The sequence below is a fragment of the Fomitopsis serialis genome (genome assembly GCF_022376445.1).
Source record: "Fomitopsis serialis strain Sig1Antser10 chromosome Unknown B0H18scaffold_100, whole genome shotgun sequence".
Taxonomy (NCBI): Eukaryota; Fungi; Basidiomycota; class Agaricomycetes; order Polyporales; family Fomitopsidaceae; genus Fomitopsis; species Fomitopsis serialis.
Window position 1 is genome coordinate 1 of NW_025955060.1, and position 128711 is coordinate 128711.

The following is a 128711-nucleotide window of genomic DNA, read 5'->3' on the forward strand; positions in this document are numbered from 1 at the left end:
GCCTTTATTGCGAAGGGGGTGCCGATCTCACCGATATCCCATCGTCGCTCTCAATCCAGACGCTGAGCACGTTCGAGTCCGAGCTCCACCCTAGTTCCTTCACCCTGTATCCCCACTTCCTCGACGTCACAGTTTTGGCCAGTTTGCGCTTGCCATCGGCCCACTCCCGTAGCCCGAATTCGCCGTGTCTCAAGCCGTTACGTTCAAAGAAAACCAAATCGTGCCTTCCTTCCTTTCCCTTTGCAAGTCCGTCCTCACCCCCGAAACGCTGCGTGCTGGCTATGAGGTTGCCTGATGGCCGCCAGGCGAGTGCATGCTCCAGTCCGGCAACGGGCTCTGCTGTACTCGAGAGTGCTCCCTCGCGGGAATATACTCGGAGCATCCTGCGAGAGCGCGTGTTCTCACCCTAAGAGGTAGAGACAAATGAGCACCAACACGTCTCACATGCAATCAGGCTCACAGTTGCAGGACAAACCGCAGAAACGGCGAAGGATGCGCCGTCTCCACGCCAACTAATGCGGGGTATGCTATCGTCGTCTGGGCTAGTACCAACCGCAGATAAGTCGAAGCCGGCCTGTGCAGCGCTTTTTCCGAGTGAACCATGGAACTGGGTTTTCTTGTCTCCCCAGCCGAGCGCGATTGGAGCATCTGCACACGTTAAGCGTGCGACACAATGCCAAAGTGGTCACAACAGACCTTCTCCAAAATCGCTAGGATGCAAAGGGACTTCAGTGAGAACATCGAACGTAGACGTCATGAGAATCAATTTCTCGTCGCCTGTATCGCAAATTCAGTTCGACCATCATGAGCCAATTCCTCCGTGATAAACTGACCTGTTGTCAGGACGAGCAATGAGTCATCGGGACCCCACGTAGCGGCGGTAATGCCTGCTTCAACCGAGCCAACTACATCGAACTGGATGAATCAGTCAGAGCCGTTTCAAGTCTGAATAGAAACCTTACCTGTTGCTCTTCGTCCTCCAAAGACAAAGACAGTAAATCGCCATTACGAGTAATCAGGACAATCGTGCGCGTGTCTAGAAGGAGTCTCAAACTGATTGCTTCTTGCATTGTGTTGACCTCCGACGTCGATCCTGCCGACCACGGGTTGGAAGAGACGGCATCAGGAATGCTATACACCGCAATTTTTGCAGGAATCTGGAAGACCATCTAGATGACGACGCCATCCCGAGGTCTGATCGAGAACTTGCCTGCCCATCCTCTCGAGTAGCGAGCTTCCATATCTCAATCTCGGACTTGCTATCATTGCTTGTGTTCTCAGAGGCAACGAAGAAAGCGTCCTCGTCCACATCAACGACGATGCAAGAGATACGTCGTTTGCTGGATGAACTTTGTTCAGGTGATTGAAGACATGTCGGGATAATTTTCCAAGTCGAGAGGTTACGCATCCGTGCTGCTACAGCATAAGTCATATCAATTAGGAGACAGGTATATCGTCATTACGCACTGCACTTCCAGTTGTCTGGACAGCAAGCTACAGCGCCGTTGAATGGACCTTGGTCTCCGGAAGACGCTCAAGAGTCAAATCTTCCGAGTTGGCTGTTGTGGCTGAAGCGTTGAAGATCGAGATTGAGATCTGCGCTGGCGCCCACTCAATCTCTGACTCGGAGGAACTTTAATTACGTATTGAATATTTGGCGTATGCATAGCTGTTCAAACGTTCATGGAGAGGTTGGACGGGATGTCCGACAGTATTACCACCCAGTACTCAGCAGGTCTTCCTACTCCCGGTTCCTATAGTAAGTTGTGTTCATTAGGCTGGCCCTCGAAACACTAGTATTTAGACCAATCTAGAGCAAATTTTGGGCTCAGTGCCACAGGAATAAACCATGCTCATCGAATCAGCAATACGTGAATGACAACGACCTTGGATCCGTCAACTGAGACTCAAGACTCTGTATTCCATATCATGATATTCACAATATTCACAGTGCATCGCACCAGCTCCGTCGACCCGGCCTCCTCGCCCGTAAACTACCTCAGCTCCGGTACGAGGTCTGTTCCTTTCCCCACAAGGACGAAATCACGCAAATTCCCGAGAGCGCGTAATTCCATCTTCTTGACGCTGTCTGCAGTAGCTGTCCCTACGTGGGGAAGCAGAACCGCGTTGGGTATATCGTACCAACGCGGGTCAATGTTCGGCTCGTTGTAGAAGACATCAAGACCAACGGCAGATAGCTAGTACCCGGGTAATCAGCATTCAACGAACCCAAAGCAATCCTGCACTTACGTGACCGTCCTTGAGAGCCTGCATCATGGCCTCTTCCTCGATGACCTGGCCGCGTGCTGTGTTGATGATCACAGCGCCCTTCTTCAGCTTGCGAATCATTCTATCGTCGACAATGTTCCGCGTCTCCTCCGTGAACGGCACATGGACGCTGAGCACGTCTGCCTGCGCGAGCATATCGTCGAAATGTTCCTTGTCATAGTACTCGCACCACTCCGGTGCGGTCGTGACCTTTCGCCGGTTATGGTAGAGGACACGCATTGGGAACGCATGAACTAGTTCGGCAAAACGAAGCCCAATACCGCCTAAGCCGAGGATGGCGACGGTACGCCTGGTGAGGTCGTGCGCGGCTGCAGCAGAATGGGATGTCTTCCAGTTTCCTGCGCGCAAGCTCCGTTCAGCCGCGGAGAAGCCTCGCAGTGCAGATATCAGCAGGTAGAGCGCGGTGGTCGCTGTCGCGTCGTCGACAGCTCCGGGGGTGTTTGAGACACCAATGCCACGCTCCTTGCAAGCGACGACGTCAACTTTGTCGTAGCCCGCACCCAAGTGCGCGATCCACTTGATAGTGGGAGGAAGCCTGCTGATCAGCTCCTCGTCGAAGCGGCCAATGCGTCCGATGGACTGATTACGTTCGAAGAGCCCGATCGCGCCTTCCAGCTGGCCTCCAGGGTGAAGGGAGCGAATGAAGTCGTCACGATTTGCAGGCTGGTCTAATTGCTATTGCTATCGGTCTCTTGACTGGACATTTTGAAATATACGAGGTTGTGCTCACCAGAACTTCCGCAACGCCTTCAAACATCGCTTTGCACTCATCCTTGTATGCAACGGGATCTGAAGCGTGATTGATATCTAGAACCTGGTCATTCATGATACGCTCTCACCGCATAAAACCAGTCGAGGTAGCATCTTGGCAGCAGTTGTGGGCTGACTTCTTGTTGGAGAGGTGACGACCGTTGCACTTCTGAATCCTCGACTTGCGCACCGAAACGAGTCACTGAAAGGTCGGGTCAGAAACATCATGCCTGACTATCCGCGCCGTGAGTCTATATTCTAGTGGTGTCCGCCGGAGTGCCGTGATTATCGGCGACTGGGACTCGGAATGATAACGACCTGTTCTGACAAGCACCGATGAACGTCCGCGACGATAGTACCCGGCATTGAGACTCACCCCATAGACACTGGCCATGGCTTTGCAACGTCCGCGGATCCTCCATGGGTCACTGACGCGGGCGTTTGGCAACAGGTGGTGTTTCGTTGGTGTTTCGTCAACGAATGTCGACGTGGATACTTACTTGGCAAATCTTGCCATGGGGAGATCCATTGCCCATTTCTCTCACGCTGATCACGTTCAGACTTCTGACTTACGTAGGTAACGTTCAACGTTCAACGTTTCAACGTTCAACGTTTCAACGTTCAACGTTCAACGCCGCCTGTCATCACGAGTCGCAGCAGCCACCGAATTGCCACCAGCTTTGACCAGCTAGCACGATGCCTCACGTCGACGTTATATGTACCAGAAGGTCCTTTTTGGCAGGCGTCAGGTTGTACTCACGGCTACTCGTGCAACTTGTGTGCCATGCAACATCTTGAAGAACTTTTTCCGTTCTGACAAGGTTCTGCGACGAAAACATGATGATATGTTACTATATGTACGTCGCTGAGCCTACCATCGCATGGTACCCACGGGCGTGCCAGATTCCTCCTGCCCTCAGGCTACTCGGCCTCTCCTCAGTTTTCAATTATCCAGCGATGTATGGACCTTCTAGAAGACTGAACATCGATGCAAGTCCAGTTCAAGATGATGATCGTGTGCGATGCCGTGGTGTGCTAGTATAATAGCAGCTTCGTCAAGGTAGGCCACTTGTTCTCGAGCTCAGCTAGTACCATCCATACACGTATACGTAGTGGGTTGACGGAATGTATGTTCAAAATGATAGGGATTCGTACACGCACACCTTTGTGAATTGCTGACGTAGACATAAGATTCCCACTGGAAGAAACCAGGCTGAGACATGCATACGTTGTGTCCCGGTTGTATCCCAGCCAAGCCGACTCGCGATGCGCGTGAGCCCACTTCAATGTATTCAATATTCATCTGCAATGACAACGTGCAAAGTTGCTTAGTATCGACATGTGTGAGTTCTATGCCATTCAATCCATGGTCTATGAGGACTCGTCGTCGTAGACAATGACTGCTTGGCTCCTATAGCGTGACTGCTGAGCGACGGTGATGAGCGAGTAGTGATGCCGAGCCCACCTGCACTCTTGCCCCTGTGAGACGGCGTCAAGATCTGGTTAGAAGCAGCTCGAGTTGAATGCAACGCACATTTTCGACCCAGCACAGTTGGGCTTTCAGTTCAGTCAATCCGAACAACAAGATGACGTCGCAACATGCTGAGAAGTAATCGCCCAGTTTTCCTGTTTTTGACTTCCAGCAGGTCGGAGGGATGTCCGCGCGTATGTGACACAGAGTAGAGAACATATCTAATGGATATGCGGGAATCAGTAAGCGGTGCAAGACAGACAAACGATGGCAACTCACCAGTCTCTTTGTCGACCCACCGTGGATCTTCTGACGTTCCTCGATACGCCAAAATGCTAGTTTTGATACGGGATATGGGCAAGTATCTCTTCCAGATGAAGGAAGCCCGAAACTCCTGCTCTTCCGTAACTAGCGTACCCTGGGTGATGGTCGAAGAAGCGAATGAGCAATTGGGACATCTCATCGCAAACGGAGATAATATACCCTGGAAATGATCTTCGTAAAGGCATCAGGAATGACTACCTCTCCATCCGAATGCACAAATGATTTGTGTCGTCGCTCAATATGTTCAGAGAGCGACGACTGGAATCCAGTGTGATTGTCTGTCCCGTATATGTGCTTGGCAACCCGAGCCGAAACATAGTTCTCCAGGTGGAACCAGAGAGCTCCTTCAGCGACAGCCTTGGCACTGGCCAGGCATATTGAGTGCGCATATATAAACAAAGTAGCCAAAAAGCACCTACGTCTGATGCTCTGGAAAAAATAGCACTAAATCATTTTGACGCGCGAAGGCCTGGAGTTGTGCACGCAGGAACGGGCTCCCTGCGAAGCCCCCGACGAGCAAGATTACCTACATGAGGTCGTCACTGGTCGTCAAAACGTACTGCGCTATCTAAGGGTAGAACTGACAGAAATATGGCGACCAGAGAGGTATAACTGTCGCTGGATCGCTCGTTGTATGGCGTCGATGGACGGCCGGAAGAAGTGTAACATCTCGGCTCTGGGATACTCTATGACGCAAAGAAACGAAGGGGAAGTGACTCCGAGCCAACACGCACCCAGACAATGCTAGTACACCTCGCTTGATGCCACACTTGTCATCGTTGTCACGAGGCCCACCGAACTTGACATACGATGTCTTCGTCGTGTCTCTGAAAGTAGGCTTTGCACTGGACTCGAAACTCTCTAACATAGAGTTCACGAAGTCGTCATTCGCGAAGCGCGAGTCCTTCAGCTTATCTGATCTCTGGTCGTGGTAAGCTGGGCACCGAGATCGTGCGAGCAATTCACCTTCAAGGAAGATGCGCGCTCGGTTGTTTACGAGCGTCGAGCCTTGCAGAAGGCCTTGCATACACAGGTGTCAGTCTAGCAACATGTCAAGCAGGTGAATAGGACTACACACAATCTGCAGCCGAACTCTCGACGACATTGAGAGGCATTGTTTTGACAATTTTGTACGTACTCAGGTCAACTGTGCCGCCACCAGCATCCACGACCATGATATGTTGGCTGTCCTGTGTGATTATAAGCGACATAAATGACACTGGATGTTAACATGCGGAGTCCGGACCTTTAGCGATTCGCCAACGAGTCCATTGACAATGCAGAAGTGAAGACTTGCTTCTCCCTCACTCACGAAACATATCCTAGCGTTCCCGGCTTCCATGTCAGGAACCAAGCCGGCCAAGATTGCGGCATGTCTCATTTTGCTCTGCTGCTTACCACCCCATCCGTTCGGGTGACTCAACACGAATTCGATGGGCGCGCCCGTCTCTAGTACTTGCCTACCGAGTGCATGGCTGTCAGAGATGTAATCCTTGGCGCACTTGTAGATGTAGGCCAAGTAATCGGCGAAGATCTGAACGACAGACTTGTCGATACATATCTTCGGCAATCGCTCGCCCTTTGCTTGCATGCCCTCCGGGCAGAGACGTAGTTTGAACCTACGCAGGGTGTTCAGCCCACTGAATTTGAGCTGAAAGCAAGGACTCATGTCATACCATTCAGCGCGATTCCATTCTTGTTCCTCTGCTTCAAGCAGCGTACCATCCGATACAGCCTCGGCGCCGGCGGCACGGACCTCGCCATCCTCGTCATAGTACAGGACAGACGGAATCTTCGTGTCCCTGGCCTTGTTCTCGCCTTCTTGTCCGGGGTACCTGCATGAAGAGTCCATCACTACAGCGGCCAATGCGACGGGTTGAAACTTCACTCACCTGATAACACTGTGAACTTCAGGGACCTTCCCAGGATCCAAGACGCAGAATGAGACCCCGCTGTAAGTCGTTCCCACGTCTATGGCTAGCACTAGTTTGCGAGTCGTGCCAAGGTATACATCCCCATGGGGCATGATGCGTAGAATGGCGAGGGGTGGCTGAGATTAACCACACAACCTTCTGTCGCAGCGACGCTGCGGGTTAAGTATGGGCATGCTGGAAGAACGTCTCGGACGGGACAGAAGGTTCCGTTGGCCTACGCATCGGGTGACTCGAAAAGCTTCTGGATCAACATCTGCAGAGGCATTCCGGCCTCGTGCACTGTCATTACGTAGACTTGCTTCCGGACATGTCGTCCAGTTAGTCCTGTCCGTCATGGAAATAGACGGACAATCACAACTAGAGTTGGGCCTACCTGAACCGAGGATACGAGTAACTCGTGTACCTGCGCGTGTTACCCCTCCACACGCCGCGCGCCATATCACACCACGAGTCGACCTCGTGAAGCTAGACAGATGCTTTGCCTGCCAAAACTCTGTCATTTACCGCAGAGCAAATGCCTCTTTAGATATGGCTGTCTCCTAGAATTCTGTTCGGGTCAGCAGGGATAGACACCTGACGAGCCATAGATCATAACGAGTCAACTATCCCATGCAAGCCACAGCGAGTTGACCATATCAGCCAGTAAGTCTAGTGGATGGGTAGCTGGTCATCGCCGCCTTGAGCACACGAACCGTGCCCCGTTGGCCATATGGTAAGTAACCACGATTTGATTATACTTTCCACACTCACCGGCGACCAGTTGGACAGGGCCATGAACTGGTTTGGACGGCCGTACCCGCCCCCGGCTGTAGTGCCAAACAGAAGCCACCACCGTGTTGAGCAGAGCTATGAAGCAGACATTTCACAAGCACCAGTCGCCCGTCATTCTCATCCGCATACACAGGTATTAGCAACAATCACGACCTCCACGCAGAAAGGCTAATGCATCGCTTCAAAAGCACAATAGCCGTGCAAACATCTGCCAACCTGAGGTGACATATGCCAATGTGGCATGTAATCCAGGCTCGGCTCATCAACACGATGTTTCAATGTATGCGTGTGATCACCTGATGGCGATGGTGCAAGAATTGCAGGGTCAGTTGCAATCTCACGAGATGGACATACGCGGATATTATGAAGAACAACAACGCCTGATAGCCAGAGAGGCTGAGGCAAAGCAGGAGGTGAGTACGTGTGGAAAGGAATGACAAACGTACTCACAAGTCATGCGTAGCTGGTGGAGTCACGTCGAAGAGAAGCACGTATCACGGAAGAATGCCACGAGTGGAGGACGCTTGCGGAGACACGGCAACAGGAGCTGGCAGAGGCGCAAAGCTTCCTCGCGTCCCCAGACAATATCGCTGAGAGCGACATTGTTCAAACCGTTCGTGCACTGGATGCAGAGATATACCAAGCAGTCAAACGGACAGCAGAGGGATGTCGCCTCAGAGGTGGCGAGGCCGATGCGGCAGTCTTGGAGCGGATGAACGTGTTAATGGGGCCTACGATGGCAGGATTGCTTCATGCCTTTCCGCCTCGGGAGGACGACCGGATCATCTTGGAGATGGCTCTTCAGACCACAGTCACAACGTATGTTGCCGGGGTTATATCTTCCTGGATTCCGTCCTCTGGTAGCAGCACCAACCAAGCCATCAGCTCCATCTATAGTCGCATCCTTCGATCAGGTGAGCTTGCGAGTCCGTCCTTTGTATCAAGGGCCCCGCTTAAAACGACTGTAGAGTCACAAGCTGTGGCTGGTCGCTGGCGTACTCTGACCCGCAAGTATGCCACGTCTAGCTCGGCGGTGGCCAAGGACCAGGAGACGCGACATGTGCAACGTCTCATGGAGGATGCAACAACCATCTTGATGGTCGCTCGAGTAGTGTCTTGGGACGAGAGCGACCTACGGGGAACCTTCGAGATCATCGTGAAGGCCGCAATGCAGATGCGTAGGATGATTGGAGAAGACGTGGCTGGGAGCGAGTACGAGGTGTTCGTAGAGGAACAGGCGAAGCCCTTCCAACCAGAAGTGATGATCGACGAACACGCACCTCGGCGGAAGCGTCAGAACAGAGTCGGAAGGCCCGTCGTATGTGCGTTGACACTAGGGCTTCGTCGCACGGAGAGAGACAACCGCAGCGGATCGAGAGGACGCCTTGAAGTCAAAACGCTCGTCAAGCCGCAGGTGATCCTAGACACGATCGTTGATGACCTGGGTTTGGTCGATGATACAAAGTGAGGGTAGAGGTAACGAACCGTGGATGATTAAATATACTGCTGTCCTCCTGTACTGTACTATTTCGACCGTGTGTTCTGTCACGCATCACGGGGGGGTCATGAACAGCCACTGTCACGGGTCACGGAGTCCCACTGAACACCCAAGTCGGTCAGAATGTCACGGTCCCGGGTACCAAATACCCCTATTTGGGCCGACCAGGACACCCTGTCACGCATCACCGAGGTCTCTGAACACCGAGCACCTGCGTCACGCGTCACATCCGCTGAACAGTTCGTCGAAATAGTACAGTAGTACGGATTCGGCCCCGCATCTTGGTAGCACTCGGTTGGGTCGTGCACCGCAATATACGCCTCGGTCACTGTCAATGTGACTTGATTCATGGATCAGCTTGAAGTCGGCGATGTATAGCACAATATTCTGAGATGTAGCTGGCCGAGGTCAACATGCGTAACATGGTCGACTTGAGCTTGAATTTGAAACTTTGTGCAGGCCGCGTCCCCGCACCGCAGCGGGCCGGGACTGTGATCGCCCCGCCGCCTTTCCCCGATGGCGAGTCGCGCTTCTGCCACCAGGCTTCGAGTTACTGTGTCGTGCTTGACGGCAAGCCCGTGCACATCACCTACCCGGCTACGAGGCCGCAGCGCTCAGCTTTCACCACGACCGCTTCATCCAGTCGCTCCACAAGAGGGCACAGGCGGCGTTGGGCGTGGAGACCGCAATTTCGGGTACAGCCCTCAATGTCAAATGAGACTTTGGATTATTCAACGAGTGGTACATCCTTTGGCTCGTTCGAGGCATCCACGGCAGAATACTAGCTACAGGATGACCGCGAAGGCATAGGGCGACGTTCGACTGCGACTGACAAAAGCGAGGATTCCATCACCGAGTGATACTCGGACGAAGTGGGTAGACTGCGACTCGGAAGCCGATCCGCTGCTCGCTGCTCTCGTGAAATGAATGCCATACGTACACGCAGCTAAGGCGAGAGCCGTGTGTTGCACAGGCGTCCTCCGGACAGCATCCTGTCGTGATACCACCTAGTAGGCCGCTCGCCGGCCTCCATTTCCAAGCTCCGAGTCGCTTGACAATCTAGCTCTCCCTTCGTATTGATCGGCCGGTGTATTGCAGGGCAGCTTCCTCTGATTACCAGTATCAGCCGCTGTGTCCATCGCTCGCCGAACGTGCATCTCACCGTCAAACCGCAACGTGCGGCAGAACTCAGGAGACTGCAGGTAGCGATGAATCCTCTCGCCCTGCCAACTGAGGATCGGCCGCACCGCGCGACGGCCACCATCGCCCTCGATCCGCCTCCAGGTAGTCTCCGAAGGATTGTCTGTGTGCCTCCAGCCAAGGACCTGGCTGTAGAACCGAAGCGAGGGTATTGCGGAGATGTGGGCGTCCTCCAGTCGCTGCAGCAATTCTAGCCATGTTTCGCGCGATGGACCTCTGTCATTTGGGTGGGTCACATGAACCGTTATGCAAATGAGTTGCGAGGGCGACAACGAAGATGGAATATCCTTCTATATCAACGAACATATATATGAGCATCGACTCGGAAGACGCGAATGAGAGACAGAATGAATGTGTCGCGTACCATCCACGAGGCCATCGCTGAGTACGATTCTTCGATCGTCAAGACGAGGTATCTTACTCTTGATAGTTTTCTTGAGATCATCTGTGCCAATGCCATGCTGGACTCAGTGTAGCTCGCACTCAGGGACAAGCCCAGCTCCAACACGGCGGCGGCGGAAACAAGTTCGTGATCTTCCGAAGGATCGAAGTCCTGCCACTCGGTGTATAGTCGCAGGTAATCGCTGCGGATGCCTAGGGCTGAGATGAGATGAAGGTTGGTTGGCTCAACCGCTAAATAGCCCAGGTGACGTTGCTCTATGTGATGGCCAGGAGCTGGTAGGTCGAACTGGCAGATGTGAATTGTCAGCCTCCGTATGTTGGGAAACAGGATGAGACAGGGATACACGGCACAGACACCGAGATGCAGCGTTTCCACCTGTGGATGTGCACCGGAAAGGCTCGAAAGAAGCTGCGGTGAAGGTACTCCATCGAATTGATATAGCCTGAGCTCCTTGACGTTGTCAAGCACGGGTGCTCGGGCGATGTGTGTTGAGAATCGATTGTGTTTGAGCGAACCCGACAGTACTGCTCTCTTCGGTCTGCTGACCATTCTGTGTAGGACATCGAGCGTTTTTGTCCCGACGCAGAACAGGGATATGTCCGAGAGATTCGGCAGTGCAGTCAAATACTCTCCGACCAGTGCATTGCAGCAGATAGCCTCCTCACAATTGTAGATCTCCAGAACCTTCAGCTCCCGCGCGTGCTCGAGAATGCCAGCTAGCACATCGACGACTGGACGCTCCCAGGCTGCTCCTGCCATTCCCGCCGCGCCATAGACTAAGACAGTCAATCCCCGAGGCCAGATCAAGCGATTGTCGATGTTACGGATGAGGTGGTCGTGCATATTGAATAGCTGCTCCACGGTACGAACAGTGATCGACGCGAACACATACGGCCGCGCGATTGAATGCAGATCGCGAGACACCGACGAGAGAGGGATGCATTCCGCGGCGGAAAGCATTTCGGCGATGTTATGGAGAATATCGTCGTTTAGAGTCAACATGTCCATGATGGTGGTGGTGAAGGGGCTCGTAACGGAGTGTTGCGCTCGCGACGCTTCCGGACTACTTGCCAGCGTCTACTCACTGTACATAATCGGAAACAGTCACAACGGTGCTCAGAAGAACGATATCGATGTGCTAGGTTCGACACAAACCCCTCACGCACGTGGAGGGTCTTGTAGTAAACGATGTGCAACTCTGAAGGATGAATACAATGAATTCACATCTTATTGACTTCCTCTATTTAAATTCTGGGATGATATCGAGGCCCTTGCCCTTTGTCAGGTAGTCGCGCAGATTTGAGAGAGCACGGATCTCCATCTTCTTCTGCGAATCACACGTCTCCGTACCCATGTGCGGGAGCAACGTCGCATTGGGAAACTCCATCAGACGTGGGTTCACCTGTGGCTCGTCGGGAACACGTCCAGGCCGACTGCACCGAGCTGTAAACAACACAGGTAAGTCTTCGACTTGATGGAGGACCCGGAGAAGCACTGACGTGTCCGTCCTCTAGAGCCCTGATCATAGCAGGCTCGTCGATGACCTTGCCTCGCGCAGTGTTGACGATCACAGCTCCGCGCCTCAGCTTCCGGATCATTCTCTCGTCCACCATGCCGACCGTGGAGTCCTTCAGCGGGACGTGCACGCTCAGCACGTCCGCCTGCGCGAGCATCTCGTCCAGCCTGTCCGCGCCGAAGTACTCGCACCACGCGGGTGCGTCCGGGTTCGGGCGCCGGTTGTGGTAGACGATGCGCATCGGGAACGCGTGCGCGAGTTCCGCGAGCCGCAGCCCGATCCCGCCCAGGCCGAGGATCGCGAGCGTGCGTCCGGTGAGGTCGTGTGCTTCGCCCGCCTTGTGGGTCGACTTCCACCCGCCGGCACGGAGCGTGCGCTCGGCGCGCGAAAAACAGCGCAGCGCGGAGATCATGAGGTAGAAGCCCGTCGTCGCTGTTGCGTCGTCAACCGCGCCTGGGGTATTTGATACCCAGATGTCTGGGAGGCTATGAGTGTGCTTGTGACTAAACAAGGGCAGAGGAGTGTACCCTTCTCCTTGCAATGGAGAACGTCGATCTGATCATAACCTGCGCCGTTGTGCGCGATCCACTTGACGCCGGCAGCTGCGAGGGCGTCGAGTATCTCCTTGTCGAAGAGGCCGATACGGTCTGTCGATACGTTGTGCCTGTATAGCCCTACGACACCTTCGTACTTTCCACCCGGCTTGAGACCAGCGAGAAAGTCTGCGCGGTCCGGAGAGTCCATTGGCTGCAGACATAAACGTGAGCACCATGCCTTCAAGTTGGAACAACACCAGTGTGTGATATAAACAAGGTGTATGTCCCATCACGTTTGCAGGTAGTACAATCACTCACCACGACCTCTGCAAGACCGTTGAATATCTCCTGGCATTCCTGGTGTGCCCAGACCAAATCACCTGAAAACCCCAAGCGAGTCAATGATCGAACCCTCTAGTTATCGCCGTGCAGCTCACCACATATCATAACACGAGGCATATCGAGCAAACTGGAATGTGTTAGACCTTCGTCTCAGCGGGGTCGAAGTCTTGAGTGGACGTATACGTGGGCAATCGTTCACCTCGACCGCGTTTTATACATACGGAAGGCCTTCGGACCGGGCTCCACGATGTGAACGTTAACTTTGAGTTACCCTAGAAGTATCGATTGAGATGCGAGCTTGAGGGAGACGGAATGTCCGGAAATGTTGTTCCTCCTCTTGTGACCGCACGGCGGCCCGAGACACCGGTGACTCTGAGGCTAGAGACGCACAACTCTAAATCACGAGAACTCAACTCGGGCCCGACAGAAGCCGTGCAAAGAGGGTCAAAGACTGGTAAAAGAGGGCATTTCAATGTGATAGGGCTGGTTGAGGAGGTCGCATATCCAGAAACCATGGTGAACAGAGACTCGGGGTAGATGCAGGCTCCTCCCCATCCGCCTTCGGGGGGTAGAGGGGACGAAATTTTGAGACCGCAAACTGTGCTTTGTGTCCCTATCCTCATCCGCCACACCTCAGCCACATCCCATCAAAAACTTCTATCCCCGCCCGATCCTGAATCTCCGTAATCTTATTCCCCTCTACCCCCCTCTGGCGGCTGGCACAAAACATATACAAACACCGGGAGCCCGGTGATGGCGTCCTCCATATGGTAGCCCCATCAGCCGATGAATGTTTTCTCGCCGGTCAATCAATGAGTATGTTTGAATTTTCGTAGCGAGCACGTGCGACAGTGCAACGCGCCTGCGGCGGAAAGGTATCATCCTGGTATGTACCAGTGGCCGGTGAGCGGGAGGGGACGTCTGCTTTTGGTCCGGTCTGCGGTCTTTGACAAACCCGCGCATGTTGTTAGTGCTTGATACCTATACTGGTTCGAACATGTTCAACATTGCGAAATGATAATCATTGCTCATGTTATGTTCAAAACGTGGGACTTCGGAAGGATCTTTCATTGCTACTAGTATCTACAGCCTGTTTCGTCTGCACGAGTCAGACACATACATTCAATTCATATGCCAATATGCGCAACTCTGTCATGGATCATCATCAGCAAGGCCCCTCGAGTCTGATGAGTATTCTACTACTGATGTCACGGACGAGATTGCTCTCTGCTGTTCTCGTCCCCATCAACCTCGACTCTCACACTTCGCATGCGATGCAGAATCCTGGATGCATTTCGTCCCTTCGCTCGAGCATACTTGGCGGGTCATGATGACCGAACGCGCGACCCTCCGCACGCTGACTGTTGTCCGCCCTGCTATCAGCACGCCGGTGGCCACATTCTGTTCTGCACAGGCATTTGTCTGATCAATTACACATATCTTCCACGCGAGTATGCGTGCTCTGTCTCGGCGTACATGATCAGGCCCTACAACACGCACAAGGGGATGTTCTACGACTCAGGCTCCAAGTCCTCGCATGAGTGAGATGTCGTCGAAGATGCCCTGCATGTCTGTAGCGGACATCCGCCTTCCCTGTTGAACGTTGAGCATCCGGGAAAGACATACCAGAGCGAACGTTCACACGTCCTCCCTGCGCAAAGTGCACAGGCCGACACGCAACAATTGCATTCATAACGAACATATTGATGCCGTTCATTTTGGGCTTTCAATATTGGCCGGGCCCATCGAGGACGCCTAGCACAGCGAGAGATCTACATACACGCACTCGAGGTTGAGAGGGGCCTGCAGCCGCGGGGTGTCCCCAGGGAAGCCATTCGTCAGCTCGCCGACTCGGTGGAAGCTGTCGCACCTGATAGCATGTTGTATTAACGTAGCTCAAGAGGACCTGTGCGCTCGTCTTTCGTTGCTCCGGACATTGCGCATTGCATAGACCAAGCCCGAGGTGGATAGGTATGTACCGACTGTCCTGAGTACGTAGTCGTAAGAGCCGGAGACTGCAGAGCAAGATCAGCAAGCATCAGAGTGTGCAGCGGGAGGCGCAGGACCTCCTTGAGCACGCCCAGAGCGAGATCCGGGTGGCCCTGCGTGCAGGGCTCGAGCGACGCTGCGTCAGTGGCGTCGACACCGATATCCGCACAGGCTAACACGCTGGATGAGGAAATGCCCAGAGCGAACAACATGCGCACCCTCAAGACGTCCGTCTTTGACACGGAGGCAGGGCGCACACATTGCCGCGGCCGACGCCATCGAGCGCATCGTGCGCGAACGGGCATTGGCGAAGCGAGATGGCGAGAGGACAGGGCTCACGAGACGGCGAGGCTAGAGGCCAATGAGACGGAGGACGTACGAGACAAGAGGCCGCAGTGACGGCGGGTGCACGGCGAGGCAAGACAACACACAAAACAGCGAGATAACAGGCACGGTGAACGTGAGACGGGATGCATGCGAGACAGAGAGTCGAGAGGGAGGTACTGTCCAGAGGCACAAACATCGCTCCGACGTCTGTCTTCGACACGGAGGCGAAGGCGCACACGTTGCTGCGGCCGGCACCGTCGAGAGCATCACACGAGAGCGGGCATTGGCGAAACGAGACGACGAGACTAGAGGCCAATGAGTTGACGAGACAGAGGACGTACGAGGCGAGAGGTCGCAGTGATTCTGGCGGGCGCGCGACGGGGCAAGACAACACACGAGACAGCGAGACAACAGGCACACGGGAGGCGAGATGGGATGCATGCGAGACGGAGGTATGGAGTATGGGAGATCGAGAAGACGCTGCAGCCCGGGCATGCAGTGCAAGGGCTCGAGACTCGAGAGGGACTCACAGTACTTGCCAGTGGCAAGAACATCGCTCGGGCAGTCGACCCAGTTAATTACATAATCTGGATGGTTGATCACACGCCCAAATTGGGAGGTATGCAGCCGGGGCTCCATTTGTTTGTATATGTTTTGTGCCAGCCGCCAGAGGGGGGTAGAGGAGAATAAGATTGTGGAGTTTGAATTGGCTCGCGTGGTGCATGTGACTTGGATCAACTAGTACGTTTTTGGATATAGGACTTAGGATCGAGAATGAGCATTGTATTGGCGTACTCGAAATTCATCCCCTCTACCCCCCGAAGGCGGATGGGGAGGAGCCTGGGTAGATGTAGATGTGAAGGTTGTGGAACGTCTCAGCGGAGATGATGATCATCGAAATACGTCACACCGTCACGTAGTCGTCGAGGCGGCCCGGCGTTCCTGATTTGGAGGTGGCTCACTGGCAAGTTGAAGTTCGCTTCAGAGCTCCGACTGCCTGCTTGAGTATATGCGCCCGTACAGAAGTCGGTACAGTCGTTCGTGGACTCGATATCAGGATGCGCACCTTGAGGTGGTGGCTGCCCGTCTCGTTACTGAGTGTGCACATGCCGTCGCTGTGTGTCAGTACTTGCAATTGCTAGCGGAGGTCCGAGTCGATGGAGGGAAAAGAGAGGAAAGGCGCCATGCATACATAAAACGAGGCTGCTTTATATACCACCAGCGGCGACCGTGACGTCGACCAGCCTGAAGACAGACAGCTTTTGAGCTATGACGCAATGCCGAGACGAGAGGCGAAGGTCCGCTGGTTCAGGACCTGACACTGACTAGCACCGACTTGAATTTTCTTCCGTTGTCATGCATTATTTGAGTCGAAGTGTCAGGTCAACATGGCGCAGGATGTCGTTGAGTAGTCGAGTCCCCTAGACAAACACTGGTACCAGTCCAATATTCACTCATTTGCACACCAGTAGCACGCAAAACTCCGCCGCGGCCATATCATTTTGACAGGACGAACGCGCGCATAGTTGCCAATGATACAAAGACGGTAGGAGAGCCAAACATATGGTTAAATTGACAAGGACCCAGGCGTCACCGGAGCAGCCGTCCTGAACGAGACAGCAAGCCTTCCGCCCTCTCCCCACTGGTGCTATCATATTGGCAATCAGGCAGCGCTCTGGGCAGCCGCGGGGGTGCTCTCGTCAGTGGAGGTTCCTGCAGATGACACGTCAGAGAGTATCATCTCGAGGAATTCATCGGAAGCCATACCAGCCTGAGGAGCCGAAGCCGCATTGTCGCCTAATGATGGTTAGTAAAGGTCGCTCAGTATCATAGAATCGGCAGAAAGCTCACCATCAGTCTCCGGTCCGTAGCCATAGGTGAACTGGCGGCGTTCCACAGTGGTACCGCTCTCCGGGTCATAGCCGTAGGTGAATTGGCGACGCTCCACCGTGCTGCCGCTCTCCGGATTGTACCCGTAGCTGAACGTCGGGGCCTGACGACGCTCGACAGTGCTTCCCGCCTCCGGGACGTAGCCATAAGTGAACTGACGGCGCTCTACGGTGTCGGCGCCGCTCTCGGGGTCATAGCCGTAAGTGAACGTCGGGCTCTGGCGACGCTCGATGCTGCTCCCACTCTCCGGGTCGTACCCGTAGCTGAACTGCGGGGTCGCATCGCGTCCGACTGCACGAGCTAAAACGAAGTACAGTTCGTGAGCCACAGTGGTCTGGTGAGAGGGGCTGAGATATACTCACCGTTAACAGGTGCCGCGGTCGCGAGCAGGGCTGCCATCGGCGTGAGGGTAGCGGCGAGAATGACGAACTGCTTGAACTGCATGTTGTACAGAGCTGAGAGCTTGCGAGAGGGCGTTGTAGTCCGAGGAGACTGGCGATTCTCAACCATTTCTCGACACTTATATACCTGCGCATCCCATATTTTCTGTGCGCTTCAAATCCGCCAGAACATCCACGAGTTCGTGAGAGCACACCTGTAAACAAAGCTGAAGGTACTGCACCACAGACCCGGGCTGAACCACATCGGCCAGTACCGAAGGCGGCCGACGTCTACGACCCGCTTCAGATGGCCCACAGAGTCTCTAACTCCGCAGATGGCACATAATGGACGTCCCGTAGATGAACAGCCGCGGGTGAGGCGTCATATTGAGATCGACTCCGAGCTGCATGTGCCGCGACAAAGGCTCCTAACCAACCTCACACCGGGAATAAACAATCTGCGGGGAGGCGATTATATCGGCGAAGCAATACAGCGTAGAAAGGCTTGTTGAATGTTCGTACCTTCGATTCCAAACCTTTCCAAACGACGTCGTCGGACGCAGTGACTCAGACACGGCAATCCCCAAAGGACGCCGTTGTGAGTCATGCACAACGGCACTGGCATGAACGTGCATGCCGTGTTCACTGCGAATATGTGAGTACGTAGTGACTCTTAACTCCGATCACGATCATGCGGCTCGCGTTCGTCACAGCACAGCTGCACAACACAAGCTATAAGCGTACGGATCCACAGCGCCCGGTTCCACCGCATCGCGAATCTGAGAAGCACAGTGGCGAGGGGCGAGCCACACACGTACTACGCCTCGATCCCCCTGTCAGTGGTAAAAATAGGTGCGTAGGGACGCAGTGATCATGCGATCCGCCTGAGCCATCCTGCATTGCTTGACAAATGGCGATTACAGCCCACGGGAGCAAAGGCCATTAGCCAGTCCGAGCTCCATTTCAGGTCGAGAAACGTAGTCCCGGCTATGCCTAGAATGGCAAATACACCGAACGTAGATTGATTCCCGGACTGACTAGAAGGGAAAGCACTGAGTTTACGTCGCTCAGGCGGCAGACATGTGGATTACATACCGTATGGCGAGCCACCTTGCCGTAGGAGCAAAAGGGGATACATGTCTCCCGGGGCAAGTTTCCGTGTTCCCTGACGACTGTAACACGGTCTGGAGCTATTTCCACTTCTTGAATACCAGGACACACCGAATGATCGGCGTTCGGGCGATGCAAGGCGTCCCAGTCGGCTAAACACCACTTATGCAGAACAATCTCGCCGCGGACGTATGAATAAATGCGACCATACCCGGGCCGTGCCAGTGTGGTATTGAATCGTTCCAAACCAGTGGACGCATCAATTCCAGAGAACTCGTACAGCTCCGACTACGTACCAGCATGTACTCACAGTCCGGGATGCAGCGTCGCCGGAGAACCTGCGTGCGATGGTACGAACGTGCATGCATCAAAATGCCAGTGGTCTGCTCAGATGAGTCAGCGTCTAAGAGCTGAGATTCATACACCCTTGAGGCCTACCAAGTTTTCCCCCACTCGCCCGGACTCCCTGACCATGCCCGCGTACACCCCGTAGCCACTGACGAGGTAGACTCGGAGGCGCTACTCGCGCAAACGACATCTGCTGCAGAATGGTCAGACGAAGACAAGGCGAGCCCCGTCAGTGCGACGGTCAAGCTTCGTCGCTGGCTACCGTGGATCCTGCACGTGTTTCTGCTGTCGATGTCGCTCCACATCATCCTCGATGCATACGAATCGCGGATGTCCAATGCACGAAGAAGCTGTCCATCTACTGTAAGCTACTGCGGTAAAATGGTAGACCGGCGACTCACGTACGATCAACGGTGCAGCTCCAGCGCTCGAAGCAGTCGGGTATGCAAACGTGGTATTTGACGGTGTCCTCGACTGGCCAAGCAAGTACCGCGGTCCGCCAAGTGATGCCATCGACGACGCATGGGACAGAATCTCGCTGAACAACTCGCACAAGAGTAAGCCGCCTTTGTTCACGTACCAACCACTGACCTATCCGCTAACAAGTGCGAACCTCACCACGCAGTCATGCCACTACGTGTCCACGAGTCCGACCTCATAAAAGTGGACCAGGATGCTCGGCCGAGCATTGCACGCTTCCGTGACGAAGACGGCGGAGGCTTCTTGGCTGGCATTGAAATCGGTCACCAGTTGCATTGCCTAGTAGGTCCACGTTAATTGTAGACAGGCCACGAGTCCGTCATAACGCAATACGCTGCAGGACCTCCTTCGAAGGCACACCTATATTGACCACTACGGACCGATGGATGACAATTACGTGCTGCGTCCGGCTTTCTACCGTGTCCACCTTGGTGCGTTCGTGCTTGCGTCGTCGATCTAGCTTGGGTGGTTAACGAGAACACGCGTACGGGTGTCTGAATTTGAATTCACAGACCATTGCATCGAAATGCTTCGTCAGGTGCTCATGTGCAACGCCGACGTCGGGCTCATCACCTTCGACTGGGTCGCGGGGTTCGACGTGCCCTTCCCGAACTTCAGCACGCTTCACAAGTGCCGGAACGTCGATGAGGTGTACGAGTGGACAACGAGCATGCGATCGACTTGCCGATGAACCATCTAGTCAGAGTAGGGGACGTTGTTGACCTAACTCCGGGCGACGTTGGGGCGGGCTTGATCAGACACCACGGCTAGTTTGCAGCCGGTGACTGCCCAGTGGTGCCGTCAGTTTGGATCGCTGTACTATGAGGTCTCAAAACACGATTATGTGTACCGTGTGCGTACCACGTAGTCACTACTTTCGTACGAGTCGTATCCAACGGACAGAATCTCGCCTGCTTTCGCGCACAAGGAGCGCACTGCAATCTGCAGTTATCATCATCACGGTCAACTCAAACCATTCGGCAGTTCTTGTCATGAACTACTTCAGATCCGTGTCATTTATATGTGCGAGTGTGGTGCTCGTACAGGAGCCGGTGCACATGTGCATCGGTATATGCTTGGACCTAGCGATTTCGCTTCAATGAGTGATGTGACACTCTGAGCGGACATCACATACCTGCGCGTACGTAGCTTGATCTTGACATACTTTGATCTGTGCTTGGCCAGGCCTTAGGGTGTAAGCATGAAACCGGTTCAACGCACACGCAACCTTCCTAACGCGCCATCTTGGGGATTCTTGGCACAAGGGGCGCTAAGGTACAGTACTGAGTACCGCGGCTACGCAAAGATGTCAGGACTCTCGAGTGCTTATCAATTAGACGGGCGGGGAAGGCGGCGAGGTCGACTTGGTGGTGGATGGTTTGGAGGAGATCGCGCGGGTGTTGGAGACGAGGGAGGAGGAGAGGCGGGTTTGGCAGCGGTGAGCAGAAGTGAGAAGCACGTATAAGCGAGCAGTTGCAGTACATAGGCGGAGGACCTGACACGATGTATCTGGAATATGTACTTGTGAACGTTTGAATTCAAGTTGACATGCCGCTAGTCGAGTCTCGTGACTTGCGTTTGCGCAGAAAGGAATCTCGATCTACGGCGTGCGCCGAGCGGCTTACATAACAGCCGATAGCCTGCACTCACCCGGTCACTGGCACTGTGCCGTTCACTGGCAAGTACTGTGCAGGCTCAAGCGCTCACTGGCAAGCTGAGGTCGTCACCGACTCGCCGTCGCTCGGACCTTCGGCTCCTCTCCCCTTCACCTGCGCACGGAAGGTTCGCATGCCAATCAGCCTTCCTGGCTGCTCTAGCACGCGCAGATGTCCAACATTGTCAACGGGAGGTGCTGGCCGCAGACGGCACTGCCGGAGCCCCCAATCGTACAGAATGGCTCATTCAAACTAGCGAGTACGTGCAATGACGGGAGCTCAGGGTTATGATTAACTTTGACCCGAATTTCCAGCTCACGATGTATGGAACGTCCACTTCCCTCTACTTCGCCGCCTCCATGACCTGCTGTCCTATAGATCGGATGGATTGTCTCGGGCGCATTCAGTATCGTGGCGGTGTTGGTGTCCTTCTGGCTCATCTGGCAGCACCTTTCTTGGTACACTAAGTGAGTTCCGCTCGTCTATCGTCTCCATCCTCATATTGAATGTTGCGTCGTGTCCAGAAACGGGAGCAGCGATGTGAGCTCAGGTGTCTACGCTCTGGTTTCATTCGCCCTAATGCTTTGCAGATACCGTACGCATTCTCCTCATGGTTCCTATCTACGCCGTGATTACGTTCGGCTCCTACCTCTATTGGGTCAGTTGCCTATGTTCTAGCAAAACAGACTCCCGTTCTCATTCACACATAGAATCACTCCACTGCACTCCTACTCATTCGAGACTGCTACGAGGCGTTCGTCCTGACGTCATTCTTTTACTTGCTCTTGAACTACCTCTCTCATGACCCTGAGGAGCAGAAGGAGATTTTTCGTAAGGTAGGCTTGCCTGCTTGGTCATGCGTTGGCGTAGGATCTGAATGGGAGTCCTGCGTCAGGTCGGACTTTCCAAGGAGTATGATCGGATAGCGCGAAGACGAGGCCAGCCGCCGTCACACTGGATGTTCCCTATGCAGTTCGTCCATTGGAAGCCAGAGGTAGGCATCTGACTACATTTTGGGTAGCTTGTCTGATCTCAAGTTCGCCTAGGACGGCCTGTACTTTTTGCAGCTCATGAAGTGGGGTGTACTGCAGTACTGTGTCATCAGACCCACGTTAGCACTCTCCCATTTGTTCGTCACCATCCGCTGAATCGTCCTGCTTAGGACTACGCTCGTTGCTGTCGTCCTCAACTATATCGGTCTGTACTGCGAGGATTCTTGGGGTCCAGGTTGGGGCCATGTATATGTACGTACATGCTTACAGTACTCGCGCATGTTCAAAGGTCACTTACGTGTTTCGTCTGGTAGATCACGGTCGTCATGTCCATTTCGGTGACAATTGCTATGTATTGCCTCATTCAGCTCTACATGCCTATCTCAGAGTATCTGGCACCGCACAAGCCCATTCTGAAGCTTTTTGCGGTCAAGGCCGTCGGTGAGTCCCGCTCAAATGCCTATGTTTTGTTCTCACATCGACCCTCTTAGTGTTCTTGACGTTCTGGCAAGCTACTCTCATCTCCGTCCTGGAAACTTTCAACGTGATCAAAGATGTGAGTCTCTCCTTACCTTGTGTCTCCTTTGGATCATGACACTGCATTTTCCCCAATGCAGACCGAGTACATGACTGCCGACAACGTCGCCACGGGGATAGGTGCAATCATGGAGTGTGTTGAGATGACACTCTTTGCGCTCCTCCACATCAAGGCGTACACCTATATCGTCTACCGCGACCCAGCTGTACCGCGTCTCTCGCGCTGGCGCGCTCTCATGCATGCGCTGAACTTCAAGGAGACACTTGTGGAGCTGTGGAAGGGGTGCGTGTACATGGCGCGCCAGACGAGAGGGCATGAGACGGATAGGCAGGCGAGGAGAGGGGCAGTGTATGAGGGCGTGTTCGGCAAGTCGAGGTGGGATATGGACCATAAGGAGGGGAAGGCAGGTAAAGAGAGAGATGGTAAGGGTGGGAAGCAGACGAAGGAGACGTTGGACGTCGGGATGGAGGTGGAGGAGGTGATGCACGTCGAGGGGGAGAGGCAATGGCTCGGCTTGGGCGATGAGTATGCATATGGGATGGGGTATCATTCGAGGAGGATTAGGGAGAAGAGCGATGGGCTAGAGGAGCAGATCGACAAAGAGCTCACCACGAGAGGGTATCGCAAGCGAGGTGCGCCTTGTGCTTCTGTGTCTCAGTTTCGGGGTGCTCATGCGTGGGTTGCTTGTAGAATCAGTTAAGGTCCGCCCTAGTTCGGGTGCGTACGCACCCGTCGGCCTGCACGATGCCCCGCAAGCCCACTCGCGTACGCGCGCATGGTGGCGTGACGTCTACGCGCGCATTTCGCGTACAAGCACAGACAAGGACCTTGATCCCGAGGCCGAGCTTGCGCCCCAGGACACGGCGAGCCCACCAACCAAGTCATTCAAGAGGCTACACGGATACCACATCGCACAGATGAGCCTCGACGACCCGCCTCCGCAGTCCGCCATCCGCGAGTATCGAGACAGCCAGCGCTCGCGCAAGCCACCTCCCCTGACTATGTTGCATGGGCTAGTTGCGCTTGATCCAGAGCCGCCCTCGCCACCCAGTGCAATTCGGATGCCCCCTCGCGCCTCTCCGCCACGCAAGCCCGTGCACACTCCCAGCGCTCCAATCGACCCGCTCGATTTCAGGAACTCGCGGGACTCGCAAACTACCGTGCAGACACAGAGCCAGAGCCCGAGGTCGCTTCCGCGCAGGCCGTCTGGACCACGCTCGCCCCGCGACTCAGACAGCTTCCTCGGGCGTGCATTCACGAACCTGCCAGAGCCGACGACATCCGTCGAGCAGCTCAGCACCGGCCCGTCCTCTTCGCAGTCCCATCGTACGCAAGTGCGCCTCGGCGCGGAGCCCATGCTGGTCCCACGCACGGTGGATAAGGTGCATGCACCTGTGTTTGAGTCGGCGCCGGCTCCACCAGAGAAGGCGGTGTCGCCGGTGGTGACATCGCCGAGGATGATGCAGCATAGGGCGGAGCGGCCGCGGAGAAAGGAGCCCAACTTACAGGGTGTCCCGGAGGGCGCTGCGCTTGGGCCTGGTGCTTCGGTACATGGAATGCTAAACCGCGTGCGCGAACGCAGGATGTCAAGTCCGCCTGGACAGCTTGCGTCGTCGCGAGCGCGTCGTCCGTCCCGCGCTGATGAGCCGAAGCGGCGATCCCTTGGAGGACCCATGTCGCCTGTGCCCGCACCGTCGGCGCCCATGTCGCCCACGTCTCCGGGGCGTGTAACTCGATATACCCCGCGCGGCGTGCCGATCGTGCTTCCGGCGCCGCTGGCACTGGCTGCTGGCCGGGACTCGTCGTCGCCGTCAACATCACCGCACAGAACTCCCTTTTCTCCTGGTCCGCCCGGTGCTCCATTGGAAATGAGTATTCACGACGCGACATGACTGACGATCGCTTGATGACGCTGACGCAGATGGCAATGACTTATGACGGTATTTATGTTGACTTTTGTGGCTTAACGCGATGACTTTAATGGGCATGTCGGAGACTATACCATTCTTTGCTCCCGGTGTTGTTCTATCGATATTGATTGTTCCTTGACTATCTCCTACATGCCGTGAGGCCCAGTGAGCTCGTGAGTGCACGAGACGATGGTCATGTCGACGAAGGTCATGAGATTGACACAAGCATGCAGCTTTCATACATTGGTACGACAGCAGAACCAGCCCATTCCATGGGAGTCAGGAGCGATCGTCACCAGCTGCACATTCAGCTCAATGAGCATAACCAAGCGTTTCGAAAGGATGAGCGCGCACCATCTCGAGCCCAAAGCTAGCGTGTACGACGGTTCATTTGCTCTTTGGTGGTCGGTGCAGCCGCATGCGGGGTAGCTGCAAGAGCCGCCGTTGGCCTGGACGTTAGCGCAGGTAGCTTTGTCCTGCGAGCTCAGTTAGTTGTCGGGTGCACGCATACGTAAGGAGGACAGATACTCACAGACATGGTGTATTGGGCGTGGTGTGCAGTCGTTGACTGGGGGGTTGTGAATGCAATGGCTGGTTATATAGCAGACTGGCAAAAGCATGTACTTATGCACGCAGTTCATGGTATGTAGTTGAGCGTGTTATGTATTCACCCTGATTGGCTCGTTCTCAGCCAATGAGGGTGGCTAGAGGTCATCTGTGTAAATACAGCGCTGGCCACCGGTCAATCTATGCGATCGTTCGTTTGACCTGGGAACTCGGTCCAGTGTGCTTCCAGTCGAGCGTCGATCGGCCGATTTCAAATCTGTCACTCTCTGAACACCCTCGCGGTTGGTCGATGAAACCGCCTGTTACATGAACAGTGCACGCGATAGAGCACATCTACATGGTGCATGGTGCATCAAACTCTACTCCGTCCCCGTTGCAGTTGGCGGGTCCAGGGTGCGCACAGCAGGCGGTCTGAAGTCTAAACACATCACGATCGCGCCAAACTCTGCAAGGTCGGGCGGTCCGTCAAGTTAGCTGAGGCCCGGTCATGCGGACAGTCAGACTCACCTGCATGCAGCTCCATGACGGGGCCCGGCGGGAGCGTCATCTCGTCTTCCAGCATGTCGTCATACATGTCCATGTTGTCCGCTTCGACGTCGAAGCGCCACCCGTCGTCGGCCCCCGCACTGAGCCCTCCCAGTGCCGCATCGGTCAGGCGCTCGAAGATGTCTGCGCGCCGGCGGTCCCAGGTGAGGTACAGCCGCGTCGCGGACATCTGGAGGCAGCTGAGGTTGATGAGGACGTGCTTGTTGCGGAGCCGCGGGAGGTACGCCGCTGCGAGGTTCCGGAAGGAGGTCGTCCGTGGCACGGAGGAGGCGGGCGGGAGGTGGGCGAAGACGGGGAGGGCCGGATGAGCCCGAGGGAGAGGCTGTTTCGCGAGGGCGGGATGGACGGGTCTATGAGCAGGTGCTCGGCCGCGTCGAGCGTGAAGACGTACACCCCGAGGTCTGCGTGGGGGGAGTACATTTAGGGAGAGGACATCTGGATTGCTAATGGGGACGTACCGTGACGACGCTGACGCGCCCAAACTCGTAGGCTAGATAGACGCCGATGAACATCGCGTTCTCGGGGAGGGTGATGTTCACCTCCAGCGCGGCGTCCACAAGGGAGACCTGGCTGCGCACGACGCGCTCAAATCCTCGATGAGAAGCAGTCGGTTGTCGGCGAGCATCGCGACGAGGTGGCGGCCACACCGTGAGGCATGTGCTACAAACGACGCGTCAGCGAGTGCATGGAGAGGCGGGATGGCAAGTATCACCTGCGACGAAGGACGGAAGAGGGAGTGTGCTCGGCCGGGCAGGCGGGAGAATTTCTGCCCTGAGGGGACGATGGCCGTCGGTGCGTCCCGCCGTTCGTGGGACAACAGAACGCGCGTATTGGCAAAGGTCGGCTGCGAGGGGATGCGCAGCGCGAGCGTGCCGTCAGAGCGGTTGAAGATGCGGAGTTCGTGCCAGCCGCAGATGAAGATGTGCCGCGCGCTCACGTCGACGTACGAGATGGTGCTGCGCTCATCGCCATCGCCATCGTTGTGCGTGAACGGCTCCTCCGCGTCGCGGATGGTCTGAACGAGTGTCGAGGTGGGGATATCCCAGAGGTAGGCGGTGTCCATAGACATGACGATCAGGGTCGGGTAGGCGAACCGATACGCAAACGTGGGCTGGGTGGTGGTCAAGAGTGCCCAGGGACTGAGGTGTCCCCGGTTGTTGGTGCTGTAGCGAGCTTCGGCGAAGAGGGAGGCGATCCGCTGCGGGCTGTCTGGGTATGCAGAGGCAGGTATTTGCCAGAGCTCGAAGTCAGTGGCCAGACGCCAGACTTCTTTGTCGCTGTCGAAGCGATCGAATATGAGGAAGCCGTTGTCATATTCGAGGTGTGCGTGTGTCCGCACGTAGTTCTGTGCACCTGTAATCAGCCCGGCTGTGTGTGAAAGGCAGAGTTGAGTGTCTACCTGAGGTAAAGTCCACAGTATCTCCCCAGACTCTAAGTCAGTGACGATAATTCCGCCGGTCTCGTGAGAAGTGAATAGCAAGCCGCGGTCTTCGTCGACTTTAACGCGGTGGACGTCTGCATTCTTCGTGCAGTAGGTCCTGGGAATGACTTCCCCTTGACCGGCCCAGTTGCGATCCAAGTCCAGGCATAGCTGACCTGTCATGATATGTTGTTATTTGATGTCGAATATCGATCGTGTGCCGCTTACAGTATTGTTTCCATGACGTTGTGTTCACGAGCGGGTACGTAGGATTCCTGGAATCCGTGCGCGGTGGGTCGATGGTGTCGGCCCTGTCTACATACCGGTGCAGCAGAGCAGTCTGGCGATACACAAGCGCCTCATTGCTGGAGATGATGTGATTGGCAAACTTGGAAACTCTGCAGAACCGATGAAGTGACTGAAGCGGCAGATTACTGATGATGGTGAGCAATAGTTCGATAGGGAGATCTTCAAGGAGATTTGAAGGCATGCTTTGACAGAGCAGACGTTGAAGTGAGAAGGAATATATGTGCGCGAGCAGAGGAGACCGCTGCGAGTGAAGTTATACAATGTTGGTCAGGGTCAACGCTCCCAATACAAGTAGCGCGTTTGTTGGTTTTCCCCGAAAGGATGGCACCCCGATCCATCTGGCTCGGCGACCGCCGGTTAATCCGCAGATCTCGATCCACCCCTGAAGTCACGTGCAGCTGAAGCGTTACGTTTCCGCGGCGACTCGGCGATATGCAGCGATATGCAGTGCCTGCGCGCGGGATTCGCTCGGAGCGTAGGGAGAGTCCTGAGCACGCTGCAACCGAGGCAGCGTGGTTCGCTAGCAGGTATATATCCCAGTCCTGCAGGAGGGTATAAGTTCCAACAAAGTATGGAGTCATCATGATGCTACTCAGTGCCCGGTATTGTTCACAGACCAACATGTCTGAGCATGCATTGCTTAAGTTTTGTTCACGATGCTAATGAAACAACAGTCTGGCATATCACAGAACTTGCTCGCCACAGACAGAATACCTCGCATCCCCAATCACTTTTGTTGAGCCCTAAGTTCATGTTCAAGAAGCTGTGTGCGCTTCAAGTGATGTCCGAAGATCATCGGACGGCATGCCTCACCTGGGCAGCAATCCTCGCGACACCTTTGAGCTTCTTGCATTCTTCCTGTACATTGAAACCTCGCGGCGTATGCAATACACCCTCGTGGGCGTATCGGAACAGGTACCTGCATACGTGACCATAGCTCGAACCTGATACTACCTGTCGTGCACTCCAGACTCACCGCAGACAAGCCTCTTCCTTGAAGTCCGCGTAGAGCTTGCGGTTATACTTCCTCTGCAAACGCACGTCCGTCAGCGACACGTGCGGGAAGGCATATGCAGGGTCCGTACCTCTTCTCGGCGCGCAGCCTCCTCGTATGTATGCGTCTGGTGGATGACGAAATGGTCCGCCATGACATAGAACGAGACACCGCTGAGGTACATCTCGAACAGGCACGCCGCCTTGTTCGCGCCGTACCCCGTGAAGCGTTCGTCGCACCTAGAGTGATGACTGATTGAGCGACTGCAGCACGAATGCATGACATGGTACCGACCAAGACACCCGTTTGCTCACTATTACATAGGGCTCGTATGCGCTTTGGTACTGCGCTACCCGGAATACCTCCCCGCTTCCCGGGGGATGGAGAAATAGCGCATATAGTCGGTGCTGTTGTGCCCCGCGGCCCACATCGCGTGGAACGCGGCGATCTTCGGCGGGTCAGCTTGTGCCAAGCGGAGGAGGCTCTACCGAATGTTTGAATTGCCGACAAAGACGTATCGTGGCAAACCACTTACCTCCTTGTCTGTCGGGAAGGTCCTCTGATCAACTCCGTCCGCGAGGTTCGTATATTCGAACGCAGGCACCACGAGCGCGGCACGACCTTCCCTGAGACGTTGCATGACATCGCCGCGCGATAGTTTCTTTGTCCTCTTCGGCGTGTGCGGAGTTCCTTTTCGCGCGAGGTAATCGCCTCTTGCAAGGCGCCGCGCCAGTCCGTGCAGACGGCGAAATCAACATCTAGCATCATGATGAACTCGGTCCTTGCGAAAAGCCTTGCGACGTTCCTCCAGACGTTGAACTGCCTCCCGCCCTCTCCCTCTCCCTCGTCGTCGCCCGCAGTGTCGCTGCCACCACCGTGCGCAGAGCGGCGAAAGGGGACAGCGCGAGATGCACGTCGACGTACATTGAGAATAGCGGCGAGGACATGTAGAGCGCGTGCAGGCGCTGCAGCGCTACGACGGACGGATGCGTTGGGGAAGCGAGGCGAGCGAGGCATGAGACGGAAAGGGTATGTGCACCGTACCGAGATGGGGCCGCGGTACCTCTCCACGAGCTGGCGGAATACCTTGAATCTGTTGCGCGTCACGAGCGTCGTGATTGTGACATCGTCCGCGCCCGCCGAGCCAGTCGCACGGTAATAGAACGGGATTACGCGCGTTGGGTGCAGCGCACCTGCGAATGCCTTGCTGAGCAGTGTCGCCTCGTGGATGGATGTTCGAGTCGCGTGGTCCATGCCGAGTCGGTGGACGAGCTCAGAGATAGGGAAGATGAACGGCTCCGCAGAGGAAGAGATGTCTTCTGGCCAGAGAGCGTCAGAGAAATCTACAGGGAGAGACAGGCCGGTTTCTCTGGAAGAGCCGAGCTTGGAAGCTACTTCGAGAGGTTTGTCTTCGAACGAAACGGAGAACTGTGACCAAGGAGATACCGAAGACGAGAGAGCTGAGTGCGATAGTGCCAGTAATGGGGATAGCAAGTAGAAGTTCGTCGTATATAATACTGCAAGCACGACGTATCCCAGGAAACAAAGCCTGGCCAGCCTAGAGAGAGCCGACATGAAGTCCATTCTTGTATGGCGACCGACCAACATATTGACGGCTATCCCTCCTTCTCTGATCTTCAAGCTTCAAGTATCCAGGTCGCGGGGAAAGTATAAATTCAGTTTCACTGAAGCGTGTCTGTCCCCCCGTGAGCCAAGTATTGTTGAGATTGATGCTCTGGGCTTCAATACGACGCTCGCATTGATTGCGGTCCCTGATGTTCCCGTAGCGGCCTAGGAGTTGAATACAGTCGTAGCAAACGATGAGACACGAGGTGGCAGAGCGTGAGTCGGCAGCAGACGCGTCGGCTGAAAATGTCGAGTCCAAGTAATTACCGGGCCACGACGTGCGCACGTCGAGCGGCGGTAGCGCAGATCTGAATCTGGAACCACGTGATGTGGAGCCATGTGCGCAACCCCAGTGTCCTCCACCTCAGTCGCTACACATTACACCGTACCGCTCACTCGCATTCAACCTTGGGCGCGGCTCTGTGATTCTTCAACGTTCATGTGTGTGTGTGTGACTGTTGAAAGGAGATACGGCATCGCTATCACTCGCCAACTTTGCACGGTGAGGTTATTCCGTCCGAAGGCTGATGCTTGCACACGCATCATCTCATAGGTTTCCCCATGTCCAGGTCCAGCAAAGGAAGATTGTTGGGGTGCTCGGTCCGTGCAGCCTCGCGAAGATGGGCTGGGAGATAAGGCGACGCGGTTGTACCACGGAGCCAATGTCAGATGACTTCTCAGCCAGCACCCTCAATTGAAGTGCTATGAATACAGCGGAGAAGAGAGCTCCATTCCGTATGTCTGCCGATTGACGAAGTGACAGTCACGGGCCCTAGCGAAAGACACGGCTTCATGTCCGTCGGATGTCCGTTGCAGAGTGCTGCAGCTCTCAAGGTGTAGGTCGAAAGCAACGCGGATTTTACTTCGCCCCTCGGCTCGCGCTGCAGCGTGCAACTTCTTGTCAGCGATGTCAGCGAAAGGCCGCGAAGACAGCGTCGAGGAGAAGGTGGCCTCCATCGTCAAACAGCAGGTCTCGGATGTCTCGGTTACTGAGAGCGACAGTGAGCTCCTCTCAGCAGATGCGAGGCCTGCCGCGGAACGGAGGCTCGTCCGACAGTTGGACCTCAGACTCATGCCGACCATCATCGTCATATTCATAATGAACTACATTGACGTAGGTCCTCGCTGATACCCAAATTGCAATTGGAACTTACACCTCCCTGACAGCGGAGTGCGGTCTCCTCGGCGCGCTTACAAGGACTTACTCAAGATTTGCATTTAACACAAATCCAATACTCGACAGTACTGGCAGTCTTATGCGCATCATACGTCCCTGCACAAATTCCTTCGAATATGGTCGGTGCTTAACAGTTGTGTGGTGAATGAGTATCGGCCATTTAACATTGTAGATCCTGAATCGCATCGCGCGGTATGGCTCAGCCTCAGAACTAAGAGCGATGCAACTGAAAATTTCTCACAGCCCTTCGTATTACATTCCTGCGTGCGTGATCCTCTGGGGATTAGCCAGTGCTTTGACCGGCGTAAGGATCAATCACTGTACATCCAACTATTCTCATGACTTAATCTAGGTCACCCACAATTATGCCGGGATCGTTTTATGCCGGATCGCCATCGGATTTCCTGAGGTCATCATACTCTACTCCGAGAGATGAAGGAACTCATTGAGCGATAGGCTGCCTTCTATCCAGGTGCCATGTATCTCTTGTCTCGCTGGTATACGCGCAAGGTGCGAAAAGTCTCCATCTTTCAGCGTGAAACAGATTCATATCGGATACCTTTAGGAGCTCGCATTCCGATCGGCCGTCATCTATGGCGGTCTTCTTATCTCCAATGCCTTCGGAAACGTACGTCACATTCGTGAGCACCGATGTCAGCAGTTTCATTTCTGCCTCTGCAGCTGATGGCCGCCGGCATACTCTCGGGCATGCAAGGAAAGCGAGGAATCGCGGCATGGCGATGGTACGTCATACCGGTGTCCTTTTTCCACAACAGGCTGAGCCCAAGCTCTTCGGAAGGCTATTCTTCATCGAGGTCTGTTCTCCTGCGAAGCTCCGGTACAGTGTGCACGACAGCTAACTCGACCCCGCAGGGTTCGATCTCCATATCTATCGGAATACTAGCCATGTGGGTCGCTGTCACATTCTCTTCGCGGGAAGCTCACCGCCGCTCAAACGCACCTGCAAAGCTTCGTTCTCCCAGATTATGTGAGAGGGTACCTTTGTCCCGAATGTCTCGGAATCTGATCTATTACAAGCCCCACAACACACGATGGTTGACGCCTGCCGAACTGAGACTTGCGCAGGTCCGTCTCGCTGAAGACACCGGTGAAGCCGACGAGGATGGCGCGCACGACACGTACGTGAATTTTGCGCTAGCCAACTTATCAGTCAATTCATCGAACCCCGCGCGACCATAGTGCATGGACCGGCCTTGTGCAAGCGCTCAAAGACCCGAAGGTGGCCATCTTCTCTATTATGAACTGTTCGCAATTGCTGGGGCTCGGCTTTATCAACTTCTTCCCCACGTAAGTGGTCATGACAGCTCGTCCCCCGTGCTAACGTTGTAATACCCACTAGCATCTCGGCTACCCTGGGTTTCTCGACGACGGTTTCTCTGTTGCTTTGCGCGTAAGCCTCAGCTCAACCAGCTGGTCCTTGAGTGTCTCAGTCTGACGCATTATATGGCCACGCTTTCCTTCAGCCCACCATGGATCTATGCAACCATTGTTTGTGCGGTTAATGCCTGGAGTGCTGGTATGTCGAGATCTTCCGCGATGCGGTCCCGCACAATCGACAACATCGCACACAGACAAGACTGGAGAGCGGTTCTTCCACCACTGCTGGCCTTGGTGGGGCGTCCTGGTGGGGTACATCATCGGCGCCTCGACGACCTCCACCGGAGCCCGATACTTCGGCATGTTCCTCATGGCCGCTGGCTACTCCGGCATGTCTTCATCTTCCTCGTCGACCCGTCTTCGTATTTGCTAACGCACAGCATGCCCTGACTAGGCTTTGCACTCACCGCGGTCTGGGTGGCCAACGCCATACCGCGCCCTCCGGCCAAGCGCTCGGCGGCCATCGGCATCGTGAATGGCATCGGCAATATGGGAAACCTGTGCGTTCCTACTTCCCTGTATGCCCTCGTTTCCGCGTCCGATTGAAGGATCTCTTCGCTCGGGACCTGTTACAGCATTAGCTCGTACACGTGGCAATCGCAATGGGGCCCCGATTACCATCCTTCGATGTATATTGGGATCGCGTGCCTGTCGTTCAGCACTATCCTCGCGTTCGGTGAGTCGAGCTCTAATACATATTGTGGTCGAGTTGTGTTCAGGGTATTCGTTGTGTTCGCGGCAGTCATTCGCTGCCTCTTGATTCGCGAGAATCAGCAGCTCGAACGCAACGAGCTCGAGGACCTCAAGGGCGCCAAACGCGAGCGGATCGAGGAAGCGGCAAGATTGGAAGGCCTTACATTCGAGCAGGCGCTTGAGCGAAAGCGAGGTTTCAGGTACCTGTATTGACAGAGCAGAGATGACTCTACGAATTGCACCTTGACACGTCGCCGTCGGCCGCGCACGCACAGCACAGGAACATATTGGTGATGAGCGCGTGCAAACGCCGCCATGTCCCGCCTCGCTCCCGCTTGAATGTCTCAGAAGCGCATGACATTCGCATGTTCTCGACATTGTGAATCATGATGCGGCCAGGGACAATCCGCACAAGCGATGGTTGTACGTCGGCTACCGTGGGCACCAAACGTACGAGAAAATGTCCCTCGACTAAAATCAGGAAAAGCCCCCTCATCCGATCTGAGCCCGCAAACCCATTTGCTTCCATTTGCTTCAAGGATTATCGTTACTCAAGGCAAGTGCAATCCCGTTGTAGCCTTTCCTGGACAGTCACGCCTCCTGGCTCCGTGGAGAACATCTATGCCCTCTCCGCTCCGCTCGTTATGACGCGTCCTCAGGTTTGTTCGCGCTTTATGACGCCCGTGGTACAGACTCGAGGGTGAGCATTGCACTATGTATATTGGGCCGAGTCACGCTGACCGAGCGTTCCGGTCCCCATACTTCTCGACAGTGAATTTCATACAAGATCACCCCGACGATTTCGACCACGAAGCGGCCATCGTATCTCTGCCTAGGCGCGGAAATAGACGGCGAATCTGTTACAAGATCTACGGCGCAGAGTTAGTACTTAGGCTGGCTGGTCCCCGTCATTGTCGGACTGTCGGATCACTCGTCCATAGTAGTCTCGGTGCGAACCCCCTGTCGGCTCCCTTTCATCCTTAGTACAAAGCCCGCGGTACTTTCACGTTGTCCTCAGGTGGCCCCGTAAACACCCCAAGGACGTCTCAGACGCTTTGCTCAATCCCTTTCGTACAAGAACAGCTTGCCTTACTGAACTCACACATGGTTCTGAACACGCCCCCGATGAAGATGCATTCAACGATCCCTCGCGTCGTGATATGCGGTGAGCGCCTATCGCCCTTGTCCGTCCTCTTCAACAAGCTTACGCCTGTGCAGGTAGCCTCGAGTTCGCGCAGGCAGAATGCGAGGAACTTTTCAAGGGAGTAGCAGATGTCCTAGTAAGTCTATGTGTCTCTCCGTTGAATATTTGTCCTATAATGCTGACCATGGGGCCAGGTGATGAATTCACTAAGCTCTGCGGATCTCATCGAGGGGATGCGACCAGGAGGAAAGTACGAAGGTGCCATTGGCCTCTTGAGGCATTGGAATGGCTTCGATATATTCAATCGTGCTCTCATCGAGGCTCTGCCACCAAGCGTTAGGTTCATTTCTAGCATGGGCGCTGGATACGACATGATAGACGTTGACGCCTGCAAAGAGAAGGGTAAGCTTCTTTACTCGGTCCTCGACACTCGGGTCCCTACTCTTGGTCAAAAAATGCTTATTCCGCGTCTACTGTAGGTATCGCAGTGTCACACACGCCCGGCGTAGGCAACGACGCCACCGCCGTCACCGCGCTCTACCTCATCATCTCCGCTCTGCGCCGCTTCTCGGTTGCGGAGCGCCAGCTTCGCGCGGGTCTCTTTGAGGCCTCGCGGGTGACGCAGGGCAGACGCGATCCCACCGTCCGCACGCTTGCCATCATGGGGCTGGGTGGCATAGGCTTGCGCCTGGCGGAACTCGTGCACGCATTCCCCATGCGAGTGGTCTACCATAATCGGCGGCCTTTCGCTGGAGCCCCCGAGTGGTGCGAGTACTATGGCTCAGAGCGCCTGGACGAGATGCTTTCCGTCGCAGACGTGTTGAGTGTCCACGTACCCCTGCGGAAGGACACCGTAGGCCTGGTCGATGACACAATGATCCGCAAGCTACAGAAGGGGGCTGTTCTCATCAACACAGCCAGGGGTAAGGTCATCGACGAGGAGGCGATGATCCGCGCTCTGGAAGATGGTCATGTGAGTTGACCATACAGCTTGCTTTTTAAGACCTTCGTTTACCATGCACTCGTCCAGTTATCGGCTGTAGGGTTGGATGTATTCCCCGACGAGCCTGTCGTCAATCCACGCCTGCTGGCACTCCCAACGCGACGCTCTTACCGCATCTGGGCTCAATATCCTCCGATGCGCAAAAGCTGATGGAAGTTCGAGGTCTAACCAACCTGCGCGATTTCACGCTTGGCCTAAGGGTGACCGATCTTGTCTCGGAGTGCAGATGACATAGAATCGGTGTTCAAGTTGGTTATCTCACCTTCGTTGCTGTTGATCCATGTTTCTCTCTGGCGTACACATAAGTAATACTCTACTACATGTGTTGTAATACAGTCCGACCTCTTCGCGTCTACTGCTGGACCCGGCTGATCATGGGACTTCTTGCATGAACACTCATTCGACAGCACATTCCAGCAGCTGGTGAGTGTCGCGCCTGGTCATACAATCACCGGATAACGTCTGTTAAACTTTTAGCTACTACAGTCGAGTCTTGCCAGGGCTAATAGGCGCATACGCGCCCACGTGCGGATCACATGTCGGAAAGCGTACCGTTGTTGATCGTAACGATCGTCCTTTCCCAGAGAGCCAACCTCTGTTCCGAGACTGGACTGGACCTTGTGTGATGCGTCCGAGCTGATGCCGTTTTCAACTTAGGACTCGACCGCATGGCCAGCACAGCCAAATCAGTGCTTAATTGCGTTCTTGCAGCGATGTACGCAGGAATCCCAATGCCGGTGCGGGCAGTAGCTTGGCATAATCACTCCTCTGGATACTCAGCCGTCCCGCAGAAGCATTTGCACAGGTACGGGTTTCCCGCTCTAGACCCACAACGACTTCCGGCAGAGTCTCTGGCCTATCACCGTACGTCGACCACGCTGCAAGTGTTGATCGTCCGGCATGCGCCACGTTAGTGGAAGTCTATAACTAGTTGCGTGTTATCGACCGTCAGCTTCGCGTCGCTCGGAAACTTTTCGACGGATTGCCGTAATCCATTCCCTTGGTCGTCACTATGCTGCATTCTTCTATGTCGAATGGCTGGACATGAAGACAATCAATCCAAATCCATCACGTCTGGTCTTATACCATGCGCTCTATGTGAAACGGTGGTATAAAGGCGTGAGCACGGCATGCTCTACGCCAGTCTGCGTCTGCCCTGCTCCTCTCTCCGAGGACTTCATCTGCAGCCCCGGTTCTTACCACAATGTTCAGTTCGGTGGGCTTCTGTCTCGCTTTGGCTCTGCCCATCGCCTCGCAGCAGATCTACGACATCGTGAGTCCTCCTGCACGTTGGCTATGTCAACCTTGGCTGAAATGCGGCGCTCCCGATTTTCATACGCAGTGGTCCACAACGTGGCAAAGGGATAACCTTTTCACTTACAAGAATCTGGGTTCCAGTCCAATCAACTTCGTGACACCGGTATCCACTGGCACGTCAGACATCCAGGTCGCCGACACGACATACTACCAAGATATCATCGGCTTTGGTGCAGCTTTGAGTGAGTTTTCATCGCTCGACGTGCTGAGGTTCACGCGCTGACAACGTGTATTTCCTAGCGGACTCGTCTGCCAAGCTGCTAAGCCAGCTGAAGGCTGGTAGTCGTCTTGTCTCCTATTGTGATGTCTTATCTCACAAGCTCCGTGCCGTCTAGTCCCAAAACTCGACTCAATACTGGTCTCTCATCGACTATTTATTCGATCGTGCGTTCGTTTGCATGTCTAGAAACATTAGAGTTCGGACGCTCACTTGACCACCTGCTGTTAATAGCTACCGATGGCGCGAATGCAGCTGGCATGACCTACCTTCGAGTGCCACTCGGTGCATCCGATTTCTCTGCGTCCAGTGAGCGTTGCGATTTGAATAACAGATCCACCGTGATAACGCTGCTTCGTGACCTTAGCGTACACGTTCGACGACACTAGCGGAGACACCTCACTCAGCGACTTCAACGTCAATGCCGCCCCGTCCTATCTCTATTCGACCATTGCAGATATCCTCTCCGTCAATAGTATCATCAAAATCCACGTCTGTCCGTGGTCCCCGGTGAGTCACGAGGACCGTGTTCCGCTTCCTGAGCTGAGATCGTCCCTCACAAGCCGGCATGGATGAAGGACGGTGGATCTATCGACGGGGGGAAGTTCTATACATCGTACACCAGCACCTGTGAGACTAGCATCATATCACTTCGTAGTATCGTAGCAGCTGACATCGGCGATCTAGACGCGAACTACCTGCTGAAGGCCCTGCAGGGCTTCCAGGGCAAAGGTATCCCGGTTTGGGGAGTCAGTCTTCAGGTGCGGGGAGAGTTTTCGACCTGCGTGACCGTCGTTGACACTAGCGGCGACTTAGAACGAACCGCAGAACAGCAACCCAACCTACCCGAGCGCTCTGATTGATGCCTACTGGGAGGGCCAGCTGGGAACCCAGCTTCGAACGCTCATGGACAACAACGGCTTCTCCGGCACGCTCATCATCGGATATGAGCACAACTGGGACGATGCCGGAGCATACCCGGTTGATCTGGTGTGTGGTCCTACTGTTGCGTCCACACATTTGCGGGTGGATTTCTGACATGTGTTACGATTCAGATGGAGGATGCTGGAAGCGCGTTCGATGGTGTCTCATTCCACTGCTATGCTGGCGATGTGGGCGACCAGCAGACGTTCTACAACGCCTACCCGAACAAGAATATCTACTTCACTGAGTGTTCAGGTACCATTGGTAGTGATTGGTGGAGCGACATCAAGGTCAGCACATAGCATCGCGTGTTCTCACATCGGTCCTGCACTAATCCTGAGATCATCGCGCAGTGGTACTTGAACAATATGTATGCATCATGGCGTGTTCTGATCCCCGTCCGCCTGCTGATTCCCTCGCAGCTTTATCGGTTCCGTCAACAACTGGTCCCGCAACGGCGCTATGTGGAACCTTGCGCTGGACAGCACTGGACAACCTGAGTTGCCAGGTTCGAACAGCTGTGGTGGCGGCGGATGTCGCGGCGTCGTCCAGATCAACAGCGACGGCACCTGGTCGGTCAACCAAGAATGTGCGCGCGGTATTTCTCTTCCCAGCATCGACTCATCACTGACTCCGTGGGTATTGGACTCAGTCTACGCCATCGCACAGGCGTCGAAGGCGATCATCCCAAGGGACTCGGGCGGACCGTTCGGCCAGCGCATCGGCGTGTCCGTCAGCGGCAACCAGAACCTCGTCGTATCGGCGTTCGTCACCAAGCGGGTGTCCTCCAGCGACTGGTGGCGGTACAGCCTGGTCGTGCTCAACCAGTGCGTGTCTGATGCTGTCCGCTCTGCGCTGATGGGCTTGTTGATCGGCATTATCTTCCAGGAATGATAATAGCAGCGGCTCATGGGATCCCGTCGACATAGCCGCCACCATCGAGTTCAAGGGCGCGCAGGTGCGTACTCGCTGAGATCGTGGGACTAGCATCGCTTAGACGCCGTGTCGCTGCAGGCCAAGTACACTTTCCCTGTCGGTGTTACCACTCTGTGGTGGTACGCCGCACCGGATACGAGCTACGCACCGGATCAACTCACTCTTTGATTCGCTTGGTGCAGTGCACTCAGTCGCGACGGCCTGGTTGTTCCGTTTCCTTCGATGCTCGGCCGCTCTCGCTTTACGCTCGAGGCAGACTTCCTTAGCGTTCTACGTATTGAGTTCTCAGCTTCCATCGCTCGTCTCCGTACTTACTCTTCACGGGTTCGCTGTATGTATCGTCGTAGTTCTGGATCTTATGGTTGCTGTAATGATGTTGTACAAATACACGATGCTCGTCCAAGATCATAAGGTAACACGGCAACATGTGAATGACGATGACGCAAAGCAGGTACATGTCTAGTTGCTACTATACAATCCACATGGTCGTAATCGTACAGCAGGGCACCAGAAAGGTATCCAAAGGATCCACAAAACGAGCAGTGAAGACAAGTCCCGGGGCGTAGAAATACACGAGGCACAAACACAAGATGGAGCGTACTACCGGCACAGAATGACCATACATAGCTTCAATTATTGTCCATGGCAGCGTCAGCGACCTCCGCTTCGAACAACCGCGCCTTGAACGCTTTCTTGAACAGCTCCAGCACCTTGCCCGGCGCGGCGAAGATGACCTTCTCAAAGCAGTTCTTGAACCTCGCCTCCCGCTTCACAGCACCCGCACCCTCCAGATCCCCGCACACAAGCAGTTCCGCCCAGATGCTTGCGATCGTCTCGACGTTGTTCTGGCTCTGCGGCCCGCAGCCGAATGCACCGAGAACGAGCACACGATTGCCCCGTTCTTCGAACAGATGGAGGATGCGAGCCATGCGTTCCTTCATCGCGCTACGGATGCCATTCTCGAAGAAATCCTGCTCCGACGGGAGTATGGTGTGCTTCGCGCGTACGGCCATGGCGTTGACGGGGACAGCGGAGATGACGTTGATCAGGAAGGGCGGGATGAACTCGCCTCCGATGCCTTCGTTGACAGTCGGGGATGCGCTGAAAACATTGACGTCGGGATCTGGAGGAAGATCATCGTCGCCTTCCCTACGGAAGACGACGACGCTAGGGGAGTAGACCATCGAGTGATCGTGCAGCCCGCTGCCATCTTCTTTCAAGAACTTCTTGTGCTCCTGATAGAATTGCTGGGCGGCGGGAGAGCTGAGGCTGGCCAGCAAAGAGCTATGTCGAGCAATCTTGTCCTCCTGCTCATCACCCCCTTGAAGAAATCCGCCGCAGGGGCGCTTCGGAGATGCGAACGAAAGCACACCCAGTGAGCTTTCGTTAGGGCTGGAGGCGCGCTGCATGCGGAGCGAGAGGGTTGTCCGGGCCAGACGTCGAGCAGTGGTCAGGGGCCCTCTCGGCGAGAAGTCAATCTTCGTTTCCGCTACTGATTGTACATTTGAGCGCGTGGTAGACCATTTGGCGAGTGCCTCGGAGTAATGGGGATAGAATGTGGTGCCCTGTCGGCTTAACTCGATGGCGACAGCAATGTCGTGAGGTACTTGTACTGCTTGTAGTGTATCCAGACCGCTCGTGTTGGGCATGTGCACTTCGCGAGCGGATAGGGCTAATGAAGTCGTCACGGGAGAGACACGGCGCTCTTCGACGTACTGGCCATCTCCGAGCACTATCGCTCGTGTCTCCTCCGCAACCGCCTGCTTGCTCTTCTGGCTCTCATGCCAGAAGTGTCGCTTCGATGATGTCGCGCGCGCAGGCCGAGACGCGCCACTACTGCGCTGTTGCAATCGCTGCCTCTTCAAGAACTGCCGTTTCGCCTCGATGTAATCGCTGGCTGAAGAAGGCGACCCAGCAGCACGTCTGTATACTGGTTTCTTGCGGATACTTGATTTGCGGTTCCGCATAGAATAGAGCGTTCGAGGTGAGTGCGGCGTTGCAGTGGAAAGTGGAGGTTGGTGATCAAAGCGGATTCGCCACACTTGCCGCCGACACAGGGAGCTGAGATAGGATCGGTGATCGGACCTGCCATGTTTCCAACTCCGATATGACTGTTGCCACCCTGCCATGAGGCTACGAAACATCCATCGCTCAGGCGTAGACTCGCTGTCCTGAAGCACCTCTCTCATGCGTCGAGCATAGCTGGCTACCGTAAGCTGCGAGAGCATCGGTCAATTGTTGCGGTGGCAGGCTTCTCAGTCCTTGTTCGTGACTAAGTACTGCAGAAGAGATGCACTTGAATGTTATCCCTCAGATCTCCAGTGTCGACCACTGACTGTATGTGACATTCATTGTCTCGGTGAGTAACAGCCTGGGTATGAGGAACCGTTCTGACCGATTCTTGCCTACTATAAGCTCGCACATCCCACCATCAATTGATTACCGGTTTCTCGAACTCTAAGTCTCACAGAGCAGAACTGAAGAGTAGTACTTACATCGCTGCGATACTTCCTCAATCGCATAGTAACCCTCACCGTTCTGAAGCGTGCGAGTTGCGCGGCCGCAGGGACGCGTGGCAGATGGTTTCCCAACGTCTTGCGGTGCTCCATGGCTCAAGTTTTCCCTCAAGCATGACGGGTATCGTACGGGGTACCGTGCGGTATCAAAATCACACAGTCGAAGCAAGGCACGAAGTCACGGCACTTCATGACACGACCCCAAAATATCCTACTATCTCAAGATCGGTGGCCATATTCTGGGTGCATTCGTGAGTCAACTCAACGCCTCGGTCCCGATACGGCTTCCCGCTGCACTGACTATCTCGTCAAGCACAGAAGATACGCGATCCACACACGTTGTCGGCATCCGTAGGGGTGCAGTCTGGCCATTGTAAAGTTTCAGCAGGGCTCACGAAGCACTGTCAGTTGATCATTCTTATGGCACTTAATTCACTCATACCATATCCGCGAGGCAGTGCATGGACTCTGGCGAGAACGCTTGTTCTCACACACTACTCCGCCGGAAAGTATGAATGGAACAGGTCGCCACGTTCTCGGTGTAACTGATTCGTCCGCCGTATTGTGCGCGTGTCTACCTTCAACGTATGATGACGTCGCACTGAAAGTTTGCCGACAGCTCGGTGAGTACTCTCCACAGCCCCAGTACTCTACGAGATTTTGATTCAAATGATGGATGAACTACTAGGACTGTGCTGGGTGAATTCCGCACAGGTATTGAGGCGAGTACGTGCAAACCCCCCATCGGCGCAATGTAGTGTATCCTAAACTGTGAGAAATTGTACAACATGCCTGCGATTAGTATCTCTCATTGGTTTCCTCGTTATAGGTTCACCGTGACCACTGCATACCACTGCATCGAGTGTGCAGATCGTTCTAAATATGCCATGTTGCACTCATCAACGGCATGCGTGGGACAGGGCCGTGCCGGCTTACCATCCTCGGTAGGAGACCTTGTCACTTTCATGGACCTCATGGGCTTACTCAGTGCCTCGCGAAGGTTAGGCGGAGTAAGGCAAGGAACACCCACCACGGATTCTGAACAGGAATTTTGGCAAAACAGCCTCCGTTCAGCTCCCTTCGCCCCTTAGACAAGATTACACGATCAGGGGCCGCGAGCCTGGCCACTGCCAGCCGATTCTTTGCTTCCATACGCCACAACGGAGATGACTTGCCTTTGAAGCTTACCATGCGTTGGCGCCGAACTCACTCTGGACACGCGCCGCGTTCAACCATCCAGCCATCCGAGTCTGCGTCCGGGCTTGCCGGATTACCCCGCACTTACCCCACATTTGTTATATGACAGCATGCCGGATATTTGATCTTACTGTAAAGACGACACAAGGATCGTACCCGCTGAGCTGGCCATATGACCGACTCAAACAAGGCTAGCATGATCTCTCGGATCTTCTACCAGTGCCGGAGGTAGACAGGCGCTTCTTGGCGTCGAAGACTCACAGAATCCTAATTCGAGCATCCGTATACACGGTATGGTTCTTGATAACGTTCCAGGGTGGAACGTTGCTGGAAGGTGTGTTTATAACCATTCAACGCTCCATTCCTTTTCGGTCATCTGAGCTGGGATCTAGAGTCTTCAAGGTGAATGCTTAGCAAGGCGCGGCGCAACGGATGTGAACGTTTATGCTGATCTATCGTTGGCTGGGACAGCTTGTGGGACCAGGAACCGATCTCGCCTTGCCCGCGTGATGGTACTAAGAAGGTCTATCATGTTACAGCCCATCTCCGTCAGACCTCCGTCCAACTTCTTACGACACGTATGCGTCCCCGGTGGAGATTCCAGTCACGAGTTGTGGACCCTCCTGAACTTCCCTTTTGCCGTCGGACACCCGCGGAGAGCACTATATTTCAACCAACTTGAATGCGTCTACTCGAGCCGCGCTCCATCCTTGACCTTACGCCCCCGATATGGCCGCCAAAGACGTGGACAACGTTGTCCTCGAGGAAAAGGACAAGGCCTCCATCGAGCAACGGTCGCCTGCAGAGTCAATCGACGCTCGCCCTGATGACGACGCAGCATTACTCGCGCCGGAAGTTCGCAAGTCCGCAGAGCGACGCCTTGTCCGCCTGCTGGATGCCAGACTCATGCCAACGATCATCATTATATTCATCATGAATTACATCGATGTGAGTGAGGCTCGCGCTTCAGACGAACATCGTATTGACAAGCGATTGACAGCGTGTTGCCATTACGTCCGCGAAATTGCAAGGGTTGACTCAAGATCTGAATCTCACAGGTTTGTAACTCGATCTCATAAGTATGTAGGGCAATTGACGACCGACCATGTGGTACCCAACCCTTTAGGTATTCAATACAACACGGTCATCGCCGTTCTATACGCGAGCTATGTTCCTGCGCAGATACCTTCGAACATGGTGCGCGTTCACGACAATCTCATAAACTCAGTTTCGCCCAGCTAAGTGCCACGCACAGATCCTAAATCGCATCTCGAGGTAAGGCAATCTACTGGGTAACTCGGTCATCTCCTCATGACATCAGGCCACACTACTATATCCCGTGCTGTGTCATGGTATGGGGCCTCGTGAGCGCCCTGACAGGAGTATGTATCTCAACCTCAAGCCTATTTACTACCGTCGTCTGACCCTAACGCGTAGGTAACGCATGACTTCACGGGTATCATCATCTGCAGGATTTTCCTTGGCCTTCCAGAGGTATAATGGAATTCACGGGTCCTCGCCTCGCCTATATTGACATAGATCTTGTTAGGCAGCATTCTACCCCGGGGCGATGTACCTACTCTCAAGATGGTACACCCGGAAGGCAGGTTATCGGCATTGTGTCTTATTGAGTGGATTTTGAACTGTAGCCGATAGGAACTTGCTTTCCGTGGCGCGATCATTTATGGCGGACTCTTGGTCTCGAATGCTTTTGGAAGCGTGAGGATGCTCACATAGTCACCCATCAATTCGTTGCTGATCCGGTACATAGTTGATCGCAGCAGGGATTCTGAGCGGCATGCAGGGAAAAATGGGAATTGCAGCGTGGCGATGGTATGTTCCATCCATTTGAATACCAGTACGATGCTGATCGCATGGCAAGGCTGTTCTACATCGAGGTACATATTTCGCGTCAACTGACATTGCGTAGCCTAGGCTGAGCATAGTGGTAGGGCGCGATCACCGTCTGTATCGGCCTTCTTGCCATGTACGTTGTTGTGCTCCCATGTCAAGCTGCCACAAATAATAGCCTGCTTTTAGGTTGCTCCTACCAGATTATGTATGTCATTTCTAAGACTAGCCTCCGATAACTCCTAACAGTATCTCCCAGCCCCACAACACTCGCTGGCTCACGCCAGCTCAACGTCGATTGGCTCAGGTAAGACTCGCGGAGGATGCTGGGGAGGCAGACGAAGACGGAGCACATGAGACGTGAGTGCTGTCTCCTACTCATTCATCTATGGCATATTGACACATTATCTCAGTGCTTTCACCGGCTTTCTCCTGGCGATCAAGGATCCGAAAGTGCCCATCTTCATGGTCATGTGTTGCTCACAGCTGCTCGGTCTAAGCTTCGTCAACTTCTTCCCGACGTAAGCAACCGTTCCCGACTCACTCATGATCATCTCGCTAATGAAGTCTCTAGTATCGTCGACACCATGGGATATTCAACAACGATAACATTACTTCTCTGCGTGTATGCCTCTTCTCTCGTGCTCTGCTAAACATCGAAGTATTGATTTGCAATTCTTTAATCAGCCCACCGTGGATTCTTGCCACTATTACGTGCGCTGCGAATGCCTGGCATGCAGGTGGGCGGCATGATAGTCCGACTGGGGTGAGCGTTTGCTGACAGCAAATCACCACAGACCGAACAGGAGAGCGTTTCTTCCACCATTGTGTCCCGTGGTGGGGTGTCATAGTCGGTTACATCATCGGAGTAACGACTATGACCACCGCCGGACGATACATTGCGATTTTCCTCATGGCTTCTGGCTACGCAGGTACGATCATTCTTCCTCGGTCTCCTTCCTTCGCCTTTCGCCTCTCACAATTCGACCCGCTGATGTACTCGCTACTTTAGGCTTCGCGCTTACCGCGGTGTGGGTTTCGAACGCGATCCCGCGGCCTCCCGCAAAGCGTTCCGCCGCTATCGGACTCGTAAACGGGTTCGGGAACATAGGGAATTTGTGAGTTTCTCCGTCCCGTTTCTCATGTCTTCGGAACCCGGGGATGCGCTGACCATCCGTCTCCCACAGAATCGGCTCCTTTACTTGGGAAGCTCAGTATAGCCCGCAATACCACCAGTCGATGTATATCGGCATCGCGGCGCTCGGTTTCGCTACCCTGCTCTCCTTCGGTGTGTCTGTCTTCATCATGCGATTCAGGAACGCTCATAAGACCTCCGATGCATTCAGTCATCCGCTGTATGCTAATTCAACAAAACAAGCAGCTGAACAATGAAGAGGCGGAGGCACTCAAGAACCCGGATCACCGCCAGCGTATTGAAGACGCGGCGCGACTCGAGGGCCTCACCTTTGAGGAGGCCGTTCAGCGTAAGAAAGGCATCCGGTACCTGTATTGAGTACTGTGTTCGAGGCCGTGGATCGTCGTGGGCGTGCATGTCGCTGTGTCGTTTGTATGAGTCAGGGTTGCTGTAGGAGTGTACGTGTCTGTAAGATAGGATGTGTATGTGTATGTACTACAGTCTCGGCGAAAGTCGATGTGTACGAGTGATGTGCCCTCAGTGTGTCAGGCCTGCATCACTTCTCGTACTCAGGATGTGCGTGCGCGGTCTATCAGGTGAGAAGTACTAATAGCTCTGACTGTTATTTCTGAGGGCATTCATAGTAGGTGACTACGGGTGCCCTGAAGCTGCAGTCTGTTGAAGGTGGCTTGGAATGAGCGTTATCGTCGAGTGACGGTCTACAGACTCATTCATGCTCTTGTACGAATACATCGCCCATTGATCTCCTTCATTTCTTCACAGTAACGTCACTCACAGTGATAGATTAGTCAGGCTAGTAGATCTGTTTTTTTGCATCTTGCCATATGTACCAGTGAACTCGGAGTAGCGTTGAAGTTGCCAGTGGGGCCGTTACTAGTACCGTAAGTTACTGGACGTCACCAACTGAGTCCCCGGCGGGCCCATCACTGGCAATGTAGTCCTACGAACCTTCCTACTACTGTAAATTAAACTACTAGTATCTTAGCTGTTGGTCAGCAACGGGGATCAGCAACCCCTCCCCCCTTGAGACTCCTATGTCGTGCACGAGCTACGAATCCCCAATGATGCTTTGCAGTACGTTGAGCGTGGCGGCGCAGTCTTGTAATCACAACCATACTATCGAAGACATATACTCATTATACTGTACTGTGTGGCCGAGAACAAGAATTACTGAGTCCAACTGTGTTGGGAAGTGCATCGCATCAAGGCCCTTGAAGCTCTCATCTCCAGACCTACGCAGCCTCAGCGACATGAACAGGCAGACTGGAGTTGGGAAACGAGTTGGGAAACAACGCACAAGTCGGACGCACATTACTCGCCGCCCTATCAGTTACAAACGAATCACGTACGTTGGACGTCACTATGCACCTTATTGACAGTGACAAGGTTCACATGAGCAGAGCACAGCGATCTGATTCAGAATCATTAGACATTTTCACAACGAGACCGGCGTACGCGTATGTGCATGTGTATACTGTAAGAGATAATTTCGACCATAACGAGCGGGCAGACACAGAAAGCACAGGAGAGAGATCGACGCACAGACGGACACGGCAGTAAACGAGATGCTTATGGTACACAAGAGACTGTAGTGGGGAGACCGACCACGGCCGAACGCGACCGAGTCGTAGGACGGTGATTTGAAGCAAATGAAGATGCATTCGACGCTCAGTCGATGTCCATCCGAGCGCTGTCGCCCCGACCACCTCCACGCCGGCCTCGGCCCCGACCGCGCCCCCGTCCACCACGCGTCGGCCGCTGTACGTAATCCGCCGGGTTCAGCCCCGGGGGAGCGACGAGCACCCTCGCACGCGTGTCCTTCGCAAGGATGTCGTCCGACCGGAGCTTCCTTTGTCTGAAGTCAGTAAACACAGTCTCAGACACACAGTACACGTACGATCCACTCGACCCGCCGTCGTCCATGAGCAAGTCTACACTGTCGCTGTCCATCGCCGCGCCCTCGAGGCGGCCGAAGAGCGTCGCATTCACGCCTCCGACGACGCGCACGCTGAGCGTTCGCCCGTCAGCGGGCTGCCCGTCGAACTTTGCAACCGCCGCCTGGGCGTCTTTCTCGTGCTTGAAGGTCACCCGCACGATGGGTGGGTCGCGTTTGGAGAGCACGGACTGAGTAATGGGCCCGCAGCGTTTGAAGATGGCCTAAGGAAGGATTTTAGCATATTCCATCGCAGCCAGTGCGTCCTCGACACACTCCAGCGATTGAACACAAAGGCTCACCTCAACATCCGCCGCGCTCGTCCCGTTCGCGAGCCCCGCCACCTCGACCACATTTCCCCTGCTGCTCGCGCCTTTGATGCTGAGCCCCTTCTCGCCGAGCGCGTCCCGCAGCGCCCTGTCCGCCACTCCAAAATTCATCTTCGGCGCATTGATAGGAGAGTTGGAGAGCCGTGCGCTGAGCGAGCCTCCGCGCCGGGCAGCATCGGTTCCCTGGTAGAGGTCGTGCGTCCAGGTACCGTTGACATCACCTTTTGGAGGCGGGCGTTGGTTTCGGTTCTAGAGTGAGAGCGAGAGGGTCGAGGGAAAGAGAAGCGGATGTGAGACAAGAGGACTTGAATCAGACTCGGAGGCGGCGCACATATGGGCTCGTTCCGCCTGCGCGGTTGCCTCTGCTGCGCACGGGACCGATGGAGTTGTCGTTCGGGAGGCTGATGCGGTCGAGGAGGGAGGCAGTCATGGTCGGCGACGGAGAGAGCGGCGAGGAGGTGGTGGTCGAGGTGAGGGTGAGGAGGATGCGGACGCCCTCGCAGCCACCACAATTGGGAGAACCGTGTTTGTATCAGTTTGTCGCGCGGCTATACTACCTAATATGGACTGCAATAAAGAAACGGATGCACCGTGACAGCTCCTGTAACCGCGAGTCGCACTTGTTGTTACACACAACGTGTGGCATTCTCGTAACATCGACTCTTTGGAGACTCAGTGTGCTTCAGCCAACCCTCAGGCCTCAGCAGGGCTTTGTCGTCGCTACAGCATCCCGATTCCTGACGGGCAGTCACGTATCACAGGTCACACAAGTCACGCGTCCTGTCACGGCATCACGGCGCGCCAGAGAGTCGACGTGCGCGGTCCACGAGCACTCTTGCGTACACGTCGTTTGCTGCCACCTGGCCCGCTGAACTCCCTCTCTCCTGCGGTCGCCGCCCACAGAACAGACCTTGCTCTGTACTGTAGAACGAATTTCTCGCAATGGGTGCTACAGGTACGGTATTCTACTCTTCAACAATGTACGACCTCTTACGATTTGCATTGAATTTGCATTCGCAACTGGATGCTGGATGGACGTTTTGCTATGAATGTCTCGGTGGATAGGGTGGCTTTTTCTTTTCTCAGTATTGATGGCGGCGGGGCTGTTGTTCACCATGGTCTTCTTCGTGCGTGCATTCTCCTCATGGGGCCATGCCTACCTCGCTAACTCCGGTGACTCGTCCCTCGCGATCTTCGCCGTCTCGCCGCGTTGCCCAGATTATCATGTTCTCCGACCTGGAGTGTGATTACATCAATCCAATAGATCTCTGCAACAAGTTAAACCAGGTCCGTTGTCCCTATTATCCTGCAGCTCATCCCCTGACCAGGTTTGATATTGGCCTCCTTTCTCCAGTTTGTGCTACCCGAAAACATAGCGCACGCATTCCTTGCGCTGCTGTTCCTGCTATCAGGACAATGGATAGCCTTCCTGTTCAACGCGCCATTGCTCGCGTACAACATCAACAAGTGCGTCTCCCGCTTCCGCGCGCACCCGCACTCCGTTGACACGCACGCACACGCAGGATACGCAATAAGAACCACATGTACGACGCGACAGAGATCTTCCGCTCCCTCCCCAACCACAAGAAGGAGAGCTTCGTCAAGCTCGGCTTCTACCTCCTCAGCTTCTTCTACTACCTCTACAGGTGCGCCCCGTGCTCCCCCGTGCAATCTGCTCACTAACTGCAGGCTCCTCCGCGCAGGATGATCCTCGCGCTCATCCAGGAGAGCGAATGAGCGCGCGCCGCGGATGTTCACGACCTTGGTAACGACGAGATGATGAGGGGGCTGGGCGGGCGCGGATCTATACGATATCTCCACTGTTGCACGCTGCTGTCGGTGTTCTCGCGAAATGCCATTTCTTCCTGTATACGTGCGGTTCGTCTTGTCGGTTGTGAAGCCCGTACTCCGTACTCATCGACGCCCACGAGCTTCTGACCGCAGTTGCCAGTGACCAAACATAGCAACACAGCTCGACGGCGACAAGTTCAAGGGCGGGCCAACATACCCGAGGAGAAACAGTCGCCGACGCAGACCGCACTGCGCAGCCAGTGGTCGATCCCTGATCGCGCCAGCCTCAACGCGAGGTTTCGCCCTCGTCTGGAGAGACATCGGTGATGCAGAAGCATCCTCAGCTACTACTTCAAGCTTGCATCAATCATTCCAGTGAAGATGAAAGCATGCCCAATGTGTCTATACGCGTGAGTGCCGGTGTGGAACGCGGTCTTCAACCCAATTTGACTAGACCGGACAGTCTACGACTAGGCGCTAATCCAAGGGCACCTCTGAACTGTCCAAGCGATGAAGAACTGTCTGGGATGCTGTGTCGACGGTAGGGCGAAAGTGGACGACACTGGCAGCGATCTCGATGACCAACCATTGGCTGCGTCCCCTTTCATCCAACTGACCAAATACTGCTCACCGGCCTTATCACCCATTTAGTGTAGTAACGTACAAAGCGGTAATACATTGACCTGCATCTCATCAGTATCCTGTGCGTGCGGGGTGTTACTCAGATGTGCAGCGCTGGCCCGTCTTCCCCGTAAATCGGATCCTTCTCAAACCACCCGAGTCCTCCGATTCTCTCCCGGATGCCCTCCACGTCCTCGGCCCCACGCCCATCTCCGTAGCACATGTCCCAGTTCTTCCCGGTTGGGTAGCTCCCGATCATCTCGAATGCCCCGCCCTCGCCCAGGTCCTCCAGTAGCCGGTGTGCGACGCCTGCGGGCAGCAACATCGCGTCCCCCATCCTCGCCTCGAGGTCACTGCGCCAGGGTTCCCCTCCCCGCCGAAGAGGAGCCGCGCTGCGCCGCGGAAGACGACGAGCAGCTCGTGCGTGGTCGAGTGGAAGTGCGACTGGCTGTACATCGTGTAGCGCCACTGCGGCGAGACGACGCCGATGCGCTTGAGGTGCGCCTCGATCGTCGACGGCTGCGGCGTGGGCTCGGGAGTGAACGCGCCGTGGTAGATGAGGAGAGGGTGCGGGGAGAGGGAGGTGTTGGGAATGTGCCCGTGCGCGGGGATGTGGTGGGTGGAGGTTCGGAGAGCGGAGAGCGGGGTGATCTTGAGTGTAAGTCTGACCGGACCCATTAAGTCGATGAGAACGAAAATGAGTTAAGTGGGCAATGATGAATGCGAGAAAGCTGAAGCTGAGTGTGGGGAAGAGCGCGTCTTAATAGGTCGTGAAAGTAGCTATATTGGTGTGACGTCATACATCGCACCAGTGCACTTTACCCAGGATCCTGGGTGACTTACCCCACTAAGGAACCTACAGGCTGCATATGTCGGGAAACCGAAAAGTATGTCAACGAGATACAGGAGCTTGCTGTGATGCACTGGCATGATTGGGTAGTAATATTGATCCGCGCATGACTGAACAATCTCGTCACGGTGTAGACGAACATCGAGCTGTCCTTGAGCCGATCATACTCCGAGACAGGCTTGAATATCGGGCACGGAGTGTCGTAGTTTCGTAGCGGCGGCCCGGTACGTGCACAAGAATAGGATATCATGTCCTGTGAGCTGGCATTCCGGAATTAATCGCAGGAATGTATCATTCACTGGCAGACTTACCAACTCCGAATCACCCACTGTTTTGACAAACCTTTTGCATGCTAAGCCTGTCCTCGAGGCACGAGTGAACCAAAACACGGCGGCGGCACCAGTCTCTGCTGAGTCGTCACAGTGCATGTGCGAGCTTCGGTCCAAGCTAAGCTGTGCAGTAGCAATAACGCAACTTCGTAGATAGCACAAATGTATGAAGAGATTGATACTCACTTAACTCGGACCCACCTACTTACCGGGATTCGGCCCACGAGTATTTATACACCTGGCAAAACGGCAGCTTGAGGGCGCCTGAGGTGCACCGACTTGATTAGGACGGTCGCAGCTGCACGCTACCCAGACCGTAGTGGTACTCTATGCATCACAGGAGCCGGGGTGAGATGACAACGGAAGAAATAAACCCAAGGGACTAAATCCCGGATGCACGGCCATGTTCAACGTTTGAACTTGTGTCGAAGTGAACTACCGGCGTCGTTAGCGCCGGCGCTGCGTTTTGAGTCGCGATAACGTGACCGTGTAGCGCCGAGGCGCATACTAGTAAGCATCTCAGTATGTTTGGTCTCGTACCCTTGCATGCGCATCCACCGGCTTGCTTTATCCTCTCCATCTTGAATATTACCGTCATCGTACGCACCTCGTAGAAGCGGCCTGTGCAGACGGCGAGCACGAAAACTCTCATCATAAGTTGTCCGATTGATAACATTTCACTGCACTCCCAGTGTCCCATAGCTGATTAGTATTCACCGTCAACATGTGGACTGTTCTCAGAGTTGCTGCTTTGAAGGGGCTCGCTCTGGCGGTGTTAATCCGCTTATATCTGCCAGCAAAGATACCTTACATCACGCTTTTGCTGAACTTCAAGTTCCTCCATGTGCCTTTGCGCAAGCACGCGCCGAGTCTGTGTTCGCAAGGACCTCCGCTTGTTCCCCAAACACACGAGCAGCTATGGAATGCAACGGGGCGACAACTCAGCACGGAGGCCTTCGTGAACAGAACAGCCGACCTACTCAGCGGGGCTGTCCGCATTCCGTGCGTATCCAGTATTCACATCTTCTGAGCGGTTCGATTTCGGTCCCGTAGCAAAATGCAGTCACTGACGATCCTTGGTTAGCACGGAGGTGTACGACGTGATGGGGCCTATCGGCGAAGATTCGCGTTGGGAAGCCTTCGCCCCGCTTCATGACTATCTCTGGCAAGCCTTCCCTCAGATGTAGGCGTTCTCACCATAATATGACGGGCCCCTACTCACCCTCCTTTCATCTGATAGCCACACCACGCTTCTACTGACGAAAATCAACACCTTCGGCCTCGTATACGTGTGGCAAGGATCGGACGACGCGCTGAAGCCTATATTGCTCACCGCGCACCAAGGTACGACGTATCTCTTATTCTGCTCCTTACGTCACAGGGTCTGACACCGTTGCTGACAGACGTGGTTCCTGTCGACCCAACGAGTATCGCTAATTGGACGCACTCGCCGTATTCAGGACATTTTGACGGTACGTGCTCACGTCAGGCTGGGTGCACGTGTGCTGTATTCAGTGTGCATCTGAATCTCATGTACCCGGGTGCCATCTGGAAGGTACACGTGTCTGGGGCAGGGAAGTGCGGACGACAAGAATGGCTTGATCAGCATTCTGTGCGCGTTTTCCCGGGCTGTCGACATTAGCTAGACCAACGCAAAGGGTATTCATAGCACAGCGGTGGAGACCTCCTGGAACATGATTTTGTCCCTGCACGCACGGTCGTGCTTGCGTTCGGGTTCGACGAGGAAGCGACGGGTCTCCAGGTGCAACCCAAATTCCTGTCTGCCCTGTTGCGTTCGTTTGACCTGTCATCTTCTCACTACGATAGGGTGCATACCGGATCGGGCAACACCTGCTCCAAGTGTTCGGCGAGAACGCGTTCGCTATGCTCGTCGACGAAGGCGGTAAGCATGTTCCTCAGTTGTCAGCCTGGCGTGAACTCAAAACTCGGGATTGAACGCGCCAGACCCGATTGAGGATAGGTACGGCGCGCCCTTGGCACGCCTAGCGATCTCAGAGAAGGGCTATTTCGACCTTCAAATCGAGGTCTCAGCTGCCGGTGGCCACTCAAGCATTCCTCCAGCACACACTGTACGTCTCCTCGTTCCTCTGTGACCAGACACAACTCACAACAATTACCCTCCTTACTGACCCTATCTTCACCAAGGCAATCGGCCTGCTCTCCTCCCTCATCGTCGCCTACGAGTCTTTCGCCCCGCCCGCCCGCCTCACACGCACCTCCGCCGCCTACACACACGCCCAATGTCTCGCGGCGCACGCACCGCTTCTCCCTCCGGCCCTCCGTGCGGATATTCTCGCAGCGCGCACGTCTGACGCTGCCCTCCAGCGCGTGGAGATGGCACTGTTTGAGGCAGACCCGGGGCTCGCGGCGGGCGGGCACACGACGGTGGCGGTGGACGTTGTGTGGGGAGGGGTAAGAGTAATGCGTTGCCGGAGACGGCGGGCGCAGTGGTGAATCATCGGGTGGCGGTCGATAGGTGGGTTCTACTCCCGGCTTCGAGCAGTTGAGGATGGTTTAACTGATGTACTTAGTTGTATCAAGCTCCGTAGCAGCGCTCAAGAACCACACCATCGCCGTTCTCAGGCCCGTTGCAGAGTCGCTGAATCTGACGGTCGACCCCTTCCCCGAGGACGATGCATCCTTGGCAGACGAACATCGCGGCGTCCCCAGGCTCGGTCCTAGCGCAGGTCGCGTCGTACTCTCCGATGCTTTTGATACTGCACTGGAACCTGCACCTGTCTCCCCGACGGACAGCGAACAGTGGAGGATCCTGGCGGGGACAATCCGTGCAGCGTGGGGCGGGCCGCATTCAGAGCACGACTCCGTGACTGAGGGTACGCGCGCCTCGCAAGGCTCTGGCGCGGAAGTGGTCGTCGTCCCGAGCCTACTCGCAGGAATACCGGTACGTCGTCGTCAACCGTCATGGCTGGAGTCTCGCAGGCGCCTGAGCTGAACGCCACCCTATAATAGATACACAGTTCTACTGGAGGCTGACGCCGCATATCTTCCGGTATAACCATTATTACGCGCGAGACGGACCTGCGGACGGGAACATACACACGGTGAACGAAGGTGGGTGATTTGCCAGCGTAAACCTTCGGTATCATCGCTGGTTAACTGATCCTATACGTTCAGCGTGCGAGGCGCAGGGGCTCGTAGGAATGGTTCACTTTTTCATTGGGTTGTTACTCAACGTGGACGAGACGAGGAGCATGTGAGAAGTACGCATCGTGAGTGATATTGACAGTCTAGACAATTGCCAGTGCTTCCACCGCTTCCTTCATTCGAAATCATCGAGGAAGGACGATGTTCGTGCGATCCTCGAGCTGTTCGGCTAATACCGATGGGTGGATACTCATGCTGCTGGCGCGCAGCCGGCCGTCCTCGACTCATGTCAAGTTGCCAATGGTGATCGCTGCCTTGGCTCGGATGCTCCTATCTTCACCTGCAGACTTTGAGACTTGCGACGCCACCAGTTGCAGACGTTATAGTGATGAGATTGTACACACAATCTTCTCACTTTAGCAGCGGCAACCCGGTATAGAACCCGGGAGGACGATATTTCTCCAATACAATCCTCATGATATGTCAGACCGTAACTCGGATTCGGTATGGTGCGAGTAATTGCATTCCGTATCTCCGCTTTATCTTAGCAGTTTACACCTCTCTTCCACCCCGGGGACTGGGACAAACATTGAGTCAGTGATTCACGCAGAGAAATTTCATGGGATCGATGTCATTCCTTACCTCGTTTACAAGTGGTACCTGGACCTATGTCGCATGTGCGTCCGAAGATGCTTAGTACAATTGGTGAGACTTGTTATGAATCCAGAGCGACGCTCAACATGCATCTCGTCACAGCAGGAACTGTGTACAACTCTTGGAAATAATACACATCCGTATGAACTCTATGGTTCCTTGCATGCCCGTGGCATGCGCGAAGCTGCATCAGTATCTGATACAAGATTTGTGGTGCACAATGTATGCGCATGCTCACACCGGAGATGTACCTTATTGGTACCACGAAGAAGCCTCTGTCCCGAAGTCTCCATTACGAGCTGTTGCCGTGCAAGTCAACCGCGAGAATACGATATCGTCTCGAAGTCGCGAGCATTTGGCAGGAAACAGAACACTGTTCTACCTCCATCGACCGGCAGTAAGATGTGGTATCCAACAATGCCAAGGAAGACCATATGAAGGCGTCCCCCCCGGCATCGAGACAGTGGCGGACTGCATGAAAGCTGGAACACGATCACTGTCCTGCGCCAACCGCAACAGTTGCTTATTTGGTTCTTGAATGCCCGGCAGGATGCTCAGGATATCACACGAAGAGGCGTTCACCTTGCCACAGCACGTCAAAGCTGCATGCATGCACAGGTTTAGAGGCAAGGTGCCAATGATTTTGCATTCATTTAGTTCATGCGACACTGCAGATGACATACAAAAGGCCGACATCTCGAAGACAACCCTCCACTACGTAATCTGTTACGAAAGAGCACATCAGTAAAAGGTCATTAAAATGTGAAGCAATGAGATCAGAGGTGTCAAGTCTGGAGCCCGCCCTGCAACGCGGACGCTGCAGGTATACTCCTTGAAGAAATTCAAAAGAATGAAGCATCACAAGAGAGCCATTTCGGAATGTACTCACCAATGTCTACAGCTCACACCGCACATACAGCCACGAGAACAGCGAATGTTCCGACAAGGAAAAAATAAACATGAGTGTCGCGCCGAACGAGAGTAAGCCCCATTCCGTTGACGAGCACCAAAGTACTCGCAATCGCATAACTGTGTCTATGAGCAACGCATCGCCCGACCGCAAGCCACGCACCCTAGCAACCGACGTGCTCATATCTTCGCACCTCGGCGCCGTCACCGAGCACACGACCGCAAATCGCGCGGCAGACTAGAGAGAGCTAGCAGCGGGTGCTCACCAGGCAAGCAGCCTGCGCAAAGCCTTTCCCTCCGTCCTCGTCCGGTCCCGCCGTGCTTGGGGGCGGCCGCTTTCCACTGGTTGGACGAGGGTTGAGTCTGCATCTCCGGGGACTTTCCCCACAGCCAGAAGAGGAGAGCGCGAGGCTCCCTGTGCGTGAGCTGCGACGGCGATTCTTCAGACGGCGCGACGGTGAACAGAAAGAAAACGCGCGAGAACTGCAGAGGTCTATGCGCGTATTCGATCTCCGCTCAAATCTCGGCAGCAGGGTGGCGTACGCTCGACCAACGCTCGACTCTCAGCTTCGTCCAAGTTGCGTCCAAGCCTCGTTCTGCTTTCACTCTTACCATCGTTCGTCTTCATCCTCAACGCGCCGCTGCCATGTCCTCGAACGACCGCGGAGGCAAGCCAGTGGACGAATCCTCAAACTCGGCGCCGGCCAGGCCGTACCCGATTTTCTGGTCACAGTTCCCGTCCGTCAAGATTGTCCGCCAGGCGAAAGGTGCGACGTCTCGTTCTGCTGCTCGCCGACATTGACATATATCCCATAGGCACGCACTCGCCGAAGGTAGACGAGCGCTGCTTCACCTACTGCTCCCAGAGCGTCCGCGGTCGCCTGGAACAGCGCGAGCCCTGGTGCCGGACCTTCTGTCTCCGCCGTGTCTTCGCGCACGAAGTCCAACGCGCCATCGCCGCACACGAAGGCAAATCCGCGCCCGCGCCAGCCCGATACCCGCTCCCGCCAGAGGGCCAGCGCGTCCCGTCCCTGCTGTACATCCTCATTGGCGAGACGCAGGAGGGCCAGCAGGGCCACGCGCGGCAGCACGATGACGTGCGGTATTGGGAGGAGGGCTACTACGTCTGGCTCAGCAAGAGTCGCTGGGCGACGCAGGAGAAGCTCGACCTCATGATGCACAACATCGAGCGTCAGGCGCAGTGGGACAAGTACAAGCAGGACAGGACCGACGCGTGGCAGCAGCAGCAACAGGAACAGGCGCGCGGCGGTCAACAACCCAAGGAGGACGCGCAAGTAGATAAGAGTCGGGCACTGGTATCGGCACGGAGACCGTTTCCCGACATGAGGTGTGTTGCCCGTTCGTCCCTCTTACCAGAGTCGTGCCGTGTACTTTCATCCGGCCGTGCCGACGGAGCTCATTGGGACTCAATCGGTGATGCATTGGTGGATTCCCGCAAACCAAGACATGCTGCTTTCAGCAAGCAGACGATTGATAGACCGTCCCGCACAACGCGCACGGAGGGCAGGACGGCCCTTGGCGCGATGCAACCCACGAGCTGTGACTAGGCGGAATTGTTCGAGGTCTTGACGGAGCTCGAGAAAGGATTGCACAATGGTATCCTCGAAAGGTGCCTGTTCCGCATCGCCGCAACCCAGCCGATCTCTGCGCGCACACTGCGAGAGATGGATAGGCAGTGCGCACGCAGGGGCCGGGTGGTGCAATTTCGAGAGCGGCGGCTAGCCAGGATCATTCTTAGGTCCAGCGGAGAGGACTCCTCGCCATGCTGCCGACAAGTCATCTCGGTGGTGGTACGTTGGCGACTGTATGCACTCGAATACTATCGGGAAGTGGGTGCTCGCAGTCGCCCAAGCACACTCCGATACATATGCCTGTACTTCGCAAGAGTGCCGGTCAATATCTCCCTTGCTGGCTGTCGACTTCGGAGCACTCTGAGTATGACTGCATACTGACGATGACCTCTAGTGGCCAGTCGATCCTCCTGCCCATGCCCCCACCCTTTGCCTCCATCTGGGAGCAGATTGACCGGCTGCTCGCGCCCTCAAACAAGTTGCTCACGCTCACGCACGAGACGCTGCACTCGGGCGACCAGCTCAAGTTCGCGGGCCGCATCGTGGAGAAGGCGCAGACGGCGGAGCCGTTCGTGCTCGCGCGCAACGTCTGCACGCGGATGTGGGACAAGTGGAAGAAGGGCCCGCCGGACGACACCGCGTAGTCGCGCGTAGACGAGGAAGAAGTGTAAGCTACAATACGGCCGGGATACGGACATATAGAGGTATCGATATACAACATAGAGCAGAGCGATAAATAATGCGGAAGGTCGTGCAGGTCGAATGTGGGTACGCTGTCATGCCCGTCCACGAGGTCCCATCTCAATCATAGCAAGTCAAAGTAAGCAGCAGCAATCGCACAGCGTGAGAGTGATCTTCCTCCTTCCTTCCTTCCCCCATCCCCGTCGGGCCCGCCAAGCCCTTCTCGTCGCCCCCACGATGCATCACTTCCCCCGCGATCGCACGCTCCTCGCATCCCCGTCCGGCACAAACTCCGCACCAAACTCGAGCGGGGGCAGCGGGGCGAGTGGGGGAAGCTGGCGAGGCATGGACCGCTCGCTCATCACGCTGCTCGACCGTGTGCGCGTCGACGCGCTGAGGCTCGACTGCCGGCTGACCGCGCCCGCGTGCACGAACGGCGACGCGGGGAGCGGCCGGAGCGCGGGGCTGTCGCGCTTCCTGACGATCGGGGGGAGGTGCTGGTGCGACTGGGCCTCGTGCTGGGTGTGTGACTGCGACTGCGAGTGTGGCCGTGCGCCGGCGGGCGCGCCGGGGACGGGGAGCGGCCGGATGGGGCGCGCGGAGGGCGGGGGCGAGAGCGGGGACGGCGAGCCCGTGAACGGCGGCGGGCTGCGCTCGAGCTGCATGCTCCTCCGGCGCTGCCACGTCGACGGGCCCGCCTCGCCGTACTCTGGGATGCGTGGCTGCACGCTCGCGTGCGTCGCGCCGTGGCTGGGCGTGCCGGATCGCGTCGCGGTCCCGTGCGACGTGGGGTGAGTACTGCCCTGGGTGGCTGTGGCGGACGAGGGGTGGCGGTGGCGCAGCTCGGTCGTGGTCATGCTCATGCGGCGGGCAGCGTCGGCCGGTCGCTCCGTGGGCGAGAGGTCGGGTATCGGGGCGAGAGAGACGGAGCTCGCACGCGAGCGGGACGCAGGGACGGCCAAGGAGGGGTATCGGTGCGTGCTCGCGGACGCATGCGCGGACTGCGTGCCCGAGAGGAGGCTGGTCTGGAAGGCGGCGGTGAGCGGGACGGCCGTCGTCGTCGACGAGCGGGGGCGATAGGTGATGGCAGAGGGCGCGGTATGACTGGCGGTGACGCTCGGGCGTCGTCTGGTTGTGCTGCCGCGGAAGTTTGGTTCGTATTGATCAGGCGAGGACGGCGGCGATGGTAGTTGCCGCAATGGGGGCGGACCGGCGCTGGGGGTGCCATCCTCGATGAGGGGCTCCATGCCTGTGCGCGCGGTGCCCGGCCGGGAACGGCTCGCACCCCTGGACATGGTGAAGACGGGCGAGACGGGGCTGAGGGGGTACATGCCAACATGGAGGGCAGCGTCCGAGCTGGTTGCGGGCATAGATGAGTACGACCCTCCTCCAGGAGCTGTGCTGGCGCCAATCTTGGACGGGAGCCCCGGGGGCGTCGGACTGAGTTTCAACGCCCCCGCTGACATTTGGGCGTCGTCGACCTCCTGTTGCCGTCCCGTGTCGCCGCGGTCCATGTCCGGGTCGTCGAGGCCGGGGTGCGAGGTGGTGGCGGCGTCGGTGCGGAAGGAGTATAGGCCGGCCTCTTGAAGTGAATCAACGCTTGTGTTCTTCGAGCGGAGATCTGACCAGCTTATGGTCGACACTGGATCGATGAGGGGCAGGAGCACGTCCGGACCGGCTGGGATCTCGAGCTGCTGCATCTTTTGATGACGGGAAGATGATCGCCGAGAAGGAAGTATTCCACTCTCCACGTCCTCCCGGCCGCCCATACGCCTGCGCCTCCGCCCTTGGCGCCGCGCAACGGGAACGACAACGACCACGAGCAGAGCGATCAGCGCCATCCCGCCCAAAACGCCCAGCACAACGCCGCTGTTGACTGAGCGCGTCTGCCCATCTCCGGGAGCCTAATGGCGAGCTGATTAGCGCTGTCTCTTCTCGGACGTGAAACTCGGACTCACGCAGTTTGCGCATTCGGGTCTGATCATGGACGTAAACGGTCGTAAGTACTTACAAAGACGCGTTGTCTGGCCTCGTGAGTGCTGCAATAATCGTTGTGGGCGACGTGAAGAAGATTGAGGAGATGCGGCGTGCGCTGGACACGCCCTCTATACGTGCTACGACGCTCGGCCCCCCACTCGCCACTGAGACCCACCTGCATGTAAGCGCATGACGCTACCTGCACTTGCTCACCTCCACGCGAAGGGCGCGCGAGTAGAGATGGAGCAGAGCTACAGCAGGCGCCGCAGCCCAGTGGTGTGTTCCCATAACAGGCAGCTGTTGTTCTCACCGCGAGCATATCTACCAGACGCACACTGCATGGGCAGCGGCCAACTGCAGGTGTCCCGTTCTGCGACTCATGACCACCCGCACGCCGGCGAACGTCCGACATCACGCCAGTCAGAGAAGCTTTTCGGCCTGGCAGATTATCGTCGCATCGGTATGCACGCGTCTCACAGCGAAGCAGAGCCTATAGTCGCAGAACTGATTCAGGTGAGCATATGATGATGGAATGCGTCGCCAGCGGACACTGACCTTGTGGGTGGACGGGTGAGTTCATCCACCCGCGACTCGCAGCATCAGCGAAACCCTCTCCTTCGTCCGTGATGAACAGTCTTCAAAGCGCCATATCAGGGCAATTAGAAGTCTCCCCGGCCACGCACAACAGTGCACAACGCAGCAGAACCGTCCAGCGTGGCCTGTGCATCGCCTCGCCACGCTCTCATCACATCCTGGAATCTTTGTTCATCAAGGGCGTGGCCAATCAGCGATCACAGAAAGGTCAGTCAACGTGACCGCGGAGAATGTACTTACTGTATAACAGGGACATCGAGACCGCTGGACGCACTTCTCGCACTGACTTTGCAAAGAAGCCCGTCGAGCCCGAGGGTCGGGATGAGGTGAGTTCCACATAACTTCTTCTGCTCGATTGACAGATAATTTCCCGTCGACGCCAGCGCGTAGGATCGCAGTGCGCGTGCTGTGTTCTATGTGCACGAGATACACGTAGAATCTGGCTTCCACCGAAGGCTGACCGCCATGACGGTGTCTCGTTCAACGATAATAGTCGTGTTCGTGATACACGCAGCAGGTTGTAGTCCGACGTCAGCCTCGGGTTCGAGGTGGCAGGGCGCTTGCAATCCGAAGCTCTGCAATCTGCATTCTGGGAAGTAGAGGGACGCCCAGGAAAGCGGACAGCGGTAGTCAAGCAACTGCTGAATGAGGCCCCGAATGGGAGCACACATCTGATTTCCCCAGCAGTGTGGAATTGGGAACCTGGCATCTCTTCAACACTGGCATATCCGCGGCTTGGGCAGCAACTTCTCTCCTCGACAAGGTAGTCACAAGAGCAAGCAGAATAGGCATCGCCCTGACAATACACTCCTTCGTATGCATGTATGAGGAAGCCGCACCTTCCGCCGGGAGGGCAGGACCACTGAATCAAACCTCTGATAGCATCCGCTCGCCAGACTCCATTTCCTTCAAGTGGTATACCTGAGCCAACCGGAGCTCACACGCCCGTCACTTCCAGCAGATACTCTAACGGAAGACATCACCATGAGTCAAGAAGCTATCGTCGGACGCACACCAGCGGCACTCACCTCTCGTCAGCTCAAATGCAGCAAACGTACTCGCGGCGGCAGGTATGCTTCACAGACGCGCATGAGTATCACGCCACAACCCGTAATCACACTTCGTACCTTCGCAGGACTGCGCAGATAGATGGGCACGGACAGTCAATCAGCGCAAGGCTCGTGCTGCTCATCGATGAGACACGTACGCGACGGAGAAAGCCCACGAAACAGCCCGGTCCTACAGGAAGTGAACGTTTCAGCGGAAGGAGGCCGCATCAGCACACAGGGACGCCCACCATCCGCTCTCCGATACAATGGCCTTCAGCTCGCGTGCGATGTATTGGACCGGCGTACCCGTGGGCGGCGTCGCCCGGAGCTGTACGCGGGACTTGACGACATCTGCGCAACGCGTCAGCGGGGTCGATGCTTGAATGCACGCGGGGGATCATCACCACCCACCCAGCGGATAGCACGCCAGCCAATATGCAATCTGCAACCCGGTCAGCCGAGCGTCCCGACGAGCGACGGGCGACTCACCCCGCCCGTAGAACCGCTCGCGAGCAGGGCCCACACCGGAATCTGACTCCCATACCTCTGCGCGAAGTTGCGCTTCGAAAACTCAAACGCTGGTAATAGATAATCAGACGGTCGCCGCACGGGTACGGCTCGCATCCACCCGGTCGTGCTCACCTGTATAAAACCTGCACCACGCCGCGCGTGGGATCTCGAGAGCTCAGCGGAGCAGAACACCGCGGAGCACCGGTGCAACTCACCCAGCATAGGCCGGAATTTCCCTCGCCACGGTTACCTGCCCATGGACCATCATCGCTCAATAAGTTCCGTCGAGGACAGGGATACCAACGAGATGCGCGCACCCAATACCCGCGCATGACGCCCTTCCTGAGCCCCCACTCTCGCCACATCTCCTGCATAACAGCGCGCAATCGCTTGTCGCCCGGCATGCCATACTGGCCCTGCATCCGCACCTTGAACATCTCCACTGCGGCGGCGGCATTTACCGTCAGTTCTCCTCGCATCCCACGAAGACGGCCGCACACACCTGGGCTGGCGAGGATCGCGTTCGCCGCGCCCGCGAGCGCGCCGGCGGCCGCGATTTCCTTGAGGGACAGCTGGGGGAACGGCGAGATGATCCGCTTCGAGACGCCGTACGCGGCGAACAGGAGCGAGTTCACACCTGAGATGCCGACGAGCGGGCTCGCCATGCCTGCAATCGTTCGGTCACTGCGTTAGGCGATCATTGACTGCATCAGATCTCCGGCGACGGACCTTTGTAGAGCGCGAAGAAGCCCTCCTTGCGAACCGTCTGCGCGAGAATGTCCATGGGCCCTTTCTGAGTGGAGTTAGCAGTCGGGCTCGCACGCGTCATTTGTCTGATAGTACGGTATCTCCAAGGGGACCTCGGGGGAAAACAGCATCGTACGTGCCGCTAAGGAAAACGGCGAGAAAGATCGAAGAGTATATCCGGACAGGTGAGAGTCCGTAATACGTCATGCACGATTGTAAACCAGATACTGAACAGTCCTGCGAGTGCGGACGCTGATCATGCATGCCATAGATCAACCACGGCTGTCGCCTTTATCCCACTCATCACCTGCAACAGTCCTACCGCAGGCATAGACTCGGATAGCATTGACATGAGACGAACAGAGAGGAAGGGGACATGCGCTGACTGGGCACACACGTCCAACGACAGGTGGTATGCATCAACGCACAGACGGCCGCGGCAGATACATCTCTGCCACTGGAATGATAGGGTGGTCAACAGCGTCCCATTTTCTCGTACTCCTTGACATGCTGCACGCCAGGAAGTGTCTTCCTGGTCCACTCCGCTTAGACAATCCAGACCACTAGATTGCTGCTGCCTTCCTCGTACGGATAAATGAGATGAAGAAAGACGACTCACAAACATACCCTCTGTCACGCGAGGACGGTGGGCGTAAGTCCGGGGTTACTCGCGTACGCATATAAGCAGAGGCACTGAACTCGGGGCGATCTGCGCACGCGTCTTGACCGTGTCCAGTGGTTGTCCGACCAGTACTTGAGCTGCGCCTCCAACGCTGCCTGCTAGCAGCTCGTTCACCGTTTGTAGATCCATCGCTTTCGCTCAGATAAGTGTCAGACGATGGAAGCAGCAAGATATCGAGGCGTGTAGACTCGGAGAAACGAGTTCGAATCAAACGTGTAGATCAGTCCAAAGCAAGGGTGTCGTAAAGTTGCAGACCAGCTGGGGCAAGTCGTCCTTGTGGGCTAGTTATGGTGGAAGCTACCCGCCTGCTTGCCAGTGTCGCGGCTGGTGAGAGGCAGCTCAGAGCAGTTCAACAGCATTTCGACCTGATTTCGACTGAATGACGATTCAGGCATGCAATGTGGCGGAATCAGCGGTGTTGAGGGTCTCACTGCCACTCAATTCTTGTGAACAGAGTCTTTGGGGGCCGCCGCTAAGCGATGTTTCCCACAGTCAGTGAAGCAAATTGCGGAATACACTGGATCCTAATCTCCTTGTGAGCAGGTAAGTAAGCGAGTACAGGACTGCGATCCTCATCCGCCGACCATGTCTCGTCAGACAACCACTGCGCAAAAGCCATCTTCGAACTGGCTCGCTTTGAAGAAGGTGCGATAATCTGTGAAGGCGAACGAATGTTTCTCTCCTGAACAGTCCTCGTTTGTCCAGCGATTCCCCTTAGCACCATCCACATCCGACTTGAGCAAGTCGGATACACCACCGCCCAAGAAGAAGCGGAAAACTTGGCATGAAAGCGAACGAGCATCCGAGGTCTCCTTTGTTCGCGGCACAGATGCCGCGTCCGCTCGTTCCATCACCCCCACTCCATCCATAGCGGCAGACGACGAAGACCACGGTGGAGAATCAAAGTCCGTCCTCCGCAAGATGATCGCAGGCGAACTCAAATACTCTCCCACCCACCAACAGTGAGCACGCATGCTTCACACCTTCCAAACTATTTTGACTGCTGTATTGTGTCAGACCGGGCAAGTACCTGGCACTCGACTGCGAAATGGTCGGTGTCGGGCCCGAAGGACTAGAGTCCTCGTTAGCACGCGTCAGCATCGTGAACTTCTACGGACACGTCCTGTTGGACGTATTTGTGCGCCAGCGAGAGCGGGTGGTAGATTACAGGACGCAGTTCAGCGGCATCCGGCCTAGCGACATGATTGACGGTACGCCCTCACTTGCTGTTCCACATCATAGCGACGCGCGCTGATATATATCGTTTCCTCACCACCAGCCACACCGTTCCCTGAGGTGCAGAAGATAGTCTCCGACCTTCTCAAGGATCGCATACTAGTAGGGCACGCGCTCCATAACGACCTCAAGGCAGGATCCATCCTTTCACTTCGGTCACATTCACTGACACTCGCCCTAGGTTCTTTTCCTCTCCCATCCACGACAACAAACTCGCGACACCCAGGTGTACGCGCACAAACACGCGCTCGTCAAGACGAAGCGGGCTGCTCTCAGGAATCTCGTCCAGCAGGAGCTCGGCGTGGCGATCCAAGCCGGGGAACACTCAAGTGTGCGTTTCTCCCCTTCCGCTGTCTCCTACAATCGACTCAACTGGCTGCGCCCTAGGTAACGGACGCCCGGGCGACCATGGCGGTTTATCGTCTGCACCGCAAAGAATGGGAGAAGGGCCAGCGCCCAGACGGTCACCCACATACCAAGACGAAGACGAAGGCGACGAAGCGGAAGCGTGCCGCGTCTGAGCCAGGAGAAGCACCCTCCACGTCGACCAGCCAAGTGTCTGTTACCCGCGAGTTCCCGGGTGGTGGCCGGAAGGGCGTCAGCTCGGGATTGTCGACGGTCGTCAAGCGGAAGGAGACAGCAGTGAAGACGGAGAAGTGGTGGACGAAGCTGGGGTGACCGTGGTTGGCGTGGTCGACGGATCTGCTGTTTACCGGCGACAGTGCACGTCCGATGACAGTGCGCGCTCAGCAACCTTCTGCTGTTTTGCATGGTGGACGAGAAGTCGCGGCGTTTGGTGCCTGCGCTGTAAGGCTCTGTCCGATCTCAAGCCATACGGGGAATTCGCGACGCCGTCGTCGATCGGCCCACGTCGCGAAGCACGATGGCACTGTAGCTCTGCGGAGACGGCTGACCCGGCCTGCGGCTTGAAGCTGTACCATACGACGCTGGGGCAAGAGCGAATCTCGTATGTAGCTTGTGCTGTCCCGATCAATCATACATCCGTTTCAGTCAGACTACTCACAGATATCTGAGCAATCCCGGCTCCCGGGATGACTCAAAGATTCCACCGAGGTTCGGACTTGAACTTACTGTGACTATTAGAGCCAATGTCATCAGTCAAGGATGGAACTGTGCTGGTGCGATGTTCGGAAGCGTATATAGCAGGTCAAGACATCCATGCGGACTTGAGGTCAGTGAGTACTGATTCAGCGTACCCAGCCTCCACCGAGTCTGCCTTCCGGAGGTGAGTCGGAAGAAGCCTGTACTCGGATGCTAGTACGGAGGATGTGTCACCACGGTTGGTCTCACGACGGCAGCTTGTTATGAGTGGGTCCAAGTGCTGCTTCATGCTTTGCTTGGCACATTGCATACTCACATAAACCATTATCTGGTATTGCAGTCTCCCTACCAGGTATTGGTCCCGACACTGCGTCGACTCCAGCGTCGCTGGAGTAAACCTGCAGTGACGGGGACGCGTAGTATCATCTTACCCCCTCACGTTCCTTTTCTGAAGGCGGTGGTCGCCGATGGTTGCACCAGAACCTTTGCTGGCACATGCAGTGCGTACCGGTATGTCAAAAAACAGCGAACGAACATGTGTGATTCACACATTGGCGAGAGTCAAGTCAAACAACTCCCGGGTTTCAGTGGGCTTTTGCCGATATGTAGAGTGCGCAAAGATGCTACATCCACGTCTCAAGAAGTCTCACATTGCATTGGCCGTGTGTTGTACGCAAGTAAGCCTCTTACTCTTTTGTAGCTCACCGTGTGATATGTACCCGGCGAATAATAATGACTGACACACTGAGACCTTAGATTGATAGTGTGACTTATTCGGCTGTTTCATTGTCGTCGTACAAGAAGTTGCCTAGATATCAATAAGGGATTGAATTATGGTGGGGATCTTTAGGACAGTCATGGTCACTGAAGCTGAAGCCTAAGGTTGATGTAGACTCTGAGAGCCCAGAGAGCGAGAAACGAGTGGCGGACGTGTTCAAGAAAGTCGTCACGTGATAACGTTGTACACGGCTGCAGTGATTCAGTGAATGTTCTCCTCCTCCTCCTCTTGTCCTCCTCGTTCTCGTTCCCCTCCTGCCCTGTGTTCGGCGACCGAGTGATGTCTCTGCGCTCTACACACCGTGCGGCCTCTGTCATCGCTCGTAGCCATCACCCATGGCGGTCCACAACGCCAAGCCATAGCCTGCACGGCATCCTTCAGACAACATCGACGGGCTTCGTGCGCAAACAGACCCGTGCGTTCGCTACGTATGTATTTCAGCTCCTGCGCTCTGGTTTCATTGCTCACTCCAGACCCAAGACAGCCGTCTCAAGCACGACACACCAAGAGCCGTTCTTCTAGTGAACAAGCACCGGACGAAGCTCGTCGTCGACGCCATTGACAACTTGCTTGCGTGCGTCGTCGGCCTTCTGCTCGCGAAGCCGCCAGTTCATCACGTTCCACAGGTACCTCCGCGAAAGGTATCCCGACGTCCGTGTCTTCCACGAAGACAGACCCGACATTCCCCCAGGCGTCGAGATCTGGCGACCAGGTCATTCCCTCCCCACCCTAAACACACGAAGACTCACAGGATGCTGCAGGGCCTGAGGCCGAGAAGATCAACCTCGTAGTCACGCTAGGCGGCGACGGCACCATCCTCCACGCATCGTCTCTATTCAAAGTAGGCGCAGTGCCGCCGGTGCTGAGTTTCTCGATGGGCACGCTCGGCTTCCTGCTCCCTTTCCGTGAGTGTCTATCCCGGCCTGTGCGCGGCTCCTCATCGCGCACCCAGACATCGACGACTACGCCAAAGCGCTCGACAGCGCCTTCGCCGGCCGCGCGACTGTGCTTCACCGTATGCGGCTCTCATGCCGGTTTCACGGCTGCGACGGGGAGCGGCTGGAGGGGCAAGCGCAAGGTCTGTAAGTGCGCCGTGCGTCTCGGACGAGCATACTAATCCTCGCCCAAAGACTGGCAGGTCATGAACGAGATCGCGCTGCACCGCGGCGCAAGTCCGCACCTCAACACGATCGACATATACGTCGACGGGCAGCACCTCACCGAGGCTGTGGTACGCATCGCCCTCGCCCCTGCATCCCCGCATCACACTGACCTGCGCAGTCCGACGGCCTCATCGTCTCCACGCCGACAGGGTCCACGGCGTACTCGCTCTCCGCCGGCGGGCCCATCGTCCACCCGTCCCTGAGCGCGCTCGTCCTGACGCCCATCTGCCCGCGCAGCCTCTCCTTCCGCCCGCTCGTCTTCCCGTCCTCGTCCTCGGTCACGCTCCGCGTAAGCACCCTAAACCTAACACTAACGACGCCGCCCTGCGCTGACCGTCCGCGCTGATGCAGGTGAGCGAGCGCAGCCGCGCCTCCGCCGGGCTCGCCCTCGACGGGCAGACGTCGCACGTCCTCGGGCCCGGAGAGGCGGTCACCGTGCAGGCGTCGAAATACCCCATCCCCTGCATCAACCGGTCGTCGATCGCGGATCCTGAGGAGATACAGGATGGCGAAGGGGTGGGCCCGGGGAAGGAGGATGATTGGGTGAGGGACATCAACAACCTGTTGCAGTACAATGCGACGTTCAGGAGCAAGGCGTTGTTGCGTCATAGTAGGCCGTAGGACGTGCGACGTCGGGGTGAGTGGTTTCGTCGGTGGTCGGGGAGTTGCTCATTGGTATGCAAGTTATACGATTTTGTGCAGAGCAGTTGCGTACATTGAATGATCGAATGCTGGCATGCGCTAGCGCGGTCTGGTAATAACACTGTATGTGTGCGACAGTACTCCGATTGGTACAGCCGATTACAAGATGATAGTTCTACATAATGCTACATGCCACAGACCAGCCTATGGCGACTAGAGGTAATACAAGCACATTACAAGATTCATTAAGTATGAGCGAGAGTAAACCGAGCCGAGTTCTCTACATATCTGTCTCAGTCCAGGCAGCCACCGACAGTCCGTAAGCAGGGTTCCAACGTAGCACTAAAAAGACAAGGGTATACGGTCGACGCCACAAGATACAAAGGCGATCGTCCACCAAAAGTCGTGGTCCATGCTTCCCACCATACACATCTGGCAGGGCGCGAGGTCACGGCAGGACCTTTTCGAGCCACCCCTTGACCTGGCCCATCGCCGACGGACTGGGCGAGCGACGCGCCGGGGACGGGGTGCGGGATTTTGGCAGCGCGTCGTTGGGGTGCAAGAACGGCGAGGACGACTTGAGCTCCTCGACCGAGACGATGTCCTCGTAGTCGCCTTCGCGCTCGTCCTCGAGGATGATCTCGGGGTGCACGTTGAGGTCGATGATCTCGTAGCACGCGAGCGTGCCGACGACGGCCTTCCAGGCCATGGGCGAGATCTGCACCGTGCGCTTGCCCTTGGGCGTGTTCGAGATGATCGTGAAGGACAGCTGTTGGGGGTGGATGTGGCGCAGGTCGTCGGGGAAGACCTCTCGCGCGAACTGGACGGCTTGCTGTGGGCATCGGCTTGTGATGAAGGTCATCTGGGCCACAGCGAATGTCCGTGCATACCTCGTATGTGTCCGCGGGTGTAACGTAGACCATCTTCTCCTTGTACCGGTAAGTCACGACGCGCGGGTCTCGGGTGCGCGACCGTGGGCGGGTTGGGTGACCAGTGTCCAGACGGCCCATTGCGTGTGTCGAGGGGAAATGTGAAAGGAGGTGCTGAAACGAGAGCGCGTCGCAACCGTCCTTTTCAGTGCTGACAATAGGCAGTGCAAGGGCTGGCGCCTATGGAGCTTTCGGGGACAAGAAGGCCATAACGCACGTTACAACAGGAACAGAAGCGGGCTGGACCTTGGCTGGACCACAGTTTGTTGACTGAAGCATTGTTCCTGGGGCATATGCTGCGTGTCGACGAATAGTGGTGACTCGACCGACGCTTGGACACGTCTGTCCGATACGCCCACAGCGCCATAATGCTGTGCGCCTGAGGTTCCGGCAGGCACCGCATCCTACGGGCACAGCAGCACAAGAAACCTCAAGTCGCAGGCTGCGCACTTTGACGGAACTGGGAGCTTGGGGCGACCTTCATTCTGTGGTTTTCATCGCCACTGTTCACCTCTTCTAGCCGTCAAGGCACTACGAGCATCGACTCGGAGGAGGACGTATTGCGATGCTCAGGCTTCGACTCCATGTACGGCAAGCCACAACATAAGGCATGCAGATATCATGACCGACGGCAACAATATCAGCATGGCTCTGCAAGACGTTCAACATTACCTAGGACGGTCTGGCTGCTGCACTCAGTGAGTGAACCTGTGCGATTATGAGGAACGATCGAGGGCTGGGCACGATTGGGATGTTGTGGATGGGAGTAAGTAGGAGCGGCTTGGTGGAAGACGCTGAGTACCGTGAGTTTCCTCTCGTCGGCTACACATGGGACGACGAACACGTCGTCGCTCGCCGACTCATGTGCAGCGTCAAATCCATCCTTGCCCCGGGCAAGCAGTGACCCTCCATATCGCCTGTGGTCTCCATAACTGTGCTCGCATCCTATTCCGATTGTCCTCGGGGCACAGAGTGGTCAGCCTGGAGCGGTAGACGTGCTATACATGTGTCTAGTCTTCCATGCGTCCACGGAAAATTGACAGTCTCGTAGACCAGCTAGCTGGTAGTACGGCACCATGCATCGAGGCTGCTATGCCGTACGCACTGAGCGAATTGCCACTATAATACGGCAGATACTCATGGCATGAACCCCTCGTTCTGTCAACGGTACGTTATTGATCCCTAAAGCGACCCACGCCGTAGCCTGATCAGCGATATTCGCAGCTGCGTCTTTCCAGGGCCTCAGCGTGTCGTAAAGCAGGAGGGCACACCGACAATTCGGAACCGCATGCTTCTTCCAGACTGATCTTATCTCGAGCATAGTCCTCGCAGCGAACACGTTGCAGAGAACGCGCGCGCGCCGTCCACGAAGAAGGAAACTCTGTGGTACGAAACCACGTTCGCCCGGTCCCATGTCACGTCGAGAAGGCTTCTCGCAGTCCTCGAGGATGCGCCGTGTCCACGGAGCCTGCCGTGAACAGAAGATACCCGCGAGCTTATATGCACAGGCATAGACGGAGGGACATCTCCATCCTCAGGGCTCATCTATGCAGAACAACGCGCAGAATATGGGCGATAACCGACGCAACGGCAATCTATCGCAAGGAGGCCAGGGTGGCCAGGGCTCAGGGGGCCCCCCTGCGTCCTCCCCAACCTCGCCACCCAATGCCGATGGACAGGCTACTGCTAGCCAGAACCCGGAGCTTCTGGCGGTCAACGAGCTGCTGTCGACAATGAAGCTTACGCTCACGACGCTCGGAAGCACATTCGACTCGTTGGGTAAACAAACTGTGAGCGTCGCCTCGTTGTGCCCGAGGATCGAAGCAGCTCGTGAGGTAGGCCGTTGTGTACATGAGCCGGATGAACGCGCATGACAGGGTCGGGATGCAGATCCATGAGACAGGCGAGCAGCTCAAGGAGCGGCAGAAGAAGCAGGACGATCGCATGAAGGAGCTTCAGGAGGCCCTCGCCGCGAACGTGAAGGAGCAGCGCGAGAAGTGGCTGAACGCCAGAGTGAACGGCATCGTGGCGGAGATCGTGAGCAAGGAGGTCCCCCGGCGAGTCGACTACCAGGTAACGTACACCGTGCATGCCAGCGAACATGCCGATGAAGCCGCTTGCAGCTCAACGTACAGATCCCGAACGAGCTCAAAAACGAAGTCAACGAGTACAAACGGCGCATCCTGCAGGTGAAGATCCAACTGCACAACTCGTAAGACCATACATCTACTTCGCTATCATCTCTGCTCAGTGCGGTATGTCCGCTCTTCAGTGACGCTAAGAGAAGGAACTCGTTGCTGCACTCACCCTCGCCCGCCGGCGACGGGCAGCTCTCCCACCTCCTACCGCCGCTCGCCGCCGGAGTGCTCGAGCTCCCCAAATGCCCCGCCTTCTTCCCTCCACGCCTCAACGGCCTCTTCAAGCTCAGCGCCCAAGAGGTAATCTCGCTCCTCCAAGCGTATGGCATAGAGGAATGCACCGACGCAGCGGCCGCGAGTCCGCTGTCGCCGGGCGGGGCTGCGCGCGAGGAGAATCTGAACCGCCTGATGCAGTTCATCGGGGTAGGCAGTTTCGTACTCACCTTCGGAGTGCATCACTAACAGCGACGGACGGACTAGGTTGGGCTGCTCGTTGTACCTCCTTTGTCCCCATCTCCGGAGGGTGGCGAGAGTTTTCTCAAGAGCCCCGTAGTGACCAGGCGCCCCGGGTGGCCATTCTAAAGCTGAAAGAGTCACCATATCATGACTGCGCTTATGTACGAAGTTCAAATTCATGTGCCATGTAAGGTGTACCAGTATCACCTGCTTGTTCGCGCTGTGTCTTGGATGCACATGAGCCCCTGAAATTCACGGTACTGACTTTGCTTTGGAGATACATAGCCGTACACAGCATCAATAGCAAGTAACACAGCACAGCGTACTGTACCCCAACCAGTCCGACATATCTTACACCTTACATTGGTATCGCTACATCAAGATTATCAATAAATACCGTCACGCACTCATCGCCGCCAACACATCGTACATATTCCCCGCCTGCGCGCGACCACGCCGCTGGCCCTGTTGCAGCGGCGGCGCCGTGGATGGAGCCTCGCCACTCGCGCCTCCCTTGCGCTTTTTCTTCGCCTTCGATGGTTTGATCATGAGAGCGGACTCCAGACCCTCAAGACAAATACTCAAGATCTCATCGTCATCCGAGGTGCTAGTGACATCGTTCGGCTGGGACGTCAACGCGGTGTGGAACCGCAGGCCGGAAAAATAGAGCATGGGGTTGGGTGTGAGGCCGCCGAGCAGGAGGAGCTGCGCGAAGTGCTCGACCGCGTCGCCCGCGAGGCTTACCTGGGTGACGAGCTGGATGTTCCGTTCCTCGATGGGGACGGGCTCGGGCTCGGGCTCGTCGTTCTCCCCGGGGACGTCGTCTGCCTCGGATGCTCTCGTCTTTCCGTTCGCGCGCGCGGTGGATGGTCGCGGCCACGAGAACGCAGAGAGGAACGCGCGGACCTCCTCGCGGGTCCAACGCTCGATTTGCTTCTCCCTCTGTGTGGGGTTCGCATCCGCACGGGCATGCATCCGCGCAACCACCCAGCGCACCGCGAGGACGGCAACGAGCCGTGCACCGTGTAGAGTACGAACACTAGGCGTGTCCGAGCCGAGCGCGCGCAGGAGGAACGTAAGGCGGAGTTCCTCCGGCCAGAGCTGCACGGGCAAGGGCGTCCCCGGCTTCTGCTGGCTCTCCGGAGCAGCGATGGAAAACTCCTCCAGGAGGTCGCTGAAGAGCGGCACAGTCACCTCTTCAGGTGCGAGGCGCGTACCGCGGCGCACGTACTCCGTGACGACCTTCGGGCGCGGTGGCACGAGCGGGGACAGAGCGGACGTGCGCGCAGAGTCTGCCGCAGGGTTGTCCAGCCGCTCGAGGGCATCCCGGAGCGGAGATAGCGGGTCTTCGTCGTCCGAGTTCTCTTCCACCACGTCCACGAGCTCGTCGTCCGAGTCTACCGCACCGTTTTCCCTCGCCTGCTCGCTCTCCGCTGGGGGCGCGGGCAGCCCGACGCCCGCATCGAGTACGGCGTAGCCCCACTGACGGATCGCACGTGCAACACTCTTTGACACGCTCTCCTTGTCGGGATCCTCGAGTGCGATTCGTGGCCAGGCCGTGCCGGTGCTCAACACGTCGAGTGCGCGCGGGGAGAGCTCACCGCGGCGGTATGCGCCCACGTACAGCTCGCCGACGCGCGCGCGGTCGGTGTTGATCGGGGGCTCTGGCAGCCCGTCCGCTACCGCCCGAGGCGGAGAGAGGAAATCGACGAGCCGACACGCTCCGGCGCCATGCAGGGGACACGGCCACGCCCCGTTCGGTCCTGGTCCCATATCATCCTCGTCACTACGCGGGATCGCGTACTGAAGCGTCGCCTCGACGATGCGTTCGACGATCGCGTCAAGCTCGCCCGAGCCCATCGTGTCGGGCGGGCGGAGGAGGAGCGCGTGCACCGCGGCGTCGATGAGCTCCATGACGCTCCCGATCGGCCGCTTGCGCTTGCGTTTCTGGTCCGGGTCCAGGAGGGAGCGGAGCGTGCCCGCGACACGGGTGATGCGCTGCGGGAGGGTGAGCTGCCGCTCGAAGAAGAGGGCATGCAGTGCGTGGCGGGGGGCGCCGTCGACACCGCCAGTAAAGTCGTTCCCGACGAGCGCGCCGAGGAGGGGGAGGAGCGAGACGGGGAGCTGGAGAGTGGTCGCGAGCGCGGTGGGGGAGTAGACGTTGCAGACAAGCGCGAGGGTGGTGTCACCTGAGGCAGTGGATGCGGGAGGGATGATGCCGCGCCCGACGAGCGGGTTCTCCGCCTCGCGTTTGCGGGTCTTGGACTTGCGCACGGTCTTGAAGCCGCTCGGGTCGACGTCATCGTCACCATCCGTGGAGCTCAGGACGCTCCCCGCGTCCGAGGCCGCGGCAGACGCAGGCTCCGCGAGCCAGATCATTTCATCGAGGGGGATGTACCCCTGGTAGCCGTCCGCGTTGAGAACGACAAAGTCCGAGTCGCGCCCGACGACGTAGGCGTTCAGGCGCGCAGCGACGGCGACGGCGTACGGGTCTCCTTCCTCGTCTGCAAAGTGGACCTCGAGCCAGGGAGGCTCGGCCCGCGCTGCGGACGAGGAGACGAGATCGCGCAGCGTCTGGACGCAGACGGTGAAGGAGAGCGGCGGGAGAAGCGAGTTTTCGCGGAGGAAGCGCGGGGTCGAGCGGGCCTGTGCGGAGGTGCGGAAGAAGAGGAGGCCGACTTGGATGGTCGTCTGCCTTGCGCGAGACACGAGAGTGGGAAACTTGAGGGCAGGGTAGACACCTGTGTGAGACGTGCTCAGGTATGGTTATTATGGGGATGCTGGGAGCTCACCGTCGAACACGAAGCAGACGTGTAGCCCGACGGCCCTCCAGGCGGTGACGACCTGCGTGATCAGCCGGGAGAACGCCTCGTACTCGCCGCCGTAGATGTATTGAAGCCCGGCCAAGCTAGCGAGCTCGAAGATGAACCTGGAGGTATGGATGGGTGAGGGACCAGCGTGAATGGCCAAGCGGGAGACTCACGACCAACCATCAATAACTATGGTGGTGGATTTTGGAGGCTGGTGGCCGGGCTGCTTGGGGAAGCTAATGGTATGGGCGAGCGCTGACCTGCTCTCGCGCAGATATGTTGTGAGGCCGTGGATGCCCATAGTTGTCGGTATGACTGGTGCGCATACGAGGTCAAAGAGCGGCGATGGGAGAGGGTGGGTGGTGGAGGCAAGCGGCGTGTCGACGGCGGCTTCACACAGACGCAGATCCTCAGGTACTTACTGTATGTCCGAGTCAGTACAAAAACAAAAGAAAACAGCAAGCTACCGGAACATGACAAGAGGGGGATTCGAACCCCCACCCTTAACATGTGTCTAACATGTGCCGCCAGTTCGAACCCCCTCGCCCAGCATCGTATAAAGAAACAACATCGGTCGAACGAAGATGCACCTCGTGAACTACAGAAAAATGAAACAATTACATTTTGATCACATCTCATCGTTTGGCAAAAGCCAATGACAAGAGCGAGATTCGAACTCGCGCCCTTGTTCCGTGCGCAGTGCTACGCTCTCCCTCTGCGCGTTCGCCGTCCACGGTCAACCCCGGCAACTCCCGCCTTCGTCGCGCGCCGCCATCGCCTCACCACCTCACCGCGCGCCACCCGCCGCCGCCCGCCGCCGCCACCGCACCACCACCGCCACGTCACCTGTCACTCCCGATCAGCGGCGTCATCGCCGTCTGCGCAACCGTCCACGACGTCGCCCCGCCCCCGAGCGCCGAGTCTCACTGCCTGCCGCGATGCGCGACCTTGGGCGCCCGCCCCGCGCTTTCTTGCGCGACCACAGTAGCGTCCCGTGCGCGACGCGCCTTCTCTACGACGCGCCTCCTCCGAGTCGCCATCTGCCCGTGTCCCCCTTTGTGCGCACCGCCACCGTCTACGCCCACATACGCGCGGCCGCGCGCACGTCGCCTCTACGTCATGACGCGTCACACGCAACGCCTGCCCGCCCTTGCATCATCGCGTCGCGTGGTGTCGTGCCGCCTCGCCACGCCCACTGCCCCCGCCCTCTCGTGCGCCCCGTCGGTGGGCGTGCACCCGCCCGCCCGCCTGCGCATATACCCACAATATTGGATTCTGTAACAATCCCCCACGACTGCATCCCCGCCACTGCCCGTGTCCGCGTCTCTGCCGACAGGTACGATATCCTCACGTTCGTCGCAGAGGACACCAGCCACACTGAGCTCTGGACCGTGGGAGACATCGACGGGCACCCTCTGTTCGCCATCGACTACGTCCTCCTCCAACTCAATGCCTGCCCGCTCAACGACCTCACGCTCACCAATGTAGAAGCGTTCATTCGCGTCAACTCGCAGCTCTCGTCGCATATCCTCTCTGGCTGGTCGTACCTCAACCGCCTCACCTTTGTCGGATGCAGCTACATATCCGCCTGGCTCTCGCTCCTCCGCGCCGGTGCCCTCCCCGCCCTCGATCTCCTCGTCCTCTCGCATTCCAACTATGATCTCGACGCCCTCTCCTGGATTAATCCAATTTGCGGATAAAATGACCTGATTCCAGCGCCTTAGACCGCTCGGCCATCTTGCCTTGTTCAAGATGCTTACCCCCATTGCCTTGACCAACCTTAGTCTGTGGAAGAGAATGACCGCGCGATACGTCGAGGCAACACACCCTACTTGTGCAGGTAAGTAGTGAGATCTCGAGAAGTCGATCGGTGGACGCGCTGGGGCTCAAATGGTGAGAGGACGGCGGATGAGAGGGGCCCTGCGACAGAGTAGTTAGTGAACACAGACTATTATTAGCATGTCATGGCTTACTAATCACGATGACGCGATGTTGCCCAATCCTCTAACAGTGCGAACACCGAAGGCGGCACGTCGACTCGAATGCGTGAGCAATGCTTGAATAAAAACGGGCGCGCGGTAGGCGGGGGAGATTCGATGAGCAGGATGGCATTCAGGCCCGGTATAAGTACATGGAGCCCGTGGGAAAACCGTGACCAGGAGGGACATTTAAAACTAACATTGGCAGGAGGAGACGTAGAAGAGCTCGATATTCGAAATCGAACTGTGACGAGTGAAGGAGGGGGCGGACGAGAGACGTGAAGAGCGAGACATGACGTGATAGTTGCAAAGCCTGAGGCCTGAGGGAGCGATGTATTGACAGAGAAGGAAGGCATGTTACCGTAAGAGCAAAGTATTGTACAGGGAAGAGTGAGCGCCCGTCTGGGGCGTTGGACGTCCGTTGACTCCCCTTCCGGCATTGGATGTCTCGGTACGAGTTTGGCAGTTCGTGCACGAGAGTGACAAACGCGCCGAGACGGGCGCGTGCGTGCGCGCGAAGCTTCGAACGAAGGAGGCATAAAAGATACCAATAAAATGCGCACATGTGGCGACGCTTTCGACGACGTGCAGGGAACCCCTTAACAGCACCTGTACTAAACCACAATCATCACTGGGTGAATGTACCGTCGAGCGGCTGTGAAACAAAGAATCGTTCATGACCGTAAATCGACGAAAACCCCCCGCAATCCCGCGCCGTGTTCAATAGTAATACGCCTATAAACTTACGTGCATGCCAGATAACGTGTAGGTTAGTGTACATCTGCAAAAGTCTCCACGACCGGTACCGTCATCATCATCGTCATTATCATTCATCCAAGCTCACGACCCATGCAGCCGCCGACTCCGTGCCTTCTCCAAGGGGTGCATGCTCAGGCTCGAGCCGCTACGATTCGCCTCGTCCGTATCCACGACGGAAGCTAGTGGAATTGGCTTTCAGCATCAAACATCGGCAGACGACTCGAGAAGTACTTACGTGAGGAAGACCGCTGGCCATCCGCCGCCATCGTCGGGCTGGTAACGCGGGGCACGAAGGCTAAATTCGGGCTGGCATTGTCGGGCGAGGCTGCGTCCGCCTCCGCGGACTGCAGCGAGTGGAACTGTCGAGGGAGCATGGATCGTCGCCGCTAGAAGGGCAGGAACAACGGGCCGGTCACCAAAGCATATCATGCAGTTGACAGTAGATGAAGCGCACCTTCTGTGTGCCGGCAACGTTGACTCCGTCGAGGCTGATCAAGAATCTGCTCTCGTCGACGCGCGTGCATTGTTCCGCGCACTCGACGACCCACGCGATGCCAACGACTAGGGGGCGTGGGTCCTTCAATAACCTAGCACGCAGTGTGAGAAGCGGCGCGCGAGCGAGCATCCGGACAAACCGCACCGGTAACGCGTGAGCGTGCTCAGCAGCCCGTTCTTGAAGACGACATGCGTGCACGTCTGCCCGACGCGCGTCAAGACCTTCCACAACATCAGCACCCGTCCACCGTCGACCAGCCGCCACCCACGCGGAGCCGCCGCGCACGCGACTCACCTTCGCCCCCATGTCCGCCAACATGTCCACGAACAGGCCTCCCGCGTCGTCCCCGTCGTCCGTCCGCACGTCCACGAACACCGTGCACTCCCTGAGCACGCCGCGCATCCCTCCCTCGTCCTTCCCCTTTCCCTTCCCCTCACCGTCTTCCTTCTCCTTGCGCCCGGAGACGTGAGACCCCGAGCCAGACCGCCGCAGCACGCTCGGCGCGCTGCGCGGCTCCGGCCGCTGGCGAAGGTTGAAGTGGTGGAAAGCCGACGGCGGCGCATGCCGCTTCGCGAGGGCGGGCGAGTCCGTCGAGGGCCCGGCTGGCGGGTCGGTCGAGGACGAGGGGACGGGCGTGCGTGGGGAGGGTTGAGCGGACTGGGTTTGTGAGCGTGACTCGCGGAAGAGCTTGAGGGCGATGGAGGCGCGCCGGGAGGGGTCGCGCTTGACACTCGTCGGTGCGTTCGCAGCGCCCGGTGAAGGGTCTTCTGTACTCGCCTTGTGAGGCAGCGGCGGAGGGGGCATCGACTCGTCCACCACTTGCTCTTCCTCGCCGACAATCGACTCAGCTAGCGACCCCGCAGGATCTGCACACACGGACTTGTCCGCGTCCGCTCGTTCTCGCTCGACCGCCTGCGCGATGATCGACGCGCCCTGCTCGTTCACTGCCTCCTCCTTCTCCTCCCCGACACCGCTCTCGGGCTCAGCGCCGCCCTTGACGGGGCTCCCCTCCACAACAGGCAAGCTTGACTTCTTGCTCGCCCGCGGGAAGAGCCGTCTGGATCCTGGATAAACCCCCCTCCTACCTGCGCCACCGCCACCGAACACATTTTGCTTGCTCGCCGGCGGTGGCAATATCGACCACGCACTCTTGCCCGGGCTGGACGGCCCCGGTGCGGTGTTCGTCGGGCCCGCACCGCCCGCAGTCGCGCTCGAGGGCTTCCCGAAGGAGAGGTTCCCCCGCGGCTTGCCCGGGACGATCCCGGTGTAGACGTTGATCCGTTTCTGCCTCTCTGGCGGACGGCCTCCCATTGCCGAACCTGAATTTGGACCTGAGGCCGGCGTTATAGTAGTAGTGGGTGCGGGAGTGGCAGCGGCAGCGGCAGCAGTGGGAGGAGCACGCGTAGCATGCCTCGGCGTCCTGAAAAAGTCACTCACCGTCGCCGCACGCTGCAAAGAAGGTGCGCGCACGGGGCCCGCAGCCGCCGAGTTCGGGCGGGGGTGGGTCTGGGTCTGAGACGTGTGTGGGTGCGGCTGTGAGACAGGCGGACGTGCGTAAGTCGGCCGCGCCTTAGATTGCCCGTCGCTCGCCGCAGGAACCTCGGGATGGAAGCCCATGCTCGTGCCCGGGCGCGAGGGCGCGGGCATACTCAGCTTCTGGAGGGCGAGCGAGAGCGACGAAAGCGACGAGTTGAGCGGGGTCCCGTCCGACTGCGTACTCGCATTCGGCGTCCACCCGATCGCAGATGACGGCTTCGCGTCTGAGCTGGAGCTGGAACTCGAGGTCGACGGCACGGGCAGGGCGTAGCCCGCCTTCTCTTTTCCCTTACCTTTCTCGGGCGAGGCGGGCGTGGACCGCGCCGCGGAGCTCGCCGTGGGCTGGGCGAAGCTGAACGAGAAGGTGCCCCGCTTGTCGGTGCCCAGTCCGAGTGGTGTTGGCTTGTTCGAGAGGTCCGCCGCGGCTGGTACGGCTTTGGCGGGGGTGAATCCTGGCGTGCAGTCGGTCAGTCGGGCGCACGGTGTTCTGTGAGAGCGTGAACGCACGGAGAGGAGCAGGCGTGGACGGCCCTGCGACAGCCTTGGGCGCCGCCTCCACATCTTTCTTGAGGTTCTCCCTCTGACGGAGCGCTGCTGAACGCGTCATTCGTCCGCCGAGCGGGATGGGCCCGAGGAGCTGTGCGCGGGCCTTCTCCTGCCTCTTCGACGACGCCTTGGACGGCCTGGCCGGCGAGAGCTTCTTCGAGGAGGGCATGAACGAGAGACGGGGAAGGCGGCTTGGGCCAGTTGACGGGGTCGCGGTTACGGACGTCGGTGGAAGAGGGACGGGTCGCGGCGTGTCCACGTCGCTGAATGGCACGGCAGAGAGCGCACTAGATGGCGCTGGGGTGAGATCGTCGCTAGAGGGCTCCGCCACGCCGGGGAGCGCTGGGGTGTCGGTGAGGGGCGTGAGCGGGGACAGTGGCGAGGCGGGCGGCGAGGTCGCTTGTTCCGGGGTACACGGGCGGGCAAGCTGGGCGTCGTCAGTATTTATTTGTGGAGGCAGCTCTGGACTCGCAGGCTCAAACTGCACAGGCGGGAGCGCGGTGAATTGGAGGACGGGCGAGGGCTTGGAGGGCGAGCGGGGTACGCGGGTCAGGTCGATGAGCGGGGCTGACGGCCAGATGGGCACAGACTGCGCGCGCCGGAACATGGTCGGTGTGTCCGAGGGAACCGTGTCGCGAATGGACGACGCAGACGGCGGCCGGCGTGGCCCGAGCAGCGGAGACCGGTTCTCCTCGCGCGGGTCGTCATGCCTGGCGCGCTTGAAGTCCCGCTCGTCGGTGCTGGCGCCCTTGAACGGTGACGAGGGACGCTTCGGCTGCTTGTGCAGAGGAGAGTAGAGAAGGAGTTCGGTTTCAGGGTTGGACTGGGGAGACTGGTTGGTGCGGAGAGCCTGGCGAGCATCCTTGAGGGGCGATCGCGCGAGCTGGTTGAGGTCAAAGGCAGGAAGGGCGAGCTGGGAGCGCGTTCGGCGGGAGCTGGCCATCGGGTGGGAGATGGGGGAGGCCAAGGCGCGGCGTCGCTTTCGAACCGCCCGGCGCACTCACACGCGCCCGACGCGTCTCTGTTGACGCCTGCTGATGGCGCGTCCGCCCCGTGACCGGCGCCGCCAAATAAAATGACCCACTTTTGGCGGCACGATGCTAAGCTTAAAGTATCTACGTATGTATGTCTGCAACGGAGATTAATTGGTACTGTTCTCCAGTAACTTACTAGCACTGTCTAGCATTGTCTAGCTTACTGGTAGTCCTGAGGTAAAACGCGCAAGGTGAGGCCTGAGTTGGATTGCGCCCATATGAACGGGGAAAACAATATGTACATATGTCTGCTATCATCATTACGTCCATCCGTGACGGTCATTGGCACTTCGAGCCCAAGCCCTGGCCGCTGATCTCAATTCGCCGTCCAGGTATACAAACTCGATGTCATGCACGACCGAGCTGGGTACATCATGGCCCACAGTTAACCTTGAGGCCTGCCTCTGCATGTTTCCAACCACGGCAGTGTCCAGCCTGTGGTAGATTGAGGTGAGACATATCGCGCTGGTGTCTAGAGGCTTGAGCAGCGACATATCCCTTGAGGGGATCTCCAGTCAAGTGCCACACTTCTACAGCTGCAAAATCGCAACCGTGAATGTCAACCAGCGTATTGTGGGAATGTGAGTTGCCAACTTACGGCGATCGTACTGGTGACTGAAACCCCGGGCCTTGCAGGCTGTTTGCCTTGATTCCCGTCGATGTGTGTGAACTACACATGTTCGTTCGCTGTTCTTGACATACTGATATGCACTGCAGGTACCCGCAGACACCCGACAACGCCGTGGCTAAGTCAGATTCCGCGACCAGCCTTGAGGCTGACCCTCCGTGCCACGAACACGACCCGATAGCGTGAGGTCCCCGTCAGACCCGTCATCCAGGCGGTTCAAAGCAAGCGGTGCAGGTCGGGACCGAGAGACAGACGCGGTCACGTGGGATGACACGCCGTGAGCGGGGACGGCGGCGCGGACAGGCTGTCGGTGTCGGTGACAGCTTCTGTCGTGGCGCCCTGCCCAAGCCATCGAGCACGACGACTGCAGCAGCCCGCTCGCCACCGCACCCGGGCCTCGGGCGCCGCCCTCGACACGGTCCTCGTCGCCCGCGAAGGGTGCGTGGCGGGCGGCGTGGATGGCGCGGGGTGTGGACAGAAGGCGGCTGGACAGGCGGCAAGCTAGTGGACGGTCATCGTCTTTCCAGGCTGCCGTTTCCTCCACCCTCATTCCGATGGGAAGCCCAGTGTCTTCCTGCCGGCTCCCAGCCTTCGCCTCACCGTCATAAATCTGAGCGGACTGCCCACCGGCACTCGCCTGCTCCCACCACATCGTCTCTTGCTCTGCTCTCCCACCATGCCGTCTGCTCACGTCCCCAAGGTCCGTCATCCCCTCTCTCTTACACCTCACCCACTCAATGCCATTCCCAGAAAACCCAAGTGCTCGTTATCGGCGGCGGTCCCGCAGGCAGCTATGCTGCCGCCGCTCTCGCCCGAGAAGGCATCGACGTCGTCCTCCTTGAAATGTCTATCTTTCCCCGGTCCGTTCTCTCCCTTCTTCCCAAGCGCACCTCACGACAATCCTCTCAGATACCACATCGGAGAGTCTCTTATTCCCTCCGTTCGACACTACCTACGCTTCATCGGCGCAGAGGAGCTCATCGCCACCCATGGCTTTGCTACCAAGGTGTGCCCATCACCTGCCTTCCTTGTTGGAGCATACGGTCAGGGACGAGCTCGCAAGCTCGACCGCGATAGTACGTCGCCAGGAATTGATAGGGGACTGTATATATGGGGTAGTTTTCGGCGTACCTACCTCACGCGATTGCCCTTCGGGCATCGTCCACGCCCGTCGGGACACTCGCGCTCGCGTTGTCGCCGTTTCGCTTGTTCTCACATTCCTCGGCGCTCCCGATATTCATTCACCGTCCGCAGCCTGGCTCCGCCATCAAATTCAATCAGTATATGCGCGAGGGTTGTGAGTGCTCGCTGTCCATCGCTCTCGTCGTACTACTCACGCCACACGCCTCCCGCCTCGTCTGTCTCAACTAATGCCTCCTCTCCCTGCGATTCGTAGACACGGACTTCGTCGCGCTCGGATCCGACAACGCCGCCTGGAACGTCGTCCGCGCAGAGTTCGACCATCTCCTGCTCCAGCATGCCGCCGCCTCCGGCGCACGCGTCTTTGAGCAGACCCGCGTCACCGAGCTCCTGTTCGACGCACAGCCTGCGAAAACAGCAACGCCCGCTACGCCCGCCCGGCAGAGCGCGCATCGGCCGTCACTCAACCGCAAGGTGTCCGCCGGCAGCTCGAGCTTGAGGGCCGTCGCCGAGGAGAGCCCGCTTCCCGCTGACGCTGCGAGCAGTGGGACGACGTCGAAGAAAAGCGAACAAGACGTGGGCTTTGGTCGGCCGATCAAGGCGATCTACGAGACGGCCAACGGCGGCAGGGGCGAGATCGCGTTTGAGTACCTGGTCGACGCGAGCGGGCGCGCGGGCGTGATGAGCACGAAGTGCGTCTGTGCGGGTGCGACGCTGGGTCATGCAGGCTGATGGCGCGCCAGGTACCTCAAGAATCGGCGGGTCAACGAGAGCCTCAAGAACGTCGCCGTGTGGGGCTACTGGCGCGGCACGGGCATGTACGGCAAGGGGACGGCGAGAGAGAACGCGCCCTACTTCGAGGCACTCAGCGGTGAGTCTATCCTTCCCTTTATTTTGCGCTTACACTGAGCAACGCGCAGACGAGTCTGGCTGGGCGTGGTTCATCCCCCTGCACAACGGGCTCACCTCCGTCGGCGTCGTCATGGCCCGGAAAGAGCTCGGCCTGCGCTCGCGCGCGTCCTCCTCCGCCTCGCCCTCCTGCTCTCCCGCGCCATCCTTCACCAGCCCCGCCGCCGCCCCAGGGGGTGCGAGCGCGCGCCCGCGCTCGTTGTCGACCCTGTCCACGCGCACGGCGTCGACGCTCGCGGAGCGCTACCTCGGTTTCCTCCAGCTCGCGCCGGGCGTGCGCGAGCTGATCGGCGAAGGCGCGCTCGTGGACGTCGCGGGCCCCGGCATGGGCATGGGCGTGGGCAGCGAGCATGAGCGGGCCTGGTCCGGTGGGGAGGAGGCGAAGGCGGTGAGGAGCGCGAGTGACTATAGCTACCACGCAGACGCGTATGCGGGCGAGGGGTGGAGGCTCGTGGGGGATGCGGGAGGTGCGTTCGTTTCAATGCGGACGTCGGCGTGGGCTGGTGGCTGATGTGTGGGTATGGGTGGGTGCGGGTAGCGTTCATAGACCCGTTCTTCTCGTCGGGCGTGCACCTGGCGATGACGGGCGGGCTGAGCGCGGCTGCGTCGATCTGTGCGAGCGTGCGCGGGGACTGCACGGAGGCGGAGGCGGCGCGGTGGCATAGCAGCCGCGTGGCAGTCTCGTACACCAGGTCCGTACGTCCTCACCCTTGATAGCGTCAGCTGACTGTATATGTACGGGCAGGTTCCTCGTGGTCGTCCTGAGCGCATACAAGCAGATCCGCTCGCAGTCCACCAACGTCCTGGGCGACATCTCCGAGGACAACTTCGACAGGGCGTTCGCGTGCCTGCGGCCCGGTGCGTAGCCCGCTCTGCTTCCCCGCGCATTCGTTGACCCGCGCCCGCAGTCATCCAAGGCGGCGCCGAGATGGGCACGCGCCTCTCCGAGGACGAGCTCCAGCGCGCGCTCGACTTCTGCGTCCACCTCTTCGACCCGACGACGCCCGAGCAGCACGAGCGCGTCCGCCGCACGCTCGCGAACCTCGCCGTGCACCCCGACGCCGAGCTGGGGACCCACGTCGACTGTGGGGGCAGCGCCGCTCAGGGCCAGCCCCTCCTGGACGTCCGCGCGCCGATCGTAGACCCGGCGAAGCTGGAGAAGCTGCTGCGCTTCCGTTTCCGCCGTGGCTCCGGGTCGTCTGCGGATCCTCGCGCCCAGGAGAGGGCGGAGACGAGGGGCGTGGCGGGGGCGGGGGCGGCGCCGGGGATGGAGGACGCGGAGGTGCAGATGGTGCTGGAGAAGGTGAACGCGCGGCGGGTAATCCATTCGGAGCACGGGGACGCACTGAATAGTTTGGAGGAGGAGGCAGTGGATGGGTTTGTGGTGAAGCTGGAGAGGGGTAAGCTGGGCTTGAGGCGGGCGGGGACGGTCTGAGGACTGATGGTAGTAGGGTCGAATTCGGGCTTTGGGACTTGGGTTGGGTGCTTTGATGATCGTATGTTGGACGGTCCGTACTCGCGAATCGGTCGGTTTTGGTCGGGTATCGAGGATAAACTACGTGTAGCAAGTATGACATACATGCCAGTGCGTTGTATTCTACGATTCAGAATGTGATGGTGGCTAGCGCAAGGTCGAAAGCCTTTAGGGTCTGTCCATTGGGAGCTCTTATGGCGCCGTTACTTCATACATCCTATCATAGATACGGTGTCATGGTAGTATAACTCTAGTGCAGCGTTCTCTTCGGGCCGCAGACGGCATATATATTCAATCCCACCGTATGCGCTTCGCGTAGTCGCGAATCCGCGAGACGAATGAGTCGTGTATCTGGTCGCCGCCGCCCGTCGCCACTCGAAGAATGATCTCATTAAGAGCGGTCGCCCCGAGGACGTCGACGTGGTCCGCCGATGTCCCGCCACCTCGAGGAATCGTGAGTGACGGTTCGTGGGGGAGCTGGTTGAGCAGTGAACGAGTGAGTCCGAAAGAGTTGCTCAAGGGCGCACCTCGACTGTCACTACCTCGATGCCAGCAGGGTTCCACCGCTTCCGCTTCCAGCCCTCCACGCACATCGCACCCAAGCTCAGGAGGTTGACGGTCCCGTCGCCTTCGCCCATCCGCACACCATTGATGACTTGTGGAGACTCCCCTTCGGCAGTGTATTCGGCGTCGATTTGGCTCTTGCGCAAGAGCGGCAGATCTAGAGGAGCTCGAGGGGTAATGCAGTCGGTGACGTTGGCACATTGGGCATTGACGCTATCTGCTTGGACCTCATCGTGCTCGTAGCCTTCGCGGGTGTACCTGGAGGAGTGAACGGAGGCATGTCAATCAGAGCGCAGTATGTATTCGTGGCGGGGACGGACCAGTACGATCGCTAGAGCAAGGAATGATGTTGAGCGACATCAGTTACACGCGTGGTACGAATGCCGGCACACCTCCGTTTCTTTGCCATGTCCGTAGACGCAGTAAAACTTCGTCGTAGGCGCATTAGGCAGCCTATCGATGTCAGTCACGGGACGGAACATAACCGGGCTGGGACGTACTGTATTTCCAAAGGATTGCTCCACTTTCGATGATCCTTATTATTCCGCTTCAGCTGCTCTTCGTCCCGCTCAATCCCGAACGAGTAGTTCGAGTCTATCATTTTCTGCATGGGCAGACGTTTCAAACCACTCATACCAAGACATACGATCATGGGACGCACCTGGAACTGAGTCGGCGTCCGTTCCAAAATCCACGTGCTGGCTTCCGAGGCAGTCATGTTCCGCAGCCCAGATTTTGCGCCTTCGGTGCTGAGGACGGACTCACGGAAGAGGATGAGCTCGCCGTGGCTCCGCGCATCGTCAGACATGTCGTCCGGCGCGGAAGTCGCATTGCCCCAGACAGCGTCACCGCCCTAGTCTGGTGAGAAGACGGCCAAGTGTGAGAGGAGGGCGATGTTACCTTCATCCACATGCTGGCGCTGCCTGCCCAGCTTCGGAAGAGCGTTTGACGTTCCCGACGCGAGAAGAAACGTTCCAGAACTTGTCATCGTGCCGTTAGTATGCATCGGTGTGAAGTAGCGGAGAGTAGCACCATATGCTCCAGCGGGGTGAACTTGAACAGTATCTTTCATCTCCCCTGAGAGGAAGGCCGACATAGATTTGACCTAGAGACCGGCTATGAACAATACTGCAGAAAGTATGTGTGCAAACGTACCACTCCCTGTTGCGCCCGATGAGCACTCGTCTACTGTCAGCGAAGGAAAGACTTACCAAGTGAGTACCAGCGATGGTGATCAGTGCTTCGACATTGTCCTTCAAATTCCAGGTCGTATCAAATCACTGACACAACAAGACGGATACGCACCTCGACCCACGTTGGACCACCGTTCCCATGTTCAGGCGATTCTACCCACTTGAAGCTATGTCAAGTTCATAACATGGGGGTGGGTTCGCAGCGAGCAATATTGAAATGACAACGTCAGTGTACAGCTCGGAAGGCTGCGTCCCAGATGACATACAAGTACTAGAGTGACTATCAGTAATATTGCCTGCGACAGGCTGGTAGAGCTCATCTTGCATACCAGCATTACCTGATGCGAAAGGATATCAGTCGTGCAACGAAGCAATAGGTAAATCGGATCGCACAGTGCTACCCATGGAATGCGCGGCGAGAACGACGCGTCTTCCTTCACGTTTCCTGACAACACCGCTTTAAGCACACGGTCACCTACGGAAGCCACCAGTAACTACCGAAAGCCCTCTATGGTCATCTTAAGCTTTGTGAAGTACCCATCGCGCTCCTCGAGGTTGTAATATGATAAGCGCCAGTCATAAGGTGCGAGGTGTAGATTGTTAGTGTCGTAGTTCACAACGGCTAGATTTTCCACGATCTTCGACCTTGTCAACGTACGGGGACGCGTAAGTTTGTTGGGTACGAGCTGCATCTACATGACACGTACCAAAGCCAGTAGCCCTGGACAAAGCTGCTTGCGGCGTCGATGCCCTCTGCAGACCTCACCTTTGCGCCGGGGGGATCGAGGCCGGTCACCGGGTCGAGCATGAGCGCCGCCATCCACTTTTCCTTGTTGAACATGACTTGCTGAAGCATTGAGAAGCCGCCCCAGACCTTCTGGCGAAAGAACGGCCTGTACTCTGGCGTTGTTGACCAGGACTCGAGTCCCTGTGGTGAGACAGGTAGGCCGCACACGCTCAATATGCGACGTCAACACTCACAGTGGAGATGATACCGGGTACTAGGACAACGGGGTATTTGGCGGTGAGGCCTTCTGCCGCGACCTTCTCTCCGACGGAGAACTCAAGACCGTTGGTGTTGAGTTTCCAGGGCTCCGGGATGCTGCTCCAAAGTCTACGCCACTCCGTCTCGAACCGGGTGAGGTCTATCTGCAGTTCGATCTGGGGCATCTGAGGGAGAGTGAAGTCGTATTGGTCGAGGAGCAGGGCTAGATGTGTTTGCAGATCGGTGAAGTCGGAGGGCTGGATGAGGACGAAGCCCAGCATGACTCCCACTGCGAGGCATGCCGTCATGAAATGACACGCAAACTACTGATGATATGGTACTCACGTATGACGCCTAATGGAAAGAGAAAACGACGGGTTGTAAACCAATGCCGGGCTTTCTACGACGACTGTGAGACAACCGGCAGACGGTGCAAATGACCGCAAAGGCTGCCAATTTATGAACATACCTCTTTCTTCTTGAGGTCGTCTACTTTGTGTGCAAGCTCTTGCTTGAGATGCCGGACTTCTTCTTTATCATGGCCGGTGTGTTCGTCGCTCGGCGTCCCGGACTCGTCCTCGGCGTGCGCCTTGGCTCGTTTGCGCAGAGGCATGGGGTGGTCTGCGGCCGTGTGGAAGGGCGTCGTCGCGGTTGGGTGCGTCGTCGCGGTCGAGTGGGACTCGGAGGGCGTCGTTCGTCGCTGGCAGCTGCGGGCCGCGAGCACGACGTCATGGGCCAGCATACGCGATCACGTGGCGCAGCGCGCGGGTTGAAGGGGAGGATTCCCACGGAGAGTCGAACCGTGTTGTTGGGACTTGTTGCGATCCGCCGCGTTCACCAGGCCACCACCGTCCCCGCCTCTCTCGCCGCCGTTCCGCACGATGAGCTCTGGCCTCCCGCTCCGCGACCGTCTCCAGTCCAACTCGCCTGACCCGCCCCCGCCTGGCAGCCCATGGCTCGGTCGTCCGACCACCCCGCTCCGTATCGCCAAGCGCGACTCGCCGCAGGGTGCCCACCTGTCCCGCCGCCAGTCATCCAGCTACAAGCATCTGCGCACCAACAATCTTGTCTCCAAGTCTCCCTTCAGGTCCCAGCTCCCCACGCCAGCCAAATTGACCCCCTCTAGACCCACACCTGCTCGACAATCTGCCGGGCTCTCTCCCTCGCCGCGTAAAGTGAGTGGCGAGAAACGTCCGCGCCCCCACTCCATGGTTGCCACCGAGAACGAGCACCCTCTCGGCTTCAAGAGACGCCAGTCCCGGGCTTTCCAGGGCTTGCTCGAGAAGGAGCCCGTCACCAAGAGCCCCTTCAGGGTAGTCCCCCCCGAGATCGACTCCGACGACGCGCTCCCACCTCCGCTGCCTCCCAAGCTCACTCGCATCCCTGTTGCATCTGCCTCGCCCGGTCGGTCCTCGCTCGTCTCCAAGCGCCTCCATGGTCCGCGCACCGTCGGGAACGGTTCGTTCAGTCGCCGTCAACGCCGCAAAACTGTGACGTTCGACGAGCACTGCGACGTTCTCGAGTTTCACGTCGAAGAACACGAGATAGGCGAGGACGTCATATCGACCGATGAGGAGTCTGGCGACGACGAGGAGGGCGTACTGCAGCCGATAGAACCTCATCTCCTTCCGGACGCACCGTCTCCCACCAACGAAAGCTTTGACAGCTCGCACGCCGCTAATGACAGTATCACAGGGCTCGTTGAGACTCTCCTGCAAGATACGGATGACCCGCACACCCCGCCTCGCCGCGAAAGCTCCCTCCCTCCCGACACCGACACCGAAGACGGCATTCCCTTCGGGCGCACACATCATTCCGAAAGGCTGAACGCCGCCCACCAGTCAGATCCCATCCACGACGCTTATCCTGGGCCGGAGCCCCTCGGCATGTCAACATCGACCCCTCCCCGCTCCCGATCTACGTCTCCCATTATCGATGTTGGATCGCCTTCCCGCAGCTTTAGTGGCACACCGGAACGTCCCAGTGCGAGCGAGCTTGATGAGGATGTACGCATGCTTCCACCTTCTCCCTCTCCTGCTAAACGACCGAGCAAGGCGTTCGGCGTCCCGGGCGAGCATGTCTTGGTACCGAGATTCTCGCTCGAGCAAGTGAAGCTCGGTGGCACAACTTGTAGGTGGCGTACCAATTTTGTTGACTGCGTGCTCGCTTTGACGCGTGAAAAGCCTTCGTAGAGGATCCGTTTTCCGTGCCACACATCAAGGAGGAATCAGTGCCGCCTGAGATCTCGTTTGCGTCTGGCGGCTCGGACGACTGCATGGACCCTGCGAACTTGTCCATCGGACATTCCGAGGTTTCTTTGGAAGGCCTCGACCGTGAACAGACATCGCGCGAGGAAGATGCCACAGACGACGAAGAACTTCTCCCACCACAACCGCCGTTCTTTGCCATGAAGCAGGACGATGGCGTTGTCTCCTCGCGTACGTCGACCCCGCTGGAGCGCAGTGACTCGCACGCGTCAACGGCCCAGGACTTCAACTTTACATCGCCGATTACCTTGATGCGGTCGAGTTCGCCGCGTCGCGAGATACATATGCCGAAAGCCATTCGACCGGGAGACTCGCTCACTCCCGAGAAGATCATGTCTTCGCCCAGGGCATCTCCCAGGGCATCCTCCGCGAACGGCTCGAACACCAGCAGGCCGGCCTCGCGCAGCTGGAGCATGGATCTTGAAACGACGTCTGGCCACCCGCTGCGTGAGCAGACTCCCGGAGAGGTTGAGGACGTTGTACCGCAGAGAGAGGAGGCAACGAATGGCATCGTCCCCGAGGACGACATGAGTATGGACGAAGATCGTCGCAGCAACGCCAGCACGGTCAGCGACCACAGCGTTCGGGAGCCGCCTCCACTGAGCAGGGAGAAGAACTACACCTACGACGGCGTCATGTCCCTCGATCCCAACCCGCAGCCGATCGACCCGCCGCGCCCGAACGTCCTCATCCGTGCGCAGAGCGATGTCGAGGACCGGTCTGTGTTTCAGGGCATCCAGATGGACTTCGACCACAGCACGTTCGGGCTCGGCCAGGACGACATGTTTGGCAGAGCAGGCTCGGCATCCAGCAGGGGCAACGTGCACTTGGGTGACGTGAGCGCGCTGGACAGGCTCATGGAGAACGTCGCGCAGGGGTTACCCGGTGACACGGGTGCGGAGCTCCAGGCGATGCAGGTTGAGGGCGGTGTGAGAGCCCGGCGAACCCAGCTCACCTTCCCTCAGGAAACTGAAGACGGGCAAGCTGACGATGCTGCGATGGCCTCTCCCGTGCGTAAATGCTACTTGCCGTTATTCTCGTGGCGCTGACTGCCTATTCATAGACGCGAACGACCGTGAACAGCGCGCCGCCGCCTCCGCCCCCAAGGAGGCTATTCGTGCGCGGGAGGATCTGATCAAGGCGAAGAAGCGCGAGGCAAAGCGCAAGGACGAACTCGCATCGCTGGGACACTCGACTCCCAGTGCCGTACAGGCGAGGCGTGCAGGTCGCCCGAGCAGGCGCAGGAGTATGAGTACGGGCGATGCAGAGGATTTGCTCACGCGGACACCAGCGGCTCAGCGCCGAGCGGCTGCGCTGAGGTGCGAAGGCCTCCTCGACGATCTGAACATGGCGCAGGAGGACGATCCGCTTGCGGACAGTATCAACCGGGAGTTGCGCAAGCTCGAGGATCCGACCAAGAGCGTACGCCGTGCATCGTTGAATTTCCGCAACGGTACACTGACTGCTTTTCAGAAGTATCACATTCGTCAACATCAGGAGACCATCTACGCAAGTTCCGATGCGGAGCAGATCTCTCATGTAGGCAACGCAGGTGACGTCAACGGGGGAAAGGCTTGGAGGATCGTGAAGCGGCCCTCCGACATGGTGGGATGCTTTGCTTGCTTTTGACGTAGCTTTGTTTTGACATGAATTGTCGCAGAACGAATACGCGAGGCAACTCAAGGAGCTACGTGCGCAGGACAAGTCAGGAAAGGCACACGGCAAGGTGTTCGTCAGAGGTAACGAGCCGTCGCTGTGTGTCGATTGCAATTATCTGACCCATCTGCTCGCCTGTCCTTAGTGACCGGTCTAAAGGGGGTTCAGGTGCCTCTTCCGCGGGAGCCAACCATCATAACGTGTACGCTGAACAACGGCATCCACTTCGTCACCACTCCGGAGTGTCGCTTGGGCAAGGATTGTCGTATCGAGCAAGAATTTGAGCTGTGCGTAATCCACTTGTCAGAAAGTTATCATGCTGATGGTTTCGCGGGCGGCGATAATCAGAATCGAGCACAGCAAGCTCGAGTTCACGCTTACGATCAAAGTTCGACGTGACCCGCATGTGGTGGCGCAGTTCAAAGCAAACACTCCGCCACCTCCTCCCGCTCCATCCGTCGCTGCTCGCCCTGTTCCGCCCCCCTCCAAAGGCGGAATGCTGAATTTCTTCCGCTCTTCGTCGCCGAAGAAGCCTGCCAGGCCAATGTCTGCCCCCGCTGTGCCTGTACCGGAGTTCAAGCTCGTTAATAACTTGGCCCGCTACCTCAAACCTGACGGCACACTAGCTCGTGCCTTCATTTCCTTCCGTGACATCGCCCATCGATGCGATGCAACACGTTTTGAGGTCGCATATCCTCTGATCGGGCAGCGCCTCGAATCACGGACATCCACCCGGACTTTCCAGGTGGGCGAGATTATGCTGCAGATTTTCCGGCTACCGCCTCTGCCTGGCATTCCATCTGAGCAGCTGCCGCAAAGCCTAGATGAGTGCCACAAGGGCTTACGCCATTGCAACTGGCACAAGCAGACGTATTTCGAGGGCACGTTGACGCAGTCTGGAGGCGATTGTATGGTGAGTTCTCGAGCAGTCTCGTTGGACAGGTGCTGACGGACTGATTCTAGTCTTGGCGTCGACGGCATTTGAGACTGGTCGGCGCGAACCTGGTTGCGTACAACGATGTCACGAAGAAGGTAACGGCAACTATTGACCTGCGCAAAGCTGTGTCGGTGGAGGATGACGACGTGGCGAAGAACGCTCTCAGTCCCCAGTCGGGAGTGAGCAACCGCAGTCGACATGTAGACGAACTTGACATTCCATATGGTGTTGAGCGGTCTTTCCGGCTTGTTTTCCTCCACGACCAAGAGATCACCTTCTTCGCTGACACGGAGGAGGAGAAGAGCAGATGGTATGTGTTCTACTATCAAGGGTACAAAGCATCTCACACGCAGTAATGCAGGGTTGAGACACTGCGAGCTCTTGTGGGGCGGGTGCCGCAGAATCCACTGTGGGCGGAGATGTTGTGGCAGAGACAAGAAGCTGGGAAGCACACACAGGGCCATGGTGTTCTTGCACTACATCATTAAGTGCCATGACTTGTCCCTTATCCTATCTATAGCTTTCGACCTTCACTGTTCTGTGTTAGTAGCTTCATTGCCCAAGCTGTCTATTATATGACATTATAGGTGTAGATTGTAGCAGTTGCATCTGATGTGACTTACACCAATCACTTAGTTGATGTCAATGTACATGAACTATTGATCTTTATAATAGTCATGAATTTGCTAAGGACTCAACAGCTGTATTCTGCCTCAATGTGTGTGTGCACTTAACATCTGTTTTGTTGAGTAAATCTGATGCCCAATCTTCCATATTGCAAAAGAGTCAGACAGTGTTTGCCAAATTGGGCAAGTGATCAAAAACCTAAGCAAAAGAGCTGAGATCACTTGAAAAGGGAAATTTGTCAGCATGCTGGTGAATGGGAGTGCTTCAAAACCCCTTGAGCAACTGCATCAGTTGATAAACCATTATTATGAGGCATCTTGAATGTACATTTCATATTTTCTCTTTGATGACATTCTTGCTATTTTGCAAATTAGTTGGTGATGACATGTTTTACACATGTTTTGCACAACTACAATTCACAATGTTCTGTCCTGCATAAGTCATGAATGTGGCCATGGATGCCCATACTTGTATAGATATTCTTGATGTACTTGACAAGGAGATTTGTGCCTCACATGTAGGAACTGGAACCCTGTGTCAGACAAGCTACTGAGTCTATCAGGATCAGAGTAGGTATGAGTACAATGAACATCTTACTTCAGTTGTGTAGGATACCCAACTGAGGAAAGAGAGAAGAGTGGGTGGGAAACAAATGTGACCACCGGTATCATGTGTGGCAGGTGGGGGATCACACTGTGTCCCAACACCACAGTTAGTTTGTCAAAAGCTTGAGGTTATGCAATGCTGTGCACAAGGGGCATGCTCAGCACAGATGCTCACCTAGGCATGGAAAAAGAGCTGCAAATGAACTTGGAATATGTACCCATGATATAGCTTGCACTATGGCATGCACCCCAGGTCTATTTTGGTGGCAGTATGCTGTTTTACAACATTGCAGGCCAGTGTCTTGATACTCAAGCAATTTTAATGGGTGCTTGTACTACAATACCTACCCAAATGCAAACTTACATGGCATTACCAATCATTGGAGTTTGCACAAAGTGCAAACAAGAGGCAAGCCACTTGCACCACATGCTGCATACATTATGACTCCTGAGGTATGAAGGAATCATTCTTATGACTGGAGGGAATGTAACACTTAGTGTGGAGCCCAATGTGGCAGGTTTTTCCCTCAGCACATGTGACTGTTTGAGTGCCAGATAAGCAGAGATAAGGAACAGGTACTATGCTATCATTAGCTGAGTTTCAATTTACAGACTCCCAGATGCCATAGATCCCTGCATGTTATTTTCAGCTTGTAGGGCTTTGCAGTAAGGGCAGTAAATGTGAAACAACACTTGTACATATGCCTTTCCATCACTTGCCATGGTCAGTACACTGTGAACAAGCACTGAAATACCTAATTTGGACCTCCATACCTGTGTGCATGGTGCATTGCATGAGAATCAATATTGTGAGATTTTTCCAGCTCTAGTAAGAGTCCAGAGAGTGCTGCTGACCACATTAGGCAAGCCATCAAAGAACTCAGCATGGGGAGCTGAGATTGAATGATTCCCTTAAAAGGCAAGGTTTGTCACTGGTTCAACCAGTGACAGTGCTCCAAAATCCCTTTTGGGTGAGCTGAGTTGCACACAAATGCAGGGCTGCATTCATCTACAAGTCTGCTTTGGCAACAGGCACTTAATGGGTGCTTAGTAAGTGATCTAAGTGCAGACTGTTACTGTCCTTAACTGGGGTTGTATAGACTCAGAAAAAAGCGGAATATTCATACAATATTCAGAATGAACCAGGCAACATGCTTATAGTCTTCTGTGATACAATTGTTGCATCAGCTAGGGCAGTATACTCAATATCAAGGTGAAATTCACATTCAGGAACTCATGCAAGCCTATTACCAAGCTTCAGGCAGTGTCTCTGCAGCACATGCAGCACAGAAAGCTTGACATCATAGTAGCATGAATACATATGTATGGATGGCCATTATGTATCCCCAGATTGTGTCTATGTGCAAGATAAAGCCTGTCATAGTGGAACTGCCATATAGAGTAGGTCTCCTACCCAAAGAGGAATTAGGGCAAGAAATGGGGTGTATGGAGCCCACAAAAATACAGAAAATCTCTCAAATATATGGAAGCACCAGGGAGAAGTATATGAGTGCTTAGGATTCTCATGGACATCAATACATTGTGTAGATGGACACCAATCTATTAAAAGAGGCCCAAATGGCTCAGTGTTGCTGCTTTTGGCTGTATTACAGTATCAGCGGAGCTGTACAGTGTCAGAGCCACATATATACATGGTCACATGCATATGGAACAGATCTGAGGCACAAATAGGCACTGTGACATCTGCAGAGGCACATGTGGATTTTTTTATTTCGCATTTTCTGGACCAGCCAGCCACTCTAGCTACTCAATAATGATAGTGTATACTCTCTGAATGAAGGGCTATCAGATAGGTATACTATGTGCACTACAATTTGTTACTATGGACTATGGGGCAGATTTAAATGTGAGCACTAGCAGCAGTGTGCTGCTTGGTTGCCAGTCATGTGATATGCTCACCAGTTGCCATATGGGGTGCCACTCGAAGCCTTTCTTGGGCCCTCACCCCAGGACAAAGCACACCACAGCATCTGTTTGGTGATGTTGATGCAAGTCACACCATCTGAGAGTCTGAAATTGTTGAACTCTGCTTACTGACCATAACAAATGTTGACTATACATGACAAGCTGAGGGCAAATGACTGTACCTGTGGGAAGGAACTGTTGCATTGGGTGCCACTGGAAGTGTTTCAGGTCCATCCATCACAAGAATGATAGTGTCACATGAGCTACTTAAAATACCAATGAAGGCTTATGAAGGCATGAGACAAACCTTCACTGAGATCATGCAGCCTACATTGGCTGCTCTGACTCCAAGCCACTCAGAACCTGCACACCAGCATGAACCCTTTGTATTTGACTCAGGCTTAATATCTATTACATGCCCACATTATTTCATTCGGTACATAGTGATGACATCTGTGACTGGGTCTGTTTGGAAGAGCTTGAGCCCAATGGCAAAGAGAGTGATGTCAATAGGAAAGTTGTTTCTCTGTGTTCACTGGGTGTTTAGGTGTACACAAGCTTATACAGTTTTTTTGTGGGAAACCAAAGGTTCACTATAGGTGTTTAGGAGTGTGTATGGGAGTTGGGAGTATTTTTATATGTTTTCTGGGATGGTTCAAGATATACTGAGACAATACTTCCAAATGAAGACTTGCTCAGTGAGAGTGATAGCATTTAGTAATGTGCTATGAGACAAACTACTGATTGTTGGAACTGAAGATACTATCAGAGGTCTCACACTGTGTGAGATACTGCCTCAAATAGTAACTGATTGACTTAGAAAGGTGACTGCAGATCTCACACCAGATGTCTGAGAGGGTACTACTGGGATTGCATGTCTTTGCCTGCAAAAACACAGGACTTTATGTACACTTTGTGAACTGCTTAATAAGCAGCTGAGTAAGATAATGAGTAAGCAAGCTCTTAGATTAACCAATAAAATCCTATCATGTGATCAATATCATCCAACTTGCCAACCAAACCCATGATTCCATCCATTGTGGCCTGATCTCCAGTAAATATGAATGCTCTTGGAATTGCTGACAAAGCACAATAAAAATGAGTAAGTGCTGCTGAATGTCATGGACTGGATCTAGGCACTCAGCTGACTTTGATCTGAGTTCAAATCTTCAGCCACTGGTCTCTAATGTGCATACACACCACCACTGCAAACCACACTCTATCCACACTTGACCACCCTATGCTGCCTTCCCATGACATTCTGTTCAAACATCTTCTTGTTGGGACATGTGGGGTGAGGTCACTGATGGGGAGGGTGCCTTAGTGTGTCATTGCTAAACTTTCTCTCCCTTCCTTCTCTAACCCTTTCTTTTCTCAGCAGCAGGCTCAACAACAATGGCCCACCTCATTGGTTCTCTGCCTGTCTTTGCTGGCACAACATTATATGCCATTTCTTATTTTCCTTGTTCTTCAATGAACATATGTCTTTTAGATGTGTTGAAGAATGGCCTGAATGGCCTGGCTGCTACAAAGTGGTCCAAAGGTACTATGCAGATAGGATGTTTGTCTTGCATACCACCTTTGTTTCTTTTGAATTCAATCTCCCTGATCCAGCCCTTGACAATCTTTTGGCCCATTTTGACATGGTAGAGCAATGTGACCATCTCATTTAGCTTTGTTGTTGTCATCCTGTTGTGACACTCTCACATTCAATATCATTTGGTCTTTCCATTGGCCATTAACACATGCAAAATGATATGGATGTGTGACAGCAAGTAGCACAATCTATGTGACCATGACTTTGCTATCATACAATCCACCCATGCAATATGTCCAATATGTCCCCACCATTGAACACATTTATGTGCCAATTGCGGAGTTATCACACTACTTGAAGGTTATGGTTGGCATGCTCTTCACATGCCATCTTGCAGACACCAATATTAGTTGAGAATGCTTTGGGGCTAGGTATCATGTGATATTATGTAACATCCACATCAGAAGCAACTGCAGAACCTCTCCCAGGATAAGCACATTCTCATCTCAGGCCCCCATGGGTGCCCTGCTTGTAACTGAGCACTGGACATGCATCATTGTCATCTTCAGACACCTGAACTCCCCTTGGTGACCACTGACAGGTGTTACAATGTGCAGACAAAATTGTATGCACTTTGTCTTCACTCACACTGGAGCCCTCATGTCCATGCATCACTGCTTGTCTCTCCATCCCCCATTCCTCAGCCTGATTGCAAACACTTGTGTGTTGGCTGCCCTCTCTCTGAGTTTCCTAAGTTAATTATGCCAGCACTTGATCCAACAAAGTGTGTCCTGGTCCATTGTTGACAACATGCCTTGTAGTAATAATTTGGAGGAGGAGGGTGAAATGGACATTCCCCTGGCCCTTCAGAAGAACATGAATGCTGGCTTCTACTACTTGTATGCACACATCAACCGACACCTGTGTTGTGCTGACTGGCTCTGTGGTTTTCTGTGGGCAGCAGGAACAACACAGAAAACAACAACTGGTCAATGGAACCTCACAAGAGAATCATTAACACTGCAATGTGAGTTTAATACTTTGGTTGTCCATGTCTTTGTCAATTGTCAAGGCTAACTGTCACCCTGGTGTGAACAGAGACCACAAGGAGCTGGACTGCACACTCACTGGTGTGACAAGCCCTTCAATCTCAACATCATCCCTCTTAGCTTTACCAAGGATGAGCCAACAGACCAGATGGAGGTGCCATTCATAGCATGCACAGCCTCTGCAGACTGGAACATGATGGAATGGACCACTGTGGATGTGGACAATGACATTGTTGTTGAGTGTGACAATCAGGGCCTGCACTGGTGAGGTGGGCTGCACTATCTTGACTGTAGTATGTTCATGCCTTGCATGCATGGCCTTCCCATTGCCTTGCCACATGCAAACTTGGTTCTAGAACCCTGTGTGGAGAGCCCAAACATTGACCTGTGGTCCTCACAGGTCCACAATCCCTTTTCACATCAGATGCAGCCCACTGCTTGTCAGCAAGGGGTTTGCACATGAATGATGACCCAAGCTCTCAGTGATGCATGGGATTGCTTGAGTGCACCCCACTCTGTGCACACAACCCTCACCAGCCAACCAGGCTTGCTTCCCCACAACCACCTGAGAATGTTGCTAGAGAACCCCAGCATCTCCTGTGAGCTTTGTGTGGGAACATCTCTTTGTGGTGAACTTTGACAACATACCTCTGAATGTTTGTGCTGGAAAGTGAGCAGATGTCCACTTTAGTCAGGCTACATGTTATACTCACCATTTGGCAGTCGAGTCTCCTGTATCAGATCATCATTCAGACTATTGCACAATCACTTAGCACAGACACTCAGCTGTCACTGCAGCAGCATCTTGTGGGATTTGAGTTGGAGGTGTGTGTTGATCATATGAATATGCAACTGCTGCCTAATATTAAACATAAAAAATCAGAATGATAAAACATATTGTTTTATGACCTGGCAATATGTTGCAGGCTTTTCTGGAGGTGTACAATTGGACAACCTTCCCCATCTCAACTATGCTGGCCAAGGTGTACTCAGACTTTCAAATGGCAATCAGCAAAGGGAATATCATCCCTCCAATGCAGACTGAGCATGTTGCAATTCTCAATTGATGTCTTGTGTATGCATACACTGGCAGCAGAAAGATCCTCATGAAGTTCCCAATGGACCTGCTCCTGATTACCTGCCATCTGCACCATTCAATGATTCCACAGTTCATTCTCATCGAATCTGGAGTTTTGCATATCAATACTGAAACCTTGGAATGATTATCAATGATAATAGGAACCTATCCAACTGGGAAGAAATGCAGAACAATGGCCTGGCAGGCTCCACACCAGATGCAATGGGCAATATTCTGGCTCCTGTTCCAAAATGAAGAAAGCAAGATGGAAGAGCAGCAGAGTGGCAGCCATTATTGAATGTGAGAGTGTCACGACAGGATGACAACAACAAAACTAAATGAGATGGTCACATTGCTCTACCATGTCAAAATGGGCCAAAAGATGGTCAAGGGCTGGATCAGGGAGATTGAATTCAAAAGAAACAAAGGTGGTATGCAAGACAAACATCCTATCTGCATAGTACCTTTGGACCACTTTGTAGCAGCCAGGCCATTCAGGCCATTCTTCAACACATCTAAAAGACATATGTTCATTGAAGAACAAGGAAAATAAGAAATGGCATATAATGTTGTGCCAGCAAAGACAGGCAGAGAACCAATGAGGTGGGCCATTGTTGTTGAGCCTGCTGCTGAGAAAAGAAAGGGTTAGAGAAGGAAGGGAGAGAAAGTTTAGCAATGACACACTAAGGCACCCTCCCCATCAGTGACCTCACCCCACATGTCCCAACAAGAAGATGTTTGAACAGAATGTCATGGGAAGGCAGCATAGGGTGGTCAAGTGTGGATAGAGTGTGGTTTGCAGTGGTGGTGTGTATGCACATTAGAGACCAGTGGCTGAAGATTTGAACTCAGATCAAAGTCAGCTGAGTGCCTAGATCCAGTCCATGACATTCAGCAGCACTTACTCATTTTTATTGTGCTTTGTCAGCAATTCCAAGAGCATTCATATTTACTGGAGATCAGGCCACAATGGATGGAATCATGGGTTTGGTTGGCAAGTTGGATGATATTGATCACATGATAGGATTTTATTGGTTAATCTAAGAGCTTGCTTACTCATTATCTTACTCAGCTGCTTATTAAGCAGTTCACAAAGTGTACATAAAGTCCTGTGTTTTTGCAGGCAAAGACATGCAATCCCAGTAGTACCCTCTCAGACATCTGGTGTGAGATCTGCAGTCACCTTTCTAAGTCAATCAGTTACTATTTGAGGCAGTATCTCACACAGTGTGAGACCTCTGATAGTATCTTCAGTTCCAACAATCAGTAGTTTGTCTCATAGCACATTACTAAATGCTATCACTCTCACTGAGCAAGTCTTCATTTGGAAGTATTGTCTCAGTACATCTTGTACACATTGTTAAACTAATGGATAATCATTGCTGTTCAGCAAGAATGCTCAAGTTTGGACAATCCTGGAATGGAGATGACCACATGATTCCTTCAGGTATGAAATCCATGAGTAAACCAAGGTAAATTGCACCCAATATGCCCCGCTGCTTTGGTGACCTTTTTGGGATTTGAATTTAATTCTCATCAAAACAACTGGAACAAGCCTAGTCAGGAACATGACAGTGAGTACTTAGCACCCTTTGGACTGCAATTGGGATGTCTCATGTGGGTCCAGAAAATCCACAAAAGCACACTGCAACATGCAGCAACATCAAATAAATCAGCAGGTCTCATTGCAGTGCTGGTAAAATTGAGACTTGCTGGGGAGAGAGGGCCATAGCTGGCAGTACGATCCCTTTGGTAGGATACATGTCAATTTATGAACAACTTCAAGCTGCCCACATCAGAAGTTATGCTTGGAAAGACTGCTAGTATATTGTCTATGCATAGAGTACTGACATATCTTCCACATTTTGCACTTCAGAGTAGCCTGCTAATTGGATAGGTTGTTGTAATATGAGGATCATAGCTTGAAATCATGAGCAACATACCAATTGAGTAAGTTATTATATATTCATATGAGACTCTCTGTTGCTCCGTTGAGAACACAGACATTATGGATCTGTTTCTTACTTGGTAAATTGCCAAGTTGCTTATCAATATGATCTGAATACTAATGAACAGTGTTACTGGTTTGTATTGATAGTAACATAGAGAAAATAGCTTGGGAATGTTGCAAAGAAGTAAGGAGAGCCTCTAGATCAACTAGAACTCAAGGAAGGGGAATCTGGGGGGTTGACTACAGTAACCACTACTCAGTTGGGACTTGCTGTCAGTGCTGTTGTACAAGTATTAGCCCTTGATCAGAGAAATTCTGATACCAAAGGATGTCTTTCAGTAGATTGTTAATAGTACTTCCCCAAGTACAAACCAATCAACAGTGGAGGATGGAACCAATATACAGAGGAGAAGTATACCAGTAAGGAATTCTGAAAAAGGCCTGTCAAGAATTGATGTGTTATACAAGGAATACAACCAAAGAATGTGCAGTTTGCTCTCACCATAAGTGAACAGTTACCAGACACTGACCAGTAGTACAAAGCCATACTAAGGTATGTTACTGGATTGGAGCTCAGCTCCTGAGTCAATAGTAATGGGCTCATGTACAATGTGAAGCAATGTATCACCATAGTAAGTGCCATCAAGACTGATAGAGTCATGGGCAGGATTGATCACTGATGAATTGAAGGTACATAAGAGTACAGAAGCAAGTGGTAGATGAGATAAATGTTTGGACTTGCTCATAGGGATGCTCCTTGTGTGCATTTATGCACAGCCTTTTAGTTACATAAAATACTTCATAGAATCCTACAAAATAGTAGAAGACTCAGTACACCACTTTCCAAGGCCATTCAAGATGCACAATAAGCTCACAGGCTCATTGTAAGGCAAGGGTAGATGTGCCAATAATTCTCACTGATCATCAAGGATGTGCTCTGTGATTCATGACACACCACTTGCAGGTTGTCCTGAAACACTAGCACAGCCTTATGAACACTAGTCACTCATAGATTGCCTGCCAGCTGGGATAATATATCAATAGATAACATAGTCTGAGCTAATAGAACCCCAGTAATATCTTTCAAAGCATCTGGTCACAAGGGGTCTAAGGAGAGCACTAGAAACCTGGTAATAGTCCAGTCAGAACATACACCAATAGGTGCCACAAAGAATAACAATGTGGGAAAAAAAGATCACTTAAATCTGGTCAGAAGGCATTGTGAACCCCAAATGAAGTCCATTAAAAGGATCTAGAATAAAGATAACAAAGCCCAGGAGTGATAACAATTCCTGCTGCCTATCCTATTCAAAGACCATATCTATGGAATTTCTTGTGTAAAAAGTTTTTTAATGCCTTGTCCCTAACAACAGACTGCATACTAAGACTTGCACATGGGCCTTTCCTGGGTATTCTAGTAATGCCTACTATCAATGGCCATGCTCTCTGATCATAAGTCCAAGGATTTCTATATCTTCAGACATACTCCCAAGATAATCACCAGTGTCCTTTTCTGGCTGACTGTTCATTATTTTGTGTGCACATACAATGTATGGTACTATATTTGGATTACACACTATATTTTTCATGTTGACATTCCTTGGGCATGGCAGATACCACCCAGGATCAACTGCCAAATGGTGTACTGGTAGGCACACTGCCACATATTTCCAATGCTGTTCAAATATCACACATGTTCACACCTGGGTCTAAAGTGTTATATCTCCACTTTCCATATAACATGAAAGGACCCAACATGAGTAGCTGATATTTTATCATCACATGTAAAAGGAAACAGCTGCAGCAAATGAGAGTACTCCCAAAGTCATATTGTTGACTAGAGATCCATAAAAGGACACCCATATATTGGCTCAGAAGTCCATTGTAATATGGCCTCTTCACTGTTGCTTAGTAAGCAATGCAAGTCTGCATTATTTCCATGGCAACCATGACTTCTTCTGAGCCCAATCAGGAAGAAATCACAGCATACACTGCAATATGAGTGATAGTAGACATTGCACAAACAGACACCACTGTCAATACATTTTTGCCCATATGAACAAGCCAAGAGCTGCCTATTCTATCTTCACATACCAAGGGCCATTGCATGAGAATAGGATGATGGTAGTGCGTACAGACATTAGATATGCTCCAGGCAAAAATTATATGAGCAATTAACAACCAAGCATAGCACCATCATACTGTATAGTTGGCACTGCTTCATATTGACACAATCAGTCAAAGACATGCTTATACTGGACTGGGACAATAGAGCTGCAGACATCAGGCTGTGAACTCTGCATTAGCACATCTGAGATGTACTGTCATGCATTGGCCTACAACAGTCAGCACAATATGATGTCATGGGATCATCTGATTTTATCTCATTTCCTACCATTTATCTAGCATTGCAGAGACCATCAAAGCATTTGATCACCTATGTGTGGTGTCCCTACTTTATGACATTGCTAGCCTATAGACTTTCTAGCAACAGTAGTAAATGCACAACACAACTTGTACAATGTCTTTCTATCACTTTCTAGGATCAGTACAGTGTCATAAAGCTCTGTGAACCCATACTATGGATAGCTATGCCATTCACATGTGAGACAGAGCCAATATTACATACTCAGCATTAACTGTGGCCTTTGTGCCACAGGTGTTCACCATTTTCTGCATATGCCATTGCCTGCCCAAGGGTTTAGACATGAGCTAATCACTACTTATAGCAAGCAGTACAAGGTGAATGGAATCATACAGAATATTCCCTTGTTTTATCCGCATTTTCTGAGCCCAGACACAGCAGATAACTCGGACTTTCCATTTTGAGAAGGTCAGGTACCACATATGGCAGGTTTCATTCAGGTCTCATATAGCCACACAATCCATAGGCAGTTGGCAAGCATCACAGGAAACACAAACAAAGTGAAAGAACCAGTGTGTACAGAGGCATATGTATTTTATTTCGCTTTGTGAATGGTGGGTGCCATGTTTATATGAATCCATGGGAAGGCATACTATGTACAGCCTTTCTGACATCATATACATGACTGGGAATATTCCCAATTGTTTTTGATTTTTTGGGAGACCATAGCACAGCAAATACATTGTCACTAATGAGCTTGTGGCTTGCATTCAAACTCAGCCCAATAGCCTGCCTTTGCAGGGCCTATTGAAGAGTTGAACTGAACAGAATAGCCTAGGATCCTGTCTGGAGCTGCCAGTCCCTGAGAATTCCAGGTGATAATGGTGCTTACAAGATGGACCAAGACTCATTGAAAGAGTGGCTTGTATTAGGCTATGCATGGGAAACTCTGCATTATTATATGTTTTCTGCCATATGGCCTCAACAGTCAACCCAATACAAATCCATAGTACTATCTAATTTTTCTCTGATTTTCCTGCTATTTATCCAGTCCTGCAGAGGCCATGCATGGCCAACTTCCCAAATGGGCAGGGGACTAACCATATATGGCAGTTTTGTATGTTTGATATCCTCCACCTCACAGAGCCCATACACGTGGAACTGTCTTGTACAAGCATCATACACACACCAACATTTGCTTATATCCCCAGTATCACTTGCCAAGGTCAGTACTCTGTGAAAAACAACAAGAACACCAAATCTGGGCACCCCTGTCAGTACTCAAGGGGCATTCCATGGAGAAGCAATATTTTGGGACTTTTCCGCATTTAATGGGGTTCTAGTAAGAGCTCAGTTAGTGTGGCTTGAAGCCATCAAAAAACTCGGCATGAAGAGCTGAGACTGAAAGATTACTTTAAAAGGGAACATTTGTCACCATTTCAGCCAATGGGAGTGCTCCAAAATCCCCTTTGAGTGACCGGAGTCGTCGACAGGCCGGAATTCCGGCCTGTCGACAACTCCGCTTCGGCAACGGGCGCTCAATCGAGTGCTTAGTAAGCAATGTAAGTGCACACTGTTACTGCAGCACAATTCACTTGTTTTGGGCTCAAGAAAATGCGGATTAATCAGACAATATTCCAGGATATATGTGAAGCATCCCTGAGCATTTTTACAAGTGGAGAAGATTCCACTATATGGTCATTCAGTGCTGAGACATCATCACATGCATGTTATTACCATTTTTCCCCACCAATAGCTGTGCTGTGCAACTTCCAGACACATCCATGCATTGTAAACTATGCACATAGCTATACCGGTCATAGGCAATGTATTTCAGAGACAACAAGCCATTCATATCTGCACAGTCACTTGTGATTCTCTAAATGTTGTCCTTTGTGTTTCTCTGTTTCCTGACTTTCAAACAATTGGGCAAGTCATACTAGTCATATATTGTGGGGGCCTCCATACAAGATGAACTGCCTTCAATTACAAGGCAATACAGATGAGTCTGATTACACATAATATTCCCTGATTTTATCTGGATTTTCTGAGCCCAGACTGAGCAGGTTAAGCAAAATTACCATTTTAGGAAGGTCAGCTACCCTATTTAGCAGGTTTGAGATGTCAGAGAATCTGTGGGCAGCATATAGGCTTCAAAAGAGAGACTTTTGAGGTGAAAAGGGATGCACTCATGTGCACAGAGGCATTTGCATTTTTTTTTGTTTTGTGAATTGTGCCATGACCAGTGAAGGTAATGGGCAAGTCACAGCAGCTATAGACTCTATGACATCATACCTATCACAGAGATTATTTTGGGAATTTTCCGCATTTTAGTGAGGCCACAGTACAGCAGGTACAGTGCCACTAAGGAGCCTGTGGCTGAGATTCATACTCAGCTCAAAACCTCGGCAGCCTGCCTGATTAGGGCAGAAAAGGGCTTGTTGCACCAATCAGAGCAGCTCGGCATCCTTCTCGTGCCGTTCGGAGGTGCAACCGTGCCAAATTTCCGCACGGTTGCACCTCCGAACGGCATCTGGGCGCTTAGTGGGCGCTTAGTAAGCGATGTAAGTGCGGACTGTTACTGTGCTTAAGAGAGCTTGTTTAGACTCAGAAAAAAGCGGAAAATTGAGACAATATTCAAAATGATCCAGGCAATGTGAATAAAGCTGTATATTGCATGGGTTTGACATCAGATCAGATAGCATTCTCAATAACCTGGTAAGATGGTTGCTGTGGCCCCAGTGAGCTTATATAAGCCTGCTACTTCACTCTTGGAACTGCTCATGTACTGGACAACCCTATAAGATGGTAGTGTAAGTACACATTCAGGTATGTATCCCTAGATTGTGTCTGTGAGCAAGACAAAGCCAGTGGCTGCATAATTGCCATATGAAGTATATTGCCTTCCCAAAGAGGAATCATACACAAACAGGGGCATGTAGGGCTCAGAAAAATGCAGAAAATCTATGAGATATACAGACACATCAAAGACAAGTGTATGATTGCCTTGAGCTGCAATGGTCACCATTAAACTTTATGCAAGGGCCATAATATGGCAAAAGATGCTCAGATTACCCATTATAGTCCTTGTTACCTGTATTACAGAAGCTGCTGAGCTGTACACACTGTCTAAACCACACATATCTATCACAGTGTACATATGGAACATATTTGAGTCATACACAGGTACTTTGAATCTTCAGAGGCACATGTGCATTTTTATGTTTTGCATTTCCTGGCCTACCCAGCCACTGTCAGTAAAATTCCTGTATACTCTCTGAATGAAGGGCTATCAGATGAGCATACTATGATTTGTTACTGGCTGAGGCTACAAGTGGTCTACAATATGTGAGCGCTTACCACAGTGAGCTGCCAGGCAGACAGTCACGTGACAGTTTTACCAGTTTCCTTATTGGGGGAACTGCTAAGGTGTTTCATGGCCCTCATATCCATAACAGAGCGCTTAACCACTGCAATTGTTTGTATCTGTTGGTGCAAGTTGCATCGTCTGGGAGTCTGAAATTTCAGACTCAGATAAGTAACCCATACTAACAGTTACTTATCTCTGCTTATTGGGGTGGCTGCAAGTCACGTACATTGTGGGAACAAACTGCCATTTTGGAGGAATTGCTAAGGTGTTTCATGGTGGTCCATCATAAGAACGATACCTTCGTACCTCAGGGATTGTAACTCAATGGATTCACTCACCAGCAGCATGACATTTGGTGCACCATGTTTGGGATGGCCACCTGTGGCCCCTTCAAGGGTAGGTTACTCATAGGTACCTGCACCTACCAGGGCAAAAGGTTCTGAAATTGATGGATAGGCCCAAACTTCATTGTAACAATGGCCAGATGTTGCACTGGAATGTTAGGTGCACCCATTTGGGTGCCTCTGATGCTCTGTGCTTCCTCCCACCATTTTTGTGCATCCACCACTGCACCTCACTTCTCGAGGATGCTGCCAATCAACGGTAAGGCTCAGCGATGATGTGATTCCTCTGGCCATATTGTTGAATGAACTCCAGGTCATCGAGGATGCACTCAAAATCTATACAAAGATGTTTCCCCAAGCTAGGTCAGGTAACCACTTGTGGAAAGAGGTGTTGGACACTTCTGACTGGATGTCAGAGATTATGTCACTCAGGATTGCTGACAGTGTTGACATTGTGGATGAAAAGGGTGTCTGGAGGGCCCATGTCACCACATGCTACAGTGAAGGCATACACATCATGAACCGCTGTGCAACATATTTTGGCTACCTCATTGATGCCATGAACAGGGTCCTCAGCTTGAGCTCCATGGCATAACCCAAGGCACCTGGCAGATCATGCTTTATCAAACCCATCATGGTATGTTGCCATTGTAACATGGCTTCAATCTCACCATGCTGATTCTCTGCAGCTGTTATGACTGTGGGTCACAGTAAATTAATACTTACTATCAGAATAGTACCAAAACCCTTTCCAATTAATAGAGAATAAGAGTTGAGAATGAAGCTCTATTACAGAGGAGTAGTAATAGAATGTAGTATCTTGGAAAGTCTTTCCGAGACAAGGGAACAACTTCACACAAGAGTTATTGAAGTAAGACACTACTGATGTAAGCCTGACTCCTTGAACATTCTTTATCAACCTTACTGAACCCTTACTAGTAGCATGAAGCAATACTAAGTAAGGGAATGTTAGTTCCTAATACTCAGTGAGGCTATGAATATTAGACTAACCTAGTGCATAGCGTGGGTGTACCCATGGGTGTCTCAGAGCATACCCATACCCATACCCACATGGGTTGCATACCCATGCCATGGGTATGGGTTTTGCATGGGTATTATGAGTACCCATGGGTATGGGTAATGTTATGGGTAGTCCTATGTGCAGTTCATGCTCAATGGCTTGCAAGATATGATGACACTTATTGTGCAGAGGCCAGAATATCAATCAGGCACTGTACAGTTGGTGAATTCTCATCATAAATTGATGCTATGTGCAAGACCAAGGATGAGCACCCCTCAGACCAGTTCACTGACTGTGTGGTCAATCACAACAGTGGGAGTTTCCAGTTTTTGTCCCACATACATGCAAGAACAATAGAAAGATGAGTGGGTATGGGAGGGGTCAAAGCAAGGTTTGGTGTATCAAAGTCAAACATAGCAATACACAGGGGTGTACCTTTTTCCAAGTTGTAGACTTGTAGTGTTGTTGCATGTCATGCTCACTTGTTAAACTGCAATAGAATGGGCAAGTGTGTTGCCTGAAGTAAGAACTGAAGGGCAGGTAATACAGGATAGGCAAAGATGAACAACTGACAAAAAGGGAAAACAATGTAAACAAGGCACAAAGATCATGGAAGCAAGGTATGTATTACAACTCATAACTCTGGTGGTTACACAAGTGTGTCATAACAGTACAAATAGCTACACAGACCCACAAGAACTGAGGAATGAAACTAGCAAGGTTGTATACATCAATAGATCTTACATATTTTACCAAATATGAACAGTGAGGCAATGGGCAGAGCCTTATAACATGTGCTGTTTACATATAGCAGTATCACAGGTCAACAGTCAGCAGATAAATATACCTCAGACTCAACAACTACACAACTGAATCACAGGAAAGATGTAGCAGTGCTCCATCAATACCAGCAGTGTCTTTCACATATAACAGCCTGTGAGAAGAGAGTCATATCAGGATTATTAAGCAATATCATCACAGGATCCCCACATTTCATTACTTTTTCACCAATATAGCATCAATAAGGGGCAAGGCCTGTCAATGACTATGCCAAAAGGCAGTTTCATTGAGCTTAGCTTGCCAATTGTTAAGTGGTGCATATAGGCCCTATGTTGAGAAGGTTTGTCATCTGAGTGGTCATGTGGCCGCTGTCAATACCATTCCATGAGCACCTTGAATTTATTGAATTGACCAACAAGGCATGAACACTACCTCATAGGTATGTACTGCTGGTGCGACAAGCATAAAGGCCCATCTCAAAGTGTTTGTGACATAGCAATCATGCTGATTTCTTTTCCATCAGGATCCCTTGTCACAGGTGACCAACTAAGCATTACACAGTATTACCAGCTGTCTAACAAGGACAGCTTTAAAGTAAGTAGGATTCAGTATGGTCACATTGTTTGGTAGAGCATTCCAGCTACACCATACTGACAAACACATGGCACTGCAGTAATCATTGTGCATTGAAAAGGTTAGTTGAGCTTTCTCCTAATTCTTCATTTGAGCCACAACAGCACATACACTGCAATGCACATTAGATATTTCATTTGCTTATTTGATGGCCTCAGCAATCTGTGTATTTGATTATAGCATATCAATATTGGCAAAAGCCATGTCATGCATGGTCAATGAGTCTTGAGGGAAAAATGACTGGTGACTTTACCATACTGCCACTATTGCAAAATACTCTCAAGCAAGCTTCAGAATGGTGACACCCTAAATGCTAGCATACTATGAGAGTGACACAACACTGAATACCTGGCTAGGAATTAACATTGATTACTGCCAGTGGATAAGCACTGCAGAAGTCCATGAGTTTCATGGGTACATGGGTCAGATTTTGGCTACCCATACCCATACCCATGCATACCCATACCCATGACCCACATGGGTTACTCATACCCATGCAATGCACTAGACTAACCAGATGTTGTACAGTGCGAAGCTATGTACTACCAAGATAAGAATGACTTCAGATGTGTTCTGGATATGAGTAGATGATGGAAGATGTATTTAGGGGATGAGAACACTGTCCTTATATACATGAAGAGGTTTCTAGAATATTCTATGCCTAATGGCCTGCACATGTACAATTGCTGTGCAACAAAGCTATTCCTTCATTGCCTTGAAGTCATGGTAAACACATGTCTGCCTGATCACTGAAGTCTCAACACAGCTTTACTTCGGCAAAGTCTTGGACTTCCCTTTATTAGCTCACAAAGTGTTTACTCCTTTCAGAATACAGTCTGGTATTCTGTAAAGTCATTGTTCTCTGGAAAAGGTATACACTATCATGCTCACTTAATTCCGAGAACAATAGCTTTCAGCTAATTCCAACAATTGAGTTTGGAATCAAGGTATAAGAAGAGCACTTCTTTGGAATATCCATAACAGCAGCCCCATGATGGTGATTCCCCTGAAAGCAGAGATGAGGATGCCTTAGGAGAGGACAATGACATGGACAAGGAGGGATGCATAGAGGGTGGTCCACCTGCTGTCTGGGTGCCACCCATGGCCTTACCTGCACCCATCAAGAAGACATTGATGAGCTCTTACTATTTCTGCTCCTGAATTGTGATGTTCTGGATGAATTTCAGGAGGACACTGAGCTGGAGAATGTCATACATGCAGGTGTTGGGAGCCACAAACATCAAAGCATACAGGTACAGGACTCAAACAATGTCCAGCCCAGGCAGGATCAGAATATGTAGTTGCCAATTCAATGTGGAGCCAGCAACAAGGTTGAGATGGTCTGCACACAGCTCAATGTTGTGCGTGTGGGTGGCCTAGTGGCCCCTTCTGCAATCACATATGATGGTGCTGCACTATGGGAAGATGAGCAGATGCTGGATGGACAACCCACACACTGGTTCAGGGTTGTCCATCCAGCATCTGCTCATCTTCCCATAGTGCACACTGCCTCAAATTAATTCCCCACCACCCTTGTCTAACCAATACATTGAGGATGAAACAGAGATGGAGAAAGGGAGGCTTGCAAAGTGCCCTCAGACAAGTAATGCAAGCAGAAGCTCGTCAACTCCAACCTCTCCTGACCACAAGAAGATCCAACTGACTGAACCAGTGCTCTTGTTCCCAACACAACAGAAGTTGCTCTGGTGCATGTTACCAATGGTGAGCAATTCTGTTTGTGTCAAGAAAAAAAGGGGGGGTATTGCTGTTAGCCACCAATATGATTCACATCTGCACCTACAGCACAGTAGCCATGCACCTTATCAATGACTATGTTCTCATCTACCTTCCAATTGTGGAGCCATGTGAGTATTGAGTCTACTGCCTCATTGATCATTGAGCAGGTGAGATCAGGATCAGCATTGAGAAACACAGTTGCACTGACATCCCATTTTATCTTGTTGACAAACCAAGCCAGCTTGCCATCTGCACCAGGCATGACTCTGATGTTGACATGGGTGGACTGCTATTCATGGTCAGATGTTCAGAGTCTACCTTGACCCAATTCCTGTTCTTGCCTCCATGGCCATTGGCCCATTACGGAAGGGTGTCCATATAACTGTCCATGTATGTGAGACGGTTGAGATTGAAAGAATGAACTCTCACCCCACCTCACCCAAAATGATGTCCTTGAACAGCCCTGTCATTAGTCAGCCAAAACAAAGAAGTGCTGTACTTTCATGTGCAGAATGCAGACAGTTGTACTGTTCCAACAAGGTCTCTTCCATCCTGAGCAGGAGTTTCTTGCTGTCTATGACATGCTGGAGGGTCATCAGGACAAAATCTTGCAGTGCTGCAGTGGGCTGGGCATGTGTGCCTCAATCATGGGAAAAGCAGTCCTTGTTTGCGTAGTTGTTGCCACCATTGCACAGTTGGATTCCAAGTGTCAGAAGACAGCCACATGAGCAAGAAAACAGGTGGTGAGCAAGGATGGTGATGTACTGTGTTTCATCAGGCAGCAACCAATTTGTGAGTGCGCAGTAATGCCAACATGAGTCCAGGGGAGAAATTGTATGCACAGTTATGATCCCTGAGGTATGAAGGAATCATTCTTATGACTGGAGAGAATGTAACACTTAGCATGGAGCCCAATGTGGCAGGTTTTTCCCACAGTGCATGTGACTGTTTGAGCACCAGATAACCAAAGATAAGTAACACTTACTATGCCATCATTAGCTGAGTTTCAAATTTCAGACTCCCAGACAACACTCCTTGCACCAACACACCCAAACAAATGCTGTGGCTGACAATTCCCCATGGACTTGGGGCTCCTGTAACGTCTAGCTTGGAGCCCAATATGGAAAGTGGTGAACATGGCATGTGACCTCACCAGCAGCACTGGGCTCCAATATAATCAATTGCTTTTTGCAACAGTAAGCACCCACAAATGGGTATGGCAAGCATATAGTCAACTTGTAGCCCTTGTTTCATAGAGTCTACAGTAATTTTGTTGGGTCCCAATAGTGGCTAGTTAGGCCAGAAAATGCACAATACAAAAAAAAACACAAGAGACTTTGCGGAATTTGAACTGCTCATTTTAGATATGGAGCACACAATCCACACAGTATAGCCATGTGTCTCAGACATCATGAAACTGCTTTATGGTGCCATAAAAGAGGAGAGAATGGGCAAGACTGGCTGATTTCATGCTTGTACATGGTATTATAGCTTACCTTCCATATATGGTAACATATTGTAAACATCACACACTTCATCAACATGCCATAGTACTCTATGAATATCTTCTGATTTATCTGCAATTTATGAACCACCACATTCACTTTACTTGCTGGGGAGAGGGCCATGGCTGGCAGTACAATCCCATTGGTTTAGATACATGAGAAAGTTTTTGCAATTTAGTAAGTAAGCTGCCATGTATTGTGCATCTTGTATAAATTGCTATATACATAGGACACTGTCTGTCGTGGTGAAGAACACAGACTTACATTAAGACTTGCACATGGAATCATTATTGCCTTTGCTGGGTATTCCAGTAATGCCTACTCTCAATGGTAATGGTCTCCATTCATAAGTCCCATGAACACAAAAGTTTTCTACCTTCAGAAATACTTGTGAGATAATTTTGAGTCTCATTTGCTAGCTGCGACTTTCTTTTTTTGTCTACATACACATGATATATTACTATATTTAGATCAGCCATATTGCTCTCATAAAACCATACTCTCTAAATATTGAGATTCTCCACTGTTTATTTGACATGGCAGGTACCATTCAGGATTAAATGCCAAATTGGGTACTCCACCAGATATTACTACGTGTGTATTAATTAGTACCTGCTTCTTAGACCCTTCCATGATATATCCAATGCTGTTCAAATGGCACAATTGTTCACTCTTGTGGCTATATGGGGTGGCTGACCTTCCAGAAATGGCAATTTTCATTCACCTGCTCAATCTGGGCTCAGAAAATGCAGATAAAACCAGGGAATACTATGTGAGATTGGATTCATCCATGATGCCTGCTGTATGTAGATAATTGATGCTTTATAGAGCCCTCAGAGTCTACAACTAGTATGGCTTGCCCACATATTCAAAATCGAGAAAACAGAGAACTACACATACCTCTGTAGACAATTACAAAGTGACTCCACATATGAATAGGTTGTTGTATCTGAAACACATTGCATATGACCTGTGTAGATCATGTGCATAGGCTGAGTGTCTGGAATGTGCACAAAACTGCTTTTAATGGGGCAATATTGTCATAACATGCATGTGTTGATGTCCCAGCACTGAATGAACATATGGGACAATTCTCTCCACTTGTTAATATGCTCAGGCATGTGCCACAGAAATTATGGGATATTATCCGATTTTACTGGGCTTTTTGGGGCCCAAAACAAGTAAGTTTTGCTGCAGAAACAGTGTACACTGACATTGCCTACTAAGCCGCACCCTAGCAGGTTTCAGATGTCAGGGAATCTAAGGCCAGTCTGTAGGCTTGAAAAGAGTCACTTACAAGGTGAACAGGAGTGCACTCATGTGCACAAAGGCATATGTGTATGTTCTTTTGTTTTGTGAATTGTGCCATAAGCACTCAAGTTAATGGGCAAGTCACAGCAACTATACAGTCTATGACATTGTAACTATAACTGGGATTAATTTGGGTATTTATTGTATTTTTAGCGCCACAGCACAGCAGATACAGGGGCTTGAGAGCCTTCAGCCAAATACAGTAAGAGCAGTCAGTAGTGCATTGCATGGGTATGGATAACCCATGTGGGTCATGGGTATGGGTATGCATGGGTATGGGTATGGGTAGCCAAAATCTGACCCATGTACCCATGCAACCCATGGACTTCTGTAGTAATAATCCAGTGGTGAAATCTGGCAACTGTTGATTAGATAGTCTGTGCTGTGTTTCTCTCACAGTTCAACAGCTATATGGTGATCCTGAAGTTGCTTCAAAGTACTTTGCAATAGCAGTGTGGTAAAGTTGACAAATGTTCCCTTTCAGTAATGTAGTACTTTAGACAGCCTTCAAAATACAGTTGGTACTTACTAGACAAGGATTCTACAATGTTCAACTCTTGCCAGTGATTGTGAGGATGATTCAGCAAGGCCAACCTACAGGGATATAAGGAGGGTCAACTTGCTCATGGACAACACACTTGCTCCACAAAACATCTATCTTGACCCACAACTAATAATTACAGTACTCTGTACATTGTAGTTAGTCCAATACACTGTTATTTCTAACCTAATTCTCTCCTTGTCCACCACCTGACCCAAGCAATACCCTGAGTGACTGAAACCAAATTTGTACAAGACCTGCCTATGCCACATCCTGTCTTCTTATAAGTAACCAGAAGACAGATCATTTATTGCTATGCTCCAACCAATGATGCACAGATTACTGAGGTTGTCATATTGACAACAACAAGTGCATCATGGTGTATGCTCAATTCAATGCAGTGCCATGTGTTTGTTAGCCTAGTGCGGCTGAGAAACTATACTGGCACAAAATATGACTTGCTGGGAAGTGGGCCATGCATGGCAATACGATCCCAGTTGTATTGTCTATGTATTTTGTCTACTGGCTCATAAAATTATTGCTTGAATCTCACTTATCAAATGCATTGATATATCCTAGTCTGTGACACTAACTTCCATGCTTTATCAAGTAGTTGTCAAACTGTGACAATAACAATAACCTTGTGCAGGCCATATTGAAATCATCAAGAAGTATTATAGTAGTAACAGAGGTGCTTCCATTATTATTGCTCAGTTCATTCCTCATTGCAGTACCACAAGACGCAGAGCATTGAATCCCAAATGTGCATATCTCTTCATCAGAAATGTATTGCTATACAGCCATTATCCAATGATATGTGTAGCTGCAGACTTGTTCTTGCCCAACTGATCCTTGAGCTGCCCTGTCACCATAATGCACTGTCTCAAAACACTGAACAATAATATTACATTACTAGTGGGAGATTGTTGTATCATGGAATCTGTCTAGGGACTGTTAGTCACTCAATAATGACAATGATCACAAACAATTGTATCATTTGAACTGAGTAAGTCATACTTCCCTACAAATTGATACTACATTGGCCTAGACCTCCCAATGTTAGAATCTGTTCATGTCAACCATGCTGATTTTGGTACACTCATGATATCTCTTCATGAATTGTGGCTCATGCTGTGGAGAAACAGTAAGTCACATATTCTAGATATAATGGAATGCTCATCTGCATTCCTCTCCTCATCCCTTATCCTGACATCACTCCATGTTACTGTCAATCCAGGTATATATAACAAGTTACTAACAGAAATCTGCTAAATGCATTAGGTAGGCACCTACTGTTCAAAAGATGCCTCACAATTTACACTAAGGAGTCCACATTGCTACCAAATGAGGGCATCCACAGATTATCAAAGCTTTCTTACTGCCAAAATTCCCTAATTCATGACCTGAGGGATCTGTCACAGGAAGCTATGAATATTCAATAGAGAGGAAGAACCTGGAAACAAGAATTTTATCATCAACATCACTATTTTTTCTTCCATTGTAGCAGGCAATCTGCAGATATCTTGCACCTCTTCAAATGAGTTAGCTGTAGTCCCATATCAAAGTATGGTAAGTGCTGCCAGAGCTTTGGGTGAGCACAATGACCACTTATACGTGACTCATCAATACTTCACTGACTTTCTGGGGTGTTTGGACTTTTTCTGAGCCTATACAAGGAGGTCATGTGGCCTAGAATGAATATCCTGCACATGTTCATGATTTGTTCCATGCATAGCATAAGGAACTATGAAGGCTAGGGAAATTATGAGAGGGTCTGTGAAGCAGGAGCTATCTTTATAACTACTTATGGCAGGTGCCCCCCAATTGGAAATCACACACTGGGCAATGCTTTGTGGCCTAGTAAATGCTGTATAAATGATGGAGTAGAGTGCATGGCTGCATCAGTTCAAGCAACTGGCATATGGAGAATCATTAAACAGCATACATGCATTATATATGTACTGGGTCCCATTCTTGGTATGCTATTGTGAGACATTAAGAGTTGCTGATCATGAACCACAGTGCTATATGGGTATATCAGTGTTTATGTGACCCAATTTGCATCTTTCCATAGCTATAGGCATTTGTAATCTTCTCTATCATTGTGTTGATCAGCTGTCTGTCTGTATCAAGAACACTTGGAACAGTATACATTCCTACACTCATTGGGAAAGGGTACTACATAAAGCAGTTGTTGGGGAAAATAGTAGAACTACTGTGTTGTGATTGTGAATATATTTCAGACATATTGGGAGCACATGGCTATGTCTAGTGATATTGTTAAATGTACATACTCACCAAGCCACATATGCACTGGATACCTCAATATCACACTGTCTGAATCCTAAAACACCAAACATTGTGCTCTAATTTCAGGCAAATCACTCCAAGATATCATAGAGTCACTACAGGTAACACCCAATGTGGTAATGTCACTACTGTAGCTTGAAAGCTGACTGGCAGCCCTGTGGGACCTGTAATTGATACACTGTTGACCTTTTATGACTTTGAAGTACTTTAAGATAGCTGCACCAAGGCCTTCCAATTTATTGGGAATTTATACAATTTCTCTGGGCCCAAAACAGTAGGTTTTGTCCTCAGAATGAATATTCTGCGCACTTTTGACCGCTTTTTCGCAGTCACATGATCAATGACGTGCGGTCTCAGCACTCACAGCAATAAAACACCACTGCGAGTGCTGCGACCCCACGTCATTGATCATGTGACTGGCTAGACCCAGTGGCCGTTGTGCCTTTTCTGGTGCAACAGAGACATGTATACAAAGATAGTGATGTCTAGCCACTGTTAACCAGGGAAATGTACATTTCAAGCAAGTTGTGGGAGGGCTTTTGCACAAGAAGTATCACAAAAGCTCACATTGCCCTAAATGGTGAGTAACCTTCTAAATTCAGTAATTCTCCATAAAGTGAATGTCTAGTGGTTCATAAATTGCAGATAAACCATAAGATATTCATAGAGTACTATGGCATGTTGATGAGGCCTGTGATGTTTACATTATGTTACCATATATGGAAGGTAAGCTATAATATTATGTACAAGCATCAAATTAGCCAACCTTGCCCATTCGGAGCTCTGTCATGGCACCATAAAGCATTTTCATGATGTCTGACACACATGGCTATACTGTACAGGTCATGTGCTCTATATCTAGGGTAAAAATGAGCACTTTGAATTCTGCAAAGTCTCTTGTGTTTTCTTTTGTATTGTGCATTTTCTGGCCTAACTAGCCACTATTGGGACCCAACAAAATTACTGTAGACTCTATGAAACAAGGGCTACAAGTTGACTATATGCTTGCCATACCCATTTGTGGGTGCTTACTGTTGCAAAAAGCAATTGATTATATTGGAGCCCAGTGCTGCTGGTGAGGTCACATGCCATGTTCACCACTTTCCATATTGGGCTCCAAGCTAGACGTTACAGGAGCCCCAAGTCCATGGGGAATTGTCAGCCACAGCATTTGTTTGGGTGTGTTGGTGCAAGGAGTGTTGTCTGGGAGTCTGAAATTTGAAACTCAGCTAATGATGGCATAGTAAGTGTTACTTATCTTTGGTTATCTGGTGCTCAAACAGTCACATGCACTGTGGGAAAAACCTGCCACATTGGGCTCCATGCTAAGTGTTACATTCTCTCCAGTCATAAGAACAATTCCTTCGTACCTCAGGGATCGTAATTCCACACGCAATGATACCACTAATACAAAAGAAACCTAGCACAAGCCACCTAAGCCCTGACATCACTTCCCTGATGGTGGGACTGCTGGGAGGCACTGAGTACACCACAGTTGTGCAAGTCATCCATGTAGACCCTGTCTTCTTTGGGGAGCTCAGTATGCTCAATGAGAGGCATTGCAGCAGCCTCTTGAGGCATGGGGAGCCCATCCCAGTGAGGAGTACATGTCTCTCAAGCATCCAACCACCATACACCTCTGGCTTAAATTCAGCCTGTTTTCAGTTGATCTATCACACTCTGACTTTACCATACTTATCATGCCTGTCCAATGTGTCATCAAAAAGTCGGGAGTCTGTTCAGTTGCTTGCAATATGCTACTAGTGCTCCCCGCCATCATGATCACCCTCAATGGCATAGCAGTAGATCTCAACTGGACCCACTGGTTGGACATGGAAAACATTTTGGGTGAACAACGAGTCTCTATAGCGATGTCGAGGCTATCTTAGAACGTGTGGTGGATCAGGCCCAACGGTCGGCCAGACATACATCAACTTACTGAGAAGTAAGTACAGCGGTCAGTTCATGATGCCCTTGAGTACTACTTATGGAGGCATTATGTGAATGTTCCACAGAGAACTTTGCTACTACAAGCTCTTCTGCTACCTCGAGAAGCAATACCTGAGCTGGTGGAGCGCCTGGAAGCTGCTGCTGACAATTTGTCCTCGTTGGTTAAACCGGTGAGTAGTAAAGCTGCATTCTATGTAATTGATCAATTGGTCAAGGCTGAATGTTGAACATGCATCAAGCTCAAACAGGGCATTGACGGCACCTGCACATCTGACACTTTGTCACTGAAGCGGGTGGTAATTGATTGGATAACCCCTGCTGGCGAGGCTTTGACCCCACCACTCTCAAAAACTACCAACAAAGGCAGGGGATTTGATCATGTTATAACTGGACAGCTGCCCTGTCCATGTGAGCTGGATTGGGAAGAGGATAAGTGAGTGCAATTTGCATGGAAAGGAGGCTGTTGTCTCAAAACTTTATGTTTCCAGCATGAGAGGCTTACTGGCCCATTTTTCTGTACAAGGACTTGCAATATGATGACCAGGACCCATTTGGGGGCATTCTCAACAATTCACTTTTGTTAACGGTAAAGGCGAGCCTATGCAGTATTTACCTCAAGAAGCTGATCCTGCTATCACTAAGGCATACAAAGCATGTTTTTATCTTGCTGAGTTCTGTGGCAGGGGATACGAGCCACCACTCAACCACGGGAAATGCAGCTTGGCATGCGATGTCTTCTGTGACTCCGGCGTCCATCACCTACATAGTGACACAGGTGAGATGCTTCGTCTGATATCTGGGAACAATAATGTTGATCAATTGTGTTGACTGTCACCTTTTAGATAAGGTTTGTTCTGAGTTCAACCTATTGGGTATTCTGGTACTGGAGCTTCACCATACTGTAGGCCTATACAGATGTTCTGAGCAGTGATCCCCATGTCACGGAGAATCTCATCACATTCTACATCCATTGCACCACATTATGTAATATTTCTATAATTTATGCACTCCAAGTTCAGCCACAATTAGATATACATTGAAAAGGACTACTGGAAATTCACAGGATATTCACAGGACAACAGGAACCCTGGGTCCCCATGGTTCTGTGTGCTCCAAAAATTGTGTCATCTATGGTAGAAGATATGTGGAACATATGGGCGACTTACCTGCCCAATGTCAGGTGCTATTTGAATAAGAGTACTTGGGCACCACAACCCAGTATATTCAGATATTCCCCTACAGCCTCTGAGATCAGTAGTCCCCAAAGGTCTGTGCCATGGCAAATATGTGCTCTATATGGTACATCATATGTATAAAGTATGGGACCATCACATCTCCAATATCAAGTGCTATCTGAATAAGAGTCCTTGGGCCCAGCTGTAATGGGACGTTACCGTATGGACGTGTGTAATCCCGTTATGGACTTATTGGATTGATATGCATGTATGTATATACGTTTGCGTGTGTTTGGCGTCGTACCTTTATAGATCGTCGCCCGGCGAGTTGAAGGACAAGTCCTTTAACTCGTCGTCCTCCGGATACATCGCACTTCTCAATGGAGATTGGTGCACTGTATCTGCGGGATTGAGTAAGGCAACGTTACACTTTTTTACAGTCCTTCGATAACTCGAACTTCCACTCGGAAGGGCGCTCTATCAGGGAACTGCACGCTACGTAACAACCCCCATCACAACTTTCATCATTACAAAATATAAATCGCAACAACCGCGTGATAGTCGCGGACACTTTCTACCAAGAAAGAAAATGGCGGACCAAGCACCTGAGTCCCCCTCTCCGAAAGGAGCTAACTTGCCCGTGGATCCACCCCAATTGGGTGGATTACCGAAGCGAGATGAACAACCTTACACGTCAAGAGTATCGCCGAGAGGAGCTCGCGTGTTTAGTGATGAACGATTGGTTGCGTCACCAGACAGCGGAGCCAGACCTCATTCAGCGAGGATATCTCCGGCACGTCCGGAAGGAAGCGGACGTGTCCGAACGCCTGAGGATAAGAAGTCGAGCAGCGCCAGTAAATCTGCACGCTCGACGTCAGCCAAACCGAAGGGTTCGCCTGGGTCCCATCGCGGGACTCAGTTGGGCGCATCGGCGATGATCCTGGTGATTCGAGGCCACGCTAAGAGACTCGGAGCAGCCAACACGGAGGCTATCGAGGCTCTTCAGCGTGAATCCGAGGCCAAGTTCATCCAGCTAAGAAGGGATCTCAACGCGGGAGTTGAAGATTTCATGAACGAAATGGTCAACTACGTCGAGGCAAGAATCCCGAACAAGCCAGGAGGAGAATCGGGAACGGAGGCCGACAACGAGACAGACGAACCAAGTTCGTCGCCTCGGAAGTTGAGTCCGCCCATGAGCAAAGGCAAGGAGCGTGAAAGGCCGGAACAAGCAGAAAGCATGTTCAGCGGATGGGGGAAGGCTAGGCCTACGACCGTTGAAACTGAAGACGAGTCGTTGAATGATATACCGACGCAGCGACCGCCGCCAAGGACGCCCCCAGCGGCGACCTCGACACCGGCACGGCCGGATATCAACGCGGATCCCAACGTGAGTTTCGCAGCAGCAAACTTGGTCCTCCCCAAGGGAAAGAACGAGTCGGACGCGGAATTCGCGAGGCGAATGGCAGCCGCGGAACGGCTAGCCAGTACCCTAGGAGGCACTGCCCAAGCAGCACCCCCAACCCCGGGTCCCGTACCAACAGAACCACGGAAACCGAGACCTGGTGAACCGGGATTCACTAGGTCTCCGTACCGTACATCGGGGCCGGGGTACGAGTTCTTCCAGACGAAGAACGGACCTGTACCATCAAAGGATCCGCCCCCTCACATGCCGGGTCCCGCACCTCCACCGAGAACCGGCGGCGGTGCAACAAGGACCGAGAACGACGGTTATAGGTACACAGCAAGTGGGGTACCTATACCGCCAGTTCCCCAGAAACCGAATGTTGTGTTCGAACCAGGAGTTGGAGGCTCAAGCGCTTCTAACTCCGGGAACGACCCAACCAAGGCGAAAGAAGGCGGGGTTGGCTATGGGAGATTCCAGGCGTACTCATACATGGGTACGAGCCGGGACCCTCAGAGCGTAAGCACCGCCCCAGCACGCACGCGAACCGCGTTAGACCCCTTGGCAAGGTTGAGGGAGAAGTGCTGGAACATGATCCAGACCATGGTAGGGGATCCACCGATGGATGACCCTCCCATGTACCTGCGATCCGTTAAGCTTCAAACCCCTGCGGCCTGGAGCGGCGAAGACGATCTGTACAAGTTCGAAGAGTGGCTCTACAAGCTCCTCTCGTACTTCCAGACGCTCCGCGTAACAGGACCGCGGATGGACGCGGATAGGCTCCGCATGCTAGGCGACTCACTTACTGGGGAGCCCAGTATGTGGTACATCCATAGCATAAACTATACGAAACCGAACCAGCCCGCCTGGATGTTCGCCGATGTAATAATGATACTACATGAGCGGTACATCTGACGGGATGGTGAGATCGAGGCGGCCGAAGCATTCTATGGCGCGAAATACACCCAGAAGGGCGGTGCCATAGACTTGATCGACCGGTTGACTCGGTATGGCGAACGTATGGCTGAGAAGCCAAGCCCGTACATGTGGAAAGGCAAATTTATGTCTGCCCTTCCCCGCGACGTCGAGAACCACCTCAGGAACACTTGCATGCTCACACCGGAGAGGTCTGAGCTGCAGGAGATCATTGAGAAGACCAATGAGTACGAGCACGCCCAGCAATCTCAGAAAGCGGGATCGGCGCTGTGGCTGCAACGTATGGTAACTACCGCCAAGGATGGTAGTAGTGCCAGTACGAAGGCAGCAACGCCTGCCACCACCAGTAACAAGAATACCGGCGGTGGTCAGTCGTTGAACAAGGGGAAGAAACCCTTTGTACCACGATTCAAGACGGCACACAGATGGACGGCGCGAACTTCAGGTCTGGGAACCAGATGGACGGATCGGCCAGCAGGTTCCAGAAGACTCCTGCTCCAACCGGCAAGACGACCACCGATGGTCGTCCGTACGGGGTTACAGCAAGACGTACCCAAAGAAGGTCCAGATGCATGCCGGACGCGTCGCTGAAGAAAGCGATGCGGACGCCATGCATCAGACTGACCAGCCGGTCAAAGAGACGTCGGAACGGGAAGAAGTCAACGCAGTGGACACTGAGGATGCTAGGACAGGTATCGAAACCGACCAGCACCCTCAGTCCAACTACGGAGACTACGCATACGATGACCCAGGAGAAAACTCTCCTGTGGACGATTGTAGCGAAGATGACGAAGAGGGACACACCGTCCACATGGGTTCAATGTGGATGGGTGCGATGCGGGTTGAGCGACAACAGTCGACCCAACAGCGCCATGAACAGCTGGCCCACCAGTCGTACGATGCCGCAATGACCGACATCGTGCGCTCGTGTGCCATGCAAGTCATGCCCTCGGCGAGGTCGATGAAGGCAGCCTGGCTATATGACTCGAAGATTCGACGAATGTCGGATCCGAAAGACCAGCCCAAGCGCGCCCCCGACTCGCAGCGAACACTATGCGCGGAAGTCGACGTCAATGGCGTGAAGGCGTACACTCTGTTTGACACAGGGTGCACGACCGACACTATATCACCGGAATTGGCGTACCTGTCCAAGGCTGACAGGGTTGATCTCAAGGAGCAGATCAACCTGCAGCTTGGAACGAAGGGCAGTCGCACCACCATAAACTATGGTGCGCTGCTGAAGATTACGGTTGGCCCCGTCAACAACGTCAACTACGTCGATGTCGTTGACATCGACCGGTATGATATGGTGCTAGGCACCACGTTCTGCAATGCGCATAACGTGGTCCTAGACTTTCGTACGCGGAAGATCTGGATTGACGGCGTAGACATCCCTGCCTACACCGCCGTCCAGGAGGCTGAGGTGTGGGAACACCGCCGAAACAATCGTCAAGACAGGGTAGCGGCGCATTTACGTGCTGCTACCACCTCAAGACAATAAGGCAGCGTAGCGAGATCCACCGCTGCGCAGCCCCCCTGTCTCGCTATGCGGAAGAAGGAAACAAGGTCTTGAGGGGGGAAGGGAGCGACCCAAAAGTCGCTTCTATTGTGGATAGAACAACGAAGAAGTTGGTACCACCTACGGCGCCGCAGGTGGTACACAACCCAACATTGAAGGCTTCAGACTGACCGCCACCACATCTAACAGTAGAAGTGGTGACGCCTCGGCGGAAGGTGCCTGTAAACAGAGGAAATCAGTTTACAGCGAAACTGCCACGACTGAGCGAGGACAATCCACCGATGCCTCACTCATCGCAGCAGCCCAAGCGAGACAAACTCGGTCGATTGGATCCGTATGGAACCAACGACGAGGTTGACAGAGCTGTGTGTAACTTCCTTGTCGACGAGGAGATACGCCAGTCCCTGAATGAAGATCCACAACTCAACGCACTGCGCGAGGAGTGGTTGAAGAAGTGCGAGGATATAATGAAGCCTCCACCTCCCGGATTGCCGCCATTCCGGGAGGTGAACCATTATATTCCGCTTATCGACCAGGACAAGCAGTACAAGTACCGCTTGCCCAAGTGCCCGGATGCTATGAAACCACAGCTACTCGACAAGATTGAGCGGTATTCAGATGCAGGATGGTGGGAACCAGTATCAATGTCGCAGGCCGCTCCGCTACTTTGCATTGCAAAGAAGTCGGGCAAACTGCGTACTGTCGTTGACGCAAGACAGCGTAATGACAATACCCGAAAGGACGTGACACCGTTTCCCGACCAGGACCAGATCAGAATGGACGTGGCTCGAGCGAAGTACAGATCGAAAATCGACCTGTCCGACGCATATGAGCAGATCCGTATCGTTGCAGAAGACGTCTGGAAGACGGCGTTTTCTACACCGTACGGCACATTCCTTAGCCTGGTAATGCAACAAGGCGACTGCAACGCGCCTGCTACATTCCAGTCGCTAATGACTGCGATCTTCAGAGATTGCATCGGACGCTTCGTCCACGTTTACCTTGATGACATCTTCGTATTCTCCAACTCGGTTAAAGAACACGAGAAACATCTCAGTATTGTGTTCGACCGACTGAGGAAGGCCAAGCTATACCTCAGTCAGACGAAATGCGACTTGTACTCGAAGCGAATGGACTGCCTTGGTCATCTCATAGACGACCAAGGACTGCACGCCGATCGAGACAAGATGGATCGCATCCGCAACTGGCAGACACCTCGTTGTACAAGGAGGTACAGCGGTTTCTTGGACTAGTCAACTACGTCGCGCATTTCCTGCCCGAGGTAAGTGGCTATACGTCCCCGCTGGCCGACATGTGCCATAACGACCGAGCATTCGTATGGCGAGCACTGCACGACAAATGCTTTGAATCAATCAAAGCACTTGTGAGTCGGGCTCCCATACTGAAGCCAATTGACCCCTCGATCGACGAACCCATTTGGGTGATCACGGACGCCTCACTATTCGGAGTAGGCGCCGTGTACGGTCAAGGACCAGAATGGCAGACTTGTCGACCTGCAGGCTTTCTGTCCAAGAAATTCTCGAGTGCTCAACGCGCGTACAAAACGTATGAGCAGGAGGCACTCGGAATAATGGAAGCCCTGCTCAAGTGGGAAGACAAGTTGCTTGGTCGTAAGATTCACATCATTACGGACCACAAAGCCCTCACTTTCTTCAACGGGATACCCAATCCGTCAAACCGCCAGGTTCGATGGTATGAGTATATGTCCCGCTTCGACTACGACATCACGTATGTCGAAGGAAGAAAGAACAAGGTAGCGGATTGCCTGTCTCGATACTACGAGAACGACACGTCCGACGACGTCACTCCGATACACCACATGGTGAATGCGGACGTGCGTCTGGACCCCGCTTTGATGACCTACCCTCGAACCGTGTTCTCGAGTTGCGAATGGGAAGACTAGCATCCCATCCACTCGTCGAAACAAGCACGAACGCGAGGCTGAGGCAGCAGCATTGTCCGCCGCCCAGCCCACGTCCACGCCGGTTCAGAAGGAACCATCAAGGAATGGCAACCCAACGGTTGCTGAGTCACTGACCAATGGACCATCCTTGCGAAAGAAGGTTGAACGGGACACGGACTTCATCTCCGCGATGAAGGCTGGGTACTCGGACGACCATACTTTTCGGAAGGTACTGGAGTCCCCGGACCAGTTCAAGACCTTCGTAGTACGCGACGGACTGATATACACGAAGAACCGTCAACATGAAGAGGTTCTCTGTGTACCCAGGACGCTGATCAAGCGCCGCCTCCTAACGGAGGTGGTGATTGACCAGGCACACACCACGATAGGCACTTTGGATCTCAGAAGACTTCTGAGTACGTCCGTCGGTGGTTCTGGTGGCCGAAATTGGGACGAGACGTAGACAAGTTCTGCATTACCTGCGGAACCTGTCAGACGTCTAAGCCGCGCAACCATCTCCAAGCGGGATGGCTGCATACGCTCCCGATTCCGGTTCGACCATGGATATCGATGTCCATGGATTTCGTGGGACCGTTCCCACAAGTCAACGGATACGACTACCTGTGGGTAGTGGTATGCCGTTTGACGTCCATGGTACATTTAATCCCCATCAAGACCACGACCACCGCCGCCGAACTCGCAGAGATTTATGTCCGCGAGATCGTGCGACTGCATGGACTGCCTGAATCCATCGTATCGGACCGCGATTCGAAATTCACGTCAAAATTTTGGCGTGAAGTTCATCGCATATTGGGTGCGAAGTTGTTGATGTCCACTTCATTCCATCCCCAGACGGATGGATTGTCGGAAAGGACCATCCGCTCCGTATCCCAGATCCTACGCTCCATGGTGTCGCCGGACCAGCTGAATTGGGTGGATAACATACCCCTCGCGGAGTTTGCTATCAACTCATCCACCAGCGCGACGACGGGATTCGCACCGTTCGAGCTCAACTACGGGTACATGCCGCGCATGTTGAACGGATTCTCCACGAGCACCACATATGCAGGTGTTCGTGAATTCGCCCAACGAGCACAATGTTACCTGGAAATGGCACACGACGCGATCATTGAAAGTCGAGTGCACCAGACGTTCCAGGCCAACAAGCACCGTCAGCAGGAACCTGAGTTCGACGTAGGATCGCAAGTATACTTGAGTACGCAGAACCTGGCGCTGCCTCGCGGCCGTGCTAGGAAACTGATGCCCAAGTTTATTGGACCATACAAGGTAGCGGCGTGTAATCCGAGTACGTCGAACTACACGCTGGAACTACCGAAGGAACTACGTGACCGTAGAATCCATCCGACGTTTCACGTCTCCCTCCTAAGGAGACACGAACCGAATGATGATTCAATGTTTCCTCACCGGGAGGCACGGTCGTACTATGACTTCGGCGACGACGAAGAACAGGAATGGCTCGTCGACGAAATCATAGGCCACAACTGGGACGGCAAGCGCATCAAATTCCACGTCCGGTGGACATTGGGAGACTGCACTTGGGAACCGTATGCCAATTGTAAGGACCTCGCAGCGCTCGACGAGTACTTGACACTACATGGCGTCAAGGACTGGAAGAAGCTGCCACGGAAACCCAGGGCGTAGAACGACGCACTACCACCACTAATGGGGTAGTACGACCGTTCACGAAGGCGGCACTTCGAAGCGAGCACCACCACTCGAAGCAGTGGTGGTACTGGACTTGAAGTGGCGGCGAGAAGAG

General features: G+C 53.8%; 37 protein-coding genes across 37 annotated transcripts; 19 read left to right on the plus strand and 18 right to left on the minus strand.

Annotated features, from left to right (window-relative positions):
- Nucleotides 1-1674: 1674 nt before the first annotated feature.
- B0H18DRAFT_938388 (D-isomer specific 2-hydroxyacid dehydrogenase) lies at nt 1675-3489 on the minus strand. The gene is made up of 6 exons (XM_048041841.1): nt 3416-3489; nt 3129-3357; nt 3020-3078; nt 2251-2964; nt 1815-2198; nt 1675-1759 (listed from the first exon to the last, which is right to left on the minus strand). Exons 2-5 carry the CDS (start codon nt 3265-3267, stop codon nt 1995-1997), a joined length of 1116 nt encoding a protein of 371 aa, XP_047888388.1. The 5' UTR covers nt 3268-3357; nt 3416-3489; the 3' UTR covers nt 1675-1759; nt 1815-1994.
- Nucleotides 3490-4266: 777 nt separating this feature from the next.
- Nucleotides 4267-7031, minus strand: B0H18DRAFT_1214541 (uncharacterized protein). Its single transcript, XM_048036581.1, has 12 exons — nt 6727-7031; nt 6511-6669; nt 6081-6453; nt 5913-6024; nt 5801-5854; nt 5569-5749; nt 5420-5510; nt 5254-5360; nt 4994-5198; nt 4790-4928; nt 4574-4731; nt 4267-4518 (listed from the first exon to the last, which is right to left on the minus strand). The coding sequence occupies exons 1-12, from the start codon at nt 6858-6860 to the stop codon at nt 4411-4413; spliced, it is 1821 nt and encodes a 606-aa protein (XP_047888389.1). The 5' UTR covers nt 6861-7031; the 3' UTR covers nt 4267-4410.
- Nucleotides 7032-7838: 807 nt separating this feature from the next.
- Nucleotides 7839-9007, plus strand: B0H18DRAFT_1123517 (uncharacterized protein; the record flags this gene model as incomplete). The annotated part of the gene is made up of 3 exons (XM_048034700.1): nt 7839-7952; nt 8003-8453; nt 8508-9007. 3 exons carry the CDS (start codon nt 7839-7841, stop codon nt 9005-9007), a joined length of 1065 nt encoding a protein of 354 aa, XP_047888390.1.
- A 734-nt stretch (nt 9008-9741) lies between these two features.
- B0H18DRAFT_1107214 (uncharacterized protein) lies at nt 9742-11648 on the minus strand (the record flags this gene model as incomplete). The annotated part of the gene is made up of 3 exons (XM_048032710.1): nt 9742-10146; nt 10200-10527; nt 10602-11648. The coding sequence occupies 3 exons, from the start codon at nt 11646-11648 to the stop codon at nt 10097-10099; spliced, it is 1425 nt and encodes a 474-aa protein (XP_047888391.1). The 3' UTR covers nt 9742-10096.
- Nucleotides 11649-11710: 62 nt separating this feature from the next.
- Nucleotides 11711-13560, minus strand: B0H18DRAFT_1034067 (uncharacterized protein). The gene is made up of 6 exons (XM_048030223.1): nt 13130-13560; nt 13011-13072; nt 12684-12903; nt 12140-12633; nt 12075-12083; nt 11711-12048 (listed from the first exon to the last, which is right to left on the minus strand). Exons 1-6 carry the CDS (start codon nt 13149-13151, stop codon nt 11881-11883), a joined length of 975 nt encoding a protein of 324 aa, XP_047888392.1. The 5' UTR covers nt 13152-13560; the 3' UTR covers nt 11711-11880.
- Nucleotides 13561-16865: 3305 nt separating this feature from the next.
- B0H18DRAFT_1135451 (uncharacterized protein) lies at nt 16866-17684 on the minus strand (the record flags this gene model as incomplete). Its single annotated transcript, XM_048035589.1, has 3 exons — nt 16866-17147; nt 17202-17540; nt 17603-17684. 3 exons carry the CDS (start codon nt 17682-17684, stop codon nt 17014-17016), a joined length of 555 nt encoding a protein of 184 aa, XP_047888393.1. The 3' UTR covers nt 16866-17013.
- A 1280-nt stretch (nt 17685-18964) lies between these two features.
- Nucleotides 18965-20725, plus strand: B0H18DRAFT_1034076 (uncharacterized protein). The gene is made up of 10 exons (XM_048030224.1): nt 18965-19088; nt 19224-19430; nt 19498-19635; nt 19704-19840; nt 19899-19989; nt 20071-20207; nt 20228-20343; nt 20420-20637; nt 20659-20666; nt 20708-20725. Exons 1-7 carry the CDS (start codon nt 19031-19033, stop codon nt 20327-20329), a joined length of 870 nt encoding a protein of 289 aa, XP_047888394.1. The 5' UTR covers nt 18965-19030; the 3' UTR covers nt 20330-20343; nt 20420-20637; nt 20659-20666; nt 20708-20725.
- A 659-nt stretch (nt 20726-21384) lies between these two features.
- Nucleotides 21385-24635, plus strand: B0H18DRAFT_883661 (organic solute transporter Ostalpha-domain-containing protein; the record flags this gene model as incomplete). The annotated part of the gene is made up of 13 exons (XM_048040989.1): nt 21385-21472; nt 21528-21535; nt 21592-21680; nt 21747-21763; nt 21804-21871; nt 21924-22049; nt 22109-22207; nt 22260-22324; nt 22376-22457; nt 22520-22646; nt 22697-22761; nt 22823-23375; nt 23440-24635. 13 exons carry the CDS (start codon nt 21385-21387, stop codon nt 24633-24635), a joined length of 2583 nt encoding a protein of 860 aa, XP_047888395.1.
- A 1690-nt stretch (nt 24636-26325) lies between these two features.
- B0H18DRAFT_913396 (uncharacterized protein) lies at nt 26326-28033 on the minus strand. The gene is made up of 4 exons (XM_048041575.1): nt 27415-28033; nt 27166-27362; nt 26479-27111; nt 26326-26426 (listed from the first exon to the last, which is right to left on the minus strand). The coding sequence occupies exons 1-4, from the start codon at nt 27674-27676 to the stop codon at nt 26352-26354; spliced, it is 1167 nt and encodes a 388-aa protein (XP_047888396.1). The 5' UTR covers nt 27677-28033; the 3' UTR covers nt 26326-26351.
- A 254-nt stretch (nt 28034-28287) lies between these two features.
- B0H18DRAFT_1087043 (uncharacterized protein) lies at nt 28288-30064 on the minus strand (the record flags this gene model as incomplete). The annotated part of the gene is made up of 8 exons (XM_048032126.1): nt 28288-28414; nt 28552-28728; nt 28784-28858; nt 28918-28973; nt 29025-29150; nt 29234-29332; nt 29362-29462; nt 29512-30064. The coding sequence occupies 8 exons, from the start codon at nt 30062-30064 to the stop codon at nt 28288-28290; spliced, it is 1314 nt and encodes a 437-aa protein (XP_047888397.1).
- A 958-nt stretch (nt 30065-31022) lies between these two features.
- Nucleotides 31023-33596, plus strand: B0H18DRAFT_883729 (MFS general substrate transporter; the record flags this gene model as incomplete). Its single annotated transcript, XM_048040992.1, has 18 exons — nt 31023-31229; nt 31283-31411; nt 31465-31484; nt 31536-31596; nt 31645-31701; nt 31749-31802; nt 31858-31920; nt 31974-32048; nt 32166-32200; nt 32262-32280; nt 32331-32431; nt 32493-32600; nt 32653-32703; nt 32777-32829; nt 32885-33046; nt 33085-33190; nt 33266-33366; nt 33433-33596. The coding sequence occupies 18 exons, from the start codon at nt 31023-31025 to the stop codon at nt 33594-33596; spliced, it is 1566 nt and encodes a 521-aa protein (XP_047888398.1).
- Nucleotides 33597-34330: 734 nt separating this feature from the next.
- B0H18DRAFT_1034110 (D-isomer specific 2-hydroxyacid dehydrogenase) lies at nt 34331-35885 on the plus strand. Its single transcript, XM_048030225.1, has 6 exons — nt 34331-34548; nt 34602-34663; nt 34722-34929; nt 35007-35500; nt 35558-35599; nt 35677-35885. The coding sequence occupies exons 1-6, from the start codon at nt 34488-34490 to the stop codon at nt 35758-35760; spliced, it is 951 nt and encodes a 316-aa protein (XP_047888399.1). The 5' UTR covers nt 34331-34487; the 3' UTR covers nt 35761-35885.
- Nucleotides 35886-36734: 849 nt separating this feature from the next.
- B0H18DRAFT_1135523 (glycoside hydrolase superfamily) lies at nt 36735-39467 on the plus strand (the record flags this gene model as incomplete). The annotated part of the gene is made up of 15 exons (XM_048035590.1): nt 36735-36803; nt 36873-37029; nt 37088-37137; nt 37183-37231; nt 37299-37373; nt 37432-37574; nt 37628-37694; nt 37752-37825; nt 37881-38054; nt 38120-38278; nt 38342-38358; nt 38411-38577; nt 38641-38815; nt 38877-38946; nt 39003-39467. 15 exons carry the CDS (start codon nt 36735-36737, stop codon nt 39090-39092), a joined length of 1536 nt encoding a protein of 511 aa, XP_047888400.1. The 3' UTR covers nt 39093-39467.
- B0H18DRAFT_1096481 (uncharacterized protein) lies at nt 39317-41533 on the minus strand (the record flags this gene model as incomplete). The annotated part of the gene is made up of 2 exons (XM_048032455.1): nt 39317-40702; nt 41420-41533. The coding sequence occupies 2 exons, from the start codon at nt 41531-41533 to the stop codon at nt 39554-39556; spliced, it is 1263 nt and encodes a 420-aa protein (XP_047888401.1). The 3' UTR covers nt 39317-39553.
- A 1919-nt stretch (nt 41534-43452) lies between these two features.
- On the plus strand, nt 43453-46191 carry B0H18DRAFT_1034140 (MFS general substrate transporter). The gene is made up of 18 exons (XM_048030226.1): nt 43453-43834; nt 43893-43912; nt 43959-44019; nt 44075-44131; nt 44187-44240; nt 44294-44356; nt 44409-44470; nt 44520-44535; nt 44590-44624; nt 44678-44696; nt 44748-44848; nt 44902-45009; nt 45063-45113; nt 45176-45228; nt 45286-45420; nt 45501-45606; nt 45676-45776; nt 45835-46191. The coding sequence occupies exons 1-18, from the start codon at nt 43544-43546 to the stop codon at nt 45999-46001; spliced, it is 1500 nt and encodes a 499-aa protein (XP_047888402.1). The 5' UTR covers nt 43453-43543; the 3' UTR covers nt 46002-46191.
- Nucleotides 46192-47312: 1121 nt separating this feature from the next.
- B0H18DRAFT_1087048 (uncharacterized protein) lies at nt 47313-48336 on the minus strand (the record flags this gene model as incomplete). Its single annotated transcript, XM_048032127.1, has 4 exons — nt 47313-47499; nt 47542-47801; nt 47880-48155; nt 48238-48336. The coding sequence occupies 4 exons, from the start codon at nt 48334-48336 to the stop codon at nt 47313-47315; spliced, it is 822 nt and encodes a 273-aa protein (XP_047888403.1).
- Nucleotides 48337-48732: 396 nt separating this feature from the next.
- Nucleotides 48733-49833, plus strand: B0H18DRAFT_34282 (cornichon). Its single transcript, XM_048037668.1, has 6 exons — nt 48733-48861; nt 48972-49033; nt 49125-49193; nt 49261-49373; nt 49430-49552; nt 49610-49833. Exons 1-6 carry the CDS (start codon nt 48849-48851, stop codon nt 49641-49643), a joined length of 414 nt encoding a protein of 137 aa, XP_047888404.1. The 5' UTR covers nt 48733-48848; the 3' UTR covers nt 49644-49833.
- Nucleotides 49834-50436: 603 nt separating this feature from the next.
- On the minus strand, nt 50437-51194 carry B0H18DRAFT_34287 (uncharacterized protein). Its single transcript, XM_048037669.1, has 2 exons — nt 51162-51194; nt 50437-51098 (listed from the first exon to the last, which is right to left on the minus strand). The coding sequence occupies exon 2, from the start codon at nt 50994-50996 to the stop codon at nt 50574-50576; it is 423 nt and encodes a 140-aa protein (XP_047888405.1). The 5' UTR covers nt 50997-51098; nt 51162-51194; the 3' UTR covers nt 50437-50573.
- Nucleotides 51195-52052: 858 nt separating this feature from the next.
- On the plus strand, nt 52053-54816 carry B0H18DRAFT_1034167 (uncharacterized protein). The gene is made up of 14 exons (XM_048030227.1): nt 52053-52129; nt 52190-52499; nt 52582-52680; nt 52738-52841; nt 52901-52973; nt 53053-53109; nt 53172-53259; nt 53325-53400; nt 53463-53587; nt 53664-53930; nt 53954-53994; nt 54060-54420; nt 54497-54590; nt 54654-54816. The coding sequence occupies exons 2-14, from the start codon at nt 52222-52224 to the stop codon at nt 54734-54736; spliced, it is 1746 nt and encodes a 581-aa protein (XP_047888406.1). The 5' UTR covers nt 52053-52129; nt 52190-52221; the 3' UTR covers nt 54737-54816.
- Nucleotides 54817-55896: 1080 nt separating this feature from the next.
- On the minus strand, nt 55897-56758 carry B0H18DRAFT_1034170 (uncharacterized protein). Its single transcript, XM_048030228.1, has 2 exons — nt 56453-56758; nt 55897-56000 (listed from the first exon to the last, which is right to left on the minus strand). Exons 1-2 carry the CDS (start codon nt 56553-56555, stop codon nt 55936-55938), a joined length of 168 nt encoding a protein of 55 aa, XP_047888407.1. The 5' UTR covers nt 56556-56758; the 3' UTR covers nt 55897-55935.
- Nucleotides 56759-58674, plus strand: B0H18DRAFT_1034179 (uncharacterized protein). The gene is made up of 3 exons (XM_048030229.1): nt 56759-56953; nt 57003-57534; nt 58173-58674. The coding sequence occupies exons 1-3, from the start codon at nt 56833-56835 to the stop codon at nt 58420-58422; spliced, it is 903 nt and encodes a 300-aa protein (XP_047888408.1). The 5' UTR covers nt 56759-56832; the 3' UTR covers nt 58423-58674.
- Nucleotides 58563-60464, minus strand: B0H18DRAFT_34482 (uncharacterized protein). The gene has a single exon (XM_048037677.1). It carries the CDS (start codon nt 60298-60300, stop codon nt 58702-58704), a length of 1599 nt encoding a protein of 532 aa, XP_047888409.1. The 5' UTR covers nt 60301-60464; the 3' UTR covers nt 58563-58701.
- Nucleotide 60465: 1 nt separating this feature from the next.
- B0H18DRAFT_34357 (uncharacterized protein) lies at nt 60466-61633 on the plus strand. The gene is made up of 4 exons (XM_048037671.1): nt 60466-60949; nt 61012-61237; nt 61281-61356; nt 61414-61633. Exons 1-4 carry the CDS (start codon nt 60626-60628, stop codon nt 61418-61420), a joined length of 633 nt encoding a protein of 210 aa, XP_047888410.1. The 5' UTR covers nt 60466-60625; the 3' UTR covers nt 61421-61633.
- Nucleotides 61634-61853: 220 nt separating this feature from the next.
- On the minus strand, nt 61854-64427 carry B0H18DRAFT_34360 (mitochondrial carrier). The gene is made up of 14 exons (XM_048037672.1): nt 64036-64427; nt 63956-63966; nt 63319-63382; nt 63092-63256; nt 62907-63031; nt 62805-62839; nt 62722-62732; nt 62569-62657; nt 62491-62521; nt 62328-62430; nt 62238-62269; nt 62158-62167; nt 62059-62105; nt 61854-61996 (listed from the first exon to the last, which is right to left on the minus strand). Exons 1-14 carry the CDS (start codon nt 64145-64147, stop codon nt 61968-61970), a joined length of 864 nt encoding a protein of 287 aa, XP_047888411.1. The 5' UTR covers nt 64148-64427; the 3' UTR covers nt 61854-61967.
- A 150-nt stretch (nt 64428-64577) lies between these two features.
- On the plus strand, nt 64578-66142 carry B0H18DRAFT_1034199 (ribonuclease H-like domain-containing protein). Its single transcript, XM_048030230.1, has 7 exons — nt 64578-64663; nt 64724-64980; nt 65036-65229; nt 65298-65386; nt 65436-65585; nt 65642-65976; nt 66067-66142. The coding sequence occupies exons 1-6, from the start codon at nt 64604-64606 to the stop codon at nt 65930-65932; spliced, it is 1041 nt and encodes a 346-aa protein (XP_047888412.1). The 5' UTR covers nt 64578-64603; the 3' UTR covers nt 65933-65976; nt 66067-66142.
- Nucleotides 66143-67319: 1177 nt separating this feature from the next.
- On the plus strand, nt 67320-69059 carry B0H18DRAFT_34623 (ATP-NAD kinase). Its single transcript, XM_048037682.1, has 9 exons — nt 67320-67522; nt 67579-67668; nt 67721-67806; nt 67856-67999; nt 68047-68172; nt 68225-68325; nt 68376-68546; nt 68609-68894; nt 68942-69059. Exons 1-8 carry the CDS (start codon nt 67374-67376, stop codon nt 68876-68878), a joined length of 1137 nt encoding a protein of 378 aa, XP_047888413.1. The 5' UTR covers nt 67320-67373; the 3' UTR covers nt 68879-68894; nt 68942-69059.
- Nucleotides 69060-69548: 489 nt separating this feature from the next.
- On the minus strand, nt 69549-69849 carry B0H18DRAFT_830851 (uncharacterized protein; the record flags this gene model as incomplete). Its single annotated transcript, XM_048039391.1, has 2 exons — nt 69549-69731; nt 69790-69849. Coding segments are annotated over 2 exons (243 nt in total), but the record flags the coding sequence as incomplete, so codon positions are not given.
- A 1233-nt stretch (nt 69850-71082) lies between these two features.
- Nucleotides 71083-72685, plus strand: B0H18DRAFT_34540 (uncharacterized protein). Its single transcript, XM_048037680.1, has 5 exons — nt 71083-71663; nt 71719-71901; nt 71952-72040; nt 72101-72389; nt 72447-72685. The coding sequence occupies exons 1-5, from the start codon at nt 71376-71378 to the stop codon at nt 72546-72548; spliced, it is 951 nt and encodes a 316-aa protein (XP_047888415.1). The 5' UTR covers nt 71083-71375; the 3' UTR covers nt 72549-72685.
- A 136-nt stretch (nt 72686-72821) lies between these two features.
- Nucleotides 72822-75533, minus strand: B0H18DRAFT_883654 (uncharacterized protein; the record flags this gene model as incomplete). Its single annotated transcript, XM_048040988.1, has 3 exons — nt 72822-75163; nt 75215-75351; nt 75406-75533. The coding sequence occupies 3 exons, from the start codon at nt 75531-75533 to the stop codon at nt 72822-72824; spliced, it is 2607 nt and encodes an 868-aa protein (XP_047888416.1).
- A 637-nt stretch (nt 75534-76170) lies between these two features.
- Nucleotides 76171-77201, plus strand: B0H18DRAFT_1214563 (uncharacterized protein; the record flags this gene model as incomplete). The annotated part of the gene is made up of 1 exon (XM_048036582.1): nt 76171-77201. The coding sequence occupies one exon, from the start codon at nt 76171-76173 to the stop codon at nt 76930-76932; it is 762 nt and encodes a 253-aa protein (XP_047888417.1). The 3' UTR covers nt 76933-77201.
- Nucleotides 77202-77770: 569 nt separating this feature from the next.
- Nucleotides 77771-78763, minus strand: B0H18DRAFT_1034247 (uncharacterized protein). Its single transcript, XM_048030231.1, has 4 exons — nt 78611-78763; nt 78425-78557; nt 78206-78356; nt 77771-78149 (listed from the first exon to the last, which is right to left on the minus strand). Exons 1-4 carry the CDS (start codon nt 78697-78699, stop codon nt 78052-78054), a joined length of 471 nt encoding a protein of 156 aa, XP_047888418.1. The 5' UTR covers nt 78700-78763; the 3' UTR covers nt 77771-78051.
- A 4123-nt stretch (nt 78764-82886) lies between these two features.
- B0H18DRAFT_1087057 (uncharacterized protein) lies at nt 82887-85694 on the plus strand (the record flags this gene model as incomplete). The annotated part of the gene is made up of 10 exons (XM_048032128.1): nt 82887-82910; nt 82961-83070; nt 83120-83216; nt 83465-83507; nt 83607-84042; nt 84094-84221; nt 84271-84726; nt 84798-84951; nt 85005-85117; nt 85168-85694. The coding sequence occupies 10 exons, from the start codon at nt 82887-82889 to the stop codon at nt 85692-85694; spliced, it is 2088 nt and encodes a 695-aa protein (XP_047888419.1).
- Nucleotides 85695-86024: 330 nt separating this feature from the next.
- On the minus strand, nt 86025-89088 carry B0H18DRAFT_1123544 (phospholipid:diacylglycerol acyltransferase; the record flags this gene model as incomplete). Its single annotated transcript, XM_048034701.1, has 16 exons — nt 86025-86210; nt 86261-86555; nt 86618-86628; nt 86690-86750; nt 86798-86901; nt 86959-87150; nt 87198-87277; nt 87330-87402; nt 87453-87458; nt 87509-87550; nt 87603-87657; nt 87989-88135; nt 88198-88418; nt 88472-88764; nt 88821-88875; nt 88945-89088. The coding sequence occupies 16 exons, from the start codon at nt 89086-89088 to the stop codon at nt 86025-86027; spliced, it is 1965 nt and encodes a 654-aa protein (XP_047888420.1).
- A 268-nt stretch (nt 89089-89356) lies between these two features.
- Nucleotides 89357-93823, plus strand: B0H18DRAFT_1123545 (uncharacterized protein; the record flags this gene model as incomplete). Its single annotated transcript, XM_048034702.1, has 10 exons — nt 89357-90605; nt 90659-91659; nt 91708-91756; nt 91806-92164; nt 92216-92347; nt 92403-92481; nt 92544-92685; nt 92747-93311; nt 93362-93645; nt 93697-93823. 10 exons carry the CDS (start codon nt 89357-89359, stop codon nt 93821-93823), a joined length of 3987 nt encoding a protein of 1328 aa, XP_047888421.1.
- A 4867-nt stretch (nt 93824-98690) lies between these two features.
- On the plus strand, nt 98691-100146 carry B0H18DRAFT_958317 (uncharacterized protein; the record flags this gene model as incomplete). Its single annotated transcript, XM_048042679.1, has 9 exons — nt 98691-98751; nt 98799-98814; nt 98852-98929; nt 98992-99057; nt 99200-99343; nt 99374-99519; nt 99671-99749; nt 99853-99904; nt 100006-100146. The coding sequence occupies 9 exons, from the start codon at nt 98691-98693 to the stop codon at nt 100144-100146; spliced, it is 783 nt and encodes a 260-aa protein (XP_047888422.1).
- Nucleotides 100147-112216: 12070 nt separating this feature from the next.
- On the minus strand, nt 112217-112620 carry B0H18DRAFT_958318 (uncharacterized protein; the record flags this gene model as incomplete). Its single annotated transcript, XM_048042680.1, has 2 exons — nt 112217-112353; nt 112419-112620. The coding sequence occupies 2 exons, from the start codon at nt 112618-112620 to the stop codon at nt 112217-112219; spliced, it is 339 nt and encodes a 112-aa protein (XP_047888423.1).
- Nucleotides 112621-119725: 7105 nt separating this feature from the next.
- B0H18DRAFT_958319 (uncharacterized protein) lies at nt 119726-120880 on the plus strand (the record flags this gene model as incomplete). Its single annotated transcript, XM_048042681.1, has 6 exons — nt 119726-119873; nt 119932-119970; nt 120060-120145; nt 120215-120408; nt 120582-120750; nt 120818-120880. The coding sequence occupies 6 exons, from the start codon at nt 119726-119728 to the stop codon at nt 120878-120880; spliced, it is 699 nt and encodes a 232-aa protein (XP_047888424.1).
- Between the last annotated feature and the right edge of the window lie 7831 nt (nt 120881-128711).

Bases quoted from the DNA above. Each gene is read 5' to 3' on its own strand.
- B0H18DRAFT_938388 (XM_048041841.1), bottom strand. From the start codon at position 3,267: ATGATGTTTCTGACCCGACCTTTCAGTGACTCGTTTCGGTGCGCAAGT. The intron at 2,965-3,019 runs GTGAGCACAACC...CGATAGCAATAG, and splicing joins AAGGCGTTGCGGAAGTTCTG to CAATTAGACCAGCCTGCAAA. The intron at 2,199-2,250 runs GTAAGTGCAGGA...CCCGGGTACTAG, and splicing joins AGGCTCTCAAGGACGGTCAC to CTATCTGCCGTTGGTCTTGA.
- B0H18DRAFT_1214541 (XM_048036581.1), bottom strand. From the start codon at position 6,860: ATGCCCCATGGGGATGTATACCTTGGCACGACTCGCAAACTAGTGCTA. The intron at 5,199-5,253 runs GTAGGTGCTTTT...ATGCCTGGCCAG, and splicing joins TTTTTTCCAGAGCATCAGAC to TGCCAAGGCTGTCGCTGAAG. The intron at 4,732-4,789 runs GTGAGTTGCCAT...CATATCCATTAG, and splicing joins GTGGGTCGACAAAGAGACTG to ATATGTTCTCTACTCTGTGT.
- B0H18DRAFT_1034067 (XM_048030223.1), bottom strand. From the start codon at position 13,151: ATGCCTCGTGTTATGATATGTG. The intron at 13,073-13,129 runs GTGAGCTGCACG...TGGGGTTTTCAG, and splicing joins GCCTCGTGTTATGATATGTG to GTGATTTGGTCTGGGCACAC. The intron at 12,634-12,683 runs GTACACTCCTCT...ATAGCCTCCCAG, and splicing joins TCTCCATTGCAAGGAGAAGG to ACATCTGGGTATCAAATACC.
- B0H18DRAFT_1034076 (XM_048030224.1), top strand. From the start codon at position 19,031: ATGTACTCACAGTCCGGGATGCAGCGTCGCCGGAGAACCTGCGTGCGA. The intron at 19,431-19,497 runs GTCCATCTACTG...TCAACGGTGCAG, and splicing joins GTCCAATGCACGAAGAAGCT to CTCCAGCGCTCGAAGCAGTC. The intron at 19,841-19,898 runs GTAGGTCCACGT...AATACGCTGCAG, and splicing joins GTCACCAGTTGCATTGCCTA to GACCTCCTTCGAAGGCACAC.
- B0H18DRAFT_913396 (XM_048041575.1), bottom strand. From the start codon at position 27,676: ATGCCTTCAAATCTCCTTGAAGATCTCCCTATCGAACTATTGCTCACC. The intron at 27,363-27,414 runs GTAAGCGGCACA...ATATCATGACAG, and splicing joins AACGTCATGGAAACAATACT to GTCAGCTATGCCTGGACTTG. The intron at 26,427-26,478 runs GTGATACTTGCC...CGTCGTTTGTAG, and splicing joins TCTTCCGTCCTTCGTCGCAG to CACATGCCTCACGGTGTGGC.
- B0H18DRAFT_1034110 (XM_048030225.1), top strand. From the start codon at position 34,488: ATGGTTCTGAACACGCCCCCGATGAAGATGCATTCAACGATCCCTCGC. The intron at 34,549-34,601 runs GTGAGCGCCTAT...ACGCCTGTGCAG, and splicing joins CCCTCGCGTCGTGATATGCG to GTAGCCTCGAGTTCGCGCAG. The intron at 35,501-35,557 runs GTGAGTTGACCA...GCACTCGTCCAG, and splicing joins GCGCTCTGGAAGATGGTCAT to TTATCGGCTGTAGGGTTGGA.
- B0H18DRAFT_1034140 (XM_048030226.1), top strand. From the start codon at position 43,544: ATGCCAACGATCATCATTATATTCATCATGAATTACATCGATGTGAGT. The intron at 44,849-44,901 runs GTGAGTGCTGTC...ACATTATCTCAG, and splicing joins GAAGACGGAGCACATGAGAC to TGCTTTCACCGGCTTTCTCC. The intron at 45,777-45,834 runs GTGTGTCTGTCT...CGATGCATTCAG, and splicing joins CGCTACCCTGCTCTCCTTCG to TCATCCGCTGTATGCTAATT.
- B0H18DRAFT_34282 (XM_048037668.1), top strand. The intron at 49,194-49,260 runs GTCCGTTGTCCC...TCCTTTCTCCAG, and splicing joins TCTGCAACAAGTTAAACCAG to TTTGTGCTACCCGAAAACAT. The intron at 49,553-49,609 runs GTGCGCCCCGTG...TCCTCCGCGCAG, and splicing joins TTCTTCTACTACCTCTACAG to GATGATCCTCGCGCTCATCC.
- B0H18DRAFT_34287 (XM_048037669.1), bottom strand. From the start codon at position 50,996: ATGGGTCCGGTCAGACTTACACTCAAGATCACCCCGCTCTCCGCTCTC.
- B0H18DRAFT_1034167 (XM_048030227.1), top strand. From the start codon at position 52,222: ATGTGGACTGTTCTCAGAGTTGCTGCTTTGAAGGGGCTCGCTCTGGCG. The intron at 53,110-53,171 runs GTGCGCGTTTTC...TTCATAGCACAG, and splicing joins AATGGCTTGATCAGCATTCT to CGGTGGAGACCTCCTGGAAC. The intron at 53,260-53,324 runs GTGCAACCCAAA...TCACTACGATAG, and splicing joins AGGAAGCGACGGGTCTCCAG to GGTGCATACCGGATCGGGCA.
- B0H18DRAFT_1034170 (XM_048030228.1), bottom strand. From the start codon at position 56,555: ATGCAGACTCAACCCTCGTCCAACCAGTGGAAAGCGGCCGCCCCCAAG. The intron at 56,001-56,452 runs GTGAGCACCCGC...CTTTCGTAACAG, and splicing joins TTGCGCAGGCTGCTTGCCTG to ATTACGTAGTGGAGGGTTGT.
- B0H18DRAFT_1034179 (XM_048030229.1), top strand. From the start codon at position 56,833: ATGTCCTCGAACGACCGCGGAGGCAAGCCAGTGGACGAATCCTCAAAC. The intron at 56,954-57,002 runs GTGCGACGTCTC...TATATCCCATAG, and splicing joins GATTGTCCGCCAGGCGAAAG to GCACGCACTCGCCGAAGGTA. The intron at 57,535-58,172 runs GTGTGTTGCCCG...GATGACCTCTAG, and splicing joins AGACCGTTTCCCGACATGAG to TGGCCAGTCGATCCTCCTGC.
- B0H18DRAFT_34482 (XM_048037677.1), bottom strand. From the start codon at position 60,300: ATGGCGCTGATCGCTCTGCTCGTGGTCGTTGTCGTTCCCGTTGCGCGG.
- B0H18DRAFT_34357 (XM_048037671.1), top strand. From the start codon at position 60,626: ATGACGCTACCTGCACTTGCTCACCTCCACGCGAAGGGCGCGCGAGTA. The intron at 60,950-61,011 runs GTGAGCATATGA...TGGACGGGTGAG, and splicing joins TAGTCGCAGAACTGATTCAG to TTCATCCACCCGCGACTCGC. The intron at 61,238-61,280 runs GTCAGTCAACGT...ACTGTATAACAG, and splicing joins CAATCAGCGATCACAGAAAG to GGACATCGAGACCGCTGGAC.
- B0H18DRAFT_34360 (XM_048037672.1), bottom strand. From the start codon at position 64,147: ATGGATCTACAAACGGTGAACGAGCTGCTAGCAGGCAGCGTTGGAGGC. The intron at 62,840-62,906 runs GTGCGCGCATCT...GTCCATGGGCAG, and splicing joins GCGTCATGCGCGGGTATTGG to GTAACCGTGGCGAGGGAAAT. The intron at 62,522-62,568 runs GTGAGTCGCCCG...ACCGGGTTGCAG, and splicing joins CGAGCGGTTCTACGGGCGGG to ATTGCATATTGGCTGGCGTG.
- B0H18DRAFT_1034199 (XM_048030230.1), top strand. From the start codon at position 64,604: ATGTCTCGTCAGACAACCACTGCGCAAAAGCCATCTTCGAACTGGCTC. The intron at 64,664-64,723 runs GTGCGATAATCT...TCGTTTGTCCAG, and splicing joins ACTGGCTCGCTTTGAAGAAG to CGATTCCCCTTAGCACCATC. The intron at 65,586-65,641 runs GTGCGTTTCTCC...GCTGCGCCCTAG, and splicing joins AAGCCGGGGAACACTCAAGT to GTAACGGACGCCCGGGCGAC.
- B0H18DRAFT_34623 (XM_048037682.1), top strand. From the start codon at position 67,374: ATGTCTCTGCGCTCTACACACCGTGCGGCCTCTGTCATCGCTCGTAGC. The intron at 67,523-67,578 runs GTATGTATTTCA...GACCCAAGACAG, and splicing joins CAGACCCGTGCGTTCGCTAC to CCGTCTCAAGCACGACACAC. The intron at 68,000-68,046 runs GTGAGTGTCTAT...TCGCGCACCCAG, and splicing joins CGGCTTCCTGCTCCCTTTCC to ACATCGACGACTACGCCAAA.
- B0H18DRAFT_34540 (XM_048037680.1), top strand. From the start codon at position 71,376: ATGCAGAACAACGCGCAGAATATGGGCGATAACCGACGCAACGGCAAT. The intron at 71,902-71,951 runs GTAACGTACACC...AGCCGCTTGCAG, and splicing joins CCCGGCGAGTCGACTACCAG to CTCAACGTACAGATCCCGAA. The intron at 72,041-72,100 runs GTAAGACCATAC...TCCGCTCTTCAG, and splicing joins AAGATCCAACTGCACAACTC to TGACGCTAAGAGAAGGAACT.
- B0H18DRAFT_1034247 (XM_048030231.1), bottom strand. From the start codon at position 78,699: ATGTTGTGGAAGGTCTTGACGCGCGTCGGGCAGACGTGCACGCATGTC. The intron at 78,558-78,610 runs GTGCGGTTTGTC...ACTGCGTGCTAG, and splicing joins AGCACGCTCACGCGTTACCG to GTTATTGAAGGACCCACGCC. The intron at 78,357-78,424 runs GTGCGCTTCATC...CTGCCCTTCTAG, and splicing joins ACGTTGCCGGCACACAGAAG to CGGCGACGATCCATGCTCCC.